The sequence below is a fragment of the Lontra canadensis genome, unplaced genomic scaffold (assembly GCF_010015895.1).
Source record: "Lontra canadensis isolate GAN:19392208 unplaced genomic scaffold, GSC_riverotter_1.0 scaffold23, whole genome shotgun sequence".
NCBI classification, from domain to species: Eukaryota; Metazoa; Chordata; class Mammalia; order Carnivora; family Mustelidae; genus Lontra; species Lontra canadensis.
In genome coordinates, this window is record NW_022631017.1 from 17,628,076 (window position 1) to 17,772,254 (window position 144,179).

Below are 144,179 nucleotides of genomic sequence, written 5' to 3' on the forward strand. Positions count from 1 at the left end.
GAGGATTATAGGATCAGAAGATAAAAGTAGGATGTTATTTTCAGTGGTTAGTGTTCTGACTATTCAGTTTGAAAACTCTAGCTGGATAAAATTGCTATTAACAGTTCTTTTCTTATTATGATATTATTGTCTTACTATGTTCTGCCTCATTGGGAAAGCCATTCAAATGTTTTTCCATAGTAACATACTGTAACTTCACTGAGGTATGGGAAACATAAATATAAATATGTCTCTTAACCCTTATAACCAAATAGTGTGAAAATGAACAGCTAACAGTTTGAGCCCACTGCCACATTAAGGCTTATTCTGGGCTACTCAAGGTATATTCTCCCTTCAACTACAATTTTGATGGATTCCCAGAACAATGTTGGTTGAGTAAAGGAAGGAAGATGGAGCCCCCAAAATCTACTCTTCGAGATGTAACTGAGCCTCCAGCACTTTTCTGGAGGAGCTGTTATCTCTCCCACACAGTGTTGGAAGAGAAATAGGCTTTTTGACCATGATTCCAGAAGCAGTGGGTTCTGGGACTTACTACCTGTTCAGGTAGTAAGGTGTAGCCTGCAGTCTTTAGGTCGGAGAACTTTCAGAAGTCAGAGAGTTCATGTTCACCTTCTGGAGACATGGTCTATTGATGGCTGGTGCCTGGTATCAGATAAAAGTCAATATTCTAACCACAAGAAGAGCAACCAGAAAAAGCAAAGCCAGGACACCAGACAGCCAGTGAATACATAATGGTCTGCGACGTACTTCATGGCTCATTCCTGTGGACTGGGTCCAGGAGTGGATCAAATACAAGGCAGTTCTGAGGTCTGTGACCTGGGGAATACACAGATGCTGGCTAGGGCCAGCTTCTGGCATCACATGACCCAGGGAGGTGAGTCACTAAAGCAACGGAGGTGGTGTGGGGAGGACAGTGAGCAGCACAACTTGAGTATGCAGAAGGTAGAGTGGTCGGAAACCTTAGGTTGGAAGCACCATAGAGGAAGAGCTTAGGCAGAAAAATATTAGTTAATGTCAAGGGTTGCAAATGGGCAACTTGTTCTGGTGACACACAACATGGTGTGAAAAGAAATCAGTATGCTCTGAATTGGGCCATTTACCCACAGGCTCCGTGGCCTTACCCAGGTGCTTCCCATTTTCAGATACCCTGCTGCTGCGTCCCTCATGCCATTTGAATTTGGAATGTCCTGTTGGCAACTTACTTTGGTTTTGATTGATCTGAGAAGTTGAAAAGGGCCAGAGTCTTCGGAAGGACCCTGTTGGGATTTGTGGCTGTGGAGCTGGGTCAAACAGAGGCAGAAACACCAAGGTAGCAGCTGATGTAACTAAAAACTGTCATCAGCAGTACTATTATCAAAGATATCTAACCATTCAGACACAAAAACTAAATACATTTCACTTCACCTGATGAGGCCAAAGCCAGCAGATCTTAGTTACAGAGAGCCAAGAGACACATTTGGTAAAGATCAGGTGTGAGGTGTATCACATCCCATGGTTGCCAAGAAGACTTAGAGAACTGACATTTGGAAATTATTTCTCTTTACACATATAAACGGAGAGGAGGATTTTGGGTTGTTATAACTCCAAAATCTGAGGATTTTGGTTGTTATAACTCCATTTTCCTTTTGGACATATTATTTTTGAGAGGAAGAATACTGGATAAGGCAAACTTGCCAGGGATTGCACAAAACCCGAAGGCCTATCTTATCCATGAGTTTGTGGGATGATATCTAAAACAGGCCTAGAAAACCTGTGTGGAATGGCTATGAAAAGTTGAGCTGCTTTTAAAGGATGCTAAAAGGGGAACTTTCTGGTTATAATGTCAATTCGAAAGACTAGAATATCACTGGTAGGGTCATTATCCTGAAGGATTCTATTTAAATTTATAGAACTATGCCTACCTTAACCCAGAAAACATGATCTTAGCTATATGACCCTCAAAATGAGGCTTTGACAAAATAAGCCTCTAGTAGTTCAGATAATTTATATGTAGTATATCCTACCAAGCTGAAAATGAAGCAGAGTTGCCTCGCACAAGGCACACGTCGTAACTGGTTCTCAATAAATATTTGGCAAAAGAATAGATGAGTTAGTAAGGGACTGAAGATCCATTTGCATCTTTAAACAACCTTTTTTTTTTTTTCAAACTTCATGGGAGGATCATTCCATGACTTCCTAGAATGATTTTTTAAAGCATTCTTTGTATCACTAAGAATGTTATTTTAATAATCCATCAACACCTAGCTGGCTAGACAGTTTCAAGGCTTTCTTCCGCAGTACAATCCTCTTTAGTAAGCTAAAAGATAAAGAGTTTGGGAAAAGCACGTGGATGTCTATACCTGCAGCTTGAGAGGAAGTGAGCCACTGAAAATCTAAGAGAAACACTTTCAAAGGATGATTTAAGTGAACTGCAAAAAAAGAAATCATAGAAAAACCGATTTATAACACATAGAGTCAAATGTCAAAGACAACTGCTTTTAAGAATCTAAAATGTGGGGCACCTGGGTGGCTCAGTGGGTTAAAGCCTCTGCTTTCGGCTCGGGTCATGATCCCAGGGTCTTGGGATCGAGCCCCGCATTGGGCTCTCTGCTCGGCGGGGAGCCTGCTTCCTCCTCTCTCTCTGCTTGCTTCTCTGCCTACTTGTGATCTCTCTCTCTGTGTGTCAAATAAATAAATAAAAACTTAAAAAAAAAAGAATCTAAAATGTGTTCCTTGTATATTTTGAGGACTACTTCCACTTAAAAAAATGACCCCCAGATGAAGCACGTAGGTATTTCTTTTTTTTATTTTAACTTTACAAGTTTCATTTTTCTTCCACTTGTTGTCATTAGTGGCCTTTTGAGTTTTAATGTGTGTTGAGCATTGGGGTTGTAAGGCAGGGCAAACATACATATGGTTTCCATGTGCTTGTTGTAGAAAACTCAATTCCAATGCTTGTGAAATTTAGCTGATTATATTCCATTAAAACAAACCTTGGTCTTATCAGATGATTATTAGTAGATTTAACACAGTCACAGAGTTATTAATTTTTTTAAGATTATTTATTTTAGACAGAGAGAGAGAGTGTGTGTATGTGTGTAAGCAGAGGTGCATGTGAGAGTTGGGGGGAGAGACAGAGGGAGAGAGATGCTCAGGCAGACCCAGCACTCAGCCCTGAGCCTGGAGCCTGATTTGCGCCTCCATCTCAGAACCCTGAGATCATGACCTGAGCCAAAGCCAAGAGCCCCCACTTAACCAAATGAGCCACCCACTTGCCCCAGACTGTCAATATTTTTAAGAACAAAATCATTCCTGAGAAAATGAAAGAGATTTAAGTTTGAACAGTTGGTATGAAAATGTGTTACAACTGAAATAATATGCCTCAAAACAAGAGCAATGAGGCAGAATTGAATTTGTTCTTCTCTACTGACGAGACATCACCAACAGGGTGACATTTAGTCGCTGGCATGTTCACTACGTCGACAAGCTTGGATACAACCGCATTCATTTAAGAAACGACAACTCTGGGAAAACCAGCAAAATAGTAGTTTTCCACATATTTATCTTTTACAGTATCTTCACCCTGACAGACTCTTTAGTATCATAAGTCGAGGAACTCATTTTAGGGGAGTTAGTATTGTTGATCCCAAACTGCTGCTCAGAGAATGAACACATTTCTGCTTATTATGATGAAAGTAGCTGAGGCTTATATACATCCATTCAGAACTTCATTGCTCTTTTTAACCTGCACACACATGCACACACCCCACATACACACACAGACACCTCTTAATCTTTTATAGAGTGTTTTTCCTTGAGGTAGTCCTTAATGATTATTTTAATCTAGTTTCACCTGGGCTACTCTATTGGAACAATTGACACATGGAATTAAGTGACCTGGGCAAAGTATATCCATTTAGAAATATTTATTGAAAGTAGAGAGAAACTTTGCAAAATAAAATCAAATAACTAAAAGATTAATTTAATACAGATCTATGATATGAAATGATATTAAAATAGCCATGTATATTATTTATTTTAATTTTTAATTAAACTTGTCAGATTAAGAAGATTTAATAGAATCATGTCCTTAACTACATTTACTTCTCAGAAATAAAGAAGAGCAATACAATCACCTCCATTGCATCTAATAGGGTTTCTGGGAAGCATTGTATCATCAGGGGAATAGCTGGATCAATTTCCTATTACTGGTTTCTGTGAAGGTGTGATATCATTGCTAACACAACACTAAGATGAAATGAGAATTTGCCAACTACATCTGCAACACCTAGTCAATGTAATGCTTTTTAGAGGTAATACCTTTGTTTTAATTTTTAACTTACCTGTAGTATTACATAGATATGAGAAAATGTAGAAAAATAAAAATAAACCTCTGGAAAAAAGAATTTTGCTATAAACTACCACAATGGAGATTGTGTACTATAATTGTGACAATGGAAATTGTTAAGATAGTACTTCAAAGTTCTCTTAATGCTCTCTTGTGTTAGGGAGACGACTAGTTATGAATCCTCTAATTGTGGAAGGAAGAAAATTCTAAAATCTTAGTACATTTAGATATATTAGGGACACGGCTTTTGGGGTCTGGGAGTTAAGCAGAGCTTATAGAAGTGGGTTGTGGCTATAAAAGGCTAACAGGAGGGATCCTCATGGTGACTGAAATGTCTGTCTCTTGACTGTATCAATGTCAGTATCCTGATTGTGATGTGTTACCATCGGGAGAAACTGAACTAAGGGTGCATAAGATCTAATGTTTAAATAAATTTTTATTCTTTTCATGAACATGTGAGTTCCTAGGAATGATTTAATAATGCAGGCATTGTTCCTGCAGGTAAAACAGACTCATATATCTCTTAATTATACATTATAGATGTAGGTATAAAATTATGGTCTCCAACATTAAAAAAAAAAGTCAGTATTAAGAAAATTTGGAAACTGGTTTAAATTATCCTACAGTGTCTTAAGAAAAAAGACTCTGGGTATTTTGGAGATTGATAGGAGTGCTAAGGACATCTAGAAATGATAATCAACAAAAATAAAACCTTCTTAAAGATATGAGAAAAACTAATAGGGGACCGGGGGAAGTAAGAGCCGGGATGTCCAGTATTGGGGGCTACTTTTTCTTGAAAGGCATTTTATGATTGAAGAGAGAGCTTGAGAAGCTAAACAGTACTTTTGACAGCTTCAAAAGTCTGGAAGATAGGTGTTAGATTCCATGGTCCACCACAGGGAAGTAAACTAGAAATGCACTTGCCCTTATAGAGCCTGCAGCTCAGTTGCAGATAATTTCATTCCCTGAAATAGGGTTAGGTTGATCTTAGTTCTAGTGCCCAATTGTTCACATGTATGGACTTAAGGCCACTGATAAAAGCCACAGTAACAACTCTTTGGACTAAGATAACATCATTCTAGATCTTAATTTATTACTATAAATACTTTTGTTAGTTCAGTGACCAGAATGTAATTTTTTAAAATAGGCAGAAACTCAAGGAGATAATACAATAAAAAATGAAAACCAGCAGAAACAAGGGAAACAATAATTAATAATAGAGCAGATCCACCAGAAACCCAGATATTGGAGTTAACAAAAAATATAAAATCACTGTCTATTTTATCTACAGAGATAAAAATTGAGATTGCTAATTCCAACATATTTGACATACATGTGTGTATCTAAGTAATCTTAGAACTAGAAATACTGAATTAAGAACTGAACAAGAGACAGTCAAGACATAAAATGGCAGACTAACAGGAGTTGAAGAACGAGTTAATAAACTGAAATCAGTTTGGACAGAAAATATCCAAAAGGAAAAATGAGGAGAAAACTGATGGAAAGCGCAGAGATATATAAGGATATGCAGAGGAAACAGTGAGGAGACATAATACCTGTATAATTGGAATTCCAAAAGCAAAGGGGAAAGAAAATGGAATAGAAGCAACATATGAAGATATTATAACTTAGATCATTCCAAAAACACATAAAAGCCATCAAAGTAGCATCAGGAAGTTCTCTAAATCTCAAGAAGGATTTTTTAAGTGTATAAAGTAATACAAAAATAAAACAGTAGTAAAAGAGCAAAGTGGTCAAAAGAAACTGCTAAAAATGAAAGACGAGAAGAAAAAATAAAATCAGCTAGAGAAAAATAGAGACGGCTTTCAAAAGAATAATGAGAAGAGTGAGGGCTAACTTTGCAACAGAAATAATACAAGCCAGAAAAAAATGGATTGCAATATTTAAAGTGCTGAAAGAACACAGCTGCAAATCCAGGCTCTCATACTTAGCAAAAATATTCTTCGACAGGGAAAGCAAGAGAAACTGGCTTTCAGGCAAACAGAACAAGTAATTTTTGGCCCTCAGATCTGTACTGAGAGACATAGTAAAGGGTATGCTTCAGGTAAAAGAAAAACATTTCTTTATGGAAACTCAGAGGCACAAAAAGGAAGAAAGAACAATAAAAAGGGTAAATATGTATATAAATCTACATACAATGATTCTTAAACATTAATGAAAATTAGAGTCATGTGAAAGGCTGGCCAGCAACACCATGAAATTCCATACTGGGATTTTTGATTCAGGCTGTCAGAGGTGGGGATTTACATTCTTAACAAGTTCCCAGGTGATGTTAATACTGCTGGTCTGAAGCTCACTCTTTGAGAACCACTGAGGAACACTAGTTTATAGAACAGTGACGTCTTGTGGTACTTAAAATTTACATTGAATTAAATCTATACTTATATGGACAATTATTTTGTGACAACGGTAACACTTCAGTTCAATTAGAAAAAGATTATCTTTTTGGGGCACCTGGGTGGCTCAGTGGGTTAAAGCCTCTGCCTTAAGCTCAGGTCATGATCCCAGGGTCCTGGGATCGAGCCCTGTATCCAGCTATTTGCTCAGCAGGGAGCCTGCTTCCCCCACCTCTCTCTGCCTGCCTCTATGCATATTTGTGATCTCTCTCTCTCTCTCTCTGTCAAATAAATAAATAAATAAATACTTTAAAAAAAAGAAAAAGATTATCTTTTCATTAAACAGTCTCAATAAATGGTGTTGAGTCATATTCATATAAAAAATACTCTATTACTTTCTCATGCCATGCACTAAACTCAGTCTCAGAAGAATTGTAGGTTTAAATGAAAGGCAAAAACAATAAAACTTCTAGAAGGTAGTATCAGGTGACCTCGAAATTCTCTTAAACAGGACCCAGAATTAACTATTCATTGAAGAAGAATTGAACTATATTAAAATTTAAAATGATGCTAGTCAAGACATTATTAAGAGAGCAATGTCACTTCACACAAAGTTTATACAAATAGCCAAAAAAATATGAAAACCTGCTCAACCTCATTAGCAATTGTGGAAATTACACCCAAACCACCATGTGATACACCTGTTCAGAATCAGAAGGGATAATGTTAAAATGATGGGTAAGAGTGAGATATGAGAGAATGTGGCATGGTGAGAACCCTTATATACTTCTGCAGGGAGTGTAGCACAACCATTAGCACAAACATTAACACAACAAATAGCACAACCATTTGGAAAATAGTTTGGTGTCATTTAGTGAATTTGAAGATACTCAACCCATATGACCCAGCACTTTCATTCCAACATATGTCCATGTGCACCAAGAGATGTAGATCAGAATGTTTATACATCATGACTCATAAGAGCCCTAAATAGCAAAACAACTCAAATCTCCATCAGCAGTGGAACAGATAAGCATATTGTTTATAAAATGGAATTCCATGCGTCATCACTGAATATGGATGAACAAACTACATGCAACTTGGGGAAAAAGACTCTTATTTCACAAACATAATATTGAATGAAAGCAGCCAATCACAAAATTACAATGAATGATTACATTCATTTAAGTTAAAAAAAAACAGGAAAACTAAATTATAGTGCATAGTTATATAGCTTGTAAAATTTCAAAGAAAAACAAGGAAGTGGTTATTTTCAAAATGAAGATGGTGTGGCTTCCTTTGTTGGGAGGCAAGGCAAGTGGTTAGGAGGGAAGGAAGGAGGGGCTTTATGGGTTCTAACAGTGTTCTATTCTGTAACCAGGGTCGGTATTTGCATAAGTGATTGCTTTGTGATATGCCATAGAGCTATACATCTTGCTTTGTGCCCCTTTCCGTATGTATATTTTATTTAACAATAGATGGGATAAAATGTTTTAAAATGCATATTAATTATGACAGTAAACCAAACCACTTTCAGCTTCCTTGAAAATATCGGAGGTTCTTAATTTAATTATTTTTTCAACAATATTTTAATGAATTCTTTGTTTAGTTAATTTATTCTCCTATTCTAGTTCCTACATTACTTTGCATTAATTTGGCAAAGTAAATTAATATTAAATGGGAATCAAATGCTCTGAAGTCATCTGATAAACACCTTATTTAATTCTTAGAATATTCTGTATATTTATTTTGGTTTCAGAACTGATTTTAAATGTTAAAGTAGAGAGATAATAATAGTAAAATTATTGGAGTAAGGGCTTAATAGTTTGTACATATAATGAAAAGATTCCTATATATACACACCCGACCTACTACAACAAACCTACTGCATGAGAGAAGTGATTTACATCATATATTGATAGATTAAAATGAACCTTATTTGAAGCAAATCTATCACGGATAAATAATAAAAACACCCTCACTAAATATAGGTCACACCGTACCTTGGACCAACAACTTTTATCTTCTAGTTCCTTTCTAAAAATATGGTTTACTGGTTCTATCTCAGAGAACAAAATTAAGTTATTGGTTTTTAAGCCCCTATAGGTTCGAAGATGTAATCCTACTCGCAAGCGAACAGCTTACCTGGCCAGAGTTTCATGTCTGTGGTAGAAGTGGCAAAACCCTTGGGTTAGACATAAACAATTTTATTACCCAGGCACAGAAGCAGTCTAAGCACCAGCATACTTTATGCTTGCTTCCTGAGCCCTGACACCTATAAGCCTAAGAGAAGAGGGTCAGATGTTATTGGTACGCATAGTGAGGGACATCACAGGACAGTAGCTTGGAGATCAGGGAACCAAAATAAACCTGCCTGCCCTTTGCTCAGAAGGGAGATACTACCTCTACCTTCCAAAGCTCTAAGCAAACCTTTCATTCAGATGGAGGTACTATCTCTAGCTCCCAAGGCTCCTTCAAGGCTGTGCACTATATATACTGTACATACAGCCTTGAACAGATAGTCTAAAGAAAAAGATAGTCTAAAAAAAAGACAGTTCATGCCTTCCTCTTAAGACCTTCAGAAACACAAGAGATCCATGGAGAACTCTCAATATTGGTGAAACCTCTTTATAAAACCTCTTAATACAGTTCACACAAGACATATTTTCTTCAAGTTCTAGAATATTGGCCAAAAATAAATTTTTCAAAATTTTTTGAACTGTGAACCGAATTATTTTAATAGTTCATATTACATTCAAAATGCTTTTGAAGAGTCACAATTATCTGAAGTCCTAAAAAGACCTTATATATGTGTGTATGACTGCGTATAATTTTCTGCCTTCCATATTTAAAGTGTAAATTCCTTGGGAATAATGACTCTGTGTGTGTGTGTGTGTGTGTGTGTGTGTGTGTGTTGTAATCTCTTTTTCTGGTTCTTACTGAACTTTGCACTTATTTATTTAATAAAACACAGAATTCTGTCATCCCTTTTTTTTTTCTTTTCTTGAACACCATTGGTAAAGAACAACAGCTATGCCTGTAATCTGAGTGTTCCAATGGTCATCAAGGATGACAAGGTTTTCTTATCTTCAAGTCCACCTATTCTACCCATAGAACCCAAGGTAATACCCACCACACAGGGGAGCTCAGGAAATATTTGCTGCATTGTGTTGACTTGGAATTAGGATCCCATTCTAGTTCGTAAGCCAAAGTTGCTCTTAGTGACATGCTCAGTAACACATGCTGAGCTTTGAAAAGAGAAAACATTCCTTTTCTTCAAACCCTTAGTCGTGTTAAGCTCAGAGAATCCTGTCCGTTGATGATGTTTCTAGTATACAGATGTATAAAACTAAAGGGAATGATGGCATGTGTCTTTGCAAATATTTGCTTTATCATGACGAGAAATGAGTCCAGGGGTGTCTATTTTTTTCCTTCCTCTCGGACTGTTTGTGGGGTTTTGTTTTTTGTTTTGTTGTTGTTGTTGTTGTTGTTGTTGTTTGTTTGTTTTGTTTTGCCCCGGTGCTCATTTCCATTCTCTTCAACAATAATCCAGCAGCCAGACTTTATGGCTGAAATACTATCCATATAAGTTCCTCCGGAGGTTTAGTCATCCACGCAATGCTTTGGAACCACTCTGGTCTTCTTTTCTAAATTAAACATTTCTGTCAACAACAAACGCAGCAAGTAACAAAATATTTCCGTACCCTTTCCGGATCAAAATGATTTCCTCTGGGACCTAGAAAACGTGTGTTCATGTGAATTACCATCCACAACGGTCAATCGCCAGCCGCTCTGGGGTCTTGCACACACAAAGGGTGAGAGAGGGGTGTGGGGAGGCTACAAGGCGTAGCAGCCCCGCCTGGCCAGGTGATGCCCGCTCGAGTAGCCTGCGGGAGAGTGCTGACGAGGAGAAGAAGGCTAAAGTTGGGGCTCAGGATCTGTGAATGCCGCGGAAATTGTCGTCCTATCCAGCCGAGCCAGGGCGAGAGGAGCGGGGTGCGTGCGCGAGCTGAGTGAGCGCTTACGTCGCAGCTAGATCTGTGCTGGGATAATTAGAGAGGAGTTGGGCTGAGCCGAGTCCTCTTTTAGCCGCGGCAGCCGGAGCCGCAGCAGCAGCAGCAGCAGCAGCAGGAACAGCAGCAGCAGGAGCAGCTGCCCTGAGGGGCGCGCCTGACTCCCGCTGTCCGGCGCGCACCGGGAGAGGCCCGCGCCCCGCGGCAGCCGCCCCGCCGCGCCCACCGCCCCGCCGCTCGGGCGCACAAAGGCGGCGGCCGCCCGCGTGGCCTTCTCCATCCAGGCATTCGAACCCCGCTCCCTCCCTTCTGCTCTCCCGGGGACGCGAATGGCAGGGCCAGGCGAGGACCTGGGACGCCGGTGGCCCTAGCTCTGCACCCCCACCCTCCTGCTGGGAGAGGCAGCGGGCTGCTGGCGGACGATGTGGTCACGGCTGCTCCCCAGTGCGTCTTGGGCCCGGGTCCCAGCTGCCTCCCCTCTTCCCTGCTCGCTCCATCCCACGGAGAGGAGTTGATGCTGCTGTCGCCGCCGCCGCCGAAGCCGGGGCTGATGGATGCCAGGGAGTGCCGCATTGCTTAGCGTCCCCGCCTCCGGGTTTGCTGGTAGGAGCCCGCTGCTCTTCTCTCTTGCTTTGGGGTTTTATAGAAAAGGTAGAGACATTTTAATTTTATTCTTCACTCCTCTTCTCTACCTTCTCCCCTGCCCCCAACCTCACATTTGAAATATATATTGTGGGAGAGAGCCCCCTCCTCCCTGCGCACTCTCCACCCCGGGATAATTCCGTTGAAATAAAGGGCTAGAGGAAGGCAGAAGTTGCGGGTGGGGCTGGGGAGGGGGAAGCCCACTCTGGTGCCAACGCCACCAAAAACCCTTCTGGTGCCTTCTGAGATCACGGTGTGTCTAGGAGGGGAGGAGGGAAGGTGCGCTATCTGCAGAGTCTCCACCTAATTGGATCATAATCATTTTAAACAAAATCCTACAAATGTTTTTTAAAAATAACATCTTTGAATAAGCAGAAGGAAAAATAAGCTCCTCCCCCCCCTTCCCCTTTCTCTCTTTTTCTTCCTGGCAAAGACGCTCTCTCCCCGCCCTGGAGCTCAGCGCTGAAGAGCCACCTTATTATTAATCAGAATTCCCATCGTTATCCCTGGCAGGCGCATCCTTCAGTAGGGCCCGCAGAAGCATCACAGAGCTGGGGCTGAGATGTGCGTGGGGGCTGTTTTTGTTACATCTCGGAAGAGAAGAGGACAGGACCAAGATCAGTGCCAAGTGAGCTGGGTGGGTTTGGGGGCGTTGTGTTAGGATTGAGGAGAGACAAGGAGTCTTGGGCCCGCCAGAGGTCCACATCTCTTTAAAGGAAAGGGAAGAGGGAACCAAAGTGAGGCATTGTTTTTAAGGGGTGGGAAAAGTTTATATCTCCCAGAAAAAAAGCTGCGGGAGAGCAGGAGCAACAGGGTACTAGTCTGGACACCAAGACAAATAATTTCCTGTACAGAAGAGGAAGCAGACAGCAGTGAGGTCCAGAGGCCAGAGCCCTGTAGTGGCCAAGGCCAGGTTTGTTGTGGGACAGTCAGCAAGAGGAAAGGAAGGTTCAGGAATAAGCAGAACAATGACTCATTTACAAGCTGGTCTCTCTCCTGAGACCCTGGAGAAAGCTCGCTTGGAGCTCAACGAGAACCCAGACACACTGCACCAGGACATCCAGGAGGTGAGGGATATGGTCATCACCAGGCCGGACATTGGCTTTCTGCGCACAGATGATGCCTTCATCTTACGCTTCTTGCGGGCCAGGAAGTTTCATCACTTTGAGGCCTTCCGCCTCCTGGCCCAGTACTTTGAGTACCGGCAGCAGAACCTGGACATGTTCAAAAGCTTCAAGGCCACTGACCCGGGCATCAAGCAGGCACTGAAGGATGGCTTCCCTGGGGGCCTGGCCAATCTGGACCACTATGGCAGGAAGATTCTAGTCCTTTTTGCAGCCAACTGGGATCAGAGCAGGTAAATTTTAAATTCAAACTTGTACTAGGGATTCTTTTACTCTCCCATTTTCCAGAATTTACCCTGAGTAGTGTCATGGTTTTATAGCTTTGCTGTGTTTGTTTATTTGGCTGGGGGAAAAGAGAAACTGGAACAACAAAATGAGGTTCGGGTGGGCATCCTAGGGGTGGGAGAAAGGCTTTTATTCCTACCTTTGAAACCTTACTTCATGAGCACCTAGTTTCTACTGCAACTTTAAGTGCTTCCTGAGCCCTATTTTTGTGCTGCAGTGTAAATCATTCAACTTCTAAATAAAGCTGCTAAATTTTCACCTCTTGAGTAAGTTTGCTGTTCTGTGGAGAAATGGGGATGAGAATGGAGGCAACTTTTCCTCCTTCCCCCTAATGAAATTCATAAACTAGGTTCATTATCATCAGCACCATCACCATCGCCATCATGATCACCATCATCATCATCTGTCTCCTTAGCACTGAGGTTTTATTTTTAAAGATTAGCCTGACATTCAGCCGCGACCAAGTACTTTTGTTGCTTGGGAACTTTTCTGCTTGGTGATGTGTAGATGGAGGAATAATATGATGTGTGTCACTTCAGTGAGAAGGAAGAGTTGTACCCTCTGTCGCTGAGCATGCCTACTGACGCCGAAAATAAAGGCTGACTGGTACGCTCGTTCTACACCTGTCACTAATCTAAAGAATGTGTTTCCTGTCTGATGTGATTTTTCATCTTTTGTAAGGAAGTGGAAAATGTTCAGACATGTCAGTTAGTAGACTTTTGGAGTTCTACTGCCTTATAATGGAGGAGAAATTATATTCTTATTTCATCTACATTGTAACAGAAAAAATGCAGAGAGGGACTATTCTAGTTTCTCAATCAAAACTATTTCTTGAACTAAACACACAAAAAAATTATGAAAGGGTCTTGTGTAAGGTAGTTTCAATTAAGTTCAAAGCTAAATATATTCCATGGGATTTGAAAATGTTACCAGAACTATGAATCATGAAGAGCTGGTTGTTATAACATTGGTGTATTTTTAGTTCTGTGAATGGTGACTTTTGATGCATCTGGTTAGTTGAAAACATCTCTGGAACAATTGTAAAAGACTTTCACAGTTACTGAGAAAGCTTATTGATCTTATGGCTTTCTGTTGGAATCTTAGAATGTAAGTATTTTTAACACTTTTTATTCTTTAGTTACCTGTTCCTTGTAATTCTAAGTTGAGAACTACTCTGATTTCTTTTAGGTAGATATAAAGACACATTACTACCTAAGGAATCATAAAGCTAAGAAACTTCTGGAGTTAGCTCTTGAGGGGTAATGAAGTCCATTTTTTATTTTGGTAACTTATAAAGATCTCATTCTATTTTTTATCAGGTGACAAAGTTTAAAGACACGTGGAATGCCATCTTTTGACCACAATTTCTCTTTAAGAAGTTCCCCCCCACACCTGAGATGTTGATTGTAGAGTCATGCAAACCAATTATTGTGTATATCAAAATTGAACAAAATAAAACTATTCAAGAAGGAACGTAATCCATATGTTAGTTAGACTGGCATTTTGTTTATTGAACTACAGGGAGTAGTTCAATGGGAGCTGTGGAAATTTTATATTTAAGTATATCTCAGAGTCTGTCAAAAATACCATTAGAGAGGCAGATTGTATTCAGAGAGAACAGAACTTTTTTCACTTATTTTTGTAAGTGAACTAATATTTATACTGATTTATAAGCCTAATTAAGATGAAAGCCACTTATAGTTTTCATGTGTATGGGAAGCTGGTTACTCCAGAGTTACTAAAGAAACTGTGTTTTAGTTGACTTATTCTTTCATATAAAAGATAGGTTACTAGTAATGAAAATCTATCTCCTTGGGAACCTACAATGGGAGATAATTTATTAATTGGTATGTAAATATTTTTATTAAACCTACACAAAAATCCTTAACGTTAAAATTTCATATATGTGAAGTTAAAATGAGAAGCTATGTTCTGTAAAAATACTCTATCGGGACCTATAGACTAAATTGTGAGTTCTACTTCTGTGGTTGGAAATACTGTTTATACCTGTTGTATAATCAAAAAGTTATCTTATGTCAAGATCAGAAGGCATAAGAGTTATTTAGAGCTTGTCTAAAATTCCTCCTGTGTTCTTTGAAAAAAAAAAAAAAATCATTCTCTCCTTCTTCCTACCTGCCCCTCATCTCAGATCTGAATATATATCCAGTAACAAGGACTAGTAGATAAACAGCTCTATCCTCTTGATGTACTCTGTATATCAAGTATATATCTGTATATATACCATCATATATCTGTATGTATAACTTCCCTCATTGGGATATGTGCATAAGAACGGCTCTGAAGCCTCAGGATGGTCTCTGGCAGTTCCTTCCTGACAGCATCAGGGGGTCATCAGCCCCTTTCCTATCTTGGGACTGAATCCCTTTTCTTTCCACACTCCGCAGCTTTAATTCTTATCTGATTTGACTTAAAAAAAAAAAAAATTCCTAACATATAATGCATTATTTGTTTCAGGGGTACAGGTCTGTGATTCATCAGTCTTACACAATTCACAGCTCTCACCATAGCACATACACTCCCCAATGTCTAACAACCAGCCACCGTATCCGCCCCCCCCATCATCCCTCCCCTCCAGCAACCCTCAGTTTGTTTCCTGAGATTAAGAGTCTCTTATGGTTTATCTCCTTCTCTGGTTTCATCTTGTTTCATTTTTCCCTCCCTATCCCTATGATCCTCTGTCTTGTTTCTCAAATTCCTTATATCAGTGAGATCATATGATAATTGTCTTTCTCTGACTGACTTATTTCAGTTAGCATAATACCCTCCGGTTATCTGACTTGACTTTTAATGGAGTCTGTGCCACCTTCCTCCATGTTTACCATACTGCTGTTCTGTTAGGTGGATCTACCACATGCCGAATCTCGTGGTCCCCACGCCTCTCCTGTTCTGTGCGTTGGGTCCTGCGGTCCTCCTGCCAGACCAAACAACCTGGGTCTCAGACTGCATATCTGATCATAATTCTGGCCACATTCCTTGAGTTGTTCAGTGAATTGCCTGACTTTCAACAATCTTCTTCTTCTTCTTCTTTTTTTTTTTTTTTAAAGTAGCATTGTTTTAAGAAAGTGAAATAGCATTGTTTTAAAAAGACAGTTGGTGGAAATGTCCAGGATTACACAGGGAAATTCCAGAAATGAGGTAGAAGAAAATGTCCCCTTTATTTCAAAACCGCTTATTTCCAACTTCCCAAAGGGAAAAGCAAGATTTTTTTTAATCGAATTTTGAAAAATTCTGTAAAGATCTTGGAAATAACTAATCTCTATAACAAAAAAGACAACGTCTTATGTTATTATATTTATAATAGCATGTGAGCTAGAGTTAATGTTAGTTGGTATTTTTTGAGTTGGTATGAGTTATGTATTGAAAAAAAGAGTCTAAGTAGGAAGTTATCTGATAACATAAGAGAAAGTCTACTTTCTCTTATGTGAAATTTGTAGGGCAGTTTTCTGTGCTTTTCAGGAGACTAGCAACAGTAAATGTGTGTGATATGGTGACTATAAATAAAATAGTGTCTCTTTATACTGCAATGTGGTGCAGGTCAGTTTCAGGTTGTTACAAAGAACTGGACCATTTCCAAAGCTTTTATAGGAGACATGGAATCTTCAAGAAGACCAAGGTAAAATAATACTATTTAGAGTGTACGTGCCTTCTAACATATATAAAAAGTAATTGAAATACTGAAATGTCAGAATGACTTTCAATGTGGTCTGTAGTTTTTCTAACAAGGATAGAGCAGGGTCAGATGATTTATTACATTTGTTGAACAGATGATACCTTGGTAAGGAGTCATACAATTTTATGTCATTTCTTTCAGATTGTGTAACATAATTTCTGAAAACAAGAATAAATTCCAAAAAATTAAAAACAATTGAATTTTACACTACATCACTAAGACGTAGTAGTCTTCTATGCTTATATGCTGTTTCCTTCCTGAATGATAGTACCCTGCTCAGGACTCAGCAGATACCTTCAAACTGTCCACCTGATTTCAATAGTAAAGTGTGAGGATAGTGTAACGTGAAGCTAGAAGAGCTTATACTATCTTAAGAAAAGGAAGCTTGGAATTAAAGTAGATCCTGGTTTAGACTCTGGAGCATGGAATGAGGTATCTGAGAAGTTGAAATTCACTGGAACATACTTCTTGTGAGTATTCATGAGTAAATTGGGCTCCTGAACCAAAATGATCGCATGCATTCTGATAGTTGGCCTGTAGGTGGTAAGTAATATTTTACCTCATTAGAATTATAAAGTAGTTCTCTATACTTTTGTACATCAAACAAGCATTTATTTAGAATATGGTTAATAGCCATTAGAAAACAATTAAATATAGCTAAACCAAAATGATTTCTAATATAGTGGCAATTCCAAAGCACTGACCATCTTGCACTGTCTGGCTTGTCATGATAAACGTTGGTGATCACTTATAGTATTGAAGCTCTGGAAAGAGTAGAAGACCGGAAGGTCAAACAAACATCATGCCATGATTCTCTAATTTATCCTGGAATTTGCCTAAAAAACATATTATTTTGGTTTATTTATTTCTATTGTGTGGCTTTTTCATGAAAAAGAAAATAATGATATTGGCAAGTTCTGATTGACTTGTGAATATGTAAAATAATGTGGTCAGGGGCTCCTGGGTGTCTCAATGGGTTAGGCATCTGCCTTCAGCTCAAGTCCTGATTCCAGGGTCCTGGGATTGAGCCCTGTATGGGGCTCCTTGCTCAGTGGGGAGCCTGCTTCTCCCTTTCCCTGCTGCTCTGCCTGCATGCTCTTTCTCTCTGCCAAATAAATAAATAAAATCTTAAAAAAAATAATGTGGTCAGTCTCCAAATTCAAAGAAGATTATGTTGATAACTGATTAACATTTTAAAACCGCCATAGACTATACAAATTTGTTTTAATCCCAGCCACAAAGTTTCATTCTTCTCTGGAAATACACTAAAATAAATAAAACAAAATAAAGTAAAAATTACTAGGAATAGTCAAGGGCAATTAACTAGGCAATTAGGGAGAAACACTCATACTCAGTAATCTTAAAACAAACAAACAAACAAAAGAATATAGGCTTAATTTTGAGGCCTGATTTTTGAAGATTTCTTGTCTCAGTTTATTATTTATATTTGTTTATATTTATTTAAATATGTTTCAACATTTCTTCTTACAGTGTTACATATTGTGTCAAGTTCAGGAGTCCTTACCCTTCAAATCCTGGAGGCTTCTTGTGCTGTGTTATGGGTGAATTTTGAGATTCGGTCAAAACTGGAATTGGCAAGTGTGGATTCCATGGGACTTCTGTCCCAGCAGAGCTTCCATTCTGCTTCCTTATAAGGAGGCTCTTTTAACAAATATTCTGGAAACTGCAGCTTATTCCAGACTATGCCCTTGGTTCATACCATGGAAATAGGAATAACAACAAAAAATTTGTCCTGAGAAATGTTAGTGTAATATTGGAACAAATCTCTGGAAAAAAAATAGGACGGTCTCTAGAAACTGGGGCAATTATACAGTAATTAGTGAAATAATGATGAAATAACAGCAAAGACCAAGAGTGCCAACCTTAAAGTAGGATGTTGATGGGGTCTGGCTTGAACAGAGCTATTTTCATATCTTAGACATGCAACTTTAGAAAAATTGAAGAGAAGCAAATGATTTGAGGTTACTACACTGCACTGAAAGGATGCCTCAAAAGAAATGTTCAAAGATATTTTAAAACAGAAGCCAACGGTTAGTAAATTAATGGTATTTTTAGTGAATGAATAAAATTCATCCATTCTGGGGAAGGTTGAGCTCTTTTACATCACTGAGAGCAGGTGCATATACTTTACTAACATAATAAACAACACTCCTGACTGGGGGGAGGGGGGAACATCCATGTCAGATCTTTACAACAACAAGTAACAAAATGAGCAAACAGTACTCAATTCAAATAATTAGAAAAAAAAGTATGCATTTGTTACATACATAGAAATTAGTAGGTGCCAGGGGCAAAAGAAGACACGTAACACATTCTTTGTACCAGCGGGGGGCATTTGACCCCCCCCGGGAAGAAAAAAAACACAAGGCCCTAAATAACTGTACGTGCTTAATGAGGGTACTGTTTGGCCATGCTGAAGTTCAAGACCAAGGGGCACCTGTGGGCTCCTTAGTGCTGTGCAGAGAGAACATCGCCTTTTCATTAACTGAATTTAAACTTTTATTGTTTCATTTTAATTCATTAATTAATTACTTCATTTATTCATTTGCTTAAAACATTTTTATAGTATGTGTGATGTGCCAGGCACTCTTCTAAGCCCTTCACAAACATTAATCTATTAAATCTTTTTTTTTTTTAAGATTTTATTTATTTATTTGACAGAGAGAGATCACAAGTAGGCAGAGAGGCAGGCAGAGAGAGAGGGGGAAGCAAGTTCCCTGCCAAGCAGAGAGCCCGATTCGGGGCTTGATCCCAGGACCCTGAGACCATGATCTGAGCCAAAAGCAGAGGCTTTAACCCACTGAGCCACCTAGGCGCCCCTAATCTATTAAATCTTGATCACAATCCTACAAGGCAGGTCCTACCGACATCCACGGTTTGGTGCCGAGGAAGCTGAGGCCGTGGGCGTTTGAGTGTCCTACCCATGCCCGTACAAGTAGTAAGTGAATTGGTCAAACTTTTTCTGTGTGTATAGACAGTTACCCACAGGAATCGAGGAAAAAAACAAATCTAGGGGAAGGAATTCCATCTATCCTTTAGAAAATCTTGACTGAACATCAGGATAGACAATTAGAAAGTTCAGTGGCTGGAATAAATCTCCAAAGACAAAGACTGCTCTTAGCCGACCTTTGTTTTGAGTGTTCTGCCCTAAAAGGAGTTGCCAATCTGACGTTTGCATTTTTTCCCAGCCCAGTTCTACTTTGTTTTGTTTTGTTTTATTTTATTCTGGTGGCGGTAGGTGCACATTGTTTTACCTTTCCCCCCCCCCAAAGAAAGACATTATTCCTGTAGATATTTCATTTTCAGTGATTCACTTGTTCTCACTCACCTATAGTCCCACAGCAGTAAGACTAAAAGCAAGGCTCAGACAGTTAATCTTCTATGCTCAGTGATACAAGCCAGACAGATGAATATTTCAGAGTTCATGTTTTCTCTAGGGTTTGTAGACCTTTCCTCTTGCCATCCAGACTCATAGGGATGTGTTCTTGCCTTTCCTTCCCCAAAGCCTGCTGCTGTGGCCAGGCTGGAGCAGGTCATGGAACTCAGCATGGGGCCATGCTGGAATTGACTTCCCGTCTGTCTTCTGACACACATGCCAGGGAGACCTGAAAAAGTAGAACAGCTCATGAGACTGTGTTCTAGGTATGAGGCAGCACGGGGAGGGCAGAGAACTGAGGTGTCAGAAGGACCTGGCTCTTCTCATGCAGGCTCCCTGCTTTACTGCCAGGATGATCCTGGGCGAACCATTTGAATTCTCTGACACCCTGTGTCCTCATCTCCAAAATAACGGGAACAAAGCGAGCATAGAGACTTTGGGCTTGTTTTGAGATTAAGGTAATGCACTTGAAATTGCCTTGGAAATCTTAAACGATTACACAGATAGAGGTATTATTATTATTACAACTCAGTAATATAAAACACCTAGATAGGTCCAGCAGTTTTAGCACTAATGATACCCTGAGGCATTAATAGAGGCAATTCTTCCCCTTTTGTCTTTCCCCTCAGCACCTTTCTAATAGGAAGTGCTTCAGACGTGAGATACGTGGCTTAATGAAAACCGAGGGGCGGGGGCAGCCTTAATGAAGAATTTAATAACGGCTGATTGATTTAGTGACAAAGGGAAATTGCTCGCTGTTGGGCTGTTCAATGTGATGCCCAGATGCCAGTTTTTCCTTGTCAGGCTGAAAGAAAAGGGTGGGGAGTGGGAAGGAAATGACCTGTTTGTGATTCAGGTTGCGCTTTGCACGGATTGTAAATTGTAGATGACGCCATGCTGTAAACCCCAGGACAGCCCAGGCCCCTTGGCACCCCTGATCCTAGCATGGCCAGATGCAGGAGAACACGCTTTCTCGCTCTTGATTGTATCGGTAGCAAAGAGGAGGTACAGGTGTCCTTCTTGTCTTCTCCATACAGTTTTTATGCATTATCGCAGCTCTGCTATCTTTCGAAAGCAATGGTCTCTATAGTCTGGTGTCCCAGTTGTAAAATCCCTTACTGGTGTTTTTATTTCTTCTTACTACATGCCATGCATCATCCTCTCCAAGTTGATTTCAAATGCGGGCTTTACTTAACGCTGTTTTGGGAAGTACAATCAAGACTCGAGAGCTGCATTAATGTGCTAGTTTGTTATTTATGGCTTTCTTCCAGCATCCAAGGGAAGAATAGCAATGGCAGAGCTCCTACTGTTGCAAGACAAGCCTCCAACACTAACACACTTATTGTAGTGGCCTCAGATTTGTAGATTAAAATAGTGAAAAATAACTTTAAAGAGAAGAATGAAGACAGGATTCCTGAAGATATAAAATTCATAAAATCCTCCGTCTCTTGGGAAGATGTTTGACAGACCTTGGCAAGATCTCATGTAACAATGTTCTGCCTATGAAGAGCCTGCTGGGCTGTTAATGGCGGTAATGTGACATGTTTGACAACAGAGGACTGGAGTGTCAAGAGTGGTTTTGACCTGCCCTTTGAATGTGGTTAGCTAAGAGGTTTTAATGTGTCTTCTCTTCAATTTGGAGATCAAAATGATTTATATAAAGATCATTTGATTCTCCTTTCGAAGAAAGATATTAAATTTAAAAACTTGGTGAAATTTGCTCTTGAAAACTTTGCAAACCTGCTTGTCTTCATTGCTGATCGTGGGATTTGCCTTATATTCCCCTGGGAATAATGATGCATCTGTAAATTTTTCTCTCAATTTGGCCTCAGTTTTGGAAAACCATACTTAAACTGTATTATCTAAAACAAATTGCCTCTTGATGTCTGCTGTTTCTGGTACTGTGGTTTATTCTCACCATGGCATTACTGTCTTCCTGGGGAGCCCATCACTTCCACTCCATGCTATGGATTTCTACCCCTAATCCACCAACCCTCCCCATCACCTGTTCCCTGAGGTCAGCATTTCTTTCTCTAACTTTCCTAGATGTCTCCGTCTGATTATCTGCGGGGAAAAAACTTGAAATGTTAACATTTTCATAAATTTGGTGATTCCTCTTGGAATGTTGGGATTCCCTTCTTGAACCACTACTTCATTATCTTCTCAGCTCTGACTACATAACCTCCTTCACTTACTTGAACTTAGGATCTGTGTGTTTTTGACTCTGGAATTTTCCCCCTTGAGCTTTCTTCTCAGTTTAGGATCTACTTTTTGAGATGTTTACTTGATATATATTTCTGGGTGTACTACATACTTCTCACCGACGCTACAGTGGGCTTTATTCCAAATTCTACTTTTCCAGCCATCCTCCAACTGTATCCTCTTCTTGCATTATTGACTTCGATGAAAGATTTTACCATTTACCCAGGCTCTGAATCTAGAAAATCTTTGTGTCTTCTTTTACTCTTCCTTCGATCTAGGTCTCTGCTCCCAGTTATCAAATTTTAACAAATTTACCCCTAAAAGACTTCTCAGCTCTTCCTTCTGCTGCCTTACTCTACAGTTAGTGTCTTTGCGCTCTAGGCTACTTCATTCTATGGGAATTTAGAGAGCATTCATTGGGTTCCTACAAGGTGCCAGGCACTATGTTAAGTGGAAGGCTGAAAAAGAGAAAGACTTTATCCCATATCCTTCTTTCTTTTATTGCGTCTTTGTGATATAAACTCCATATGAGAAATTAAAATCTGCTGACATTTTTAACCATAGCCGTTTAACCCCAGTGTTCTTGTTTATTGGTGAAACTCCTTCGAATCCCATTCTCAAAATTTCCAGATGTGAAGGTGTGAAATATCAGTATTCCTGAGGGCATTCTTTCTGCTTCAAAAAGTACCATACCTACTTCTCAGGATAGTTGAGGTGAGATTTTAGAAAATCATTGGAAGGACTGGAGGTAAAGGAAATTGTTGTAAAATATGAAACAAAGTATTTTCAAAAGCATTTTAGTTTGTTTTGGTAGAATACATGTTAAATTATAATATGTCCCCGGAGTGCAGCAAATAAATTTCCTCTTGGAAGAAGATTTCTAAACAAAATGATCTTCAGACTCCTGAGGTATTTTAAAGGGAATTTTCAGTGTGCGAAACACTTTCTACAGTGTTGACCAAAGTTGTTGTTAGATTAATGCCGTCCATTTCTGTTGCTGATAGGTACACACTGGTGGATATTTTGCGTGCCATCTTACTTTCTTTAGAAGCCATGATTGAAGATCCTGAGCTTCAAGTGAATGGATTTGTTTTGATCATAGACTGGAGTAACTTCACCTTCAAGCAAGCCTCCAAACTTACACCAAGCATGCTGCGATTGGCTATTGAAGGCCTTCAGGTAAAGATTTACAAATTACCCGGTTTCTCAGTCTTTCCTGGTTGCCTTCTCTTATCTAATGTATTAGAATGACAAAACATCTTACTGAAAGCATAATAAAAACATTTTTAAAAATAGTTCTTAAACACCAGCACTAAAACACTAATTGGGGAAATGTTTAGGGAAGAAAAGTTGAAAGATGTGGACCTTTTAATAGATGGGGTTTGTACTCCTGGGTACAAACCTCACTACATCTAAGTATAAATGTGGGTGAAGACCTGAGATTTTTATCTTGATAATCAGAACAAAGAGCATGTTTTGGATTTTAATTATTAGCTATTTAGTCTTTTTTGTTTTGTTTCTCTTTCTTTTTCTGTGCATTTTAATTATTAGCTCAATATTTGCTTTACTATTCCATTTAACTTCCTGAAGTAGGGATATGATCATTATTATCTTCATGTTGCCCAAAAAACTGTTAGAAAGGCAGTCAATCAATATGTATTTTGATATTTAATATTTGGAATCACTGTTCTGAGTTACTTCCCTAGATTTAATTTGGGTTTTTGTTTCTGTTTTGGTGGAAGGACACTTCTTCCAGTGAATGACACTTACCTGGTTAGGAACTGTAAAATGGAAAATCAATTATTAATCAGTGACATGTCATAAACCTACTGTTGACTATTTCTTTTTAAGTTTTCTGATGTCCTTCTGCTTTCTGTAGTTTGCTTTATGGTACTTTGTACACAATAGTTGTGGAGTAAATTTTAAATTCTTTTAAAAATTTGCAAGTTAACTCTTGAGCGATATTAGTTGCTATTTATTTTCTGTATATTCAACATGCATTTTAGAAGTTTGCAAGTCAACAGTTAATTTTTGTAACTTTCACCGCTGAAAATATCACTTGTTTTAAAATGACTAATTATACCTTTGTCATTCATTAGACCAGAATGCGAGACTTTATTTTTTTTTATGTTGAATAGCCAAAATTATCCAGATCTCTGTTCCATAGTAATTTCTGACTGTGTCTGTAGGCCCCTAAATTGATGGCTGATGACTCACTAAAAATGTCCCACTTCTTCAGGCAGTAGGACATCTTAACCAAATTGAATTCACAGTTTGGATTTTACCTCTGAAGTGAATAAGGCACCCTGGTCCTTTTTCTCTGCTTTTTCCTGATGCAGGTTTCCTGACTTGCTCTGGGTGAGTCAGCCTTCCTCCTGTCTTATCTTAAACAGTATCTTTTAAAAAACTCCATAGAGATAATTAATATGGGCTGAGAGAGAACACAAGATAAGCATGTTTGGAAATGCATATATCATGTAGAATCAGTCCTAACTCTGCTCTATTGTCAGCAGTGTGTAAAGTGTTCTTCACTTTGAAAAGAAAAAAAAAAAAATTGTTACCACAACCATGTTACTTAGGACAGAATGGTAATCCAGCCTTTTACAATAGTGTGTGTGTGTGTGTGTGTGTGTGTGTGTGTGTGTGTTTGTTTTTAATTTAACTGGCCAACTTTTTTCATGAGGGTTGGGCTAGCTTTCAGCTACAAAAGAACTGGAGAACTCATATTATTTTTAAGAAATTGAAAAAAAAAAAAAAAGCCTATGTCAAGAATAGACTCAGGGGATGCCTGGGTGGCTCAGTTGGTTAAGTGGCGGCCTTCCGCTCAGGTCATGATCCCAGTGTCCTGGGATTGAGTCCCACATCGGGCTCCTTGCTCCGCAGGGAGCCTGCTTCTCCCTCTGCCACTCTGTCTGCCTGTGCATTCTCTCTCTCTCTCTGACAAATAAATAAATAAAATCTTAAAAAAAAAAAAAAAGAATAGACTCAGTATCAGGTGGGGGGTTGGGAGAGCCTGGTGGTGGGTATTATGGAGGGCATATATTGCATGGAGCACTGGGTGTGGTGCATAAACAATGAATTCTGGAACACTGAAAAGAAATTAAAAAAAAAAAAAGAATAGACTCAGTATCTTTCTCTTTGCCAACTTACATGCTTTAAGGAGTCATGTAATAGTAGCGTTATAAGTCAGTCCAGGAGGTAGAACTGACAACTGGGATGTGTTTGGGAGCTTCCCCATTAGCTATGGCCACAATCCGAATTTCTTTTAAGTGCTAAGTGTCAGCATGATAGGAGCTACAGTCAATTTAAATCTCTGTGTTTGTGTTGGGGAGAGAAAGGATCCCCTCCTCAGGCAGCGACCTGTGCTGGCTGCCTTGTTTCTACACAGAAAACCCTACACAGGGTTCAATGCCCTGGGATCATGACCTGAGCTGAAGGCAGATGCTTAACCAACTGAGTCCTCCAGGGGCCCCTGTTACTAATCTTTAAACTTAGTTTTTCTCCAGTTTGGATTGATTTTTTAAATGCTCTGTATCTATGTGTCTATGTCTATATCTATATATAGATTTTTAAAAAATAGTAATTCCAAATAAGAATAGAGGATGCGCTTAAAATGTTCCATTCATTGAGACATGCATGATTTCCTAGCTTGTCTTCTAATGAAGGAACATTTTGACTTTTCTAATTATTCCTCTGTTTTACTTTGCAAAGGCTCTGTGAGAAACATTGTTGCGTATTAATCCATGCTTCATGCAAAATGTCAATAAACTCTTTTTTTGAAATTAACATAAGACCAAAAAACGTTTGAGGTAAGATATGTATGTAATTTTAGGTCGCCAAACACAACTACTACCATCACCAAGACTCCCAGTACTACCAATAGTTAAACACCTTCCAATGAGCCCAGTCAAGGGAATTAGGAGATGAAGACATTTTTAATAACTCAATGATAATTTATATCATGCTATAATCTTACTATATTATATTTATTTAGGCAAAAATAAAAAATATTCTAAGGAGTTGAAATAAAAATAAGAAAGGTCATCACTGGATCTAGTGCCAGGAAGAAAACTTACTTTAATGATGTCTATTATTAATGGGATGATGTAACTGTGCTTTCAAGAGGCTCCATCTCTTTTCTTCTTTAGGTGGTTGTATAACCTGTCTAAATGCACACACCAACCCCCTTTTTCTCAAGCAAGAGGATTTTGAGTGACCTGGCTAGAGATAGCACCTGAAACCTGGGAGACCATTGCTTTTAAGACCTACCTATGATCAAAGGGCAAGGTCAATAGAGAGATAATGTGGAAGGGTGAAAACAGAATGGGCTTTAGAAGCAGATAGGGCTGGGTTTTGGTGACAAGCCTGCTGCATACTAAATACTTGGACAAATTACTTACCTTGTCTGAATCTCAGTGTATTCATTTATACCAATTTTAAAGTATTAAATTAGAAATGATACATCTTGTACCTAACAAGTGATAGCAGTGCTCAGAGTAATTGATGTGGATGAGCTCATTTTTCAGGTGGCATTTTCTTCTGCATGTGTGCTGGTTTTCTCACAATCCAGTGACTACTTAGACTATTTAGACTTAAAACTGATCAACTTTGAGAATCTGAATAACATGATACTTTGTCTTTAGTGCTTAGGTTATCAGTACACAGATTGCATTTTTTAAAAAATAACTTTACTGTGTGGTTAAGTAGCAACTAGATATTTTCATGTTAGGTGCCAAATAAAACGTTTTGTTGTTGTTGTTGTTGTTGTTTTTGTTTTTGTTTTTGTTTTTGTTTTTTTCATGTTGGAAGCGAAGTGAAAAATGAGATTGCTTCACCTGGTGCAGATTAATCTTTGTTTTCTTGGGGGAGAAACTCCAGGAACAGTTGGATAGGTAGCAATTGTGGGGATATCTTTGGCCTGGAAGGATGAGCAAGAGTTTGTTAAGTGGACAAGGATAGGAAGAAACTTTTGGACAGGAAAACCTTGGGGAGGTGCTTTGAACAAACATACAGCTGGAAGGCACTGAAGGTACATGATAAATCTGTTTTGAGGTGGCTAGACCAAGAAATGGATTGAGGCAAATGACCTCAAGAGGTGAGTCAAGCAAGAATGGCTGAGAACTGTTCCAATGGGATGGAGGATGGCATTCTGTGTGGTCTAGCCTGCGTTCTCCAGGCATGGGGAGGTTTGGGAAGCAAATGACTTGGTCACTCCTTTGTTTTGGAAAGATCTCTTGAGCAGAAGAAAGGACTTAGAAGAATGGAGAAGTTAGATTTAGAAAGCCCCCATACTACCAGGGAGGTAACTATATTGATCTCATTTTGTAGGATAGGAAATGAAACTTCAGAGAGTTTAAGAGACTTAACCAAATTCTCTCAAATGACATAAAGACTTGAGTCCAGGTTGTCTGACTCCAAAGACCAGTGTCTCTCCTGAATCTTGTTTCTATTGTTTCCAGGGCTGTGTTTAAGAAAAAGCAGATAGGCTCAGATAGAAGTAACTGTGCTCCCCCATGCCAAATCCTCATGCTATACTACAAGTGAAATTTGTTTTTGGGATAGGGAGTACAATTCTAACTGAAGAAGTCACAATGGCTGGCCTGTGGCAGAACGATTTTCTTCTTCCCAGTGAAAATCCTCCTCGAATGATTGCCAGACTCTCAGTTCCTTGTAATAAAGGCCAAGTGAAAGGCACTTTTCCATAGTCAAAGAGAACTTTTATCAACACAACACAGACTGATAAGGTCATGATATTGTTCCAAGACAATTCTGTATGCTTTCTCTGTGCAAAATCTCTAAACACGTTTTTAAATGAAAGGCCTCAAACATTTTTACCAACATAATGTAGTTCCTTGACAGATAAGAGGCAACAACAGATATTTTTGTGAAAATAAATTATTTAGACTTCACTGGAAAAAAAAAACAAGAAAGAAAATTATCTTGCTACTTACAAGAAGTTAATTGATTAGGGTAGTCATAGTAACAGAAATCATCTTAGAAAATCAATACAAGATTAAGTGGTTGTGACTTGTAGCCTTGGGAAGCCAATTAAAACATGAAATGTTTGGAAATACCTGGAACAACTTAGACTGTTTGAATTTTTGGTGAAGCAATGTTCTTTTTAATATTTCTTGTCCTTGTTGTTTTATTTTTATTTTTTTCTCATAAAATATGCCCATTCTTTAAACTCTTCAGTAATGAAAAAAACTCTTATGAAACCAGAATCTCTTGTCATTTTTTTTTACTTAATACTAACGCTACCAGTGTTGTTCATTGTTCTTTGGACATATTTATCTGTTTTTTCCTCTTAGCTCTGTCCTGCTGTGTCTCAGTGCTTTTGTTTCACAATTTCACAGGAATCCCCAAACTCCATCTGTTGAAAAGTACATAATGTAGTCAAGGCGCAGCTCACTGTCAGGAGGCTGGGCTGTAACAAGGAACTGAATAGCTCTTTGAGTTGCTACATAAAACTCAGATGTAAGGGCCATCCCAAAATGCCTAAATCAGTGCCAGATATTTTAAGAGCCCTTACTAAATAGGACATGTGAAAGAATAAAGAATATGTAATCAATTCACAGTACTTAATGCCAGTCCTTTCTTCTGTCTAAAGGGTCTAGTGTTAGGAGCAGCCACCAATCTGCTAGCTCTGGGAGCGCTGGTCATTCATGTGGAAGGCAGAAAGTGCTGCTGTTACAAATTCTGGCTCTGACTGTTTGGAAGCCCAGTCCTACCAGGGCGAGCCGGCCAAAAACAGAGCACATGCTAATGACTTGGAACATCACTGTCCAAGGCTAGCGGGTGAGGAGCCCCATTAACTTTAGTTCAACATTAGTTTGTGCAGTCCTCTAAATCCTGTCTGCAGTTTCTGGCAACTTCCAAATTGCCTGTGTGTGTGTGTGTGTGTGTGTGTTTGTGATGGTTAAGAGAGAATATCAAAAAAGAACTCAGTGAGGTATGGAGTACATTAGGAATTTGTAACAAAACAAAAGGACTCTGTGCTTTGCAACAGTGTTCTTTGCAATGGTTGTTAACCTGCCAATATTTTCAGAGTTAAAATGCTTTGGACAGTAGCAGAAACTTCTTGCATTCAAGCTACCTTGTAAACTTAAGGTAACATTATGATGCATTGATGGGTGAGGGCTGAAACAATGCCCATCTTTTTAAAAATGAACTGTATTCATTCAGACAGCCTGAAGGTGGGAGCACTTATTTCCACATTTTGTATGCACAGGCAGAACCATATTGAGAAACAGTGACAAGGGCAGTGTGTAAAAAAAGTGACATTTTGTTCATCACATGCATAGCTGTCTGAGCTAAGTGTGCTTCCTTTCAGTTGTTACTTAACCTAAAACAAATGAGTGAAACCCTTAAAGTTGCTTTATTTCATGGTGTGAGAATGTGGTGGTTTGGCTGAGAGGTTTAGTTCCCAGAAGTAGGACGTTGGAAGTCTTTTTAAAAGCTGACAATAGGCATGTAAAAGCTATATATAATATTCAGTTCAGCAAGCAGGCTAAGGATTATATAACCTTTGATAGTGGGTTAGGATAATTCTGTGTATGTATATATGTAATACATATATATACATGTAAATGTATATATATATATATATTACTATTTTTTCTTGTATTACAATTGCTATTTTTTTTAAAGATTTTATTTATTTATTTGACAGACAGAGATCACAAGTAGGCAGAGAGGCAGGCAGAGAGAGAGGAGGAAGCAGGCTCCCCGCTGAGCAGAGAGCCCGATGCGGCTGGATCCCAGGACCCTGGGATCATGACCTGAGTGGAAGGCAGAGGCTATAAACCACTGAGCCACTCAGACACCCCTACAATTGCTATTTTATGATTTGATTAGCAGCTAAATCTGTTTAAAATGTCTAGTTGTAGGAAGTAGGAGTCAACCTTGACAAAAAATGAAGAGATGGGTGCTCTAAAGTTACTTAACACATACTTGCTGACTTAGAGTATTAGTAATTATCAATACAATTTAATACCTCTACATTACTGAAGAAGAGTGTATTTGCCTCAAATAACCAAACAATTGCAGTGACAAAAGGGAAAGAAGCAAATAGCAATCTTCTGGTCTGAGTCAGTGAGATAATGATAAATGGATAGAAAGTAATTATCTATAATGAAAAACTGAACGAACCATATGAGCCGTTCTGCATTTCATTTTATTGGCTATGTTTAGACATGCCCTTAACGAGAGAACAAAAAAGATGAGTAAGTGCAAGTTCTCTTTTATTCTTTTTAGTAGCAATGCAAATGCATCTTGATATATCCTTCTCCCCCAATGGGACTTTATTTCTTCATTCTCTTCAGTTCTAAACTACAAAATGTGAACAGCCACTTATCCTTTCGAAGAATTAGTTCTGATAAAATGGAATACCATTCAACTCTATAAAAGTAGGAAATCCTGCCTTTTGCAACATGAACCTGGAAATATTATGCTATGTGAAATAAGCCAGGCACAGAAAGACAAATGACTGCATGATCTTACTTGTATGTGGAATCTAAAAAAAAATCAAATTCATAGTAACAGGAGTAGAATGGTGGTTATCAGGGACTGGGAAGTGAGAGAGATGGGAGATGCTAATCAAAGGGTACAAACTCTCAGTTATAACATGAATAAATCCAGGACCTAATGTATAGCTTAGTCTGACTATTGATTGTAACAACATACTGTATTCTTGAACTTTGCAAAGAAAGTCGATCTCAAGTGTTTTTACCATACAACCCCCCCGCACAGTCATTATGTGAGGTAGCAGATGTGTTAATTAGCTTGATTGTGGCAATGATTTTACAATATGTGTGTATAACAAAACATGTTGTATATCTTAAGTATATACAATTTTTATTTGTCAATCATATCTTTTTTTTTTTTAAGATTTTATTTATTTGACGGACAGAGATCATAGGTAGGCAGAGAGACAGAGGAAGGGAAGCAGGCTCCCTGCTGAGCAGAGCGCCTGATGCAGGGTTTGATCCAAGAACCCCAGGATCATGACCTAAGCCGAAGGCAGATGCTTTAACTCACTGAACCACCCAGGTGCCCCATATTTGTCAATCATATCTTAATAATGCTGGAAAAAGATTAGGACCTTAATGTCATCAGATTTTCCTACAGATGTTGATAAAGTTGATATGCTTATTTTTCAAATGTTTAGTCATTTTGCCTTCATAAATATAACCTCATGTTACATCTAAATCAAAAATTTTTGAAATCTCAAACTAAGGTGTCATTTTTGTTTTCATAAATTTTAAAATTCTGGTACCATATTTCCAGAGTCATTCAGGTGACTGATTTTTCTGTTTCATCCATGGATAGCACTCTTGTTATATTTTCTAAAGTTTGATTTGGAAGGAAAATACTCTTTATCCTTCATCATAACTGTTCTGAAGATCTGTTTTTAATGGGCTTAGTTTTCCTCACATCTGCAGTTGGAGAAACTACAATAAACTTATAATAGGAGTGACTCCTAGACAACTATTTCATGCACAATTAATAAAAGTGTGTTTTTAAAAAGATTTTATTTATTTATTTGAGAGAGAGAGAGGGAGCTGGAGCTGGAGCAGGGGGAGGTGCACAGAGAGGGGGACAAGCAGGCTCCCACTGAGCAGAGAGCCTGATGTGGGGCTTGATCCCCAGGACCCTGAGATCAACACCTGAGTTGAAGGCAGACGCTTATCAGACTGAACCAACCAGATGCCCCCACAGTGTGTTTCTAGAGCTTAACGTCAACTGCATTTTTGCAGGGTCCCATCTAGTTTGAATTTTAAGATGTGGGTAAGTGTGAGGTAGTTACATAAGGTAGTAATAGCTGCCCAAACAAACAAACAAACCAAAACATGTACTTTGACTCAGCCATCTTGCCATGAAGTCCAATAAAGTGCTTCTCCTGGTGAGTCAATGACCCATGTTTCTTCCACTTTGTTTTCAAGGTCACTTTGCTCAATTCCATTCCATTTTCCTATACGGTAAAAAAGTATGGAGGGTCACACATGATATATTTCTAAGGGCCACACCTGAAAACAGTGCACATAGCTTTCTTTCAAATTTTGTTGGCTAGAAAACTCAGTAAAGTAGATACCCATAACTACAAAGGAGAACTGTAGTCTAGCTTTGATCCTAGGAAGGAGAGGAATGATGGACATCTTATATTCTCTTCCACAAAACTGATTCTCCAAAATAGCTTTTCTTTTTATGTTTGCTTATGTTTTCTGAAAGGAAGAGGTGAGAATTAGTGTTTCAGGGAAGTTTGTTACATTCAAGCACAATGGAGTAAGTGCATCTTTCCTACAATTCATTCTATGTACTGACTGCAGTCTCTGTACCTGACTAGTTTTGCCTAGATAAAGGGGTTGGTAATTTCTATATATCTCTACAAAGGTAACATGGCTGTGATTCAATCAGTTCAACTTCCCTAAGATGAGTATTTCCAAACATGCTGGATTTAAATGGAGAAAAAGCTAAATAATTCCTACATAGTCTTAAGACAGTGTCCAAGACAACTGTAGTGATATTGTTGCTTTAGCTTAAAGTTAGAAATTCTCTGAATTTGAGACTTAATTTTCATAAAATGAGAATGACTTTTTTGGAAAAGTGAGAATGAGAATACTTTTTTAATGAGGTGACTTAACTTAAGGAACTCCCAGAAAACATTATTAGCTGCTAAAACACTGGAAGGATTCCTACTATGCAGTCTGGTTGTAAGGACAGAGAATAGAATCTCTGTAAGACTAGGATGTAGAGTCCACCAGCCTCCAATATTTATCAGGTGCTTTAAGAACCAGTTGGAGTTTTACTTATTGTTCAGTCACACAGGGAATGCATGCAGAAGTCAGTATAATTTTAGTCAGTACAGAAATTAATAAAGTAAAAGTTACATCATCACAGTTTTTCAATCTGTACTTTCAATGTCCAGCATTAGTTGTAAGTTAGGGAGTCACTTTCCTCTTGAAGATATTCTAGGAGCTCTTTATTTCATGTTATGATTTTTACCTATATCAAACTGTCACCTTAGAAAATTTTAAAAATTTTACTTGTGTTAACTGTTTCTTGGATTTCATTTCCTCAAGTCTTTGTATTTTTTCTAATTTTTGTTTGTTGTTGTTTGTTTTACCTGAAAGAGTACAGGGGAGTAAAATGTCAGAATATTTGAATTCTTTTAAGTGTGTTTATTCCATTTTCATTTTGGTTGATAGTTATGCTGGATATAGAAATACAAATTCAAATTCAAAATAATTTTCCCTTGGTACTTTGAAATCATTATTTCATAGTTATTAAACATCCATTATTTTTGTTAAGCCTGACTTCAGATAAATCCTTGTTGTTTTGAAGGTATTTATACTTTGTTAAAGATTTTAGTATCTTTTTTCATCTTTGGTATTTGCAAGCACACGCTTAGAAGCAGATCTTCTATGTGTCTACCAAACTATAATGAAACATTTTAATTATTCTTTCAGTTGGAAAAAGAAAGATTTTTATTCTTTATTCTGCAATTTTCTCTGATCCCTTTTCTCATATTCCTATAGCATGGACTTTGTATCTGTCATCTTAATCCTTTGTATATCATAATGTTTTATGATCACATGTATTTATTAAACTTTTTAATTTTATTTTGAGATCATTGAGGATTCATGTGCAGTTGTAAGAAATAGTACAGAAAAATCCATTTCCCTCGTGGTAATGTTTTATAAAAATACCATACAATCTCACAACTGGACATTAATGATGATACAGTAGAGAATGAAAGTCCTGACTGCTCCCTCACTCCTCTCTGACCACCACAGTGGGGGGGGGGGCAGGGTGCCCCATACCAGGCTAGAAAAGGTGTCATTCTAGACTTCCCTCTCATCTTTGTTGGTGTGGGTGGCAAAGATGTCATTCTTTTCTTGTCTTGTCTTTTTTTTCCCCTCCAAATGTGGTGTATGGCTGGAGTAGAGTAGTTATTACCTAAAAATTTTGTATGTTGTGAGTGTTCACCTTTCCTGGTCCTTTGCCCAATGAGAGCAAATTTTTGTTAGGGCTTTTTTTTTTTTTTTTTTTGTTTATGCCCACTGAAATTTCCAGTTGTCAGTTTTCTGAGCTCTAAGTTTGAGATATATGAGGCAAAATCAAACCCAGGGTACTTGGTCATTCTTTGGATCCTAAGTTTTCTAGCTGGTGTGCTTTCAACTTTCCTAGTCTTCTTATGTTTGTTTTATATCTAATGCTCAGTTTTTAAAGTTATACCTAATGGGAAAAATAAGGAAAAGTATGAGTATCCCATCTTCTTAGACATGGAGGTCAAAACTACATGTATTTTTCATATTTTAAAATTTTATCAAATTTATGATTTATTAATGCTACTTTGCTTCTTTCACAATGCTTTTATAAATTTACTATAAATTTATTATTGTTTGTGCTGCTTACTGTCATTTAATTTGTAGAGGGAGGTGAGGACATTGAGCTACTATATTGACTTGGAAGTTCCTTAATGCCTTAAAGCCAATCATTATCTAGTTTATGAACATATGGGTCTAGAGAAAAATTATTATTCTTTGTGTGGTTATAGTTTTGTTATTATCATGTTTTTAAATCTAAATTCCCAGGTATATATTTTTCTGGGGTGAAATATTGAATATATTTATTTCCAAAATCAAAATTCTAAGGGATAGACTCATAGTTTTCCTTTTTTTTTTTTTTTTGGCAAATAAGTATAGACCCATCCTACCTAAGACTCTAAAGCTCAGAAAACCAGATTTACTTGCTGCCCTGTAGTGATTCAGGCTGATAGACAACTTTATTAACTGGTTTCTAAAGAAGATCTCGAAGAGATGCGTCTGGACATCCCATTTTCTCTGCTAATATGGCTAAGGAAAGCACTTTCTACTCCGCATAGGACAACAATGGATTGCTACAGAGCTGGTAAACAAACGACACTTGGTGGTAACTGAGGACTGCTGTCTCAATCCAGGTAGTCTCAGTGAGTTACTTCTAGGTGTTAAATTTAGATATGTAATTAAGCTAGTAAAAGAAGAGTCAAAGCACTCTGTTTTGTGCCAGTCATAAGAGGCTGTTTTCTAGTTTTATAAATATTTAGATCTGGAAAGGACCTTAGCCCAAAGTAGAGCTAAGGAGAGCTGTGCTGCATGGATACCATCAGAGGAGGCTTAGGCTGACTTGAGCAGCACCACGGAGAGCTCCTAGAAATTCCATTGTTATGATTTCTAATTTTCTGCTTTCCGGGTTTGATTTTCTCTAGTCATCACTGCCTTTAAAGTAAGTGCATCTACTTTTAGAATAGATCACAATCCCTGCTGAAGTAGAGTTTTTTTTTTTTTCCCCTTCATTATCCTGAATACCATAGTTTATTTGTTTGAGTAAAGGCTAAATTTTTTATGCAGCTCAAGGTTCTCCTTATAAGATGTTTCCTTTGTTATTTAGCTCCTGTTTTGGGATTTGTTTACTGTAAGCTCATGTATCAGCATTGCCTTCCCTTTTCTTTCTTCTGGGAGGCTTCCCACATATTTTTATAACCTAATTTTAAGAATATGAGCCATTCTTAAGTTGGATTCATGATAAGAGAAGTGACACTGTGAGTTGTTTTTATCATGAGCCCAGGTAAGGAAGAAAGAGATCGTTTTCTTTCACTCAAGCAAACTGTTCAGAAAGTCATGTTTGATTATCTGCTCTCTTTATAGAGTTGTTTGGAGAGCAATTATAGAGTATATAGTTAAAAGCAAAATTGTCTCCTCTCGATACTTGGTAGAATAGGTCAGACTTTAGAATCAGGTATTCCTGGACTTAAATCTTGCCTCTGCCACATCCAGATTTCAATTTCAGATAGACTGCTTAACTGATCTCAGTATTTGTTATCACATCTTTAAAAATGGGATTAATACGTTCCATCTGGTATGAGGATCAAGCAAGATATCATATATGAGAGAGATTGGCATGATACCTTGTCAGAGAAGGCACTTGGTTAAATCATTTCAGTCCATGAATTTCTTCCTTGCCCTTCCTCTTTTGGAGGAAGAGAATCTAAGCAAAATTACATAAAAGGAAGATTACTCCTTTGGACTGAAGTATGATTTTTACATAGAGTAATTAAGCAGCCTACCTTGACAGATCATACAAAACTGACCAACTGAAGTCATGTGGGAAGAACCCCCCTACACACCATTTCTTGCAAAAGACATACCTTTTAACAGTTTCCTCATAGAAGTTTATAGCCCCTGCCTTTGTCCTTCTTGGCTGTAAACATGTTATGATTGTGATAAGTCTTGATGCTTTATGCACATGGATCTCATTAGTTTATTTTTAGGCTGTAAGACTCTTGAGATTTTCACTCTTGGAAATATCACAAATATTTTCTGCTGAAACCACATGAAGAGACTTGAATAGATATGATTAATACACATGTCTCTCCTCACTATTCTCAGCCATATAGTAAGCTCCTCAAAGGCAAGAGTGACATTTAGTTCAGTTAACTCACAAGCTGGCTGGCAAGGAGGATCATATCACTGGTTTTGGGTGGACTAAAGGCATATTGTAGAACTGCAGCTCTTGAAACTTTCACCTGTGGTGAAGTAGGTTGGGATACTTTTGGGAGAGCATACTTTGGAGGGTGTAACATCTCAGGCATTTGAGAGATTCAGGGGAAGTGGTGATCAAAAGAACTGTGGGGAGAAGAGAAATTAGAGAATTAGAGAAAGTCACTAAAAGGACTTTGTGACCAATAAGGATGGTAGGATTTAGAAATAATACTGGCCAGGTGATGGCATTGAAACATCAGAAGTGTATTGAGAACAATTATTACAATGAGTGGCAGGGCTAGAGTGGCAGTCATAAGGGCCTGCCCTTTGGGGATATGGTGTTCTTATGGAAAAGATAGATGAGAAGACAATAAGTGTTGCTTAAAATATTCAGCTAAAACAAATGAAAAGAAATGAAGACAACTATCCCAATGTAAGGTTAAGATACCATGTCTAGTTTCCTGACCTGAGCCAGTTCTCGGGCTCAGAATCCATGACCAGAAGTAGAATATGGATCCTCATAAAGAAGGACCCTGCAACACTAAGTTGTTTCTACCGTGGATGATCTATCAAGTCTTGAGAGTAATGTTTGCAAAGAGTTTGTAATAAAATGGGCAACAGTTATGTATAATGTTAAATAAAATATATATGATCTAAACAAACATAAAATATGATCACATTTACATTAATGTGTTAAAAAAGAAGAAAATGTATTGGAATGTAGACAATTATTACATGAGAGTGATAGGACTATAGTAAATTTTTCTTTTTTCTACTTTCTATATTTTATATATTTTACCATTGGGGACATAGTATTTTTATTATAAAATATTTATTTCAAGTAGCCGTGATATACAGTAGACAAAAAAAAAACACAAATTATTTAACAAATACATATACAATATGCCATCTTAAAAAGGTTAGTTTCTATTTTAAAATAATATCAACGTAGGGTGATGAGTAAATTAATAGAACGAGGCAGCTGCTGCTGCTCATCTTAAGAAAATTATGCAGTGCTAACACAGAAAGCTGTGATGGGTCACGTTTGGGGACAAAACAATCTGCAGCAAGATTTTAGGGAAGCCGAGTCAGTGGAAATGTAAATATGCTTTGTAGTAAAAGATCAGACATGTTTAAAAAAACATGCTTTATGAAGTTACTAGGCTGGTATGTAATGGGAAACATTATACCAATATACCTGGCAGGTATTAACTAGTTTTTGATAGGAAGAAGGAAAGAAATTGAATTTCAACAGCTATCAATCAGACTTACTTTAAAAAAAAAATTCATACAAATCTGAATAAGATAGCCAGAGATGAATTAAAAGACAAAAAAGTGGGCAGAAATTACACCTTATAAAGACAATCATGCTTTTTTTTTTAAGATTTTATTTATTTATTCGACAGAGAGAGATCACAAGCAGGCAGAGAGAGAGAGAGGAGGAAGCAGGCTCCCTGCTGAACAGAAAGCCCAGTGCGGGGCTTGATCCTAGAACTCTGGAATCATGTCCTGAGTCGAAGGCAGAGGCTTTAACCCACTGAGCCACCCAGGTGCCCCAACACAATCATGCTTTTTAAAGAATACATGCTATTTCTGACTGTCAGTTATATCCTTAAGTTATTAAACTCAATTAAATAAATGGCAAAATAAATTTTACAGACAGAAATTGTTTAACATTTTAAAGGATGGCATTATGTTGGATGACTAAAAATGCTATAAAGGTTTTATGGAAGAGTTGAAAATTGAGCTAGATAGTCAAGGATGGCACGATACGGGTATGTAGGGAGACATAAAGAAAGAAACAGCAGAGCTAAGGTTTGGAGGTGAAAATGCTTAGATAACATTTAGACTATGTAATAAGTCTAGGCAGTCTGATGTAAAGGGTTGATACAAGGTAGGCAAGAAAGGTAAGCTCAAGGAATCTGGTAGGTTAGGACCAAAATAGGAAGGAGTTTGAATTTAAACTGTATTTTATGAAGAATGGAGAATCGATGAGTATTATGAAGAAAACAAATCACGAAAAATGGCCAATACAAAAATTAATGTGACATCATTCCATTTGTTCATGATTCCACTGTACAAATATCTATTGTGTGGGGTGATTTTAAAGAAATCATTTGGAAAAGTAGGAATTTAGGAGACTTTTGTAGTAATCCAGCCCAGAGATGCTGGAAGTCCCCTGTAGTGCAGGCCAAGTAATAATGGAAAAGAAGGGGACGTACTTTTTGTCTATGTCCTTTCTTAGCTAGCTTTCCTTCCTGTCCTCATTTAAGTCTTCTTTCTTGCCTTGGTTATCTCAAAAGACAAATGAGTGGCCCTGAGTCCAACTTGCACCTGTCCAGTCCCTCCTTGACATGATGATTACAGTTTTCTTCCTAAAACATGATCTTATACAGTCTGATGTGTTATTTCTATGCTTTAAATATTTAAGGGTTACAGGTATGTAGTTGGATTTTTTTTTCCCCTATAGACTCCCTAGGCTAATACTAAGTGCAGTTGAATGTATACCTGAGTCTTAAAATATCAGAGAGCTTCCTAATGTGATCTTTCTTATCTAATAGTGATGCTATTTCTTGCCATTTTATGTGATTCTTTATTGGGCTGTTAGCTATTCTACACAGATCTAAATCAGTTTTAATAGGTGCACAACACAGGTGCAAATACTATGTCAGATGCTGTAATGAAAAGCTTAGCATGGACATGTCTAGAATCTTAGAATCTTAGCAATTTAAAGGAACTTAAAAATCACACAGGTCATCTTACATAAGAATTACTTCTGTGGTAGTCCTAAGAGATGATTATGCAACTTCTGTTTATATACATTCAAAGCCTGCTAGTGCAGCTTCTTCCAAGATAGACCTTGTCATTTGGCACCAAAGCTTTTTCTTAAATTCAGCTAAAATGTGCCTCTGAATCTTGCACTTTATACCACCTCTTGTAACAACTCTTGAACACAGGATTAATCCCACTTTACCTAATACACTATCTTTTACATAAAAATATTTCAAAAGCGTTGAATGTGTGTTCCTTTGAATATTAGAAGTGATCTGATATTTTCTATTTTATAATTTCCTTCTCCAAATACGTATCACCTGTTCTTCCATCCTTTCATGACATAGTCTCTGAATTGACATTCTGGTTGACTACTAAACTCAAAAAATTTTGTTAGTTTATCCCTGAGTAAAAGTATAATTATTCCACATGTATTTTGATCAGTTGGGCAGATATTTCCCACTATTGGAAAATATTATTATATATTATATTTTAATATATATTATTATATCATATTATATCATTTTAATATATATTATTTCTTTTACTTAGTATATTACTACATAGGTGGTTGATCTGTAAAAGTGCAAAAAGAACAGGGCAATTATATCTTACTTAGGGAAAAGATTGAGAAAAGAGATATCCACTAAAGGTCCTAGAAGGATTTTGAAAGGAGGAAAATGCATTGTTAAAAATATTATAGGGGCACCTGGGAGGCTCAGTAGATTAAGTGTCTGCTTTCAGTTCAGGTCATGATTCTGGGGTCCTGGGATCAAGTACCCTGCTCAGCGGGAAGTCTGCTTCTCCCTCTGTCCCTCCACTCCCTGCCCCCTGTTTGTGCTCTCTCTCTCACTTTCTCTCTGTCTGAAATAAATAAATAAAATCTTAAAACATTTGGATATTAGCAAGTAGCTTAATTTAGTCAGATCTCAACATTCCTGAAGAAGTAAAATAGGGAATAAGATTGCCAAAGTTAGTTAATACTTAATAGTAGAAGGTCACGAATGCCACTGTTAAGTTTTAGAGTTTTTTCTGTAGGTGATCAGTCAAGTTTCAGCTTGACAGGGTAAGTCTTTTTGATAGATAAGCCTAGTGGTTCTGTGATAAAGGATGGATTAAACAGAAGGAAACATGTTGCAACATGCTGTTGGTTCATGCTAAGCATAGTGTCAACTGTAATTCTAAGCATGGTGTCAACCGTAATTCTAACAAATACTTACTGATGATGAATTCATAGGTAGCAAGGAAGCAGTGTATTAAAACACTAGATTGATGAGGCAGTTTTTGTCAAAAGCCCTGTGAGAATTGTTCCCATGAGTCATCTTACATGGAGAATGCCGTTCGACCTGAAGATAGATCACCCTCACTTAGAGAAATGCTCATAACCTCTGCACACTGGACAGGTAGCAAGCCATTCGGAGAGCATGGAGCTCTGTCAAAGTCCTGCAGATGCTCACTGTCTAAAAAGGCAGGAAGTTACATTTATCTCTATCACAGGGTTGTCTTATAATATCCCAATGTCTCCTTTTATATTATTTTTTCTTAGTTCTTTGAAACAGGTTTTTAAATAGGCTGTTAATAAAAGCGTGTAAATTTAGTTCTTTTCTTGTTCAATGCTATCTGTGCCTGATCTTTGATCTCACGGTCCTATGGAGCTTTAATAAGAGACAGGTGAGAGGCAGCATTCTTGAATCCATTGTGTAATGTTTAATCTTCAGTGGAGTCCCAGTTATCCAAGAATCTTGTCTCATATTCTGTTTGAATGTTCTCAAAGCACTAGCAGTAAGTAGTAGGAATGAGTCACTTTGATGTCAAGCTTTATGTCACCTGAAACTATGTGTTGTTCAGACTCATATATGAATGCTTGGAGGTGGTTCACTTCCTGCTGGCTAAGCATAAAGGTTGCCCCTATCTTCAGTAACATCTTTTTCCAGAGGCACTTTATACTGTCTCTTTCCATAGCTCCAAACTGAACTTTGGTGTCCAGGTAATACTGGAGTGGAACCAAGCTGTGCAGATCCAAATGACAGCACAGACTTCCTTCTTCACGTTAGTATCTGAAACTCAAACTACTTGTGCCAAACCACATGGAATAAATCCTAGGGCCTCGCATGCTGCTTTATTTGCTACATGCTAGGATGAAGTAGAAGTAATTTTATAAGGAGCGTCTTAATTCTGCCTGAGAGGTTATCATTTAGTATATCACAGAGCAGAGGACGGATACATTTCTGTTGCATTAGGTGTCTGTTAAGACACTTCTCTTTTCTCAAGCCAATGCCAGTTCTGACTCCAGCTCATATATTTGGTAAAGAATCTGATAAACTTTTAAGTGGCCATTTTTAGAAGATTGTCAGGGAGTACAACTCCAAATTCTGATGCTAAAACTCTTGGGGATATATTTGTGTATTTTTTATTACATTAGTTTCATGATTCAGGCTCTTGGTCGTATTTTTCCTTCTTTTATACTTAACTTCATTCAAAAATATTGTACCAGGGGACACCTGGGTGGCAGTTGGTTAAGTGTTCTACTCTTGATCTCAGCTCAGGTCTCGATCTCAGGGTTGTGAGTTCAAGCCTCACAGGAAAAAAAAAAAAGTATCAGGTAAGATATTTACTTCTTCATAAAAGAATAAAACACAAGAGCTTATAATTAAAAGTAAAAGACTTTTACCCACTATTTACTGCCAGTATCTTATGGTTTTCTTTTCATAGTATTTACTCATGAAATTTCTTCTGTTCCTTCAAAAAGCATTCTCATTTAGCCCTTTCTCTTCTAATTTGTCTAACTGCTTTCTAGTTTTGCTGGAGGGCTGTCACTCTGGATCATTTTTCACTGGACTCCTGGTTTAAATCCCCACCATTTCTTGATGAATATCCCTATCCTGCCACCCCTGGTTTTCACACTTATATTGCTTCTGTTTTATTCATTAGACTTTTATCTCCTCCTATTTTAAAAATGCTTTGAAATAATTTATGCCATGATAGTTTTTTCTCCACCTCTCTCACTATTTACAGTTCCCATTTCCTTTTAAAAATATTCACCTTCCATCACTTTCAGTGACGTCTCAGGAGTAAGGGAGACACACACATATATATACACATGCTTGGTCATTTTAAATCGGAAAATTCTCATCTACTTTTTTTTCCAAAGATTTTATTTTTAAATAATCTCTGTACCCAACATGGGGCTCAAACCCACAACTTCAAGATCAAGAGTCACATGCTCCACTGACTGAGCCAGCTAGGTTCCTCAATACTCATCTACTTTTAAATAATTTTATGTGTCCTTATAAGCCACGGAAATCTTCCCTGGTAAAAGAGAGTGCAAAACTTTTATTTCAACTGAGTGACAAAATCTACAGGTGGCAGGGATGGTGTCTTAATATCACTAAGGGAAAAAATGGGGTTTAACACATGTTATCTCATCAATAAAACTTGATTTTCTTCTTTGCCTCAACTAAGAACATGAAAAAGGTGGATGTTGGTTATAAAGTGATTAAAGCCATGTCACTACTGTAAGAGTACGTGCCGTATTTTCTTAAGATGATAGTGCTAGTTTAATATGTAAATTTTGATCTCTTTTGCACTTACTAATGAATAAAAACTTACAGCGGAGTGGACTAAAAAGATTTGAAACTGTGGTACAGTCCATGCTCACCTTGAGCGGTAATAGCTTGATTAGAGCTTTATTCCTCTGAATCTTTAAGCTTCTTGTTCCCATTTCTCCCAGTTAAAAATGGTGCAGTGACAATCTGGTCCAAGAGACTATGGGCATCTGTAAATCATAAACATTAAAAGTTTATTTGTTGTCTCTTGTTTCTTTATCTTTGTGAGATTTTTTTTTTTAAGATTTTATTTATTTATTTGAAAGAGTGAGAGAGCACAAGCCTGGCAGGGGGTGGGAGGCAAGCAGAGGGAGAGGGAGAAGCAGGCTCACTGCTGAGCTGGGAGCCCTATGCAGGGCTCGATCTTAGGACCCTGAGATGATGACCAGAGCTGAAGGTAGACACTTTAATGACTGAGTCATTCAGGCACTCTGATGTGAGACTTTTTAAAATTAATTATTCCTTAAAGCTGTGTTTTTCCTACTAATTTTTTTCAATCTTTGGTTGTATAACTTTGACTTAAGACTGTGGTTTATCTTTTTTGTGTTGGCATATTAACCGTTTAAAAAAATTTTAAGATCTATTTATTGAGAGAGAGAGAGAACATACACATGCAAGTTGGGGGAGGGGCAGTGGAGAGGAATATGATCTTAAGCAGACTCCCCGCTGAGCACAGAACCTAATATGGGGCTAGATCCCAGGACCCTGAGATCATGACCTGAGATGAAATCAAGAGTTAGACACATAACTAACTGAGCCACCCAGGTTCCTCCCTTTTTTTGTTTTAAAGGAAACATTTCAAACTAAAATTATTTGGCTCATGAAATTCAAAGATTTAAAATAACAAGCTAATTTTTCAGCATTTTCCGGGTAAGGCATTGTTTCCTTAAAAATCCACTTTTATTTAACGTTTAGAGAAGGAGATAAGGTTATATTTAGAAAATATTTTAAATTTACAAAACTGATGTCATCTAAATAGGCTCTGTGGATTGTACCAATATCAAATTCCTGGATTTGATGGCATATTCCAGTAAAGCATTCCATTGAGGTAGGCCGGGTAGGGGTGCATGGGATCTCCCTGTTCAGTTTTGCAACTTCCTCCGAGTCTATAAATATTAAAAAATTAAAAAAAATAGTGAATACATAGATATGGATACCTTCTGAATGGTGAAAAAAGTGACCTATTACAGAGTCTGGGTCCTACGACCTGCATTGTGCCAATATATAGTAGAAACAGTAAATAATTGTGGAATGAGAATGAAGAGATAATGTCTATCATCTCTTTTGATGAACACCATAGGATAATATTTAGAAAAGCATTTTTTATTTTGAATCATTAAAAGAAGTTGGATTGTTTTTTGCTGTTTCATATTGACTTTGATTATATCTATATGACAGAAAGAATATTAGAGATAAAAGCACAAGTCTTCAAAGTAAAATCCTCTGTTAACACTTATATGTAAAAGAATGTTTTGATGGCTTTACCTAAATTTGGGGATTATTTCTTCAGAGTTACTACATGAATCTTCAAATGGAACTTTCCTTTGGACACACACACACACACACACACATGCACACACACATGCACACACACATGCACATGAACATGAATACAGATAAGACCTGTATTGAAGGAATGGGAAGCAGATGATAGGAGAAAAGGATTATCATCAAGGTTTGATCTAATGGCAAACTATATAGATGGGGTTGGGAGAGTATTGAAGATAAAGATTTTGGAGAAAAGAAGTAACTGTGAATTTCTAGAATCCACCTAAACTGTAACTCACAGGTGAGCTGCGGTCTAATTTTAAAAAGTAGAGTGACTTTTTAAAAAATTATATAAATCAATATAGCAGCCTAAATAGGTCACATACTTCGATGTCTAAAATGACACGCATTGCCCTAGTCAGATTCACATGTTATATAAAGCAGATATTTACCAACTTTGTCACTAGTTCAGGATTATTGTGTTCACTTGGGTTTCAGGGGTGGGTGAAGGCAAGGATTGTAATCTCTTGCTTACACTCATGAACTGCAAGACGAGGTCAAAGCCAGGGAGCTCTCCTAACCACGCAAGTACACATCCACACACAGCAATAGCTAGAAACATTTCTTTATCCAGAAAAATCTGTGTTTCCTTGAGATCTTATGCAACTTTATGGAGCTGAGCTGGAAATTCTGTTTTTTGTTTTTTGTTTTTTTAAATTTGGCTTTATTTTTTTATTCATATGCCATTACTGAGATTATGGAAAGAAAGATTGCAGATGTGTGTGATTGTTCTGATGTGAATACTTGATCAGATAGAGATGCTCACACATCTCGTTTATACAAATTGGCAGACCAAGGACTAACATGAACTCTCTAATTACATTGCAAGTTTCCAGAAAGAATGGAGACCTTAAGTGCTCGGTACTGCTATGGGGAGACAGTAAAGCAAATCGTTGACATTGCTATTCCAGTGAGGTGCACCATGGGTCAAAGACTTGTTGAGTATTTCTTCCTAAGATACTTTATTTATAGGAAGACTTTACAATAATGGGAAGGAAAACTTCTAAGGAATAGCTCTGGATGATTATTATTTGCCAATAAAGTAACAAGGGATAAAGCAAAAGCAAAAAATCTTTTGGAGGCCACATGAATTTCCAGGTGGCTGAATTAGAATATTCTCAAATTAACCAAAATTGGTACATATCCATAGAATTTTGTGATCAACACAAGAAGAGCAAAGTGAAAACTTTGAGGCATTGACTTAAAAGTTGTTTTTGTAGTTAGAGATACACTCACTAAGTATTTTTGAATTTCGGAGAAGGGATAGTGATCCCAATCTGAACCCTTCCTTCCTTCCTGTTGTAAAACTAACAAGTAATAGAAGGTAAATGTTCCAAGATTAGCTGAACTGAGGCATCATTTTCCTTACCCCCAGCCTTGCAGGAGTGTTCAGAGACTGAATGGGAATTCCTCATTAGCAGTCATGCAGAGGGGGACTGCCTACACTGTGCGTGAGCCCTAGTCGTGCTATTTTTCATGTGTGCTTCTTTGAAGGACACGTGCCTGAAACATCTTTAGACTCTCTCAAGCTGTCTTCATAATCCACTGCCTCACAACCCATATGGACATCACACAGTCTTGGAAGGCAGTGGTAGAGCTAAAAGTGTTCTGGCAAATGATTGGAAAACATCGTTCTGGCTTCAGTGACCTCTTCTCTCCAACTCCTTACTCAAGCCAGCTCCATGATATTGGTCAGGAACTTAAATTAGGGGGAAAATGTGTATTATTATTGTTTTAATAGTATACAGATTACTGTAGCCTTTCAATGTAGTCATAAATCTTAATTTTTTTGCTCTGTTTCTGCTTTCTATATCTTTACTTCAGTGTGAGCTATCCAAGCTTTTGGATATCTTCACATGGATTACTAATACTGAAATCTCAATATATCAGACTTCCTCTTAAATCTTTTCCTTTTCTTGTATCAGTTTCTAGTACAATTAGTGGTGAACTAACCACGATTAAAAAGTAGCAACCTACTTTCAGCCATTCTGTGGTAGGTCCCCTCTGCATCCAACCATTTGTTATGCTGTATCTTCCCCATATTTTTTTAACATGTGTGACTTATTTTCCTTTTATGGTTTCAGACCTTGATAGGACTCAAATTCAGGCTCTAGTTACATGTATAGTGCTAATAGATTTGACTGCGTGTCTCCATCTTCTTGTAATCAGGTAAAGTAGGACATTTTTGCAAGTGTTCCTCAAACAAACTGGGCAAGTCAAAGCATCAAGTCATCATTTTCTATTTCAAGAATTATGCATCAGAAACACCCATAACCCTTATTCCATCCTTATCTCTAACTATTCCCTAGTCTAACTCCAGCCCTCCCATCCCTAACCTTCACCACCTCATCCCTGCTGCCTCATCGTGGGTAGCCATGACAAAAGACCTGGAAGATGGTGGCTCATACATTACTTGGTCATTTTTAAAAAATTAAACTAAAATTCTAACTGGATTTTTTTTTTGTTTTTACCCTGAGATAAAATATCTACATTAGAGTAGTTGTACTAAAACATAAATATAAAATGTCATATTTCTATGGCAAACTACACACCCATGCTACACTAATGTTTCAACAATGCAACTACAATAGACAACTTTGTTCTCAAGAATGTCCACTATAACCCTTTGGCAAGATAACTTGGACGGCTTAGGTAGACTCCACAACTGTCTTCTTAGCCATGCTGCCAACATTTCCTCACATTTACCCTCAACTCTTGACAAATACTCCTGGCAACTATATCTTAAAGGTGGCCCAGTCTACCCATCTCTGGTCCTACTGCTCCTTCTCCCCAGGACACTCTTCCACTTGCTCCATTGCCTCATCCACAACTACCAGATTTTCACTGATAACCCAAAGTCTATTCCATAGTCTACTTCTGGGAGTACTTTCATCATGATTCTTATTTTTCTCTTTGGTCTCTGGCATCGTTTCTTTCCTTCAAACCTAACCACACCTTGTGGAAATTATTTTTTCTTGATTTATGTTACTTACTCTCTTTCCCAGTAGCACACAAATTCCTTCAAGGTAAGGCCTCTGCTTCATTCGCATCCCCTTTACATTTCCCAGGCTAGAATAAGGCTCAGTAAATATTTGCTAAGTTTAATAGATACTTAGAGGGCTATTTTGTGGTATTTATGTTGTTTTTTTAAGCACATGATGTTTTTACCATTAGACATATTTACAAGTTTGTGAGTATGTGTGTGCATGTTCTTGTGTGGTACATGGTCATATAAGAACATTTGAAAAATATAAAATATACGAAGCATAAAATAAAAGTCATCTATTATTCAATTACACAGGATTAACCAGGTGAGTATTTTGATATGTTTCTAAATCTTAAATATTCCTTTTTAAAATAAATGAATGTTTTTTCCTGATTTATTGACTTAATATCATATTTTGATTATTTTTTGTCATTAAGAATTCTTTGAAAATACCATTTTAGTTGCTCTTGAACATTATATATTATAAACACATTATTCATTTATTCACTGTTTTGTTAAAGTAACTTTAAATTGATCCCAATGTTTTCCTCATTACAAAATATGTATAAAACACTGTTATACATAAAATTTTACTCTAATTAATGATGATTTCCTCGTAATTGGTTTCTAGAACTGGCATTAGGGGACAAAAGCAGTATATTTTGAGGTTTCTTCCAGGAATGTTTTACCAATTTATATTCCCTCAACAGAATCTGACGGCTCCTGTCTTGCCAAACCCTTGCAGCATTGAGTTTCATCATTAAAAACAATCTGGTCTAGTTTCACATGCCTGATGTAGGCAGGAGTGTCCTGAAATACCCACTTAAGGATTTCTGCCTAATTCTTTTTATAATTTGCTCTTCTCAATTCCTCCAGCCCGACGTTCTGTGGCTTAATTCCCCTTTGGCAATTTTGAATATGAGATTGTCAGCACTTCTGAATGTGTGATACTAAGGTAGTTTAGAAGTCTAGTGAGAGACCTAATCCATTATTGATACACTGGCTGGGGTAATAGTAAGATCGTCTGCAGTTGACTTACAGATTGGAGCTTGAGTCCTCAAGATACAGGTCACAGAAAATTACTACATATTCTATTTTGATTAGAAGTGGCACAATTTTTTGTTACCCTTGTTATGCATTCATTTTTATTTTTTTTTTTAAAGATTTTATTTATTTATTTGACAGATAGAGATCACAAGTAGGCAGAGAGGCAGGCAGAAAGAGAGAGGAGGAAGCAGGCTCCCTGCTGAGCAGAGAGCCCGATGTGGGGCTCGATCCCAGGACCCTGGGACCGTGACCTGAGCCGAAGGCAGAGGCTTTAACCCACTGAGCCACCCAGGCGCCCCTGCATTCATTTTTAATAGAAGAGCCTGACTTGGGAACACGATGATGTAATTTTATAAGTTGGTAATTTTTACTTTGGGTTCTCTCCTGCTGTTATACTTGACTGAAATTTGTATTTCATGGATGGTGAAGAGGTGTGACAATGGCCTTGTATCGTGTTCTGCAGGCCTTGTGTTAATTGTCTTGCCTCCTGTGTGTACCAGGCACACACCAGCAGCAACTAACTTAAGTAAGCCTTGTGTCTTCGTGTTAAGGCTCTATGGCTGTGATTTGCTTCAATCTGTTTTCAACCTTCTCTGACAGAATAAGTAGCTGGGGAGAACACCATACTTATTTTGCTCACAAAAGAAAGATCTTCCTGCCTGTTATGTGATGACTAAACATGTTCCAATTAGTTTTCCGGTTGGTTTTACTTTAAGAAATAGTTTTAGCTAGGAAGAGCTCTTTTGAGGAGGAATATTTTATATAATATCCCACTAAGCTGTGTCAACACTCAGACATTCCTCTCTCCACGCAGAGTTGATGCCATTGAATCACCAGTGTAATTTAAGAGTTTTATCCAGGTGTAGGGATTTCTCTAAACTAATAAACCAGCATTTGTATTCCAAGGACCCTTGGCAAGTGAGGAGGGTCGTGTTTGAAGCAAAGTTACCCAGCACCAACTGATTAATGGTGGGCACAGGAAAAAAATATAATGATTTGTCTAGAACTAGAGTATACTAGAGACTTTGAGATAGATTAGTCAGTTCTAGCCCGCAGACTGCAGAGTCCCTGACCATATAGTCATAGGGGACTCTAGGAGGCTTTCTCTCTATAGTATCCCTCTGTTGTATTTAGTAATTCTGTGTTTGTGGCAGGGATTCTTTTGTTGACAGGAATGCATTTATCTTATGAGTAAGTAGATTCATCACTGGAACCTAGAAGCCAAGTGTATGGATTACTTCAATACAAGTGTTCAAAACTAGCAGGAAAAGGAAAAAAAAAGGAGTAATATTTTTTTTTCCTGTGGCATCCGTGTATAACAAGTTATTATGCTGTTATTTACAATATATTTACATGTTATTTACAAGTGATTGTTATGTTTACTTATTATTTACAAATGACAAATTACTGGTCAGAAAGGAATTGGGGTTATTCTTTGTAGATTTAAACAAACCAACTATACTGTTACTTAAGATTTTTTTTTTTAAAGATTTTATTTATTTGTCGGAGAGAGAGAGAGTGAGCACAGGCAGACAGAATGGCAGGCAGAGGCAGAGGGAGAAGCAAACTCCCTGCTTAGCAAGGAGCCCGATGTGGGACTCGATCCCAGGACGCTGGGATCATGACCTGAGCCGAAGGCAGCTGCTTAACCAACTGAGCCACCCAGGCGTCCCTTATTTAAGATTTTTAAAACAAAATTAAAAATTTAGAAATTATGGTCTATACTAAGATTACAGCAATGATAAGAAGATCACAAAACACTCATTTTCACTTGAGCAGATGATGATCATGTGCTGTCTTGGATGAGGAAAGGGTAACTCCTTGCTTTTCTCTGGGTCTGTGGCTTTTTAAACTGGAGAACCCCTTGACCACCACTGTGTCCTGAGTGACCTGAGAAGATTCCTCCTAGTCTTCTTGAGTGAAAGTTAAGAGTCTCTTAGTCCAAACAATAAATTCTGATTGTAGAATCATGAAAACAATGTAATAAAATCCTTGTATTCAAAATGTTGGTGTGAGACCTGAGCTTCCCACAGCATATATCCACTCACAATTAAAGGTCATGATTATTCAACACCTTAGAATCCTATGGCAGGTTTCCTAGTAATTTGCATTGAGAACGTACAGGCCTTTGATAAGTCCCTCTATGCTTTCTTTCATGCACCCTATAAAGGAGACTATCAGGCAACTTCATTGTACACGGGCATCATTTCTCATTAACTTAAAAATGAAACCAGAGGACACCCTCAGACAAAACTGAAAAAGAACAAATCTAGCACATCTTTATAAAGGGAACTGAATTTCATAAAAGGACAATGACAGCGCAAAAAAGAATTATTAGGAGTCACAGTGTCATGAAGCCTTCATTAGCTAAATATTGATGTATATAGGAGGATGGGGGGAAATGGCTACTTTTTAAATAGAAATGTCAGAAATGATATATATTTGCCTTTGGGTAGAACACACTCTGTTGACCACCCCTAAGAGAAATACATGTTGACACACTTATATTCATGAAAGACAATTTAAACAATAGCTGACATTTTCCCAAAGGTCTTAGAACAAAAAGATATTGTAAAGTATGTCATGCAAATCTAGGGATATTAATTTTAAATTTAAAAATTTAATCTAAAAAGTTATCTATATTTTAATACATATTTAGATTAGGATTTTAATATTTGGGAGGGCAAAATCATTTCAAAATATATTCATATCTTAAAAATTTTAAGATATGATATGATTAAGATATGATATATGATATATGATATTTTAATTCTAAAAAGAATTTTTACCTAGAATGCTACATATTAATGGGAAATTAATGTATACTGTTAGTTACTTTTTAAAATGATCTGTCATGATTAATCCATGTTTCTTAAAACCTTTATTAAAATTAAGATGTAGTTTTCTGAGGAATCATTACAATTTAAGTCTGTAATTTATGTGCATTTTTTTCAGAGATTGCTCATCAAATAGGAAATCTCGCTAAGTGCTTATTTTAAAATACAATGTGATATATCTTTGAAGGCTGACTTGTTTCCTCTAATAAGAATTGATTACTCATTTTTTAACCATTTAATTATTTTTTTCTCTTTTCTCAAACTCCCATGTGTTAAGTAAACCTAGAAAATGTTAATAATTATTGTTTCTCTACATATCAGAGCAGTTACCTCTTTTGGTTAAATTTTGTTTCTACACAATTCTTTGCATCTAACCCAGTTCCTTTACTATCTGCTTACCGATAGCATGAAGTTTTACCAGGCAGTTAGAAGTTAGGAGGTTGGAGGTGAGGCACCCTCCTGCATTTGTACAACCCCAGTTTAAAACTTAGCTCTGTGGGCACCTGCGTGGTTCAGGCAGTTAAGCATCTGCCTTGGACTCAGGTCATGATCCCAGGGTCCTGGAATCAAGCCCCACATTGGGTATCTTGCTCAGCAGAGAGCCTGCTTCTTCCTCTCCCTCTGCAGGCTGCTGCTCCCCCTGCTTATGCTCTGTCTCTGTCAAATTAAATAAATAAAATCTTGAAGGTGGGGGGGAACCTTAGCTGTGTACCACGTCAAGAGCCTTTGTTTTCAATCTGTTATTTGCCTCCATTTACATACAGCTCGTTACCAGTTATGAGGCAGGCATAGAAAAAGACATTCCAATTAGCTGGTCATTAAATAGTTTCCTGGCTGTTCTCTCTCAATTTGGCAAAATACACTAGTTAGAATATTTTGGTAAAAATCCTTGTTTCCCTCATGAAAGCAATGAAATGACTTGCCTAGGTCTGCCTGCCCAATATTAATGAGGCTACAAATATGGAGTTGCAGCTATAGCTCCATTCTCTTTAGGTCCAGATACTGCACGGAATGCTAGAAGTGGGAAATGGAAGCAGACCTTTGGAACTAGGACAAACATGATTTCCTTCAGGAATCTTGATCTTTAAGAAAATAGGTAGGATGGATATACAAATAGCTTACCCAACATTCTAAAAGATAGATATGAATATACAAATGCTATTATGCCCAAAAGTCACATTTAGGAAAATATGGTGGGGTTAGTATGTCAAGGCACATCAGTTTTTTTTCTTTTTTTCCTTGCCTTGCCCCCCCTTCCTTCTTTTATTCTTTCTTTCCTTCCTTCCTTCCTTCCATGTGCTCATTTTCTTTATTAGATTAGCTAAGAGAATCTTTATTAAAATGTTCTGAATTCTCTATTAACAGAACTCTTAATTGAGACTTTCCTACAACTATCCAGAATGTTAAACCTGTATTCTCCACATTGGCAAACTTTCACTGTGTACTCTTCCATTTCCACTCTATTCTCTTCAATATTCTGGGCTGCATTTTAGGTCTGTCCTTCCCAGGGATGCCTTCCTCATCTTCCCCCTTTTCCTAACACTTCTCTGTAAAGCAGACCAATCTTAAGTTTCAACATATCTGAAGGATATTGCACTAATATTGGTGCAATCTAAGGAGCTAGTAGTACCGGCTGCTGTAATAGTCACCTTCTACTTTCTATACCTAGGCACACTTTTAGAAAGTGTGATATTATTATATATGTTTTATACCTACGAAGCAATGTAAAAATTATTCTCATAATTCCAGACTTTTATATAGAATTTCATGTCATCTATATAAAACTTAACTGAAAAAAATTAGAAGCATACCTTAAGATTGCTTTTGTCTCTGGTTGGTAAGGTTATGAGTAACTTTTTTTTTTAATACTTTATTTGATATTCAGAATGTCTATAATAATTATGTCCAATATCTATACTAAAATCAGCATAAAAGAATAGTGCAATATTTTTAATTTTAGTATAATTTTAGGGATACAATTATGGAATTAAAAGTGTAATTTCTAGGTGTTATATGCTATGATTTATCATTATATGCACTTTGGCATCGTGCATATAATAGTTGAAATTATATGCTTCAAAAAAGTGCAGTAAAGGTAGAAAAGAAAAACAAACATTTAAAAAAAAATTAATGGGGATGCCAATTTGGTGCAGTCCCTTAAGCATCTGACTCTTGGTTTTGGCTAAGGTTGTGATCTTGGGGTCATGATATTATGCCCCGTATTGAATTCTGAGCTCAGTGGGGACTCTGCCTGGGACTCTCTCTCCCTCTCCCTCTGTAACCACCCTAAAATCAATCAGTCAATCAATCTATCTATCTTTAAAAAGGCTAATGAGTTTAATTTTGAATGAGTGAGTTGCACATACAATTTTTGCCTATGTTTACACTGAGGTCAGTTCTGAACAATCTTGATCATTTCAGGAACCCTAGACAGTCTTGTGAAACAAGACCAAAGTTGTATTTTTTTTTATTTATTTTTTTAAGATTTTATTTATTTATTTGACAGACAGAGATCACAAGTAGACAGAAAGGCAGGCAGAGAGAGAGGAGGAAGCAGGCTCCCTGCTGAGCAGAGAGCCAGATATAGGGCTTCATCCCAGGACCCTGGGATCACGACCCGAGCCGAAAGCAGAGGCTTTAACCCACTGAGCCACCTGGGTGCCCCCAAAGTTGTATTTTTAATTCTCATAAAAAAACTTCATTTTGCTCATTTATGGCTGCAAACTGTACTTTGATTGTACCAGAAATTATATTGATTTATATTGTTCTCAAATCTTACAATTTACTTGTAATAGTATTTTACAATTTTTTTTGTATTTCATCAAAATCAATTAAAGAATTTAATAATATATTAACAATTCATTCTCCAGTTTTTCTTCTTGGATAGCTAGATATCTGAGGCAAACGTATTTTTGCTAAAAATATATCAATAACTTACCTATGTACATTTGATACAGATACGTATATTTACCTCTCTATAGAGTGCCCACAGTGCCAGTATCTATGGTGTCTATACAGTTTATATGCCAATGAAAAGAAAGTAGAGGCTTTGCTTTGACTGATATCATTTTGTAATCGTTGGCAATAGCAATCAACTTTTAAGGAAACTCACATATTATGTGAAGGAAATGCTTCCAAATCCGTCTTCTCCCAAAGAAAGATGTTTACTTGAGTGTATGGTCAACAGAGGCTTGGAGAGATGTTGAATTCCACTAGACCTTTGGCAGGCCAAGTTTCCATTAACTCAGTGTTCAGTCAAGAAAATCTGTACATCCAGCAGAAAGTGTACCACTCAAGAAGAAAATGAACGGAAGCAGGTGAATTGCCAGAAGTTTTTAGTAGGTAGAAATTCTGTTAACTTTCTTCTACCCATCTTGGCTGTACTCTCACTGATTACAAGGTGCTTCTTACTTCATAATCTCCAATGAAGAATATTATGGCCAGCAGAGTCAGTGATCAGCATATTGTATGTTGTATTCTATTCTATTCTATCAAGTTTTCATTTATTTGAGAAGAAGAGAGGAGATAGAGAGAGGGGGAGTCACAGGAGCAGGGGGGAGGGCAGAGGAAGAGGGAGAAGCAGATTCCTTACTCAGCAGGGGAGCCTGATGAGGGACTTGATCCCAGGACCCTGAGATGATGACCTGAGTCAAAGGCAGATGCTTTTTTGACTGAGCCACACAGGCACCCCTGTAAGCTGTTATTTTAATTATTAGTTTGTACTATGTAGTGTTTTAGGACCAAACAACGTCTCATTAAACCATTATAAAATTACTTCCATGGTCGTTTCTATGTGTGTAGTGAAAACTGATATTTAATACGGTAGCCCAGTATTTGGAGGTATGCTTAATGATTAACTGCTATGGTTGGCCATTAACAGTCCTAATAAATGTTTCCATTTTGCAGATAAGGAAATTGTGGCTCAGCTTACTTAAATATTCTACTTAAGTGGTAAATACCAGAATCTATTCTGTTCAAAAAACATTCATCTAGCTCTGCTCTGGGATACACACACACACACACACACACACACACACACACGCTGAAGTTTTTAAAATGTTAGGAATGTAAAAATGAATCACACACGGTCTGGATCTGAGTTCAGTGCACAAAACAGAAATCTCTCTGGATAACTCAATGACAAATGGATTTACATTGGAAACGTGGGAGGAATTACATTGTCACTAGGGGACTGTGTCTGCTTTCTTCGTTCTGAGGTCCCAACCCTGCAGATGTGACTCAGAGGTCAAGAAACTGCTGTCTCCACCCTCTCACTACTGCCATCCCAGCAGCCTCTGACCTAGTGAAACCTAGATAGTAGAGGGTAGTATCCACATACTGCCATGAACAGTTGTCCCACTGGAGTTTGCATAGCAGCTGCCACTGCAGCAAAAAAAAAAATATGACTGTTGCCTCCACTTGGTCCTTTAAACCTTGCTCACATGCTTCTAATTGACAGAACTCTCTTATTTAGAAGCCCAGCTGTCAGATTCTTTTGTTTTCGCCTTCCATCCCCTGCCCTATTGGTTGGGGCACGAAGTAGGTAGAGATGGATGCAGGCCCAGCACCAACAGACCATATAAAACACACAATCAAGCACTTGAAGAGCTCCCAGTTTAATAGTTGAGGTGGACAAATGAAGAGACAATTTCAGGGTCATATGGGCAAGTGCAGTGAGAGACTGAGGCACTGTGCTCATGATGGCAGAGATGGGCTTTCAAGGGAGAACGGGGCATGGAAAAGTGAGAGAAGGGATTGAAAAGAGCTTCCTGGAGATGCTGTCACCTGGAGTAGGTCTTAAAAGATCAACTTTAGAAGACAACAGGAAAAGGGAGGGAAAGACATGCCAGGCACATGGGAGAGAACAGACAACAAGCTTTAAAACCACACATGAACATTAACAGATGTGACAAGGGTACAGGGAAGAGATGTGCCAAGCAGGGGAGAGGACACAGTGGATTTGGGGCTTTACTGTGATCATGAGGGTGAATGTGAAAATATGAAGCTACACAGAGCTAAGGATATAAATGTTGCAGGGCTTGGGGCATGATTAGAGGTGAGAAGATCAGACTTCTGGTTTCCAGTTCTGCTTGTAGGAAGCATGGAAGATGCTACTTTGTCCTAACAACAAACAGCTGGACAGACTGAAAGATCAACAACTCTTCTTAGATTCATAGAGAGGTGAGGTAGCTCCTCTGTCACCAAGACTGGAGGGACAGACAGGTGAACGCAGGGAGTCTTGGCTTACTGGAGCAGAGACTCATAAGGGGAAACAGATCTTGGTGGGAACTAATGCTGGGACAGGACATCATGAATGTTAAATGACAAATTGCTGGAGGCTCGCTGGGAATGGGGCTGAGAGTTAAAAATTCCAGGGGGCCCAGTCATAGAGGGCCCTCCACACTTTTCTGATATTTACTTCCAGGAGCTGGACCAGGTTTTCAGTAAATATTAGGAAAAAATCCCCTTGTGCTTCTGTCAGAGGGAAAGGAAAAGAAACCATTTCAAAATATGTCAGAGCACTCTGTTATTGTTTTTCTCCAAGTTTTTATTTAAATTCCACTTAGTGCACATACAGTGTATTATGAGTTTCACATATAGAATTCAGTAATTCAACACTTACATACAACACTTGGTGCTCATCACAAGTGCCCTCCTCTGATCTTAACAGGGTCTGCCCTCAGGAGAAAGTTAACCAGAGCCTAATTTGCGGGGGTATTGTTAGAAACTGGCCTGGGGGTAGGAAGGTACCCAATTCTAGCCTTCCACATAGGAAAAGAGAAATACCCAACTCTAGGCTACCTGCCCCACCTAAGAGAAGAGAAAAAAACTGAGAAACTCTTGGGAGTTCACAGACCAGAGGCACTGACTCACTAGCAGACTAAGACCTCATCACAGGACTGTGGAACACTTCCCTCCCACCACACCTCACCAAAGCATTACAGTTGGCTGACTTACAGCAGTTCCTTTTATCTGGTACATCATGTCTGGCTATCAAGAAGCAAATTATAAAGCATACTAGAAAAAATAAAAAAACACAACTTGAAGAGACAGAGCAAGCATCAGAACCAGACACGGCAGGAATGTTGGAATTATCAGACTAGGGACTTTAAACAACTTTGATCGATAGGCTAAGTGCTCTAATGGGTAAAGTAGACAACATGCAAAAACAGATGGACAGTATAAGCAGAGAGATGGAAAGTCTAAGAAAGAAGAAAAAATATCTAGAGATCAGAAACACTGTAACAGAAACGATGCCTTTGGTGGACTTATTAGTAGACTGGACTTGACTAAAGAAAGAATTTCTAAGCTTAAGAATATATCAATAAAAACCTCTAAAACTGGAAAAAAGAAAGAACACTGAACAAAAAAGCTGGAACAGAGTATCCAAGGACCTCGATGGCTACAGAAGGCATAATGTGAGAATCAATATAGTACCACAAGGAGACAAGAAAGGAAGGAAAGACGGGCAATCATGGTGAGAAGGAGGGAATCAAGGGTTATATTGTCCTTGTTTTGGACTTCGATGCCTGAGAGGTGGCCCCGAATCCGAATTTTAACCTAGATGAATTTCACTGCAAAGTCAGGGGTTTCCCTTCTCTTTTGTCCTCTCTCAACTGTTTTTTGGTGCTGATCACGTCCTTCCTTATGTAAAGATATACCCAAGAAAGCCAATGAACTCATATGTAAGTTTTGTGTGTATGTGTGCGTGTTCATTTTTCGATAAAGGTGCATGAGCTCCACATGATTGTCGGTTTAAAAATACTGAGCCAAGACATTTAGCTTCACAACTTGATAGCTGATGCTTATTCACTTTTGTTCTGGAGATTAAATGCCCATTCGGGAGAGCGTATTTTAAAAGCATTCCAAGTAGTTCTGCTTCAGGTAGTGCAGTAGGTTAAAAGTTCTTGAAGATATTCCTGCCATGAAACACAGAGGTGTTAGATAAATCACAACAAAAATATTTTCACATCCTTTGTTAAACTCTAGGGAGCATGAGAGAAGTCACCACCCCTCACCCGCCCCTGAACTGTGAGGCAAGAACACTAAGTCTTCTGGAAAAACAAAACAAAACAAAAACCAGGAGAATTAAGTGAAGCCAGGTGGTTCTGGAGGCAAGTGTTGACTGCGGGAACCTGCCCCTTTCGAGGGTAATGATTGCCTAAGGCCTGGGGTGGGCAGAAGCCAAGATGAGGCTTGCCTCAGCTGAGACTAAGGGCAAATCGGGACTAAATATGAGACTCTGCATTCCTCCAGGGAAGATTTGTGCTAGGAAAATCCCTGCTGGCTAGGAAACCTTTAAATAAACCTCTCCTTCTCTCCCGTAAGTGGGTAGAAAAATAATAGTAATGATAATATTGGTAATTAATAATAATATTGGTATTAATAATAACAATAGTCTTCTCTGATAATCTGAGACCATAATTTTCTCATGTGAGTTTGAGATTTGAATATGCACTGTACTATCAGAGGAATCCCAAAATGGGAAATTACATTAAAGCCAAACCAGATTGATAGCTGGTAGGAGTAGGAGTAGGAGCTAGTAGGAGCTGATACAGACCTTATCTGGAGCAAGGCATCTTCAAGCCACCTACTTCACAATTCCCAATGATTAATATCAGCCACATATGAGTTCACCATAGACAAGATACTATAAGCAAGATCAGCAGATACAGTAACCCAATGCAGGTACTCAAGGACTAAGAAAATACCTATGTATTAAATAGTTATATTATTAAATAATGTTATTAATGATGTAATTAAAATAAGCAAAGACAAAGTAACTAGGGAATTAAAGTTACATGAAAATCTATCTCATAACCCATAAATTGGCAAAAATTAAACAGATTGACAATACCAAGTGCAGTATGTGGAAGAGCTGGAACCTTCCTTATTGCTGGGGGGAGGAGGGGTGGAAATTGATATAATCACTGTTACCAATCATGTAAAGTTGAAGTATGTACACTCTATGACTCAACGTTAACACTTTAGAGATACACGCCACACAAACCCTCGAACATACCCGAGAGGCAGGTACAAGATGAAGTCTACACAGCAGAAGGGCTGGTGATGGCAAAGCAGACCAAATATTTGGAAAACAATATGCACTGACAAGAGAAAATAAATTATGATGTACTGTACAATAGTAGGCTATATACAAACGTGACAATGAATTACAGCTGCGCATGTATAAAACTCAAACATGAGGAGCCTCAAAAACAATGTAATGTGACAACAGAAGAATACATTCGTTACGGTGACATATTTAAAAAGTGTAAGTACTTAGAAAAACCTAACTATATTTTAGAGATGTTTTTATGTATACATACAATTCTTTGACACAGAAAAAATTATAAAATATAAAAATAAATAAGATATACAAAATTATAAAAGAACAGGTAAAAATATAATATAAATTTATAATATTACCAAAGTAAAAGCAAGAAAATTACAATATGAAATTTTAAAATGTGGGAAAGGGTCAGAGAACATGAATACAGTGAACTTTAAGGTTACTAGCCATGTCTAGTTCTTAAGCTGAATGGAGGGCACTTTCATGTTTATCTTAGCATTCTCTAAATTGTATATACGTTATTCTCTCTTTATGTATAAAAATGTCATGACTTAAAAAATATTATGTCTGTATTTCTAGCTGATTCATTTCTATTATTCTAACAACTTCTTGAGGAATGAAAAGTACATGTTTATTAAGGAAGTAAGGCACTGACATAAAAGGAGACATATTTTACCTTCAGTTATTCTAATGTATTTATGTATTTATTTATTTATTTAAGTACTGTTGTCTTTTATGGTGTGTTACTCCCAGAGATAAAAATTGCTTTGCAAAGAGAAGCGCTTATTAGCTCTGAAAATGAACATAGAAAACCATGAATTAATTATTAATGCTCCTAAGTGTCCCCCCAAAACTAGAACATTTTAATGGGATTATACCATGCATGTTTTTGACTAGACAATCTAATATAAGAAAAAATTTAGGGGCGCCTGGGTGGCTTAGTCATTAAGCGTCTGCCTTTGGCTCTTCAGGCTTCTTGCTCAGCAGGAAGCTTGCCTCGCCCTCTCCCACTCGCCCTGCTTGTCTTCCCTCTCTCACTGTATCTCTCTGTATCAAATACATAAAATCTTAAAAAAAAAAAAAAAGAAAGAAAAAGTCTAAATTTAGAAAATGCATCTGTGATTATTTCAGTTCCTTTGCTTTTCCTTTGCTCCCATTCATGTTCTGAATAGAATCCAAAAGAATTCCAGTTATTGTGATAACTTGAGAGACGCTTCTAGTGGTATAGTTTGTTTTTAATAAGACTTTTGTAGTCAGTTCAGTGTGGGGTTTTGAACTAGTAGCAGGAATCAGTCCATTTATGTGGAATCTGTAGCATACTCAAATGAGGTCAGATGTTGCAATTCATTCAGTTAAGGATTTCCTTCGTATTACGGAGTGAAGTGGGATGTACCTCTTTAGTCACACAGAAAGAAAACACCTCTCTAAATCACTTCACATGCAAAATTTACACAAGTGAGCTCTTGCTGAAGAGGGGGTTGGCTTTACAATAGGCCCAATTTCTTCCTGTGGGGTGCGCTATGAGGGTGTTGACTTAATTTAACATAGCAAAATGCATCCCTACACTTCTTACGCTACAACACTAAGCTTTGATTTTGTTTTCTCATATTTCCTGCCCTTTTTTATAGCTGAAATAAGGGAAGGAGAATGTTTATAATGAGGTCGGTAAGATAGAATAAAGTGAGTTTTCTTTTTTAAAGATTTTATTTATTCATTTTGAGAGAGAGAAAGACTGAGAGAGAGCATGAGCAGGGGGAAAGGCAGAATGAGAGGGGGAAGCAGACTCCCCACAGAGCCAGGAGCCCAACATGGGACTCAATCCCAGAATCTGGAACTCTTAACCTGAGCTGAAGGCAGATGCTTAGTCACCTGAGTCACCCAGGCCCCCCCTGAAGTGAGTTTTGATATAAGACAGTGCTCACATCGTAGATAACTATAGTGAAATTCTAAAAAATATTTTAATTTAAATACACTTTAGAACAGAAATAATTTAAATGAAACACTTATCTAATGTAAATTCAGTATTTGACAAATCCCTAATGTCTTTTATTTCTGTTTCTTGGCCTATAATGACTGTTAACAGTTTGTAGGCTTAAATTATGGCACTTCCTAAAAATGTTGAAGTTCTTATCAACAAACTGCTAGAGAAGGATTTGCTCTATTACATATTGCTTCAGTTTAGGCCTGAAAGTTACAGTGTTTCATGCAGTAAGATTCTTCCTTCTTTCTAATTTATTTTAACTGTACAAATCATCTCATTTAAGCATGCGGAATAACAAATTTATAAACCATATGACCTTCCTTAAGCCTTTTCAATATACTAAAGCATGTGTTGATTTTCTCCCCACTCCGTGTCTCTTTAGGATAGTTTCCCAGCACGATTTGGAGGAATTCATTTTGTCAATCAGCCGTGGTATATCCATGCCCTGTACACCGTTATCCGGCCTTTCCTAAAGGAGAAGACTCGGAAAAGGGTATTTGTTTGTTTCTTTGTTTATATATTCTTTCTCCTCCCACATTCAATGAATTATGCTGTATAACATGTACATAATATTGGCTGTGGTCACATGTGCCTCTATATTGCATATAAATATTCAACATACAAGACATTTAAAAATTTTCAAAGACCTTATGATTAATTCTGATCACTGTATATATGAAAGAAATATTTAAAAGTCTGCTTCTCTACTCTCCCACAAATTGGGAGAACATTTCAGTACATTCATGAGATATTAAAGCATAGGTTTAAAAGTAAAAAAAAATAATAATAATTGTGTCATGTTTTTAGATTATTAGTATACTTAATTTCAAGTGAGACCTAGAAAAAAGTTGTACTTTTATAAGCTGATGTATGAATGTTAGTTATTTCACAATATGTATCACATTGAGTATAGTGAATTTTGTAATCTCTAATGTAACTTTATAGTGATTGTCATGATCACTCACACATTTCAGAAAGAATGCTGATATGTAGAAATATTAACATTTCTTTAAATGGCAAGTTACTTGAGTTCCAAGACTGATTTTCATCTAACAATGAGGATATTCAAAGTACATACAACAAAATAATCATTTTTTTCTGTGAATAAGACAATTTATATAAGGTATTTAGCACAGTGCATGGTACATGATAAATGCTGAGCACATTTATCATTATGACTAGTAATATAGGTTTTAAGATGGATTTTAATACCCCTTATTTCATTTTATCCAAAAGGTTGGGAAGAGTAAATGTAGGAAGCCTGAGCTCCTATTTCAGAGCTGGGAAAACTAAGTCTGTAGATGGCTAAGTAACTTGCTTCCTCATTTACAGAACTGTAGAGTTGTAGAGCTAATATATGAATCCAAATATCTCCAGATTTAGTGCTATTTTTACCACTGTGCTGTGACCAATTTTCAAATGATTAGTTCCAAAATAAAATATGCTTTATGTAAATGTGTACTGAAGGTAATTTTTCATGTTTCTCAATGAATGAGAAGGCACTTCAGGTGTTTCTGAGCCTGTTCTGGAAACCTCATTGTGAGCATAGAGGAGAAATAATTGTTAAGTATGTGTTTGTATCAAACACTGAGCCAAAGGTCTTCTGAATATGAATTTGTTGAAATGTTCCGTAGTATAGGAGGAAGGCTTCTGTAAATAATTACAGTTTATATCAGGAATTGTTTCTACTGGTGAGAATCATATCAGTTTACATGTTAGACTTCAGAAAAATGTAATGATTTGCTTCACAAATAACACTTTCAAACTCTGTTTTATGAAGAGGTGATCAGGTGATCCAAAACACCTGCTGAGGCTTTTAGTACATATTATACTGGTGAATGCTTCTGTAGTAGTCACTCTATGCCACATGCTGTTCTAAGTACTTTACATATGGTAACTCATTTACTCCTTACAAGGAAGGCTCTAGGGGAAGCATTGTTATTTTTCTCCTTCTGTATATGGGAAAATGAGGCACAAAAGGTTAAGCAAATTGCTCTAAATCACAGCTAGGAGGTAGTAGAGCTGAAAATGTGGATTTGGGGGGAAGACCGTTTCAGACAGAGGGCATAGCAAAGACGAAGGTCCTCAGGTAGAAACATGTCTGGTATACTTAGCAAACAGCAAGAAGGCACAGAAAGCTTTCAGAATGAGCTACTGATTAGGGTAGTAGATGATGGGATAGAAGGGAATATGGTGGGCCAGATCATAGGGGGTCTTGTATTCCATTGCAAGGGTCTGGGCTTTCAGTCAGAGTGAAGTGAGAAATACTTGAAAGACTGAATACAAGGGTGACTTGTTCTGAGCACAGTGTACTGCTCTGTTGAAAAAGACTAAGGAGGATCAAGTCTAACCCCAAGCTCCAGGTTTGGGGTTATTTGATTGAATTAGATAATTTTGACAATGCCTAGAAAAATTCATGAATAGCATTATTCTAGATGGAAGTGAGGTATCTGAGCTTTGCCATTTTAATTAAAACTATATGACTTATAAATCTTCATAAGAGAAAATAGTTATAGGTTAAAACACTTTTGATTTCTACTTATATATAATCAATATAAAGTATAAAGCTATTATATTTCTTTACAGGTACTCCAAGTGATTCAGCATCATAATATTACTCAAACATTCTATACTTTAGATGCTACAAATCTGTGCTCTAAAAAACTGGCAAAGAAAAACCTAAGGAATAATTGTGCATCTTTTGTCACAAAAAGGAAACACCTGGTTCTTCTTCTTTTTCTTTTTTAATTAAATGAAATCTTTGAGTCTCTACCATATTGGAATGATGGGAATAGTAACCTTAGGTGGTAGAGGAATCCTTTCTCAAATTCTCATCAATATCTAGAATCTTTCTTTCCTTCTTTCTTTTTTTTTTTTTAAAGATTTTATTTATTTATTTGAGAGAGAATGAGAGAGAGAGCATGAGAGGGGAGAGGGTCAGAGGGAGAAGCAAGCTTCCTGCTGAGCAGGGAGCCCAATGCAGGACTCAATCCCAAGACTCCAGGACCATGACCTGAGCCACCTAGGCTCCCCTCTAGAACCTTTCATGTGGAATGAAACTTTCCATCCAGGATGGCTGCTTCTGACATCCTCACTGTTCAAGTCACTATTAGTTCCTTGAATTAAGGTCTCCTTCTGCTCCTGAGTTGTCTGTGAAAAAGGAAAATAGCATCTTCACTAAAGCTGGAACCCAATGCCTAGGCTTCAACCTCCATGCACTCTTCAGTTATTCCAGGGTTGTGGTCTTGTCACTCCCAAGAGCTGATAGGAAACAGGCTTCCTCACTGATTGGTGCAACTTTCTATCTGTTCCTCAATATGGTGGACTCTCTCATTCCCAAATGTATTTCTCTTTTCTGCCTTCCACTCAGGTGACCTACCATAATCTCTTCAATGGCACAGTGTAGAGAGATAAAATGAAAGTATTATTTAGCCTAAATTTTAGAATAGTAAGGTACTCTGAGGCAAGGGAGCCCACATGGGCAAGACTTCTTTCATGAAATGGTGACAGAGAAAAAAAATGTAAGGAGAAAAAAACAGCAAAACTTTAATAAATGAAAATCTTACAAGATATGGGAAGATAAGCCATGGGAATAATTAAAGGCAAAAGTCATCAGACAGAAGAAACATCCTCTGCAAATGTCCTGAGACAAATGTGTGCATGTTGTGTTTCAGCAGGGAGGAAGTAGTAGATGTGTTCAAAGAAGTTTATGGAAGGCCTTATAGGATTTACTCTAAGAGAAAGGAGAAGCCAGTGGGGAATTGTGAGCAGAATGACATCATCTGACTAACATTGTGACATGGTCATTCTGGCTGCTGTGTTGAGAACAGAGTGTAGATGGCAAGAGTGGAAGTGGGAAGAGCAATTAGAAGGTTAATGCAGTAATACAGTTTGTAGGATGATGGTAGCATGACTTAGGGTTATAGGGGTGGAACTGGTCAGATGTTCAGATTCATGATATATTTTGAGTGAAGAATCAAAAGGATTTACTGACAACTTAGAGAGGAATTAAGGATGAATTGAAGATTTTAGCCTGAGAGACCAGAAGCAGTCCTACCACTAACTGATGTTGAAAACAGGGAAGAGCTGATTTTTGGGAAGAAAGTTGTAGTTCAGCTTTGGATATAGTAAGTTTGAGATGGCCATTGACCTCTTAAATGGAGATGTCAAGTAGAGAGTGGAAATAGCAATATGAAGTTCGAAGGAATGATCTAGATGCAGTATATACATTTTCGGTGTGCGAACAATATTTAGGGCCCTAGACAGAATGAGATCACCAACGAGTAAGTACATTTAGAGAAGAGAATAAATCCAAGAACTGAAGTCTGGAGCTCTGTGACATTAAGATGTTGGGGTGATGAAGAATAATCAGCAAAAGAGATTGAAAAGAAGCATCTCTCAAAGTAGGAGAAAATCAAGAGATGCTGGGAATAAATGTTGCAATGACAAGAGTCATTTATATCCAATGCTGCTGAGAGTTCAAGAAAAATAAGGGCTGAGAATTGGACACTGAATTTAGCAATGAGAAAGAGCCTGACAAGAACTATCTTCATGCTCTACTGGAAAGCAAGGCCTAGTTTAGACTGGATTCCTGAAAAATAGGACTAGAGTATTTGGACAGTGAAACTACTCTTTTGATGAGTTTTGTAATAAATGAAAGGAGAGAAATAGTATAATAACTGGAAGTAGAAGTCTAGTCAAGAAGGTTTTGTGCGTCTGTTTGAGGGGGGATGGGAGGAGAGGGATTGGCAAGTTTTCTCTGATGGGAAAGATCCCCCATACAGAGGAAATTTGATGATATGAGAGAGACAGCAGAGAATTTTGCTTGAGCAATATAACTGAGTAGGAGAGAGGATGGCTTCTAGGACACAGGTGGAGAGGTTGGCCTTTGTAGAATTTATCTTTCCACTGAACTAAGAGCAGAGGCACAGCATACAGACACAGATGCTGGTGGGTGGGTCTCATCTGGTTGCCCTATTTTTTCAGTGAGAGAGGAAATAAGGCCAAAGCTGAAAGTGATGTTGAGGGAGGATGTAGCAGAATGTTATCAAGGAGAGAGGAAGTAGTGTGCTAGGATAAATCTCTAGGGATTTATTATGATAACTCATGCATGACTTGAAGAGGTTTCTTACATGAAGAAACACATCTAATGAAATAAAGTTGTATAACAAATAAAACAAGAGTTTCAGTTGTTAGAACTTAACTACCCCCCCACAAATTATTTTGATTTCTTATGAGAAGAACCTGTGTGTGTGTGTGTGTGTGTGTGGCAGGGGGGCTCTTGTGCTATGCAAAGAGGAGCAGGGATGTGTAAAGTTTGCAATTAACCTAATGTGCTTTGGAGCAGACAGCATCTTCCACCTCTGTAGGCTCCATATCAAATATTTCAGGTAGCTGTTTACTCTGCCTATGGTGGCCATTGACCTGCTGTCATCTGTTTTTAGTAGTCCATAATCTGTTGAAATTACTTGTTGATTTATAATTCCTGTCCCTATTACTTTGTTGGGTGTTATAGACTAGTTTTTCTTTGTTGTCCTATATATTTATTTCAGTGGACTCTGAAATGACAGAAAGCAAAGATAATTATGTTAGCCTGTTCATCATAAACTTCAGGTATGAGTCACTTAGAAACTATGACTGACTATTTCTAAGTGACTTATGAACTATAATCCTTAAATATTATATAAATTATATGAGATGATACAAGTGCTTTTTCAGGGAAGATTATCTACAGTTTTGAGATTGAAATGAAAGAAGAGAAAAGAGGTAAAATTTATGGAGAAACAAATCTTGAGTATGTACCTTGAATAATTTTTCAGTTTAAAGATTATTTATAAGAGAGAGAGAGCTGGGGGAGTGGCAGAGGGAGATTGAGAGGATGAATGCCAAGCAGACTCCACACTGAATGTGGAGCCTGATGTGGAACTTGATCACATGACCATGAGATCACAACCTGAACCAAAACCAAAGAGTCTGACATTCAACCAACTGAGCCATCCAGGTGTCCCAATGATTTTTTAGTTTCAAAAAAAAGCTCTAGGTAATACCAATAATTAATGTATACATACAGCTTTACATTTTCACTTTATTATTCCATTTTTATTTAAACAATAAGCATGGAAACCTCTAGTAGAGAAGATGCTGGCAGCATTATAGAATGTAAGTCCTTTGGGATGTAAACCTTCACTCAACCTTACATTATGATAATGCTAATTTGCTTTTATTTACATCAAACACTTTGAATTACAAAGCAGTAATTTAGTGGTTACAGTATTCTTATTTTTATTGATGATAAAAGAGAAAGCCATACTGGTAACAGCTTTTGGGCTTAATAACTTGGATAGGCTCTACAGTTGATGAGTCCCTTATGAGAATGGTCTATTTTAACAGCATTCATCATGCACATCGTTAGCTTTGCATAACTAACGTCAAGATGATGTACAGATCAACATGCCCATTGGATTCTGCTCATGTCTTCACTATAAAGTAGGAAACCAAATTTCAGTTTCCAGCTTTTTAACCCAACCACTATCTGACTTTCTAGGAACTACCTAAGATTCCTATGCCTCAGGATTTTTATATGACATATTAGGATAACAGTACCATCCCTGTCTGTTTCACAGATGGATGAAGGGCTTAAATATTTTAACAGACATGGAAAAATCTTGTTTTTGCTGTTCCTAGCCTCACTTCCTCCTCCTAGCATTTGGATGGTATTTATTCTCCTGTGTGTTTCTCCTCTCCCCTTCTTGTATTTGTAGATATTTTTGCATGGTAACAACCTGAACAGTCTACACCAACTAATTCATCCTGAGATCCTGCCTTCTGAGTTTGGAGGAATGCTGCCCCCTTATGACATGGGAACATGGGCAAGAACACTGCTAGACCACGAGTATGATGATGACAGTGAATACAATGTAGACTCCTACAGCATGCCCATGAAGGAGGTGGAAAAGGAACTCTCTCCCAAGTCCATGAAGAGGTATGCTGGAGGTGGCTGGGAAGTGAGCTGTAGCCAGTGTGGGGATGCCCCAAGTGAACTCCAGGGGAGTTCTCTTGGGGAGTATATATTCAGTGGGATTTTTAAATCCTTTTATGTCCCCATGATTAGACATCTAGGAATTTTGAGCCAAAGATAAAGTCATTCAAGGCAATGTCAACTCAGTTTTGTTCCATGTTCAGAGACAATCTGGCAAGGCTGTTAGGGATCACCAAATCTAGTGGATTTTCTAACTGTACCTTTAGAGTTCTGGAGGAGTACCTTAGGCCCAGCGGGTGGGTTGAGGACAGTGCCCATCTCCACAATGAGAACAACTCTTCTTCTATCTAAGCAATTTACTAGACTTTTGTATAAAATTTTATTTGAAGAAAGGGATCCATAGCACACACACACACACACACACACACACACACACATTTCAAACAGTACATTTAAAACATATATTCTCTTCAAGTATCTCAGTCCTATTTATTTAAAACATATATTCTCTTCCAGTATCTCTGCCCTGTTTCTGATTTAAAGGTCTAGCCCTTCCTGGGGCAAAACAGTCTATTTTCCTACAGCTTTACTCTTTATAAAGTTCATTTTTGAGTGAGATTCTGATTCCTCGCTTTGACTCTCATGGTATTTTTATGCCTGTTTTCTTTTATAGTCAATGCACGTTTATTGAACACATGCTCTATAATGGATACTTCCCTAGGTGCTTTGGATTCCCTGTGAATATATACATATCCAGCCATAGCTCAGTGGCGATGGAGGATGGGGGAGTTGCTGAACATGCCCAAATGCGTGACTGCCTCTGAGTTTGCCTTCTGTAGCGAACCAAAAGATATCTAATTCTCAGGCTCCCCCAGGCCACAGCAACCTAGAGTTCACTTGGATAATAGCAATGAATATTATTTCTCTGTTCATTTCCCACCACAGAAATATAAGAACACTCCCTATAAGTCTCTTTTCACCTAGACCAGGGAGAATCCAGGCATCACCCCTATCATCCTTCACACTGTCTTGTATCTTTCTCTGATGAAAACCTATGGTCCTTTGGTCATACTTATGTTCATGCAGGGCCACCACTGTCCTCAGAGGCAGGCCTTCTTGTGCTGCTGATGCTGTTGCTGCTACTGTTGTTGGTGTGTGTGATGTTCTCCTCTCCCCAGGCTGCTCCATGATGCCTTGGAGAGAAAGGAAAGGCTGGAGACATCTCCTGCTTTAATTTCTCCACGAATCAACAACCTTATGTGTAAGCCAAGTCTGGGCTTCTCAACTCCTTTCTCTTTAAAGGGCTTCTTACTGTGAGTTCTATGCTCCCCTATCAAGTCAGTCTATGGATGGGCTCTCAGAGGAGTCTGCTAAGTGCTAAAATTTATATTAAAAATTGTATGTGTATGTGTGTGCAGGTGTAGGTATTTTGTGCATTTTTCTGGAGGAAAAGAATATATTTCATCAACTTCTCAAAAAAGTTTTCTAAAACAAAAATATTTAAAAGACAGTTGCCTAAAAATAGCTTCCTTCCTGCCTCTTTTTTTTTTTTTTTTTGAGATTTTTATTTATTTATTTGAAAGAGAGAGAAAGCAAAGGGAGGGGCAGAGGAAGAAGCAGACTCCCTAACAAGCAGGGAGCCCAGTGTGGAGCTTGATTTTAGGATTCTGTGATAATAACCTGAGCCAAAAGTAGATGCTTAACCGACTGAGCCACCCAGGTGCCCCAGAATAACTTTCTTCTAATAAAAATAATAATCCTAACTGTTGTTACAATCTGTGATTTACTATGTACTTATCATGAGTCTCAGGCCCTATCTACGTATTTTTTTGTAACATTAATTTATTTTATCCTCACAGCAACCCTGTTAAACAGATGTTGTATCCTCAAAGTCACATAGTCTGTAATTAGTGGACCCGGGTTCCGATCCATGAGGTATAGAGTAAACCTTCCTTGTCTGCCCTCTGAGACAGCACAATGTAAAGCTGTCACCCTGGAACTAAGCTACATAAGGATTTGGAAACAGCTGTCATAGGTGATCCCTGATCTTTGCCTTTACCAGCAAACAATGCTCAATGCTCATTTCCTTCAACCACTTCTGCGGCTTGTTTGCTAACACGGTCCTTTCCGCAGAGCACATGTCTCTCCGCATCTTCCACATCCTGGGTGTATCCTCTCACCTGCAGCCTGCATGTCTGCCCTCCTCCCAAACTTCGTACCTGGTGTCTTGGCCTCTACCCTTCCCCTGCTCCCCTGGCTCCAACTTATCACCCATATGGCAATCTAAAACATCTCTTAAATTTTAGTCAGATCATTTCACGTCTCTGCTTTAAATTTTTTAACGACTGCTGGTTATACAGTGAATGAAATCAGTTCTGTAACATGGCTTCCAAAGTGCTCTATGATCTGATCCCACCCCCTCACTCCTCTAAGTGTATCCTACCGTCTCTTTCCTCTCTTTCAGCCACAATCTCCTTTCTGCTCTTGCAGCCTTCCGCTCCAGCTTGTTCCTCTCTAAAAGCCTTTCCACTTGTCCCTACTGCATGGTGCTCTTTTCCTGCATCTCCCAATCCAAAGTCACCTCCCTGAGAGAGTGGTTAGGTCTTTATCGACCACTAGGTCTTAATCAACTCTACTTCCTCCTCATTCTTGTCTCTCCCTATCAGTCGCTTCCTTTATTTTCTGCCTGCCAAATGATTCATTTTATTTAACGTGATGTCCGCTCCCCATATTTAGGCTTCATGAAGACTTCAGTGACTTTGTCTATCCCATTCTCTGAATCTCCAGCACCTGGAGTAGAGCCTAAAACACAGAGGGTGCCCACTTGGGACCAGTGGAGTGAATGAAGGAACACTCTGCTGTCTGTCAGTGGCCCCTTTTAAGTGAGAACAACTTGAATAGGTGACATCTGATGCTATCACTACTTACATCTAAGTTCCAGAACCCTAGCTTTGCGCCCCCCCACCCCCATCCCCTCACCCACGTTGGCTTCCTTTCGTTTCTGTTGACTCTGCTGCTGAGGTTCAGGCAGCTAAAGCACATTGCTGACTCATACTGAGCTCCCTAGCACTAGAAGGTTCTTTACTTATAGATCCGTACCCTCATAATTCTCTTTTTGTGTTTAGCTTCTTCTTTCAAGCAGATAATTTTAATTGATTAACACCATCTTGTTAGATTTGGCTCAGTCTGTCCACCTTTTGAAGTCTTTTTGGATCCTGATTTTCTTCTCCAATTAATTAGGCCATTCTGTCCTCTGCAGACTTGGCTCACAGCACGTTGACCTCCCCAACCTGGAGTTTCTTGCTTCTGACGTAGATTGATTAGAATTTCAGACATCCTTTGTTTGGTGTACATTTTGTATCATATGAAGCTTTTCAGGTTCTGTCTGAAAACTTGTGAAGAATGAGCTTAAGAAAGTTATTTCATTCAATTCTCACCTTCTGTGTGTCAGGGAGTGCCAGTTCCCCATCAAGGATGGGAGAGAATTATTCCTAATTTTCCCCTTGCTCTCCTCTCCTCCATTTCCCCCCCCCCAGTTTTGTAATATCATTAGATTGAGAGGGAGAAAAATCATTCCTTCACCACAGACTTGTAGATATTTCCTCCTTCAGAATTAAGTAGGTGTGTGGGAAGAAGGGTTTGTTTTCCTGGGTCAATTTGTGGAGGAATAGCATGGTCACATGAAAAGAAACAAAGTTCAGTAGATTGTGGGGGCCTTATACTAGGGGAACATCTTTTACCTTCTGTCTCTACTACCTAGGGTAGTGCCTGGGATAGGCACATAACAGCTGCAGTGAGCAGCTATTATATTAGATATCAACATTATATAGATATTAACATTGCTATTGTAATATGAACTCTGAGTTTATTGAATAATATTCAACACCTATTGTTACTACATGTCAAATTCCATCTAATGTTTTGTATATATTGACTTCTTTGCTTCTGTAAACAATTAATCAGGCAGTGCTATTCCCCTTTCATTGGTGAGGAGACCCAGATACAGAGAGGGTAAGTATCTTCCACCTGGGACATAGCTGCAAAGTAACGCTGCTAATATCTGAAAACAGGCCACATGATTCCATAAGTCATCTCCCTAAGTGCTACTATTTGCTATCTGCCAGAATCTGTGCTGCAGTTTATGCATGCATTATTGAATTTGATCCTCAGTACATCTGTATGATGTGGGTTATTTTTCTCCATCTTGTAGTTAAAAGAATAAAATCTAGGAAGTTTAAATAGCTTCCTCTCGGTCACAACTGCTAGCAAATAACAGAACTGGAATAGGAATCTCCTTCTGTCCAAAATCTATCCTCTTAAACACGAAAGTATAGTGCCATATTGTGGATGCACAATAAATGAAAAAATGATATCTGAATAATTAAACTTAAGTGATTGGATTCCATGAAAAAAAAAAATACAAGTTATTCATTGCAAAGACAGCAGAGGCTATGTGGAGACCGCTGAGGTACGCTATGAGTTAATGATAAACAACTCCTTTTGTTGCAGTGGAAACAGAACAATGCACTGACAAGTCGTGGTCCTCCATAAATAGCCCTGCTGTTTTGGATAAGACAGAAAAAAAAAATCTGGACTAAAATAACAGTACATCTGGGACAATTAAATACTAAAAAAAAAAAAAAAAATCTTAATCAGAAATCATTTCTGCCTGGCTTGTTTTATTGAGGAATTATTCTACATATGGTGCCAGTATTCATCATCCAACAATTCTGATACTGGTCGTGCATGAGAAAAGCAAACTAGGAATTTAGTCGCTGGTTGATAGTGCACTATAATTTAAAATATTTCATTAAAATCACCATACCCTCTAATCATTTTTTTTAATAGTCAAGGAACATAAGGGTTTAAAAGATTGTGTGTGGGTGTGTGTGCCCATGTGTGTGCATGATATATGTTTTAATAGAACCTTACAACCAATGCCTAAATTCTGTTCTTTGTGCTGTCTGAAGAGCTTTGGTGTGTACTGATTGATATTATTAGGATATGCATCAACATTTACAGAATAAATCTAACTTTGTGAGAATTTTAAAACCTGTTTTCTATTAAGAATTTCTTTTTTGGGGGCACCTGGGTTGTGCAGTCGGTTAAGCATCTGCCTTCTGTTCAGGTGGGGTTGAGCCCCACATCAGACTCCCTGGTCTGCGAGGAGCCTGCTTCCCCTTCTCCCCCACTGGGTGCTCTCTAGCTCTTTCTCTGTAACCCAGTAAATAAACAAAACCTTTATAAAAAGATAATTTACTTTATCTTTATTACTCTTAGTTTTAAATGCTTAACACCAAACTTCTTTCAATATTGGAAACTGTTTCTTGGATAGAATTGAGATATTGAGATTCGGTTGTGTAACAGACTCTGTAATAGATCTTGTGTTCACCGTAAGGAGAAAAACTGATGAAGTCCCGCTCATGGAACTTGTAGTTGAGTGGGTACCAGTTGTCAAGTTAATATTTCAGTACAGAACATTCAATGAACTTTTTTTGTGATTTAGCACAGATTTTTCTTGGGAAATAATTCTTTTTAGTTGAACCTAAGTAAAATAGTGGTAAAGCTCTAATTCCTAAGTGTTTTGTACAATTGTCCACTGTGTTAAAATGTGTTTTATTCATGAGATAAAGGATTTTTCCTAAGATAAATTATTATTGCATTTAAAAGTGATACAAAATCTTTTATTCCTCCTACTCTTCTTCCCCTCCTCCCTCTCCTTTTCTCTCTCACTCACTCTCACACATCTGCTAATTCAACTTTAGTTGCTCTCCTTTCTGATATAGACATATATAACCTATTATTGAGACAAAATAATGAAAATGACTTAGGAAATAAAACATTCTTGTTTTAATGCCCTCGCCTTCCTTTTTGTTCCCTCTTTGGAATCAAATTTAAGTTTATTTAAATGAATGAGTCAATTAATCAGTTAATCCTATAATTATTTTTGCTTTGATAATTAGTTCCATTGTTGTTCTTTTTCATTAGAATGTGCAGTTGTATTTTAGCTTATAGTCTTTCTTTTTGAGAGTTAATGAGGTTTGCTAAGAGGCATATTGCCACAGCAATAGCCAATTGGCTGGAATGCAGCAGCAGGGGAAAAATTCATTACTGAGGAGAATTTTAAAAGGGCAGCTGCTTCTTTAATGCCATAGCTATTAAGAAAGCAGTTTCCTGCCATAACAGTAGCATGTTTCATTGACTTTCCTCCTTCCCAGTTTCATGTTGTTTTCTAATGATGAATTGAGATATAATTCCTACCTACTATCAAAAGTGGGTGTAAGGAGTTCAAATTATTTGTTCTCCTAATCAGAAAGTTTCTCTGCCTATATAAGAGGGTTTTTTTTTTTTTTTTAAAGGTCTTAAATCGTTCCCTGAAATTTTCCAGAATAAAACTGACTTTATTCAGGTGTTCTAGTGGGAAATTTAACAAAAACTCTCAAATTTTGATTTTTTTTTAATGTGGTCATTAGAAATAAAAAATGATGGCTAAAAGAATGCACATTCATGTTGAATTTGTTTCACTGAGTTTTTTTTAAGATTTATTTATTTATTTATTTGAGAGAGATAGAGGTTGCATGCAAGCTGGGAGAGGGCAGAGGGCAAGGGAGAGAGAGAGAGAAAGAGAGAGAATCTCAAGCAGGCTCCATACCCAGCATGGAACCCAGAACAGGGCTATATCTCATCACCCTGCAATCATGACCTGAGCCAAAATCAAGAGTCCTGGCTTAACCAGCCTCAGATCATAGAGTTCTTTAAGTCAGGAATCAAGACTCCTATCATTTCTATTTCATTTCTTATAGAAGTAGTTTCACTGTAATAATTTCCCACTTGGAGATGTTCTATCATCATCCATCTGTCCTATACTATAAATTCTCACTTTCAATGAAGAGACTCTTGATCAGTTGTGAAGAGGAGAACTTAAGCCTATTATGGTTCATTTAGAAAACTTTCCTGCTCGTTACTCTATTTAGAGCTCAAAGGGGATTGTTTTCTCCCTCTGATAAAAAACCCACTGTAAATATATCCCTCCCTAAACATGCAGCATTCCCAGTTCATAAATCTCTTGTTGAAGGGAAGATAATCCTCATCTGTGAGAGAAGTAATAATGGAGAAAAGGCAGAGAAGGGAACGTGATTATTTGGTAATAACCCACTGACATTGGCCTTATCATTTCCAGATCCCAATCGGTAGTGGATCCTACAGTATTAAAACGCATGGATAAAAATGAGGAAGAAAACATGCAGCCTTTGCTTTCCCTGGACTGATAACTTCTCTGCACTCCCCATGGATTAGGAATGGAAGGTACTTGTTTTCAGCAACAGGGACAGCACTATGGAGGAATGACTAGCTGGAAACTTATTTATTCATGTTAATGTAGCATAATATAAAATAAGGCATTGGGCTTTCCCATTCGCTTGAACCATGGGTGCCCTGGTCTGGAGTTAAAGAAAAAAGTCAATAATTTATTCTGTAAGTGCCAAGTTCTTTGTAAATATACTGTAATCTTCACGTCAAGTTTGTAAACTTTGGTAGTAACTGAAATTGGAAAAGATTGGCTCATGAGTCCATGCCAGTGATATGAACTATAACAAAAAACAGAAAAGACACATATACAATGGAAGCTAATTAAATGTAGCCCTGTTTCCTATTGAAGCCATATTTCAGCTCTCATAGTGATTGTTACAATGTTTTTCTCTGAAACTGTCATATTCCAATGTACTTTTACTGGACACAGGTAACTAGATGATTCTAGGAAATTAGTATGATAAATGTCTAGTGATTTCCTGTCTAGTGATTTTCATTTCACAGAAAATGTGTCCTAGTGACTATCACTGGCCTTGAATTTTGGAGACAAGGAATGGCAGAGGAGCTGGTAAACTAAACACTTGAACTCTTCTATGTTGTTTAATTTCTGGAGTCTTGTGAAAAGATGTTTCCCAAATTAAGATGTGGAATTCTGAAAACGAGTGGATTTTTTTTTAAATTGCTGTCTTCACAGTGTGTCTTTTATTTGAGATCCTATTGTATCCATGTCTGATGTATTTTAAGGACATTTTCCCTAAAAAACTCTTCAACAAAGAGAAAGAGAACTCATACGTGAATAGTGTTTTGACAACTAACTTTGGACATAAAATTTGCCATGTACAGATAAGGGGCTAATTTCTAATTCTTGTGCACTGGTTGGAAATATATATATATATATATATATATATATATATATATTCACATGCACATATATATTTTTATTGAGCTCTAATAAATCCTTGATGTGACAGGCTTATAAAATAAATCATACATATTCAATGGTCTTAGAGATTATAAATGATTACATGAGATACTAACTCTGGAAAACTGCTTCCACTAAAGTTAATGAAAATGAGGTATACTAAAACAGACTTTCAGTGAACCTGTTTTAAGGGAATTTTAATTTGATTTGTAATGCAATCTTGAGTCTGTGCCATTTTAGTGAAATATATTTTTCCTTCATAAAACAACAGTTCTCAACATAATGTAGGCAGTACCAGGTGACCAAGAGTAATATAATTTCTCTCAAATTCAAGTTAATTATCTTAATGGTCCTATAAGTACAGATTTTCTTTTCAGAAAAGATTGAAAGAACATACTGCATCCATAAGACATAATGAAAGCATCTGAGGGAATCTGAGATAGCATATTATAGTTTAAATCTAGATGTGGAATCCTTATGTTAGTTTTTATTTCATAAAAATTCTACAATTATAGAACATTTTAAAAATCTTACTTTAAATTTCAAATTCCAGTGTGAAAAAGCAAGATTTTTACCACCTTTTCAGAGTGCTAATTTTTGAGATTGAAAATTTACCACTGAAATATTCTTTTGAAAGAAAAATATCTCAAGGAACTCTTGGAAACCAACAGAAATAAAGGCATGTAGCTGCCTTTATATATTCTTTAGCCAAAAGCTTCAAAAATTCCACTTACAGTTCTATACCAAAAATCTTAAAATCAAAATCAGTACATCAACTTGCAGTATCACGAATGGACTATCCAGTGTTGGTAAAAATACATAAACATATGTAAGTAATAGGATTAAAATATACCTTAAAAATGCCAACCTTAAATCAAGTCTGGAAGAATAACAAGTGTCAGGCCCTCTGCTCTACCCACAAATATTATAGAGATCAGAATGAATTGGAGATAAAAAGCCACAACAACTCTTATCTTTGTAAGTACCCTAGCCATAGGATTCTTATATTTTGGCCTACCTGACATACATTTTATAGTCTTGGACTTTATATATGATAGAAGCAAGTGTTAGGCAATATAATGTATTAGGATAAAATAGAAACAAAGTACAGAAAGATGGTCAACTTTTCATTCTCCTGTGTTTCTCTTGATATACATTGTTTATTGCCAATTTTTAGAATTCTACCAGCTTCAGATGTCAACTAGCATAGCCAGCTTCTTTCCCCTCTCATAAGGGTAGTGTCATAAGGTATAAAAATAACCAGAAGGGCATATTTTACGTGTATACCTGTCTAATTATGATTCCCATCATCTCCCTTACCCAACATTTGGAAATTTTACATCCCGTTGCTATGTGTCTGCTCTTCTTCAAATGAGCAATTGAGAATTGGCTGCATTGTGTAGAATATTTTTAAATGAATGAACAAATTACAATGATGCCTTTTGAAATTGCTTTATCTAATTCAATCTGTAAGTAAACTCATTGTCCAGGAATGTTTTTGGACCTGCTTAGTCAAAGGATATTTGATCAACTTTATAAATTTACCTTCCAGAATCAGCTAACTAGCAGCATTTAGGGATATTTTCCGCTAGTATTTCCTGTTATGTAGCTATGTCTGTTGTCACATAACTTAGTAAATAAGTACCACTATCTGTCATTTTAATTGTGATAGTGCTCGCTCTCTCTCTGTTTTGTGCATGCATATGTGTGCACACACGGCTGTTTGCCCTAATGAATTTGCCTATTTTGAAATCTATGCTTTCCTTCATAGCTGTCTTGTTAAAAGGATTACCACATTTGATTTGGAACGGACCAGTCATTCCTGCTTCTCTCACCCTGCCTGTTCCACCAGCTCTTTCTTATATCCTTTCTTTCTTCCATTGTTTCAGGGGCAGCTGCTTCCAAAGCTGGTTTAAAAATAAATCACTTTCCTTTTATGGTCAGTGATATTTGCACACATTTTTGCCTGATATCTTCAAAGAAAGAGATTATCGTGAAAATACACTCTAAGAAATATGAAGAAGTGCCTCTTTAAAAATGAGATAAAGCAGTGCTACTAGAATATGGATTCTATTTGTAGTCTTCTCTTATAAGTAAATACACGCATCTAAATCATAAGTGTGAAACTTTGAACATTCCCAGACAGCTTTAAGTCCTTATTGCATCAGCTCAACACCATAATTTGAAGACATTATTTACAAATCTGACATTACACTAGAACAATATACAAGTCTTTGCAAGGACGTTTTTGAAGTGGGCATGCATGACTTCTTTTATTTCAGTAATAGTTTGCATAGTGTAGGCAGACATTCCTTAAGTCTTTTCCCATAAAATGCTTGTTTATTTTACAGGACTGAAAATTCATACATTCCTAAGCAGGAAAGCCAAGGAGCTAGGTTCTCTTTAATATTGTTAACTAGGTCACATTGTTAAATTAAACATTTGAAGTTTCTGTAATATTCCTGAGGGAGCAGAGGTCCCTTTAATGCATCAAGAAAATGGAGCATTGTTTTAGGCCTTGGGGAGCATGTTTATCACTCACAAAAAAAAAAAAAAAAAAAAAAAAAAAAAAAATCCTTAGTGCCATGGCATTGTATCTCCAGAAACCAACTTCCTTTCCTTCTCCAAACAACATAAAGGTTTATGGATATGTCTGTGGTCCTTGAGAGAAATTATATCAAGAAAACCTGCTGTGAGGCTATGTACACTTCCATTGCTTTATCTAAATGTCTAACTGGTCTGGTTAATACCTTTTTTGATTATTTTGTGTGTATTTTTTAATGGTTACTTGAAAAGTTGCCATCAGCCATGAGGAGTTTTTAGAATGATTTTCAACACATAAAATAAAAGGAGCAGAGCTCTGGCATGATATTTGAATTTTTCAGATATAGTATCATCAAAAAGCTCATAGGCATATATTCCATTTAAATATGCTATATAGCTATATGGCCTAAAAATAGTAGTACATTTTAAATTTATGAGGCCATTAGATCATGTAAGAATCAGCAAGCTGTATAAAATATATTTGGCACAAAAGTAGAAGATTGGTTAATTATTCAGGATGTATAATTATCTTCAGTAGTAAAAAGAATTTGTTTCTTCTTTGTTTTAGTTGAAAAACTGGTTTTCAATATGCGATTGGAACTATTTAGCACTATCTACTATTTGAAAGGTGACAAGTAAGAATACAAAAGGAAGCTTGACTTTGAAACATTATTATATCACGATCTTCATGGCTTAGAGACATAATTTTTCACAAATTCACGTTTTGATTTGATAAACATCCATAGGTTAACCCCACACATGGAGATACTGTTAGGAAGTCTATTCTGTGATGAGTGTGGAAATGTATTCCTTTGGATTGTGGGGAACTTTTATTTCATAAAATAAATGTATAAGAGCAATTCTGTGGATTGAAATAGCCAAATTGTACTATTTTTCAAAGATGGAGGATGCAAATGATACTGTTGAAATTAAAACAAAAAAAGTATAGATTATGTACTTTTATAGTAGAGAGTGAATATTGTTACAATGAAGAAGGTGTTTGGTCAGTATTGGACTAGTTTCAAGTTTCAATACAAATATCTGTGTCCTTAATGATATCAATATCATTTATTTTGTCAAAACTATTTTTGTGGTGAATGAGAGGGACCTAGATGAAAAATCGAAATAAATGTTAATGGAACTTTTAAGAGTGAACCAATTCTCAATAATTTTAAAAAATTGCAGTGGATGATAACTGGTTTACATACAACAGAGATTTCAAGCACTGTCTTCGTTCTAATCCAGTTTTCAGTTTTCAACTTATTTAAAAGATAAATAAAATTCCAAAACCAAATAGTTTTTGTTTTCAAAACTGTTCATAAAAAAAAACAAGATGTCTAAAAGGTAATTATACAAGTCCTTGATAAGGATATAAACACACTGTTTACTATTTGAGGGAGCTATTTATTACAATACAATAGTATAACTAGTATAATAAAATTTTTGAATAAATATGTATTTCTGCTTTTAAAAAAGCATTCATTTTGCATATGGTGAACATTGAATTTGATAGTACTGGATCTGTTGCACCTGTGAAATGTAAATTTCTAAAATGTCATCTAAAAATGGACAATAACTATTTCTTAAAGAAATTTTAGTTAGCTATTTAGGTTAGAATATCTGAGATTTTTCTGACACTTCTATTTTTGGAGCTTAAAGGAGTAACAGAATTCATTCAATCAAAATGTCATTTTTTAGTATTCTATAACTTTTAGACAAGATTTCAAGGGATAGTATGAATGAAGAAGTAAATCAACATTTAAGTTGCATATAGCAATGGGAATGACCAGTAAATATTTCGCTCTTTGTGTGAAGAGTGGCATTAAAAAAATAAAATAAAGTTATGGCATTACACATAAATTCAAAATTATAAAAAAGCACTGATTTCAATAAATTCTATTAAAAATACCCCATTTTTCAAAATATAAAATAAAGTTATTCAGCCTGACTTGAAATAAACACTCAATAAATACACATTTGTATCTTCTGTGAGTTTCCCTCATTTAACCTACCCGTAGATGAAAAGTTATCTAATGAGGGAAAAGAGACTTTTTTTTTCCAAAAGATTTAATTTATTTAATTGGCAGAGAGAGAGAAAGAGAGAGAGAGAGGGAGCGTACAAGCAGGGGGAGGAGCAGAGGAAGAGGGAGAAGTAGGCTCTCCACTGAGCAGGGAGCCCAATTCGGAACTTGATCCCAGGACCCTGGGATCATGACCTGCACTGAAGGAAGTCATTTAACCAACTGAGCCACCCAGGTGCCCTAATGAGGGAAAAGAGACTTTTACCTAGAACACTCTTTGGTACATTTTATGACTTTCTCTGGCTCGAAGGCAGATGACTTCCCTGTAATCAGCTTTTGAAATTATCAAGAATCATTATTGCAGCCTCTTTGTGAAGCCATATCAGGAGGAGGCTATGTTTCTAGTAGCTACTGAAGAAGCATCTTGAGTGGGAGTAAACCTAGGGCAACCAGAGCATGCATAAAAAGCCAGAGATATGGAATTCACTCCTCACTAAAAAGTGCATTTAAGTGTATTGAAGTATACTAAAGTGTACATGCAGAACATGACTTCAAAATGTCAAGGGTTTCTGTTATCAAGAGTTAAATACTTGGCCAATAAAAAGAGTCTATGAGTACACGATGGTCAGGGATCTGATGTGTAGTCTGTCTTCACACAGGAATAACATCAGAAACCCTGTCTCTGAGTATCACTTCTCTCTGAAAATAGATATGACTATGCTCTCTTCTTCCCCCCCACCTTTTTTTTAACTGGAATCATAAAATTATCAGACAGAAACCACAAACACTCTGTTGTCTTTTAAGAAAAAATGTGACATTATATACATATAAACATAATTCACTCAGTTGCATAGGATTGCTTGTTGATTTATATATTTTTACCTGAAAGTTTTTCAAAAATACATAAGATTCTAGTGCTAGAAAATTATGAAAATTCTTTTGGATCTGCCATTCATGGAGAAGACCAGTAATATATTTCCTTTGAAATCATGTGTCTAAACATTTCTCTGTAATGAACATCTCACTTTAACATTTACAAAAAAACCAAACTTGTCTTCTTTCGTCCTGAACCTGCTTCTCCTTTAACCTTTCGATCTCCCTAAGTGTCAACTCAACCTTCCAGGCTCCAGGGCTGAAAACTTTTCAATCATCCTCTTTCTCCTGTCTTTCTCTCTCTTTCAACCACATCTAAAATCAGCTAGCTCATACTGTGGTCTCTCCTTCAAAATGTAATATCCACACTCTGACCACTTCTCTAACCATGAAATCATTACCCTGTTGCAAGACTTCAGCATTTTCCATCTAGAATATTTTAATAATCTGAAAACTAATCTCTTTACTTCTGCCCTTGGCCCCTAGAGTGGATTTATAACACTTTAGCAAGAGTGAGCTCAGATAATTTCACCCTTCTGAAAGCCTGCAAGAATAAAAATCAATGTCCTTATAGTAGAGACTGAGGAGAGTTGGTAGTGAAGTCTGTAAGCACCAGCAGAGCAGAATAGCATATTTTCTGACTGAGTTGGGCTTTCACCTGTATCATGCAAAAGTAATTGTTAAATACTTTAATTTCTTGCTTTTAAAGTTCTACCTTCTCACCCCTGACCTTGACTTTTCTTAGAGATTTCTTAAGAATATTTCTTCTACTCTATTCTCTTGCCAAATTGTCATCCTTGCTGTGCCAAGAGTTTGCCAATCATCCTTCTAGCTCAGAACCTTTGCACTTTTGTTCCTACTTCCTCTTTCCAACCCCCCCCCATATCCAGATAGTTCATTCCCCCAGGTCCTTCATCTTTGTTAAAATGTCACCTTCTTAGAGAGAATGCTCTAAGTTTTCATACTTAAAATTACATGGCCCTATGGTTCTTCACACTTCCCTTTTCTACTCTTTTCCTTCCCCATAGCTTTTATCATTTTCTAATATTCCACATAGCATATATTTTTGTTTATTTTACACTTTTTCTTAATAGAATATGAACACACAAGCAGGGATTGTGTGCCTTAATAGTGCCTGGAATTTAGTAGCAAATCCAAAAACATTTCATGAAGATCTTCATTAGTTTCACCATGTTATGTTATGTAGTAGCCAGTAGTATGCATTTAAGGAGAAGTGTTTTTTTTTTTTTTTCTTAATAAGAAACATCTTTTTGTTATTCATCTTCAAAGGGGAAATTTTCCCCTCTGATGATGATGGAAACATGAACCAAAAATTATGTTCCATTCTCCCTCAAATCTGGTGTCCACCCCAGGGCCCAAGTTTTATATTAGTGTTTGAGCTTGGTCTTTGGAAGTTACTCTAAGATCACTGGACCTTTTATCTATAATATGCATGGCTTACCCTTACTTTTGGAGGGACTACAAGACAACTCAGATAAAAAGCTATTTTGAGCTCAAAAACATCGTAAATTTTTCTTTGTTGATTATCCTAGTTAGTTCCAATTTAAAATTTGCAAGAAGTTGAAAGACCATAATTCTTCCAATATTGGAAACCAAAGTAAGGGAAAATGCCAAGATAGTTAACTTAGCTGGAAAGAAGAAAGAAGGAGTGTGGGGGGAGAAATTATGATCACTTCTTCTCTGAATATAAATGAAGCTTTTTGGTGTTTCTAAAATCTTCCCAGGATCTTAGAAATATATATTACAACCATTTAGTCTGGTTGGTTTAAGAGAAGTCCTATCAGTTGAGTTGTGTGTTTGATATCTTTGTATATTTTTTTATTTTGAAGGTTTATAGTACTGATACCACATGACAGGAACTGCTCTTGTTGGTATTTCCTGACTGGTTCTTTCCCTTCTCTGCATTTCAATAGTAACTATTATTTTCTGAACCTTACAATCACATTATTATCCTTAACTATCCTCATCTTTCTGTCCCCTACAATTTGGACTGACTTCATCATAATTTTAGTAACTAAATATCTTAGATTTTTATCCTTGGCAGTTTATTTTCTCATTCTTACCAAACCTATGTTATTTCCTTCCCTCCACGACCCTGTGTGCCTTTCCCTACATTGTAATAATTCAAGCTTCCAGTTTTACCACCTCCGACCAGGTCTTCTATAAAGAAGACACTGAAAAGAAGTGTGGCGTCCAAGTGAAATTGAAGAAGGAACTGTAACCTGAAGAATAAGAATAGATGTTTGAAAATGTTTTCAGAAGACAATCAGTCTTTTTGTGGCTTTATAATGGGTATTCTGTAGCATATTGGTAATCAATGCAGATTATGTTTCTTGCCAATTACACAAATATATGGCAGTCAGGGTTAATGTGTAATTTGGAAAAACTTCTATAGAGAAGAAACTAAATGGCCGATGCTTGGGAAAAAAGTAGACTTTTCTTCTGTTTCTTACTTTTTTATCTTTAGTCATCTGAACAGTCAAAGGCATTTGCCTCTGTGACACCCTTTTTTTCCAGTCTTCAAGAATGTGTGTAGCATACTTCAGAAATAGAGTTCAAGTACACACACACACACACACACACACAGAGTGCATGGAAGATACTGTAGTTTGTGTCATCTTCTACCAAATAGTGTTTTTATTTAATGCATTATTTTTATGATTGAATCCTAGGAATATATTCATTGGTAAATTTTATTAATTCTATCCACTTTTAAATGGATTTAGAGATTTTACAAGTCCTCTATTATATTCTTAAAACCATAATATTAATGTTTCACTTTATGTCGAGGTTATTTCATATCCCTCTTGATCTCTGAGGATGAATGGAATTCTGCTAAATGTTACTAAATGAAATTTTGGATTCAGAAATGTGAATGTGCATATGTCCCTTTCGATCTTTTTATCATAAACTAAATTTCTGTAAATTTGGAAAATATATCATATTAAATAGCTATGAATAAATTTGTCATTAAAATATGGAGATATGACATTGGTGTTAGTATTTGGGAGTTTATAATGCTTTCAAACAGCTTTTAAATGTGTGTGGGCATATTGTAATGCTATTTTGATTTATTGTTGACTTGATCCAATATATTTGATAAAACTGGTGTAACTCCAAATCACTATCAAGACACTTCTTGACTTCTAGAATGACAGAATGAACATACAAGCCAGTGTCAGTTACAAAGTTTATCCCTTGAAGCAATGGAGTGGATTGAATGATGATTTCAGTTTATTTCATTTCAACATTAACAAATATTTATTAAGCACTTGTTCCACCCCAGATACTGTTCTAAGTTCCAGGGATATGGCAGGAAAACAAAGCCCCTGTTCTGAAAGTCACATTCTAGGGAGAAGACATACAAACAGCAGATAAGCAGTTATGTACTGTCATGTGGTGTTTCCAATGTGATGAAAACTTGCCTAGTTTAATTTGTGTTGTTGCTGGCACTCTGTTTCCTCATCTATGAAATGTGGCAATGATTGTATCCACAGTGTGAGCTAATTTTTGATACCTGGCCCCTTCCTTCTCATGGAAAAGTGCAATATCCTCTTCTCATATCCGTGCTATTTGGGGGATGACTATTAGGGTTTTTTGGTTCCTTCCTTTCTGCTGGGTGTGGGGGTAGTTGCTGGGGCTGTTGACCCTCAGGGGTAATGCAGCTCACAATCTGCCTTTCAGGGTGGTCCAGAGGTGCCGGCTTCTCTGCTATTTTGTCCCTTTTCAGGAAGATACCTTACCACTCTGACTCATTAAAGTTGAAAAGCAAACATTGATTTTCATCAGAAAAGAAGACAAAGAGGAACCAAAGATAAGCAAATTCTGACAGACTATATGATTTAATATTTCTATTTAATCTGTTAGTTTCCTTTATCCACAGAGAACCAGAAACCCATTGTTTTCCTGGACAGGTTTGGGTATATCCTATGTACCACAGTTAAAGGAAGCTCTGACCATTGTAGTTCCAGAGGTACTAATTTAGGTAGTATTAAAAGGGTTATTTCCTACAGGTATGTGAAGTTTAGTGAGAAGTTTTTCTTCTTAAAAAGCAAAGTCACATTATAAAATACCTGGAGAAACTCATCAGGGGAAAGCTTCAAAATATAGGTAGACTAGAATATACCATGAATACTGATTATAATTCATCTAGGAGGAGCCATGAGTAAATAAAAGTTTCTCTTACAAAATATAGGGAAAAAAATCCCAGCAAATGACTTCCATCTTAAGGAAATGTGGAGCTTCTCTATTTCTGTTCATACAGAAAATCATTAAAGGAATATGTCTGTGTTAGGGCAGACTAGATGGCATGTTAATCGATACACAGAAAAACTGAATTATTTCACATACTGACTTTTATAAAAAAATTTAAGAACATCAAGAATTGACTCATTACATTTATGAAGAAAAAAACATAATTTATTGTAGCCATAATAAAACATCTTGATTCTAGAAGGAGGAAGGTATAGACACCCTTCAGATGGCCTACTTTTTGAAACTTATCTGTTTATGAAGTCTCTATAAATTTATTTCCCTCATTGATTATATACTGAAGATTTTAGTTGATCTTAGAAAAAAATAGTGATTTTTACACAACTTATTTACTAAAGGGTAATTGAAAGCATTTTTCTAGAGCAAAGTATTTTAAACCTTATTTTGCCACAATTACTCTTTTGTCATTTAATGGACATCATAAACATGTTTTAACAAACTTTCCTCAAGAGTAGTAAAACAAATGGTATACTTAAAGACTTAAACAAAAAACTGTAAATATTTTAACTTGGAATAATTATGAGAACATTTACTAATTATAAATATATGTGATTAATGGAGACTGACCTTATCATTAACACATCAGTAAAAAAAAATAAAATAAAAGAAATTTTATTATTATCCCTCAGGTATGGCCCTCTTACCTCAAACAAAAACTACCTCTGTTCTTACATTCCTTGAGAATAATAGATGCTACTACTGGAAGATTGTTTAGATATTAAATAATCCAAATTGCTTATTTTGTTAGTACATAAAGGGAGACCTATAAATAGTCTGTCTTGTTAGAAGTCATACAAAAAATTAAGGGTAGAACCAAGGCTCAACCAGTCCAGTGATATTGTTGTTGCTTTTAAGAACTTTCCCCTTGTTCTCCTAACCCTTTTTCTATTTAACTCTCTTCTGCCTGCATATGAACGTGTTTCATTTTCTCTATTTCTTGGGATTCTTTAACATTATTACATTAGATAAAATCTATTCATTCAAAGAGGGCAACACTCAGGGACTTCAAATTAGATACAGACTATACATATCCACTATTCCCAAACTTTCAGAATCTTAGCATCAATAGCTTCAGGATAAACCCAGTTCTACAGGAAGATGAAACTTTATCAGCTTATCTCTAAATGAAATAGTCATTTAATAAAACCAACTATAGTGTTTAGAAGCATGTGTTTCTTGATATCAAGAAGAAAGTGGGATGTGGAGCATCTCAGCCCAGCTACTCCATTTAGCTCTTGACCATCTTCTCTACATTTGTCAGTGCATTAAGGAAAGTAGAACAGGATGTTTCTTCCAAAATGGCTCCCAAACCACCATTCAGATATATGGGAGAGCTGTGGTTCTGTTTGGGAGAGTTTCCCATGAGTCAGTTCAGGTGTTTCCTCTACTCTATTTATTTATGATGTGTAGTTCTCATAAGACCTACTATAGGAATTTTGTGGACTGGAGTATTTAACAGATTGGATTTTCTGAAATCCTTAAAAAAATGGAGAGATGTGTGGATCATAGAAAATTGGCTAATCTAAGCATAAACATATTTAAGTCAGTTCACTAAAAAGGAGTAAAAGGGCTCAGCATCAGATTTTACTTGAGATTATTTCAGCATTGCTATTGTTGAGTTTGGAAAGGATGACTTTGGAATTACTTGGCCGCTATTATTTTATGTGGCTTTTTTTTAGTTTTTAAAACAATATGTAAAGACATTGTATTAGGTGCACAATGAGAATATAAATGATACACAGCGTCATGCTCTCTTAAAGTAAAGAATTTTAAAAAGATGTACTTATGATACTACTGTATTCTAAGTTATCTAGTTATCTAGTTTAGATATGATTGCTCTTTGGGAAAAGAAATTATGATTAAAAACAGTATAGGGTCATATATAATATTATATGAGTGTCATACATAATATTATATGTTATGATAATTTTCAAGTATATTAAAAATTTTAAATTAAGAAAAAGGGAACCACAGAAATATCGGTAGAAAGCAAGAAAAAATGCCTTGATAATCTTGGAATAGAGGCCTTTATACTATGACTCAAATTTCAGAAAGTTAAAAAAAGGTTACATTTGATTCAATGAAAAAATGAAATTCAAATATTTTTATATGGAAAAAAATCATAAGCAAAGTCAAAAGGCAAATGAGAAACTGGGAAAATTTTCAACTTATATCACAGACACTGTCAGTGTCAGTAAAAGGTTTCTAGAAACTGATAAGAAAAGGAAAAACCCTATAGAAAAAAGGGCAGTTGATATGAACAGATGGTTTACAGAAAAGAAAATATAGTATCTTTAAAAATATGAAAAAATGCTATGCCATACTCAAATGAGAGAAATAGAAATTCAAACTATGGAGTAGTCTGATAATATACTCTTTCTCAAGGAAGCTATGAAAAAATAACCTCTCCTCATATTGCTTTTAGAAAAGATTGTAGATAGATATTTGGTAATATCTATCAAAATTATAAATGGGAGTATACTCTGATCCAGCTACTCTTTTGGGAATTTATCCTTCAGACATGCACACATGAGAAATATTTCAGAAGATATATTCAAATATTTTCCCAAATATAAATATTTCCAAAGATATTTATAGAGTAATTGTTTGCAGGAACAAAAATTTGGGAAGAAAAACTTAAAAATATATATCCACAGAAAGGATACTATGCAGATCTGATATAATCTGCATAAATAAACAAGAACCCTACACAAATCTTTAAAAAAATGAGAAAACACTTTATGTGCTGAAATAGATCCCTAAATATATTGTTGAGAAAAACAGCCAGGACAGAATATTGTACAGAATATGTTACGGTTAATGTAAAAAAGTGGGTTGGAAATAAAATACTCATATTTGCTTATATAGTAAGGAAATGCAGATGAACCTAAGGGATTAATAACATCTGTTGCATGTTGGGAGAGTTGGAAATTGCGTAGATTAAGACAGGGTAAGAAGGAAATTTTCATTTTTCAGCTTTCTACATTTTTTATTGTTGAATTTTGTGAATGTATTATTTATTGAAAAATCAAAAAAGCTTAAGAATTTTTTATTGTCTTAAAGCATTTTGACATTACTGATGGTTAAAAAGTTTGTAGTACAGTATACATACAGAATAACAGAAAGAGCACCCATGTGTCAAATACTCAGCCTAAGATAAAGACCATTACCAATACTGATTACCAATAGTTTAAATCTTCCTAAGATAAAGACCATTACCAATACCGATTACCAATAGTTTAAATCTTCCTTTAGGTCTGTACATGACACCCTCTGATTTCTGCTTAAAGGTAGCCATCTCAAATTATGTTGACTATTAATTTTACTTTCTCTGTAGTTTACCACTTAAGTGTGTATCTCTGAAAAACATCGTTTTGCAAATAGTTCATGTTAGATTGGGGTATCTCTTATATAAGTGTCTGGCAGAATTTAGTCAAAATGATTTGGATTTGGGACTGGTATTTTCCTCATGTAAATATTTAAACTCTTAATCCTATATCCTCAATGATTTGGGGACTATTGAAGTTTCCAGTTTATAGTTAAGTCAGTTTTAGTTACTGTATTCCTTTTTCTAGGAATTTGTTAATTTTCAATGAAGTTTTCAAATTGATTTGCATATATTTATAATAATCTCTACTTTTTAACATACATACATAGTGTTTGTATTCATCTCCCCTTTCTACTCCTCAGATTATTCATATATGTCTCATTAATACTGTCATAAACCTTTATATAGCTTTTTGAGTTTATGTAGCTCAGTTGAAACTATTGTACCTCTGCTTCCTATTTCATTAATTTCACTATGCTCTTTTTTTTATTTGCGTGTCCTTTGTGTTAAATTTTGTGAATCTTGTCTTTTTAATATAAATTTCCTATTTACATTTTAAACTATTAATCTTTCCTATTTTCTAATAAAAATTGTTAAAGCTATGGATTTTTCCTATAGGAAATTATTTTTTCCTTTTTTTTTTCCAAAATGTTTTACATGTTTGCCTTTGATATTTAATCCTTGACCTCAGTGGAATTGATGTTTCCATGTGGAGAATGATGGAGATCAAATATTGTTTCCCCATCAGGTGTCTAACAGTCTTAAATAGTCCTGCCTTCATTCATTGTTCTGTGTTTCAAATGCTCCAGCCTTGTAAGTGTCCCCTTATTTATCTCCTATACATTCAGTAACTATTCAAACCAAAACCTTTGGTGAAATAGGATTTGTAAAAGATCCCAGGTCAATGGTTATCATCAATCTTTGAAAGATATTTTAATTTTTAAGTAATCTCTGTCATTAATCCTTGATATCCTTCCTTGGAGTCTCACAATTGTCTGAGAGTTATCATTGGAGATTTCCCTTATTTTATTGCCAGTTTAGCATTATTTAAATCGTTTTTTTTAATATAGTTTTTCTATTTGTTCTCTAGAGGGAGGGATTGCCAGAGTACTTACATACCAATAGTGCAAAGAGTCTTTTAAATTGATTGTTAATTTATGAACTTTGAACTCTAACAGAATAAGATCATTAGAATAAAAGCCTAATTTAGGTTTTTAAGAAATGTACATTGAAGGAACTTTGCTATTTACTTTGTGATATGTTTTTTTATCACTAACACTTTTGACATGTGCTTCAATGCAATGTGTTCCAATATTACAAATTAAAGAAAGAAAAGAAAAGAATATGGGTATAGGAAGCTAAGTACCTACTAATTTGATAATAAATGTAATAATAAATAAATGAAATAATAATAAATAAATAAAAGAGTCATCATTTGTGAACCAACATGAAAACGGAAGTTTCTGAAGTTACTCAGAACCTAAGTGACTTTCATTCCTAAATAACGCTCCACAATTATCTGGAGAAAAAAAGTTGAAAATAACCATATAGATTAGAACAACACATGCATATTGAAAAATTGGGAACAAAGAAGAATAACCATGTAAGCCATGCTACTCTAGAGTAGTGGTTAGCACTGTGATCTCTCAGGTCAGACCCTCTGAGTTTAAGTTCTTTTTGTTAGTTTATTAAGGCTGCCTTAACAAAATACCATAGATTGGGTAGCTTAAACAACACATTTATTTTCTTGTCATTCTGGAGGCAGAAGTCCAAGATCAAGATGTTGGCCTGTTTTGTTTCTTTAAGAGGTCTCTCTCCTTGACTTGCAAACGGTTGCCTTCTTGCTGTGTCCTCACATGGTCTCTGCTTTGTGCACACAAGCCTCTGGTGTTTCTCCATGTCCAAATTTCCTCCTCTTATAAAACAGGAGTCAGACTGGATTAGAACTCACCCTAAGAACCTCATTTTTCACTTAATTACCACTTTAAAGTCACTATCTTCAAATGCAGTCACATTCTTTGGTACTGGGTATTAGGGTTTCAATATAAGAATTTGGGAGTGGGGGGACATAATTCACACTATAACATCCTTGCTTATCATTCATCAGCTGTGAAACATCAGGATAATTTTTTAAATCTTTTTGTACTTATTAGGGTTGTTGTGACTATTAAAAATAAGAAACATACTAAACACTTAGGATAGTGCCTGGTATATAAATAGCAAATGTTAATTATTAGTGTTGGTATATAAATAGCAAATGTTAATTATTAGTGTTAACAATGGAAACTTTCCATTTTTACATTTAGGTAAAACATAAAATATGAAGTGTTCTGAAGATGTCAATTAAGTATACTGGGTTTCTAGTGTTCATGTATTCTATTTGCTGATTGATCTTTTGTTAGGTTGTTTTATCCATTATTGAAAATATTGAAGACTATAGTGATTACTAATGAATAGTCTATTCTATTATTTCCTTTAATTCTGTCAGTTTTTACTTCATGTATTTGGGCACTCTACTCTTAGGTACTTGAAGGTGTATAATTGACATGTCTTCTTGAGAGACTGACCCTTTTATCATTGTAAACTGATCTTAATATAAAGAACATCTGTAATAGGAAATCATAAACTCAGTGCCTCTTTTGATCCAAATACTTTTTTTATCTTTTATATTTCTATATGTGGTAACCCTTTTCCAGGCCTCCAGATCCTAGTTGAAGAAAGAGGAAACTTCTACAGTGCTTTTGACCAATGTTTCCTGTGTTATAGACCAACCATCCTTATGTGTTCTTACCACTATCCATTGCCCTATCAATGGAGAATGCAACTTACCAAGGCGGAATGGAGAGTTGGGAAACAGCAACAGTGTCATGAAACTGAACTAGAAATCAAAGAACCTCAAGGCCCTTCTGTTTGAGATGAGTATTATTAAACAGCATTGAAAATTCTGACAAAGTCTGCAAATACAAATGAATGTTAAATTATCTTGGTTAATCCATTCACTATCAATATTATTTTTGTTGATTCCATTTAGTTAACATACAATGTAATATTAGTTTTGGGTATATGATATAGTGATTCAAAACTTCTATACATCCCCTGGTGCTCATTGCAAGTGCCCTCCTTAATACCCATCTCTTACTTAACCCATCACCCAACTCATCTCCCTTCTGGTAACCATCAGTTTGTTCTTTACAGTTAAGAGTCTATTTTTTGATGTGTCTGTCTCTCATTCTTTTTTCCCCTTTGCTCATTTTATTTCTTAAATTCCATATGTGAGTGAAATCCTATGGTATCTCTTTCTCTGACTTATTTCAGTTAACATAATACTGTCTAACTCCATCCATGTTGTTGCAAATGGCAAGATTTCACTCTTTCTTAAGGCTAAGTAATATTCCATTGTGTATATATATCACTTCTTTTTTATCCATTCATCAACTGATGGACACTGGGCAATTTCCCTAATTTGGCTATTGTAGGTAATTCTGCTATAAATATCAGGATGCATATATCCCTTTGAATTAGTACATTGTAAATACCTAGTAGTGTGATTGCTGGATTGTAGTTCTATTTTAAACTTTTTGATGAACTTCCATACTGTTTTCCAGAGCAGCAGCTCTAGTTTACATTCCCACCAGCAGTGCAAGAAGGTTCCCCTTTCTCCACACACTTGCCAACACCTGTTATTTCTTTTGTTGTTGATTTTAGCCACTCTTACAGGTGTGAGGTGATATTTCATTGTAGTCTTGATTTGCATTTCCCTGATGACAAGTGATATTGAGCATGTTTTCATGTGTGTGTTGGCCATTTGTATGCCTTCTTTGGAAAAAAAAATGTCTATTCATGTTTTCTGCCCATTTTTAATTGGATTATTTGTTTTTTTGGGTGTTGAGTTTTATGAGTTCTTTATGTATTTTGGATACTAATACTTTATCAGGTGTGTCATTTGCAAATATCCTCTCCCATTCTGTAGGTTGTCTTTTAGTTTTGTTGATTGTTTCCTTCACTGTGCAGAAGCTTTTTGTTTTGATATTGGCCCAATAGTTTATTTTTGCTTTCAATATTATTAATAGCACAGAAAATGCTATTGGACTAAAGAGATGAATCGTACTACTTTACCTTAAGTATTATTTAATACATAGTTTATTCTACTTTTTAAATGTCCTTAATAAACATGGAAGAAGAGAACATATTATGTGCCAAGTAGATTTTTAGTTGAAATAAGGTATTTTTAAATCATGCTTTACTTTGATGAAAGTAAAGATTTTTTGTGAAGATGAGTTCAGAGTAGTAAATGGAAGGAGCAGGATTCTAAAACATGGTTATCTAGTAATTCAGTTATTTCTACTATTATTTTCTGCTACTTAAAGATATCTTGAAATTATCAGAAATTAATCAGGGTACTCTGCTTTTTAAAGAGTTCTAATTAATAGAAATTTTGTAGCATAATATATGTTATAATGTGCAGTTTATCAAGCATGTCGTATATAACATGTACTGTATATTATAAACAAGAAGATGAATTGTTTAATTGCTATTAAAATTGGTTTTTGTCATTTTATAGTAATAAAAAACGCATCTCTTATGTTTTATCCATTGTGGTTTTCACTAGTTATATATTTGCAAAATGTGTGAATAAAAAGAAGATCTAAGATATTAAGAAGATCTTATAAAACAATATCATCTATGTATATTGAAGTACTTCCCATGCAATGTAGTGACTGATGATGTGAAAGTTTAGGAGGACAAATGTCGCTATTTCTATGTTGAAGAAAAAAACTAAAAGAAAAATATAAGTTGAAAATAAGAATGGACATTCTCAAAAAAATTCACATTGGAAACATATATTATCTAAAGCTACTTGGAAATGATCATCGGAAGTGGCTTCTAAAGTTCCTGACAACTGAGAAAAATTGTAGCATGTATTACATGTGGTTAAAGACTTATTTTTAATCAGAAGAATTTATAAACGAAGAAAAATGTGAGAAACTTACTTTCTGATGACTTACTCTTCATGAACAAGTGCATCTGCTTAAGATACATTATGATCTCCATTGAGTAGAAAATGGGGACACTGGAAGGGCTTTTGCTCTCTTCCTTCACAGGACAAGTTTGTTCAATGAATATGAGAAGCACTTAGCTTACTCTTAACATTTTTTAATTTTGGAAAATCTGTTATATTGACTCTATTAGTCTGATCCTACCATATTAATTCTTAAAATGACATAGAAAAAAGAAAAAATGTTGAACAGATTTCTGGGAATACTAACAATTGAAACAGACCTTTACTTTGTTAATTATATTAACCATATGGCATCTACCAGTCTTCCAAGAGCAAACAAGAATAAGAGTTTTGAAAAGAAAAAGCAGGAAAAATAGATGAGATGAGTAAAATAATTTTGGTTGATTTTTAATTTTTTTCCTGAATGGTCTCTCTCCAGAATGAGAAAGTAAGAAATTACATAGACCAAATCCTTTGATTCTGGGTATAGCTAGTTAAGTGATATTAGGAGCAGATCAGGTGGAAAAGTACCTAGAAAGATGTTCTGTATGGGGCAACAAAACATTACTTACATAAACTGGAAACATTTAAATTGTCCCTGCTCCCATTTTCAAGTGGTTGAGTTAAAGAACATTTCTTGTTACACAATATGTTGGTTGGGCTTTATTTATTTTATTTATTTTGCAATTTGCATGACAACAGAAATTTGGCAGCCAGACATAGCCAGTTGAAATTCTGAAAATAAATAATTCATGATGCCATACTGTTTATGGGAAATTAATCTGAATTTTAAACCCTTTGCTATACCTCCAAGTGATTTCTGAATAGAAAAAATGTATAAAAATGCTGAAAAAAATGGAAACTATAGAACAGTTATTTACTTTTTTTTTTAGAATATAGATCCTGCTTTCCCCAATTAAAGTGAATCACTAAGTAAATCTATTTGATATACAATATTTATAAATAGAGAAGCATAACATCAACTTAGAGCAACACTTAACAGCAACAGACTAACTAGAATGATCACAATATTTTTTTAATCCTTTTAAATGCATAGCTGAACATGTAAGAAAGCAAGGGAAATATTCAAGATAAAAAAGTAAAAGTACCGAAGCTCTAGAATCATACTGCGTGGTGGGTTTGTGGAATGAGGGAGGGGATAAGAAGTGGTTGGAGGCGGTTTCTATCTTATTTTGCTCAGGTTTTCAAAGTTGAATGAGTGTTGGGTCCAAGAAAGAGATGGTAAGTCAGAAATAAGATCCTGTACTCAAATAGGCCCCCTAGAGGGATATACCATAATTAAAAGAATAGAATGGCTACTTTACTAGGGGAAATTTCCCTCATAAGGAAACTTATAAGTATTACTCTGGGCACAGGTGGAGAATAAGTGTCTCTGCTGAAAATTCATAACTGTGTGGAATTAGGGTTCCAATTTAAACTACATGAGTGGTCTAGAAAACCATAATCAGAAATAACATTTAAAAAGGAGTCTTAGGTATGGTACCTCTGGAATGCCTGGCAGAAGCAAAAGCACAACCACTCTGGAAGGACATGCCAAACCTGTGTTTTCTGGGACTTCCACATACAAAGGAATCTTGAAAACAAGTTTGTAATACACAATTTAAAATCCACAAGGAACAAATTTACCATGAGCAAGAATCATCAGATACAACAAACAGTAGCAAGCATATCACCTCCCTTAAAATTTCAGATATTAGAACTAGCAGATAAAAAGTGTAAGTACATATGCCTACTCTATTTATTATTTACTATTCTTAGTAGATTCACACAGCTTTTTGTTTTTAATTTAATGGATTAAAAATTTAAATGTGAGAATAAAACTTTAAAATTTTAGAAGAAAAATATAAATGAATATCTTTTTTTTAATTTTATTTTTTATAAACATATAATATATTTTTTTCCCCAGGGGTACAGGTCTGTGAATCACCAGGTTTACACACTTCACAGCACTCACCATAGCACATACCCTCCCCAATGTCCATAACCCCACCCCCCCTCTCCCAAACCCCACCCCCAGCAACCCTCAGTTTGTTTTGTGAGATTAAGAGTCACTTATGGTTTATCTTGCCATTTGCGATGATGTGGATGGAACTAGAGGGTATCATGCTTAGCGAAATAAGTCAATCGGAGAAAGACAACTATCATATGATCTCCCTGATACGAGGGAGAGGAGATGCAACATTGGGGGGGGTTAAGGGGGTAGGAGAAGAGTAAATGAAGCAAGATGGGATTGGGAGGGAGATAAACCATAAATGAATATCTTGATGCTAGGGTCAGGAAGGATTTCTTAGCCTCTTCCCCCAAAATTTTAAAGAAATACATATATCTGATTATATTAAAATTAAAATTCTCTGTATAGCAAAAGATAAACTTATTCAACCTTAAACCATAAATGAATTTATTTATGATGATCTAGAGACTAGCAAAACCTATTTGCAATGAATATGTCCAACAAAGAATTTCAATCTAGAGTATATAAACTCCTGAAAATCAATAAAAAAAAGCAGATAATGCCATTGAAAAATGAACAAAAGATTTAAGAGAAAAAGAAGAAACCTGGTAACCTAGAAACCTAGGAAAACTTTTTCCTCCCCTATAGTTTCTAGGGAAACTTTTGAACATGCACACAAGATTAGATACAAAAGTTCTCCTTCAAGGGTTACTTGTAATCACCAACAAATTGAAAACAATGTAAATGTCCATCAAGAGAAGAATAAATAGTTACATTGTGATATATTCTACCCTGGAATGCCATACAACAATTAAAATAGCTACAGCTCCATGTATAAAAGGAATTTTGGGATTGATACCATATTCTGATGCCACTTATATGATATTTAATAATGAGAAAAACAACAGTCTATTCATATGAAGCAAAGGTATAAAAATGTAAAGCTGAGGATGAAAATCACCAAATTCAAAATAATGATTACCTCTAAGAAGAAAAAAAGAAAGTATGATCAAGTAGGGATTCACAGGGACTTCAAGTATATCTGTAATATATTTTTTTAGAAGAAGAAATATGTTTCTTTTAAAAGAATTATCTTAAAATTTCTTCTAAGTTTTGATTAAGTTGGATGAGTGCCAAAGTTCTATTTCATTATTCTTTACATTTTCCTGTATGTTTGAAATATTGTTTCAGTATAAAAAAGAAAAAAAAAATTTTTTTAAAAATTCACTCATTAAATAAATATTGGTTTTATAATCAACTGGTGTGTCTTGGTGTTTTCCAGGCCCTGTGTAATTTGATTACATTAGGCCCAGGTCTACTTTTGGAATGAAAGTTATATTTCTTGGAAGCTACATACAGAATAATGTCCAGCTATTTCAGTGTTCCACTAGACAAAGTCAGGGAGGTTAATCTTTATCAAATGAATACTCTGCAAGGCTGTTAATGAGTGAAATGTATTCCTCCAGATTTCTTATGTTGAAACCTTAACCCTGACATAACTGTATTTGGAGATAAGACCTTTAAAGAAATAATTAAGGTTAATAAATGAGATTGTAAGTATGGATCTTGCTAGGACTGCTGTCCTTATAAGAAGAGGAAAGAGCACCAAAGAAGAGGCCATGTGAGGACACCACAAGAAAGATATTGTTTGCAAGTCAAGGGGGAAGGCCTTAGGGAAAAAAAAAAAAAAAAAAAAAACACCTACTAGCACTTTGATATTGGATATCCAGCCTCCAGAACTGTGAGAAAATTAATTTTTGTTGCTTAAGTCATGTGGTTTGTATGTTCTCCTATGGCAGCCTTAACAAACTAATATAGCTGATAAAACATGGGAATATATGACATTGTAAACCCAGAAACTGATTGAAGACCAGAGGTAGAAAAGTTAGTTAATCTAAGAAACTTCAAAAGCCGGAAGAACAGCAAATGATCACTCCAGTGAAGTTGTTAGTAGTATTGGATTGGCTAAGATAGAGATCGACAGAGACATCCAAGTGGGCCATAGCCTTATTCAAACATCAAGTGAACATGGCTGAAAACCCAGGTGTGGATCCCATCTACAGGTAGAAATAGATTTTTGTTTCAGCTGTTGTATGAATGGGGGCTTTCTTTGACTTTTGCACTGTATTTGTATTATTTCTAACATAATGGCCTATGAATTTTGGCATATTAGTAAATATTCATGGTTTAATACTCACTGACCTAATTTGAATCCCACTCATATTTTTAGAAATCACAAACAAGAGCAAAAGACAAATGAATAAACAAAAGTGAACACCATATCCAGGTTTTAGGTAGGACTTGGGTAAAGTTAATGTCAAAGAAGTCAGTGTTTGAGTTTTAAAGTGATATTTGTATTTTTCATTTACTGCCTCTTCTTAGACATGAATAGTTTCTTGTCTTTATTCCTTTGGATGAGTGGATTGTTCTGAGGTGAAAGGGAAGATAAGGCGTAAAATTTTGTGCTATGGAGTCAAAGGAATGACTAAATAGAAAGAAATGATGCTAGCAATAGCTTAAAGAACATTGGATTATTATGGAAATGGACAATGTATAGAATACCCTTAATGATATTACTGTTTTTTTAAAACTCTCATCCTGTGCCTGGTTCTATGTTCTGCCTTTATATTCTATATCCCATTTAATTCTTAAAACCACTCTACGGTAGATACTAAGGTAAGACAAAATTCTCAGAAGAGGAATCTGATTTTGTGACATCAATTAATGAACCCAAGGACACTTCTCCAGTAAGTGTCAGGATCTGAATCCAGCTCTGTCTGATACATAAACCTAAGTCTTTAATTACCACAAAACCACTTCACAAAGGGCAGATGCTACTTATAAAGAATTACAGTGTGACCTTTATATTCTGAATCTCTTGTGCATTGTCAGCAGTCAGGAGAGAACAAACCCGAAGCCTGACTCTGTTTTGTCCTGCATCATTGCAGGACACTTTGTACTCCAGCTTCTGTTGCTGATGACTCAGAACGGCTCACATCTCCATAACACACCAATTAGAGCAGAGCAGCCGGCTTCTCACCAGCTGACGCTGGTCCTCAATGTAGTGTACGCCAATCAGACCTATCCTCAGGGAACTCCAGAATCAGATCTGGGAAGTCTGGAAGGAGGCCAGACTTTCCATTCAATAGGAGTGGGCTAAGATTCAGATGTAAATAGGAGAGAAAGTCTGCTGGAACAGTGGAAAATAACTATGTAGCCCTGGATTGTCGATTTAGCATAAATGCTGCAATGATTCATCTCTGAGTTGATAAACGTGTTTTCCAAAGTGAGAGGCAGACAGACAGGATGCAGTTCCCAGCTAGAAGGTCTTCATTGCTGGAAGGTTTGTAGAGAGAAGCCACTCTGCCCACGCCATCTCCATGCTGGAAATGGATTGGTGCTAGGGGCACAGTTTTTCTTTTCAACAAAACACAGACAAAAGGAACTCTTACAGGTTGTTTTTCATAGAATAGTTAGAGGTGGGTCCTTAGACTTACTTTTCTTGTAGTTCATATAGTGACCTTGCTTCAGTGTCATAATTAGGGCCTGCTCTGATGATAGGTATTCAGAAAATGTTCACTGACTCACTGGCCTGGTCACCAATGTATTCTCAATTCTAAAAGGGAAAAAAAGGACCACAGATTCTGAATTTGAAAATATAGCTGGCATTGTTTACTCATGATCTACATGCACACAGAAATTAGGCACCTAGCCACCAGGTAGATCTAGGGAAACTAACATACCTGAGTTCTTAACACATAAAGTTTACAGGTTCTTATTTATATGTTAGTGCAACCCAAGTTCACCACCACTACCACCCCCAGGCTTTCAAGAATTGCTTTATAGTTCATGGGAGAGAAAGGATCTTGCACTCACAAGTAAATAAATTTACAAGTCTCTTTGAAAGGGAAAGCTAGCAATACGAATTTGAAAGGAGGTCAACTGCATTTGAAAATAATGAAAAGCAGAGTGCTTTTCAGAAGAACAAAGAGTAGTATACATTGAAGAACTCTACAGGGGGCCTAATGGTGGTTTAGGGAAATAAAACAAATATTAAGAATATTTTGTTAATGTAGTTTTTAACTTTTGAATTTGTGACATGAAATCTTATTGATTTTGCATAAGCTAATCCCTTTTTCATTACCCACCAGTGGCAGGCAGAGTGAGGTGAATTGTTAAATTAATTAAATAAATACACAGTTTAATTATGAAATATCCAAATGGCATATCATTTAGGCATTGGCTATATAGGTAAGGTTTAGAAGAGAGGTCAAGATATAAATGTACTTTATATTTATGATATTAAAAAAAAAAAAAAGAGGAGGAGATGGGGCACCTGGGTGGCTCAGCCAGTTAAGCATCTGCTTTCAGCTCAGGTCATGATCCCAGGGTCCTGGGATCCAGCCCTGCATTCTGTTCCCTGCTCAGCAGGGGAACCTTCTTCTACCAATCTCTCCACAGCTCCCCGCACTCATGCTTTCTCTCTCTCTCTCTCCCTCAAATAAATAAAATCTTAAAAAAAAATAGGAGGAGATATAAACACTTAAGGAAAAAGGATAAATTCAAATATGTACATAGCCTAGATCAGAGCCTACAATATTCTGACATTTAAAAGGTCTTACAGCAGAGAAGGAATGGATGACTGCCCCTAGAAGGGGCTGTCTGAGAAATAAGAGGAAAACTAGGAGAATGCCCTGTTAAGAAAGAAAAGAAAAGAATAGAAGGTATTTCAAGAACTGGAAGTTGGTGGTCAGCTTGTGGAGTCCTAGAAAAGTCAAATAAGTTTTCCTGTGACTTAGCCATTTGGTGGCATTGGTGTCCTTTAGAAGAGGAATTTTTTCCAAGTGGCGAGGCCAGAAACCAGACTAAACTGAAGAGTGAGGTGAAGGTGAATAAAGAAACATTTGCAAGAAGATTTTTTAAGAGGAAGTTTACAGTGAGATTCATCGGGAGATGTAGTTTGCTATACACTGAAGATGTGTAGCGAAAGGCATTAAGACAGAAAGGCTGCCAGATATGGTAAAAATAGGTGACTTGGTTGGTGATCTTAGAGTTACATGAACAACTGCTTCAGGGGATAGTGCTTGATGAGTAACTGGAAGAATGGAAGAATGGAATGTTTTGGTCAGAGTGGGATATTTGAAATGGGTACTTAAGGTGTAATTTGAGTTTCTTGAGATGGCGGGATTCAAATTGTGAGTGAGGGAGTTGGTGGCTTAGGTGAAGTGGAGGATATCTTAGGAACTTCAGTGAACACAGTCAAGATTGTTGGGTGGCTCATCCACGTGGCTATTATATTCACTGGGATGGTTATAGCAGCTAAGGTGAAGATGGAGATTGTGTACAGGTGTTGAAGTCTTCAAGGACCTGGAGTTTGGAGTTGGGGAGAGCAGTAAAACTGGGTGATATAAATCACAAAGTTCTAGAACTTTGGATTTAGGTGTTTCTTGATGAAAACCTGGAGGACACTAATCCTACTTCTTATCCCAACACTTAAGCATTGTGGGTGTGGGAGGGAAACCGACAAAAACACCTTGTCTGAGAAGGATAAAGAGGAAATTTTGATTTTAGGTTTCAGTTAAAGTAATTTTAAATAACAAATAATTTAGGGGAATATCAGTGGCAAATGTAAAAGGTTTAGGAATGAATGTTAGAATGAGAAATTGGGTTAGGAGAAAATACACTGACAGCATTGTGGAAATGAGAATTGAGGAAATGATCTGAGAGGTCTGGACTCTGGGCAATGACTCATATAAACAAAGAAGAGGGATATCATGCTTGGTTCTGATCTTGATCTTAGGAACTGATGGACTTAGCTGCCGTCTAGAAGCAAGGCCTTACAACTGCTGTGTAGGAGTAGGGTTCCTGGCCCTGGCTATTATCAGTGCACTGGGGATATCAGTGCTGGCCAGCAGTGAACAATGATGCTGGAGACAAGTGAGTCTTCACTAGGGGAAGGCTTGGGGTTGCATGTTGGCAGTTGGTCTAAGTGGGTCTGGCTAAATTTCTGTATTGTGTGGACGTTCTCAAGGATTGGTCAGAATTTCCCATGCCTTTTGAATGGCTAGGGCCAAATACTCTTGAGACAGCCTGAGGGGTCCCACCTCATCTGGTTGTGGTGATTGTTTTCTGGCATCTCCAGCAGTGTGTGGGTCAACGAACACAGGTTTAGCACTATGATAAAATATGCCTTTAATTTTATATGCTGCAAAGTACAATTTTATGTTATATACTGAATGAAGTTTGGAGAGATTTTGTTTAGTACCTGGAACATAAATTTTATTTGAGTTTGAAATCTAGCTGTATTACTTATTTAGAGTGTGACATGGAGAAAGTTACTATCTTTCCTCAGGTTCACTCTCCCTATCTTAAAATGAGATAAAAAGAATAAATCTATAGGGATGATCTAAGAAATCTATACATTTCTGTGTGTATATACATAAATACATATACACATTAGTTATGCATGCATAACCTTGCACAGTTTGTGATAAATATGGGACAAATATAAGTCTTATTTTGATACGATGCTATTCAGAGGTAATATTCAAACTACTTAACAATTAGTGAGGCAGAGGGAGAGAGGCTATCTGACCAATGAGAATGCCTATTGGCCAGTTTGTGGGGTTGAAGCATATCATGATGTGTATTGGTTCTGACACTAAGTACATTGAAATAGCAAGAGCAGCAGACAGCAGTCCATTCTATCTTGGCCACATGGTCTTGTGACTTTACTCAAAATGATCTGGCTTCTCATTTCACCCACTGAATTAGTAATGATATAAAATGCAAGAGGCAGTTTTCTCTATTGACAGAGTCATTATTTCAAATGTATGTCATAATAGCATTTAAACAGTACTTTTTAAAATGGTTTTATAAGTGAAGAAATAGTACTATGCCTTCTACTAACAAGTTAGGATTACCTAAAACAAGTAATGATTAAAAGCAATTGTTTTTAATATCTTCTTTGGAGAGGTCAATTTTTTTTTTAAAGATTTTATTTATTTATTTGACAGAGAGACAGCAAGAGAGGGAACACATGGGGCTCGATCCAGGACCCTGGGATCACGACCTGAGCTGAAGGCAGATGCTAAATGATTGAGTCACCCAGGCGCCCCAGGAGAGGTCAATATTTTGAAGAGGGGAATGACATTTATTTTCCTAAGGTCTATTTTAAAAATATACTTATTTCAATTTATAACAATTTAGTTTTATTCAATGGGTTAGTATTTGAACAGTGGGTCTGTCAAACTACTGTGTTATTAAACTGAGAACATAGTCCTTATTCAAAATTCAAATGTTATTGTGTCATGTTGTATTTATGTTATATTAAAATAAAGAGTTTAGACAACTAAAAAACAAACAAACAAACAAACAAACAAAAAACCTAGGCCTTCTATTTGCCCTATCTTATCCAAGGAAAGGTACATAGACAATTGAATTCAAAGGTCAGTTTTAGACTTAGGTAACTCATTGGTTCTCCTTAGCAGTTTGAATATAAAAACAACACATGTCTATATTATCCCTCGAAATACTGGAAGACTTTGAAATCAGAGTTTCTCTCCAGACTTTGATAAAAATTTATTAAGATTTATCCAGAGCATTATTTAATCAGAACATGATTTTCATTTATATTGTTTGAATCACTTATCAGAAAGGCCATAGACAGATATTTTGGTTTATCCTTTTGTATATGAATCCTTAGAGTTTGTGGTCCCTGACTTGAAATATAGGAAATTTTTGTCTCTACCTCCCAAACTAAGAAAGTATTTTTTTCTAGCATCTAGAATGTCACTCTAACTTTTGACTGAAACCATTTTTATTTGATATCATAGTTCCAAAAAACTTTTTACATATGACATTATAATAAAACTGATTCTTTGATGATATCTATCAGATTACTTCAAATAATTTATTGCCATGATTTCAACAATTTAGTCTATGAGGAATTAAAGAGAGCAAGGCTATGCCTCAGCTATTGAAAATCTACACTCAATAAATATTTCTTAAGTGAAGAAATAGTTTTTAGCAATAGCTATCATTATTTTTAAATCTTTTATTTAATTGTAAATACCCTTTAAAAAGTTATTTTATCCAAATTATGGGGAAATCACAATATTAAATATGTAAAACCAAACCAATGTAGGTAACTTGCACTTCAACTCTTGCTATTAACTTCTATCAAATGACAAGACTACTGTAAGGCTGGACTCCTTTGGCCTCCTTTGTGATTCTTACAAATTGTTACAAGATTGATTGCTCTGTAGGCTACCTAGATAATAAAACCAATGGGCACGGAGAACCAAATTCACTGTTTCCTCTGTGACAAGCTTTTATTTGATATCACCTTAGCAAATATGTCTTGGGCATCTAATATTTGGTGGGCTTCATCTAGCTGCTAGGAATATGAATAAGAAATAGTTTGTATCTTTTAGGACCTTACAACCCAGCAAGGGAGACAGACACACAAGCACAAGTGTGTGTCAAGCTTCAGTGTCATGTAGAAAAGTGGTAGAGTTATAATGTTATAATGTAAAATGGTAGACTGATGAGGAAGTGATTTTTTCTGAAGAAGATAAGATAGTTGGGAGTAAAAACATAATTACAGAAAGCTGCAGGTATGAGGTCATGTTTGTGTTTGTTTTTGAAGCCTGAGAAAATCATTTTTCAGGTTGACTAGTAGAGGAAGACATTCTAGATCTAGGGAAAAGCATGGTCAAAGTCTGAAAAAAAGGCCAATGTGTGATATATTTTAGCAATAATGACTCACCAGCAACAGCTAGAGACAGTGTGGAGGCAAGACTGTGGCCAGGTCATGGGGTTAGTGGAGCAGGTAGTGGATGAGGTAGGGAGGTGGGGAGTAGTGGTGTTGCCCTTCATGCAATGGAAAGTAGAAAGCAAGCAGAGGCTTTTATTCCAGAAGCTGTTCTCAGCTTTGTGATAATTCAGATTGATATATATCTAGCTAAAACATTATTTGGAGTTTATCTAGGTAAGGTATGTCAGAAAGTTGATTATTCTTTCTCTTTTATTAATTAGTTTAGGGGCATTGGGAAACTGAATCTCAATCCAAAAGCAATTAGCAACATTTTATGAAATAAATATAAGCTAAGTTATTTTGGGGATGTATAACTTAATAATATTCCTTTAGAAAATAAAGACCTAAATATAAATACATATTTACTAATCTTCATCATCACCTTTATTTATTATTCATTATCTTCGACTTTAGATAAAATTATAATTCACTACTTATTTATGAACTATGTAATACAGTAACTTTAGGTCTTCTTTTTGAAGTAGAGTAAGATTGTTTTCTTGGAACTCTGAGATAATAACTTCTTGAGGGAATTACCTTTGAATTGCTTTTCCTTATTAATTCATATTGACTTTTACCATTGCTCTGATGTCGGTTTAAATTTGAGGTAGATGTTATTATCTGATTAAATAATCCAGAGGACTAAGTAACATTTCATCATAATTCATAATCACCAAAGTACCTCAAAGTTTTTCTTAGGATGTATGTGTCAAATCACTTAAGTTTTAAGGAATGATTTTGAGGCCATACTCTGCAACGTTCAACAAAGATTTATGTTCCCTAGGCAATGTTCTAAGTTCGGGGCAAAACCACAGAGTCCCTGCTTTCATGAAGTTTATCTTTTAATGTGAAAACACTGTCTATAATCATGTAAACAAGTAAATGGGATAGCTTCAGGTAATACTAAGTGCTGTAGAGAAAACAGAGGTAGCAATGGCAAAAAGAGTGACTTGGTGGAAGGAGGGGACACTTCAGTGAGAATGGTTAGGGAAGGGCTGTCTGAAGAGGTGACAACTGAGCTGATTCTAGACGAGGCAAACGTGACAGTATGGGAAAAGAGAGGAGTGGGGAGAGTGATCTAGGCACATGGAATAGTGTGTGCCAAGGTCATGATCCAGGAAAACATTCTGGTCTATTTAGAGATCAGAAAGAAGTCCAGTATTTCTGGAGAATTATGAGAGGTGTGGATAATACTAGGTGATCAAATCAAGGGATGTCAGGATTTGGATTTTGGTCTGGTTGTAATCAGATGCCACTGAAGTGTTTTAAAACTACACTAAGAAGATATAAGAATGGACTATAAGGCATTAGCATAGAATTAGAGGCCTCTTAGAGGCCACTAATGAGGTTTAGGTGATATAATTATCACTTACATTAGCAAGTAGCAGTAGAGATGGTAAGAAATAGTAGGTAGTAGTTGGAATGTATTTTGGATGTATAATCAATAGAACTTTACTGTTCAATGGAAAGTGAGGTGAAAATCATCATAGATAAGGTCTAGGTTGGGACCCAAGCAGGTGGTAGTGTCATCAATCAAGATAGAAAGAATGAAAGAAAAAGCACTTTGGAAGTGATATGGAATCAACAGTTTTCTTTTGATATGTTGAATTTATGATAGCTACTAGACATGTGAGCCAAAATAGGCAGATACGTAAAAGTGAACTCACAAGAGCAATCAAGATGTGACAATAAAAATTTGAAAATAGTGGGACATAATTTTTTTTATTAACATATAATGTATTATTTGCTTCAGGGGTATCGGTCTGTGAATTATCAGTCTTACACAATTCACAACACTCACCATAACACATACCCTCCCCAATGTCCATAACCCAGCCACCCTATCCCTCCCCCTCCACCCCGTAGCAACTCTTAGTTTGTTTCATGAAATTAAGAGTCTCTTAAGGTTTGGCTCACTCCCTGGTCCCTTCTTGTTTCATTTTTTCCCTCCCTATCCCCGCCAGATCCCCTGCCCTGCCTCTTAAATTCCTCATATCAGAGAGATAATATGATAATTGTTTTTCTCTGATTGGCTTATTTCACTTAGCATAATACCCTCTAGTTCCATACAAGTCATTGCAAATGACAAGATTTCATCTTTTTTTTTTTTTTTTTTTAGAGAGAGAGCACAAACAGAGGAAGTGACAGGCAGAGGGAGAGAAAGAAGCAGGCTCCCGTTGAGCAGAGAGCCCGATGCGGGACTTGATCCCAGGACCCTGGGACCATGATTTGAGCCGAAGGCAGAGGCTTAACCCTATGAGCCACCCAGGTTCCCCAAGATTTCATCTTTTTGATGGCTGCATAGTATTCCATTGTGTGTGTGTGTATCTGTGTGTGTGTGTATAGTTCCATCCAAGTCGTTGCAAATGACAAGATTTCATCTTTTTGATGGCTGCATAGTATTCCATTGTATATATATATATATATATATATATATATGTATATGTATATATATATATGTGTGTGTGTATGTGTGGGTATATATATATATATCTATATCTATATATATCTATATATATCTCACATTTTCTTTATCCATTCATCTGTTGATGGACATCTAGGTTCTTTCCATAGTTTGGCTATTGTGGACATTGCTGTTATAAACATTCAGGTACACATGTCCCTTCAGATCACTACATTTGTAACTTTACAGTAAGTACCCAGGAGTACAATTGCTGAGTTGTAGGGTAGCTCAAATTTTCAACTTTTTGAGGAACCCCCATGCTGTTTTCCAGAGTGGCTGCACCAGCTTGCATTCCCACCAACAGTGTAGGAAGGTTCCTTTTTCTCTGCATCCTCACTAATACCTGTGGTTTCATGACTGGTTAATTTTAGCCATTCTGACTGGTGTGAGATGGTATCTCACTGTGGTTTTGATTTGTATTTTTCCCTGATGCTGAGTGATGTTGAGCACTTTCTCAGGAACATAGATTTTTTAATGCTCTGGAGCTTAGATGAAATCTTCTAGAGAGGGAATGTAGATGGAGAAAAGAAGATATTTCTCTTTCCAGTTAAGTTGCTGTGCAAGAATCGTCCTATTTGGGGCTGAGATAAAAGAGTAGTTTATACATTGGTACTTAGTTGAAGTGGAACAAACTGAAGAGGAAATGATATGGTAGGAGGGTATCAGGTTCTTGACAAGTTTTGGTATGTTTAGTTGTTCCAAGCACTTGGGGAAAGTTCCATTTGTCTTCTCTTTGATTGGTTTCTTCAAATTGACAATCTTATTTACCAAGTTTACATACCACATTCGGGTACATGGGACGTGGACCTTCTGAGGGATGGAGCACTTAGATTCTTATGTTTGCCTCCAGCCATCCCATCTCAGGTGTCGCCATGTCAAGTCCATGATTACCAGGGCTTTGCAATTTCAATCTCTGGGATTTCAGGCTCTTTGGTCCTGTTACACATATATTCTCTTAAAATTTTCCTTGAAATAATCATTGAGTTTATACTTTGAAGCTTTCTGAATGTTGATTCCAACCTCCAAATCAAATCTCAGTGCAGAGCACCTCATTACATCATCATGTTCTTTTATCAATCAGCAGTGTTAACTTTCTGAGATGTAAGGAAGGATAATATCCACCACAGACATAACCTGAATCTGGGCTACTCTTTTATCTTTTGTTGTGGAGGTAATGACAGTTTACTTTTTTCTTCATGGCAGATAAATAGTTAAAAAGAGGGGCCAGTATATGATGGAGTAAATGACAATGTCAGTAACAGAAAACGGTTTATATGTGCTTGGCAAAAGGGGTCAGTTGTAAGCATAAAGTCTATCAGTGACCCATTCTGTGTTTCCAAGAAGGGAGAATCATTAAAGTTTAGGCATGGGAACCTAAGATAAATGTCACTGCTACTCTCTCTCTCTCTCTCTCTTATATATATATATATATATATTTTATTTATTTATTTATTTATTTATTTTTTGTCCTCCAAACCTTAATTAAACAATGGTCACTCCATACAGAAAATGTTGAAATTTAACAGTAAAGAGGCTTTTCAGGTGAATCCAATTGGCAAAAGGATGTTTGCAATCACTTAGAAAGAGAAATTAACATGGATTTAAGCCAGTGACAGAGGCACCTAGATGTTAGCTCTTACACCTCCCTCTGTATCATTCTTGCATCCAGTCCCCAAGTCATAATGGTTTTCCTTCTAAATAATTCTCAGATCCATTCATTTTTTTTTCTATATCCTCTTCCTCAATCCTAGCTATATGGATTGCTTCAATAACATTTTAATTGGTTTCCTGTATTTAACTCTTTCTCTTTTCTTTCTTCCTTCTCCTCCCTCTTTCTTTCTTTCTTCTTTCAAGATTTTATTTATTTATTTGACAAAGAGAGAGAAACCAAGAGAGGGTATACAAGCAGGGGGAGTAGGAGAGGAAGAAGCAGGCTTCCCTGTGAGCAGGGCCCCCGATGTGGAGCTCAATGTGGGGCTCCATCACAGGACCCTTGGCATGGAGACTAGGGAGCAGGGAAACATTGGCCAGAGGACAATGAGGGCATAGTGATGTTGTATACAGAGCTCCTTCTTTGCCTCCCACACAGAAAGTATAGAAAAGGAGCTATTCCCTATAACCAATAAATATCTTTATTTTTTTAAAAGATTTTATTTATTTATTTGACAGGCAGAGATCACAAGTAGGCAGAGAGGCCGGCAGAGAGAGAGGGAGAAACAGGCTCCCTGCTGAGCAGAAAGCCTGATGCAGGGCTCTATCCCAGGACCCTGAGATCATGACCCAAGCCGAAGGCAAAGGCATTAACCCACTAAGCCACCCAGGTGTCCCACCAATTAATATCTTTAAAGGAAATGAAACTCAATTTGTTTCTCAGTGATATATTCCATAAACGTTAACAGGAAGGGAAACCCTTATTGTGCATGGTGGCTGAGTTAAATTCTGAATTTTAGTATTATGCTTTTTTCAGGAATAGTTATAAACATTATATATAAGCAATTATAGAGAGCTTATAATTTATTATTAAAGGGTGATAAAATGGAGATATAAAAGAGAAAACCTATGTTTTCCTTTAAGATAATGAATTATTTGTTAAAATGATAAGATAAACCCACATTAGCAAAGAGAAAATAAAAGCCACAAGAAGCAGCCCTGCAGAAAGATCACTCCAGCATTTTATAAATATCCAGTGTTATTTTCCTTATTTCATTTTTAAGGCTTTTATTGTGTCTACCATGAAAGCTATTTTATTTTGTTGTACATTAGAAGGAGACGAGAATGTGCTTAAGGGAATTTGATCCAATTAGTATTACAATGCTGACCTTTAGTAAAGAACACACCAAATGAGTTCAAGAGTAGGATTGAAATAGATAGGTTATACACTGCATATATTCTAAAGGTTCAAAAGTGTAAAAAATTTTACTTTGTGATTATAAGCAAGTGCATTAGAAGATTTTATAATCTGAATTGTTCGTAGCTGTAGGACATAATTTCAATAAACTATTCTTAAGGGAGAAATATAGTCAAATGAAGCTGAACCATGTAACAAAATTAACAATATGCATTAGGTAACTACTTCCTTCTAAATGTGTTGATATCATCAAGTCTTATCTCTCCTTCTATCTGTAGAAGCAGTTAAAACCTAAAATAGCAAATTTCTTCTACAGTTCTCCAGTTGGTGTTTTTACAAAATTTGTGAAATTATTTTATAAACCACTTAATAAGACATATCTTCATAGTCATTGTTACACTGCTATCTGGTGTATTTTTTAAAAATAAAATTTTAAGTGTAGATGTAAGCAAAAAAAATCTAGCTGCAAAGTAGAGCAAATTAATTTCTCCTTATTTTTCTCAGGGTCATGACAATTCAATTTTTATCACTTGGGAGTATTGCACTTAAATGAGGCCATGAAAAATAATTTTGAGTACCTAAAATAAGGCAGTTCAGGAATGAAGAGATGCAGAATTTAACAAAAGTGGACTTTATTTTACCTAGTAAATGTATTTCCAAATTTATATATGCAAATAGGGAATTATTTTCACATGTAAGTGGTATCTAAACTTTCCTGAGTGAATGCTATTGCCAAGGGAATGATCGTATTCATCCTCGTTCCAACCAGCATGTCCAAATTAATCCCATAATCAGTATCAGGAGATGTATCTACAGTGGCCCTTGCTTTACTCATAATCGGGCTGGAAAAATATCTTTGGCTGCTTTAACAATATCTTTGGCTGCTGGCTATTTGGGAACCAATCTCAGGGGGTAAATCTTTGAAGCCTTTCTGTGTAGTGGCCTGTCTAAACTCACTTCTGCTCCAGTGGCTTGAAAATCCAGCACTTACTTATTCCCTGGTGTTTTGGATTTCATCATCCATGCTCTTAACATCTTCCCGTGTGTGCTGTAGATCCTGGAATCTACTACCCTACTCAATAACTTCACTTCAGCCATTCTCCCTTCTTTTTGCTTCATTATCATTGCCTCTTTACTGGATTATTAACATCAACAAACATATATGTTACAGTTTTCCCCATTTTTAAAAAATATTTTATTTATTTATTTGAAGGGGGGAGAGAGAAAGAGCTCAACCAGGAGGAGTAGCAGAGGCAGAGGGAGAAGCAAGACCTCCCGCTGAGCAGGGAAGCCTGACTTGGGACTCCCAAGACCTTGGGAACCTGACCTGAGCCAAAGGCAGAAGCTTAACTAAGTAAGCCACCCGGGCAATTTTCCCCATTTTTAAAACAAAACAAAACAAAAAACAAAAAGCCTCCTTTGACCTCACATTCTCTTTCTGCTGTTGCCCAATTCTTTGCTCTCCTCTCTAGCAAATCTATGTATTTCTTTTAAAATATTCTTTGTTTTAGTAGGTGCCACTTCATTACCTCCATTCTCAAACTTATTCCAGTTTTTCAGTCTTCAACTCTCTACGAAAATTGCTCTTATCTAGGTCACCAATAACCTTCACAGTAATGAATCACAATTCTGATCCTCATCTTTCTAGACTTGTCAGCAACATTTGAAGAAGTCTTTCTCTCTGTTTGAAACATTGTCTTGTCTTCTGGAATATCATTCGTGCTTATTTTCAATTATTTTTACCTGGGTCTGATTCATCTTCCCCACAGCTAGCCTCGGCATGTTCCAAGTTCAGTTCTAAGCCATCTTCTTTTCTGTAACTGCAAAGCCTCTCCTTCCTTCTCAGGGTGTTAATCTCATTTACATGCTGATGACTCTCCCATGGCATTCTCAGCCCTGACTTTTCTCCTAATTTATATATTTGTGCCCACAAATTCCAACTTGATATCTCCTTTAGGATACATACTAATTATCACAGTTTAGTGTATTTTAAAACAAAGTTTTGGTAATTCCCTTTTGAATCTTCTTTATACTAACACAGTGGCTTTCAACTGGAGGTCATTTCATTCCCAAGAAGACATTTGACAAAGACTGGAAATATTTTTGGATGTTGCAATGAGAGGATGCATGCCAATGGCATTTACAATGCTCAGATGGTCACCTACAACAAAGAGTTATCTTACTTAAAGTGTATGCCTTCATTTTGCTTCCCTTTTATTTTCATACCCAACCTTTAGCACACCTTGTCAACTCCACTTTCAGAAAACATGTGCAATTTCTCTTCAGTTCCCATGCTATTTCTCCAGTCTGCACAACTATCACCTTTCACCCAGAATAACTCACCTCCTGCACTAGTTCATCTCTTCTGCTAATACAGATGAAAATTCTACACATCAGCTATAATGATCTTTTTAAAACAAAATTAGAGAACTTCAAAACTTTTCTATCTCAGAATAAAATCCAAAGCTTTTACTTGTATTTGTTTTTCATTTATCTGTCTCACTCTGCTAAAGATAATCTCTAAGAGAGCAGTCTGGTTTTTTTTTTTTTTTAATTGCAGAATTTCAGAGCCTAGAAGAATATGGTGTACACAGTAGGTGCATAATACATATTTATGAATTGAATGAATGACCACAAATTTAGTCTTGATGACCCAACCAGCTAGTAAGGATCTTTTAATTACCACTGTGTGGACAATATTAACTGCAGGGTAGGTCATGACGTTATATCAGAACATATTTTTTAAAGGAGGCTCTATGCCTGACATGAAGCTCCAACCTGAGATCAAGAGTCACGTGCTCTACCAACTAAGGCAGCCAAGTGTCCCCAGAATTTACATTTAAAATGTCCTTTCTTAGCCAAATAGAATGGTTGCAGTCCTGATGTGGGGTTTTGGAATATAGGTGAGGTTCAGTGGGGTGGAGTCCAGAGCCATGACCAAGAAAGAATGCTTGAGACATCTTTAATGCAAAATGGTGGTTTATTAAAGCATGGGGACCTGTGTAGAGAAAGAGCTGCTGCCCTGGGGTTGTAAAGGGTGACTGATTATATATTATGGGATTGGGGGAGGTAAGGAAAAAAGGAGGTTTAAAAAGGATTTTCATATGTTAAAGAATGCTCACAGGATAGAACTCTTGCCATTGTCAAGTTAAGGTTAGTTTTTCCCTCTAGCAAGGCATTAACATGAAGATAGTTGGGAACTTCCTGGAGGAACTTTACAGTCTGCTACTTCAAATATCTGTCAATGGGCTGCATAGTATAAGGACATTTAATTTTATCTACATTTCCTTCTGGAAGCCATTGCTAAGGCTTTTGTAAGTAAACTGAGGGGAAACTCAGGTCTTGCAGGATTGTGGTCTCTACAAGTTAACTATTTGTTTTTCCTTTCCTTAGCTTTAGGGCAGCTAGGAGGGCATGAGAAATGTCACATATATCCCATCTGGGGTAGGGGGTGTTGTGGAGTGTCAGCTTCTGTGTTGTCCTCAGCTTGCCTTCTTTTCCCTCATCAGTCCTACGTTAGTCCTCCAAGAAAAGAAATTATGAGTGGTTTATGAAATCAAATTCCCATTTCCCTTTCCGATACATTGAATTAGGTCCAAATTTTTTCTATCTGAACTACTATAAAATCCCTTCACCCACCATAAGGCCCCATCTTTTCTTATTCAGATTCACCTTTCCCTGCATAAAAATTATTTAAAGGTAACTCATTGTTTACCAAATTAAGGAAAAGTTTTTATCTTCTTGGTATTTATGTCATTGACAGTATATGTTCAAATTATTTTTCCAGTTTTAGTTTTAACTATTCCTTCATACAGATTCTAAATTTTAGTCACTGAGCAACTCTACATTGGCTTTGTAGTCCATGTTTTTGAGACTCCCTGCTTTCATTTACCTTGTACTAGGTGGGATGATAGGATTCCTTTCTCATTTGCCACAACATCCCACACTTTGATGTTGTATTCAGTCCTTGAAGTCCATCTCAAATAGCACTCTCCCTCATTAACACCCTCCTCTCTACCCTGAAAGTAATTTCTCTTTCCCTTGAGTGCCACTGAGTTCTGTTAGTACATCTTGCCTGGCTTATCTTCCTCTACCAAGTGTTAAAATTACTTATATATTTGTCTTTTCTCTCCTCTTAGATGAAAAATTCTTAAGGAAAATGATGAATTTAAAAAAAAATTATAACTTTTGTAAAACTTACGTATATATACTTAGACTTAATATAACCTTATAAAATGTGTGCAAGCTTTGTGTTTTCAATAGCATTTAAGTTCCTTGAGATCTACAACTGTGTCTATTTTCTGTGGGTCATTTTACATTATATAAAATAATTTTGACTACCATCTTTCTTAGATCCATAATAAAAGCTCAAAAGTAGTTATTGAACAAAATTTCATCCAAAAGATTTTAAATGTATGATTAAGATAATAGTGTTACAAATATATGTTCTTAAATTTATGCTGAAGTAAATTTTGAGCTTTATTTTTAAGGAAAGACCTACCAAATACATGAGCTTACTGTCTTTACCTTTGAAAACAATTTAAAATAACATTGCTATCTTTGATGGTATTAGTTTTCCTTGTAATATAGCCAAACAAAACTCCTTCCTGGACTCAAAAGGTATCATTATCCTGATGAATATATAGAGATTTTATCCTTCTCATTTCTTTCATTTTCCTTTCCCTGCTGAGATAACTTCTATATGTTTTTAAGAACCATATAAACTGTTTCCTGCAGAAAACTTTTCCTGACCTTCCCAGTGTAATTCTGATTGAAGACTTTTCCTACCTTGTAATTACAATAATCACAAAATGCTGTTTTCTAATTTTTCTTTGTATCAGATCATCATTGAATTTCTTACATAACTAACAAAGTTAGCACATTACAAAACCAGCAGAAGTCACCCCTTGAATATATTTTAATCATCTTGATTATATATTTAATCACCTGGGTGGCTCAGTTGATTAAGTCTCTGACTCATGGTTTCTGGCTCAGGTCAGGATCTCATGGGTGGTGAAATGGAGACTGCGAGGGGCTCCATGCTGTGGGGGTGGGGAGGGAGACTTCTTGAAGATTCTCTTCCTCTGCTCCTCCCTTCACACATGCTATATTAGCTTTTCTCCTTCTCAAATAAATAAATCCTAAAAAACAAAAACAAAAACCCACAAAAAACCAAAAACCAAAAAAAAACCCTGTGTATTTGAACCGATTACCTGTTCAGAAGTGGAGTAATCATTATACCATTCTCAAGGTCTCATTCCTGCCTGAGGGGTCTGGCCCCAAAACACATACCATTATTCTGATATCATCAGTCTTTCTCTTTACTGAATATTCTCTCCTGGTATACATATGCCAAGTGTCACCTATTTTAAACAACATACTACTTTTATACATAATTGCCTAATTGTAACCCTACTGTTCTTTCTTGCTTTCCTTCTTTTCACAGCCAAACTTTCCAAAAAAGTAGTTAAAATTTCCTGTTCCCCTTCCCTAATGCTCCTCAAACCAAGAAATTCTGACTTTGGTCTCTGTGATGATTAATCTTATCTGTCAATCTAGTTAACCCTTCTGTAAAGGTATTATTTTTAAAGATCAGACTAACATTTGAATAGTAGACTTTGGGTAAAGTAGATAACCCTCCATAATACAGATGTGTATCCAATCATTTGATGACCCTCATTTAAAAAAAAAAAAAATGACTAGCTTCCTATGGGGGGGCGGGGTACTCTGCCAGCAGACTGCCTTCAAACTCAAACTGCAACTCCTCCTTGGGTCCCCAGTTTACTTGCCTACCCTGCAGATTTTGGACTTGCTAGCCTCTAAAATTGTGTGAACCAATTCCTTAAAATACATCTCTCTAGACAGATTATAGACAGACAGGTAGACACAAAGATATGGATATACATACATGCACATCCTATTGGTTCTCTTTTTCTGGAGAATCCTGACTCACACAGTTCTACCTTACCTCTCAAATGGCTCTACTCTGCTTACCAGTGACCTCCTCTCTACCCAGTCTTGTCATACTATTTTAAACTTTTCCTACCATTTAAGTATTTTCAGACCCTGTTATCTTTTACTTCCCACGTTTTCCATCAAGTCTCATAACTTCAAGTGCTACATACATATAGACAATTCCAAGATTCATTTGAGATCTCTTTCCTCAAACATATATATCTCTTTATATGCTTTGGTGTCAAAAATTGAGCTCCTAATCTTTCTCTTCATTGTGTCCTTGCTCTCAACATTTACTTCAAAATTGCAGTGGAAAACCTGTTAGTCACCCATAATTCTTCATCAATATCTACCTCCAAACAGATACCAAATTCACTCAAGTATGTGTATGTGAGAATGTGTGTGTGCGTGTATGTGTGTTAGGAGAATTCTAGGTTTGTAGTTGTTTTTTCTCATTACTCTAAAGATATCATTCCATTATTTTCTGGCTTCCATTATTTCTGTTGAGAGGTAAACTTTTATTCCTATTATTTCTATTGAAAATAATTCAACAATTCTCAGGCTAATTTGAAGATTTTTTTCTTTGCCTTTGGTTTAAAGCAGTTTTCCTCAGATTCTCTTAAGTATAGTCTGCTTCTGAATAAAACTACTGTCACATTGTCTGCCCCATTCTCTCTCTTTCTACAATCTATTAATATAGGTCTTATACACTTTAATGAAATCCCATATATTCATTTTATAGCCTCTTTCTCACATATCGTAACTGTTTCCTCTTCATGTTTCAGATTGATTATTGTCTATTGACCTGTATTTTCATTTATTATTCCCTGCCTAGAAAGTTATTACACCCATCTGCTGAATCCTTAATTTTTGTGATTGTATTTTTGCTGGTTTAGAATTTATTGCATCTTGATTCCAGGTTTCTGATGACATTTTCCATTTTATTCTCTAGTTGCTTGAAAATATTAATCACATTCATTGTTAAGGTTGTGTCTGATGATTCTAAGTATTTATCCCTTGCGATCCTTGTTTTGTTGTCTCATCTTCTCCCTTGTTTTTCTTACATTGGTTTTCCTTATAGATCTTAATTGACTGCTAGCAACTGTGTGTGAAAAATTGGGGTCTCTGGATGATTTACAGATGATATTCTTTTAATCCTGGCAGAAAGATAGGGTAGATTCCATTAATCCAACATGAAGCTGAAGTGATTAAATTCTGGGCAGTTTGTTTTTGTGTAGATTGATCTATTTCCTGTTTTCCCTTGCTTCCATAGTACATTTTTTTTTTTTTTTCAAGTGACCCTACTGATAGTTCAAGCCCACTGCCCTCAGGAATCTCTTGAATTAAATTTTTACTTTTAACAAATTGGAAGAGTGGTGTTAGATGTTTTTCAGGATAGTAAGTTGAGAATGGCTGTAATGATTATGAATACCTTCTTTGAAGACAGCCATGAAAATGAGGAGTAAAAAATCAAATAGGGGCACTACATCAAAAGGTTTTTATTTTCTCCTGAGAGTAAGTAGGATTATGGGGTGTTGTGAGCAGAAGGCAAAGGACTGAGGGGACACTTCGATGGAAAATTTAAATACAGGTTAAAGATAAAGAGATAACTTTTATATCCAGATTTTGGACTACCACTATATTTCCCCAAGACACCTCTTGAGAATTTTGATTACCAGAACAGTCCCAGGAAAACAAATCTCCTACATTGCATTATTTCAGAAGTAGTACAGTGATATCCCTGGGTCTTGTAGAGCAAATGACAGCTGGTTTATAAGGTATTTCTTTTTTTAGACATGAGCCTATTATTCTGTTTTCTTTCACAAAGACGTGTGTGTGTGTGTGTGTGTGTGTGTGTGTGTGTGTGTTTCGTCTGCTTAGGATGGAAAGAAAGCTAAACATATGAGAAAAAAGATATTATTAGACATGGCTTTATCAGTATATAGTATCTATATTGTAGGATTTCAGGGATAGTAAGAAAATTTCTCTGCCCAAAAGTACATACATAAGCACTCGTGATAATGCTAACTTGCACTTTTAGAAATGTTTTTCTATGGGAATTGAAGATTCTTTTGGTCAGCAGGAATCTTTATAATACTCCTGGGAGAGGTTACTACTGAACAGTTGACATTTTAAGGGGAATTATCTTACTTTCTCAATTAGTGACAGTAAAGAGTGCCTGTTCTGGGACTAGAGAGAAATATGCCTCAGGTAGAGAGTGGAATTATTAGGAAGGAGGGGAAAGTAGCAAAGATAACTTGATCTATTTCACAATTTTGCTTAGGGCTGGCTCTGAAGAATGGTCTCTTATCGGCACACTGTAATTTTTCAGCCTTAAAGTACAGTTCTGGAGAGAGGACCATCATACATCTAAGAAAACACCACCTCTGTATTTACACAACAGAGGTAGAGGGCAGGTCCTGTCCTTTCTTCTGTCAGAGTTTGGACTCATCTTTCGCAACTCTCTGATTCTCCAATCACACTTCTTACAGAAGGGGTGAGTCCCTGGTAAAGACCAGGGAGCCAACAACCTTGCCATGTTTTCTACATTTCATATTGAAAAAAGAATATAAATAGTAAAGTGATCATGATAGACAACACTCTTCTTATATCCAGTAAATACAATCTCTTCTGTAATTTACTTAATATTTTTCTCAGATTTGATCTTAAATTGTCTCAGCTTCTTTACATGATCTCACCTTAAAAGTTAAAGTCTTAGTGATTTCCAGAAAATTTTTAATGTGGTAAGCTGTATATAATAATACATAACTAGAGATAATTAAAATATATAGAATATATAAGCCAAGAAATGTTCTTCTATGAAAGCATTGAATATATCATACTGTGTCCTTCAGCAAACACTGGACTACAATAGAATATATTTAAAATATTTTGTTCTTCATCCTTCAAATGTTTAGAAGATTAACATTTTCTTTAAAATATGTGTTGCCCTTAACTGCTCTTTATGGGTTACTTAGCGAAATTCGATTAGTAATTGAAGCTGTGTATCCAAGTAATTGGAGTTTTTGGATGTAGCTACAACCAAACTTCCCCACGACTGTTTCCCTCATTTTATTTAGCACAATAGGCCCGACACTGTGCCAAACACTTTATATACTCTATTGACATATTATTTTATTGATGGAATAATCCTACAGAATAGGTCCTATATCACCTATTTTAGGTGAGGAAATGAGTCCCAGAGAATTTGAGTAAATTGCACAAAGTCACACAAAAAAACAAAAGCAGAGCTAAATGTCTACTCTAGATTTGTCTAATTCCAAAGTTCATTCTCTTAAGTACATTACCCTTTAGATAGAACTTAAATGAGTGTCAGATAATTTCCTTTTATTTACTTGTAAAGAGTTTTCTTCTCATCACACAGAATAATCTGGAAATAATGTGAAAAGTCTTCTCTCAGAAACATAAAGCAATGACAAGAATGTATTAAAACGGGGGGGAGGAGTCAAGATGGCAGAGGGGTAGCAGGCTGAGATGACATCAGGTAGCAGGAGATCAGCTAGATAGCTTATCAGACCATTCTGAACACCTACAAATCCAACGGGAGATCAAAGAGAAGAAGAGCAGCAATTCTAGAAACAGAAAATTGACAGCTTTCTGAAAGGTAGGGCCTGCAGAGAAGTGGATCCAAAGCAATGGGAAGATAGACTGCAGTGGGAGGGGCTGGCTCCCAGCAACCAGCAGAGCAATGGAGCACAAAATCAGAACTTTAAAAATTCTGCTCCAGTGAGGGACATCACTCCAGAGGCTAAGTGGGACTGGAGCCCTTGCAGGGACAGCGTGGTCTCAAGTCCTGCAGGGTCACCAAAGGATCGGGGGTGTCTGAGTATTGCAGAGCTTGCAGGTATTAGAGCAGGGAAGCTGGCTACAGAGATGGAGCTCTCAGCTCAGGGTTACATTAAACTGTGATTCGTGGCACAGTCAGACCACTACTCTTTGAGCAGGGACCCCGCAAGTGGCAGATCCAGGAAGACCTCCCTGGAAGAGTGGCAGTGATCTGCTGGGTTTGAAGACTCCACGTGGGGCTGTATGCCAGAGACAGAGATGCTTGGTCACAGGCTGGGTGAGCTTGGTGCGCAGATGGAGGCCGGGGAGATGGGAGTGATTGAGCACTTTTCTCCATGGGCACACAGAGGAGTGGGGACCCAAGCTCTTGGCTCCTCTGGGCCAGAGATTGGGAGGCCACTATTTTCAATCCCATCCTCCAGAGCTGTATGGAAAGTATTCAGGGAACAAAAGGTCCTGAGAGTGAACCAAGCAGATTACTTAGCCCAGCCCCTGTTAAAGGCAGTGCAATTCCGCCTCGGGCAAAGACACTTGAGAATCTCTACAACCAGCCCCTCCTCCAGAAGATCAGCAAGAAATCCTGCCCAGACAAAGCTCACTTATCAAGGAGAACAGCAGAATTCCAGAAGAGGAAAAAGCAGAGCATGGAATTCATGGCTTTCTCTCCATGATTCTTTAGTTTTGGAAAGTTAATTTTTTTAAATTTTATTTTTTTCTTATTCTAATTTTTTAAAACTTTTACTCTTTCCTCTCTTAACATTTTTTAACTAGTTTATCTTAAGAATGCCTTTCATTAAAAAAAATCTTTTTGAACCTTCATTATTATAGTCCTATTTTATCCCTCATTGTATCTAAGTTTATTTTTTTTATACACATAGGGTTTTTTCTTCTATAAAATTTTGGAATACAACTTCTTCTAATAGATCAAAATATACCCTAAATCTAGCACAGGGCTTGTTCTAGTCTCCAGCCTGAGCAAATTCTCTCCACTTATTTTTCCTTTCTGTTCCCGACCAACTTATCTTATCAACTCCTTCTTTAGAATTTTTAAAAAAATTTCATCTTTACAGTCATATTCCATCCCTTCATCATATTTACCTTTGTGTGTGTGTGTGTGTGTGTGTGTGTGTGTGTGTGTAGTTTTTCTTTCTTTAAAATTTTGGGAGGTAGTTTCTTCTAAGAGACCAAAGTACTCCCAAAATTAAGTGGGTGGCTCTGTTTCATTCACCAGTCTAATATCTATATTTCCTTTTTTAAAAATTTTTTGAACTTCTTTTTACACCCTTTCTTCCCTCCATGATTTGGGGTCTCTTCTGATTTGGTTAATGCACATCTTTCAGGGGTCTTGGTCAGCCTTTTAGTATTTTTTTCTCTCTCATATATTCTTATCTGGATAAAATGACAAAGTGGAAATACTCACCACAAAAAAAAAAAAAAAAAAAAGAACAAGAGACAGTACTGAAGGCTAGGGACCTAATCAATATGGACATTGGTAATATGTCAGATCAAGAGTTCAGAATGATGATTCTCAAGGTGTTAGCTGGGCTCGAAAAAGGCATGGAAGATCTTAGAGAAACCCCATTTGGAGAATAAATGACAGAGAATAAAGAAGCTGAGCAAAAGAGAGACAAACAACTACTGGACCATGAGGGGAGAATTTGAGAGATAAGTGATACCATAAGATGAAACAACATTAAAATAATTGGGATTCCAGAAGAAGAAGAAAGAGAGAGGGGAGCAGAAGGTATATTGCAACAAATTATTGTAGACAGTTTCTCTAATATGGCAAAGGGAAGAAGCATCAAAATCCAGGAGGCACAGAGAACCCCTCTCAAAATCAATAAGAATAGGTCCACACCCCATCATCTAATAATAAAAAGTACAAGTCTTATTGATGAAGAGAAAATCCTGAAAGCAGCCTGGGACAAGAAGCCAGCAACACACCATGGTAAAAATATTAGATTGGCAGCAGACTTATCCACAGAGACCTGGCAGGCTAGAAAGAACTGGCATGATATATTCAGAGCACTAAATGAGAAAAACATGCAACCAAGAATATTATATCCAGCTAAGCTATCACTGAAAATAGAAGGAGAGATAAAAAGCTTCCAGGACAAACAAAAACTAAAAGAATTTGCAAACACCAAACCAGCTCTACAGGAAATATTGAAAGCGGTCCTCTAAGCAAAGAGAGAGCCTAAAAGTAGTAGATCAGAAAGGAACAGAGACAATATACAGTAACAGTCACCTTATAGGCACTACAAGGGAACTAAATTCATATCTCTCAATAGTTACCCTGAATGTTAATGGGCTAAATGCCCCAATCAAAAGACACAGGGTATCAGATTGGATAAAAAAACAAAACCCATCAATATGCTGTCTACAAGAAACTCATTTTAGACCCAAATATACCTCCAGATTTACAGTGAGGGGGTGGAAAACAATTTACCATGCTAATGGACATGAAAAGAAAGCTGGGGTGGCAATCCTTATATCAGATCAATTAGATTTTAAGCCAAAGACTATAATAAGAGATGAGGAAGGACACTATATCATACTCAAAGGATCTGTCCAACAAGAAGATCTAACAATTTTAAATATCTATGCCCCTAACATGGGAGCAGCCAACTATATAAACCAATTAATAACAAAAACCAAAGAAACACACCAACAATAATACAATAATAGTAGTGGACTTTCACACTCCTCTCATGAAATGGACAGATCATCCAAGCAAAAGATCAACAAGGAAATAAAGGCCTTAAATGGCACACTAGACCAGATGGACATCACAGATATATTCAGAACATTCCATCTCAAAGCAACAGAATACACATTCTTCTCTAGTGCACATGGAACATTGTCCAGAATACATCACATCCTGGGTAATAAATCAAGTCTCAACTGGTATCAAAAGATTGGGATCATTCCCTGCATATTTTCAGACCACAATGCTCTGAAGAGGAAATTTGGAAAGAACCCAAATACATGGAGACTAAAGAGCAACCTTCTAACGAATGAATGGGTCAACCAGGAAATTAAAGAAGAATTGAAAAAAATTCATGGAAACAAATGATAATGAAAACACAACGGTTCAAAATCTGTGGGACACAGCAAAGGCAGTCCTGAGAGGAAAATATATAGCAATACAAGCCTTTCTTAAGGAACAAGAAAGGTCTGAAATACAAAACCTAACCCTATACCTAAAGGAGCTGGAGAAAGAAAAACAAAGAAAGCCTAAACTCATCAGGATAAGAGAAATAATAAAGATCAGAGCAGAAATCAATGAAATAGAAACAAACAAACAAAAAACCAATGGAACAAATCAACAAAACTAGGAGCTGGTTCTTTGAAAGAATTAATAAGATTGATAAACCCTTGGCCAGACTTTTCAAAAAGAAAAGAGAAAGGACCCAAATAAATAAAATCATGAATGAAAGAGGAGAGATCACAACCAACACCAAAGAAACACAAACAATTATAAGAACATATTATGAGCAACTCTACGTCAGCAAATTTGACAATCTGGAAGAAATGGATGCATTCCTAGAGACATATAAACTATCACAACTGAACCAGGAAGAAAGAGAAAACCTGAACAGACCCATAACCAGTAAGGAGATTGAAACAGTCATTGAAAATCTCCAAACAAACAAGAGCCCAGGGCCAGACAGTTTGCCAGGGGAATTCTACCAAACATTTAAAGAAGAATTAATTCCTACTCTCCTGAAGCTGTTACAAAAAATAGAAATGGAAGGAAAACTTCCAAACTCATTTTATGAGGCCAGCATTACCTTGATCCCAAAACCAGACAAAGATCCCATCAAAAAATAGAATTACAGACCAATATCCTTGATGATCACAGATGCGAAAATTCTCACCAAAATACTAGCCAGTAGGATCCAACAGTATATTAAAAGAATTATTCACCACGACCAAGTGGGATTCATTCCAGGGCTGCAAGGTTGGTTCAACATCCACAAATCAATCAATGTGATACAATACATTAATAAAAGAAAGAACAAGAACCATACGATACTCTCAATAGATGCTGAAAAAGCATTTGACAAAGTACAGCACACTTTCTTGATCAAAACTCTTGAAGGTGTAGTGATAGAGGGTACATACCTCAATATCATCAAAGCCATATATGAAAAACCCACCACAAATATCATTCTCAATGGAGAATAACTGAGAACTTTTCTGCTAAGGTCAAGAAAATGGCAGGGATGTCCATTATCACCACTTCTGTTCAAAATCATACTAGAAGTCCTAGCCTCAGCAATCCGACAACAAAAAGAAATTAAAGGCATCCAAATTGACAAAGAAGAAGTCAAACTATCACTCTCTGCGGATGATATGATCCTTTATGTGGAAAACCCAAAACACTCCACTCCAAAGCTGCTAGAACTCATACAGAAATTCAGTAAAGTATCAGGATATAAAATCAATGCACAGAAATCAGATGCATTTCTATACAGCAACAGCAAGACAGAAGAAAAATTAAGGAGTCAATCCCATTTACAACTGCACCCCAAACCATAAGATACCCAGGAATAAACCTAACCAAAGAGGCAAGGAATCTGTACTCAGAAAACAATAAAGTACTCATGAAAGAAATTGAGGAAGACACAAAGAAATGGAAAATTGTTCCATGCTCATGGATTGGAAGAACAAATATTGTGAAAATGTCTATACTACCTAAAGCAATCTACACATTTAATGCAATTCCTAACAAAATACCATCCATTTTTTTCAAAAAAATGGAACAAATAATCCTAAAATTTATATGGAACCAGAAAAGACCCCGAATAGCCAGAAGAATGTTGGAAAAGAAAGCCAAAGTTAGTGGCATCACAATTCCAGACTTCAAGCTCTATTACAAAGTTGTAATCATCAAGACAGTATGGTACTGGCACAAAAACAGACACATAGATCAATGGAAAAAAATAGAAAGCCCAGAAATAGACCCTCAACTCTATGGTCAACTAATCTTTGACAAAGCAGGAAAGAATGTCCAATGGAAAAAAGACAGTCTCTTCAACAAATGGTGTTGGGATAACTGGACACCCACGTGCAGAAAAATGAAACTGGACCATTTCCTTACACCACACCCAAAAATAGACTCAAAATGGGTGAAGGACCTCAATGTAAGAAAGGAATCCATCAAAATCCTTGAGGAGAATACAGGCAGCAACCTCTTCAACCTCAGCCGCAGCAACATCTTCCTAGAAAAATCGCCAAAGGCAAGGGAAGCAAGGGCAAAAATTAACTATTGGGACTTCATCAAGATCAAAATGTTCTGCAGAGCAAAGGAAACAGTTAACAAAAGCAAAACACAACTGACAGAATGGGAAAAGATATTTTCAATCAACATATCAGATAAAGGGCAAGTATCCAAAATCTACAAAGAACTTATCAAACTCAATACCCAAAGAATAATCCAATCAAGAAATGGGCAGAGGACATGAACAGAAATTTCTGCAAAGAAGATATCCAGATGGCCAACAGACACATGAAAAAGTGCTCCACATCATTCAGCATCCGGGAAATACAAATCAAAACCACAATGAGATACCACCTCACACCAGTCAGAATGGCTAAAATTAAAAAGTCAGGGAATGACAGATGCTGGCAAGGATGCAGAGAAAGGGGAACTCTCCTACACTGTTAGTGGGAATGCAAGTTGGTGCAATCATTCTGGTAAACAGTATGGAGGTTCCTCAAAAAGTTGAAAATCGAGATACCCTACGACCCAGCAATTGCACTACTGGGTATTTACCATAAAGATACAAATGTAGTGATCCAAAGGGGCACGTGCACCCGAATGTTTATAGCAGCAATGTCCACAATAGCCAAACTATGGAAAGAACCTAGATGTCCATCAACGGATGAATGGATAAAGAAGATATGGTATATATATACAATGGAATACTATGCAGCCATCAAATGAAATGAAATTTTGCCATTTGTGATGATGTGGATGGAACTAGAGGGTATTATGCTTAATGAAATAAGTTAGTCAGAGAAAGTATGATCTTCCTGATACGAGGATATTGAGAGGCAACATAGGATGTTTGGGGGGTAGGAAAGGAATAAATGAAACAAGATGGGATTGGGAGGGAGACAAACCATAAAAGACTCTTAATCTCACAAAACAAACTGAGGGTTGTCAGGGGGTACTGCATAGGGAGAGGGTGGTTGGGTTATGGACATTGGGGAATGTATGTGTTATGGTGAGTGCTGTGAAGGGTAAACCTGGCGATTCACAGACCTGTACCCCTGGGGCTAATAACACATTATATGTTAATAAAAAATAAAAAACAAACAAACAAAAAAAGAAATTAAACCAATTAAATAAGGGGGGAAAAAAAGAATGTATTAAAACATATTTTCTTAACCAGAAGGTTTTTGTTTGTTTAGTAGAATGAACAAACATTCATACTTATTCATTTAGAAAAATAAAAGTCGCCGAAGTAAAGAGTAACTTTGTAAAGTGGTGTTTTTACCAGGTGAAAATCCTCTTCAGCATGCTTAGTTATTTCTACTTAATTTTACTAAGAAAAGTAATTTCATGAATTTAGTGCTCTGTAATTAATGGCCAACATTTTTCTCAAGGTGCTAATTTTTCATTAATGAGCAATTGCTCTGCTTGACTTGCTTTATAAACTGAAGTATATTCTTTTAAATAATTAGGTAAAATATCTAATTGCAATCCTACCAGAAGGTAACATTAGACATCTATCATAATGATCCATAATTTTTGTACTAATCACCAAGGGTCATATTATACATATCTTCTACTCACTAGGCAAAATCTATACTCATAGGTGGCATTTTGTTGCTAGGCACTCTCTTTGCAAATTAATAGATTTTTCATTGTGGAATTTAATGCAATGAGGTTGATTCTCATATGTTTTTACAGACTAAAAACTATTTCAGTCAATTTTTTGAAAATATTTCTATATTAAGTTTAAGCTTTGGAAAGCATAAACCACAGACAGCTACAAGCATATCTGCTATATTAGAACACAAAGCTAAAATAATTTCCTGATTTAATGTTTCCTTCCAGATGGAGTTACTACACTGCCTCTCTTTAACATTTTCATTGAGTATGGCTGAAATTAATGGTGACCAGAGCAGAATCTCAGAGTAAGAAGGATTATAAGAATCTTCAGCCTCATGCTGCAGTCCATGAAGTATGGACTGCTTCAAGTCCCTCTTGATGCGATGATGTTTAATTCTCAAAGGTTTCTTCTTCCCATACAGAAGCATGACTGAAGCCTAAAATGATCCATTGTAGGAACATCCCTTTATATATAATGTTGAAATAAAATAGAGATTGACACCCCATATCCTTTTTGGGGAGGTTGGGGAAGGAAAATTCCCTATGTTGAGCTTTTCTGTATGTAGAGGATCTCTGGTGTTTTTCCTGCCCAGGATCACTAACTCCTCTTCTGTTATTATTACATCACTTTACTTGATATTACTTGGGTGGGGTGTAGTTCCCATTCCAACCTCCTCCACATAAGAGGTGAGCATAAGCCAGGCCTAGAAAACAGACGCTTGGCAGATAAGCCTGCATCTGGAGGATTCGACATTTGGAGGATTCCAGATTTTATATCCTTGGTCACTGTCCCCCTCAGGGGCCTAGACTTTAGTCACATGCCCCCTTCAGGATATTCTCCACAGTAAAATACCACCTATTCTGTACCTCACTGGTTTTTCTAATTGGATATTATTAAGTAAACTTTTTATTTTGAGATTCTTTTAAATTCACATGTATTAATAAGAAATAATACGTAGATCCTGCGTACACTTTACACAGTTTCCCCCAATGGTAACATATTGCAAAACTATAGTATAATATCACAACCAGGATTTTAACATTGAAGTACTCCATCAATCTTATTCAGATTTCCTTGGTCTTACTTTTGTATGTGTATATGCATTTAGTTCTGTGCAATTTAATCACACATGTAAATTTGTTTATCCACAACCACAGTCAACAGAACATTCCCATCATTATGAGGATCTTTTGTGCTTCCTTTTTATAACTACCCCTACCTTCACCTTGCCTCTAAACATCGACAACCACTAATCTGTTCTCCATCCCTATAATATTGTCACTTTAAAATGTTATGTAAATGGGATCACACAGTAGTACCTTTTGCAGTTGGCTTTTCTTTACTCAGCCTAATTCTCTGGTAGTTTATCGAGGTTAATACATATACCAATAATTCATTCTTCTTTATAGATGAATAGTATTCCATTCCTTGGATATATTACTGTTTATTTAACCATTCACCTGTTGACAGACATCTGCCTTCCTGTGAGTAACTTGAACACTTTCAAGGTTTCATTTATGATTTATTTATGGTGTTTTTGATTGTATCATTTTGTACAGTTTTCTTCGTGGTTGCTCTGAACATTATAATATATGTATGTGATTTATCAGAGTCTGCTAGGTATCAACATTTACTGTTTTGAGTAAAGTGTGGACATATTATTTCCACTTTTGCCCCATTACCTTAATCATTTTAAAATATTACTGTCTTTAGTATTAAAAAGTATTATAATTTGTAATCGTTAAATATGATTTAGAAATTCCAAGAGGGTAGTTTTTTATATAACCTCAAATTTTCCTCTTTCTATTCTTCTTTCTTCCTTCCTACTGCCCCAAGTTTTCTTCTTTTATCATTTCCTTTCTGTTTGAAGAAACTCTTTCAGCCATTCTTTAGAGTTTGCTCTGTTAGCAACAAATTCTCTAATTTTCCTTTATATGAGAATGCTTTTATTTTCCCTTCTTCTTTGATATATATTATGGCTGAGTATAGAATTAATGGTTGACAACACTCATCTTTCAGCACTTGAAAAATGTGACTTTCGTTTTTCCTCAATGCCTTTAGCTGAGAAAATGTACAGTCACTCAAATTAGTGTTTCCTTATATGTAATGTATCAGTTCTTTCCTCTTTTGTGATCTTTTCTTTGCCTTCAGGTTTCAGAAGTTTAATCATGATGTGTTTTAGTGTGGCTTTGTTAAAGATTTATTGTGTTTGGATTTACTCAGTTCCTTGATCCTATGTCTTCTGGCAAATTTTTCCTGAAGCTGGGAAGTTTACAGCCTTCATTTCTTTTCTTTCATTTTTTTTAGTTTTATTTTTTTTTTTAAAGATATTTATTTATTTATTTATTTATCAGAGAGACAGCAGAAGTACAGAGAGCTAAATTCTTCTTATCTCTGATCACTGATCCTATCCTCTATCATCTACATTCTACTACTAAACTCATTAAGATGTTTCTTTTTATAGTTATTGCATTTTTTAGTTCTAAAATTTTAATTCAGGTATTTCTTATAGCTTCTATTTCATTGTTGAGATTTATTACTTTTTTATTTGTTTCGAGGGAATGCTTGTTGAAGTATTTTTATGATGACCAAAGCTTTGTCAGATAATTCCAACATCTGATTTGTCTCAGCATTGGCATTCTCCCTCAGGTTGTGATTGTCCTGGTTCTTGGTATGATAGGTGATTCTCAGCTAAGTACGTGAAAATAGTCTCACAATTGATAGGGAAGGAGACTATTTCCTTTGGCTGCTTATTGTCAGTAGGGTTCCCTGTTGATTCCCTCTTACCGGTACCATTTGTTGGTAGTGGTGGAATTCCAGTTTGAGTTGGAGGAAAATTTGCATACCTGAAATACCTTCAGTTGCTATGTTGGAAGACAAGAGACACTACGTTTTTTTTTTTTTTTTTTTCCTTCCGGTTTTGGAGTTCCTAATTAGATCATCTTCCTCCTTTCATTTTTGAGACTCCTCATGTAGTTGCTTCTTGTGTTATTTCCAGGAGCTAGAGTTGTACTTAGTGGGAAGTAGAAGGGAGAAATAGATCTATGCCATCTTCTTTGAACCAGAAATCTCTAATTTTATTTTAAATTAATTCAATTTCTTTACACAGAGTCATAGTAAGAGTTAAAGTCTAAGTGATTTCTATAAAGCTATCACTATGTTAACATTGATATTATATATATATAGTATCATATATATAATTTTAAATACATGAAAAGTTATAGAATAAGAATTATAAACTGTAGTATGCATACTACATTAAGGAATATTGTGCTATAATACTATGCATCTAAAATATTTTAGAACTTTCCTACATTATGTATTTAAGAGATTAATATCTTCTCTAAAATATGTGTATTGCTTTCCATTGATATTTATGAGATAATTAAAATTCACTTAGTGTTTGAAGTTGCAAAAGCAAGCAATTAGGTCTTATGGGTAAATACATACTAGTTGGGGATGCCTGGGTGGCTCTATTAGTTAAGCATCTGCCTTTGGCTCAGGTCATGATCCCAGGGTCCTAGGATCTACACCACAAGGAGCTCATTGTTCAACAAGGAGCCTAGCCTGCTTCTCCCTCTGCCTGGAGCTCCCCTTGCTTGTACTTTCTCTCTGACAAATAAATAAATAAAATATTTAAAAATGCATACTAGCTGGACACAAGAAACAATTTTCTCCTATGACATTGGATATGTGATATTAGACATTTCTCATATGACATATGACACTGATTTTTGAAATATCTCAGAAGGAATTTTTGGGTTTAGATACAAAAGTTTGTATTCAAGTACCTTTCTTTTTCAAAAGAAAAGCAAGTCATAGAATTTTAGAATCAGAATTGTCCTTGAAGATCATATAATTAAGAAATCTTTTATAGATGAGAAAATTGAGATTAAGTTAAATAAGGTTACTAGACCAAATAAACATCTAGTAAGTTCAAATTATGTCCTAATTACAGTGCAGTTTTATACAAGCTTTAGATACTAGATACAATAATTGATGTAATCATTTGCATAAAATTGGGATTTATTTGTCATAAACCTAGAAGTTTTGCTCATGCTTATCCATTTCTTCTAAGTCAGCTCAATGCATTGCATATTTTTAATTTTAAATTTCTGATTTCCAAGTTCTAGTCCAAATGGTTATCCTTTTCACTTTTCACTTTCTTGCAATTTGGTAACTATTGATCAGCCCATAAATGGTAACTTTGTAAAAAATTAAAAAACAAAAACAAAAACATTTCCCTTCTGGTCAAGAGTGGGGACAAGGTGTGGTTAGCAAAGAGTGACTGGTTTCAGCCTCTGTTTGCATCCTCAGCCCGTTAGCATTGTAATGAACATAGCTTTCACAACTCTATGTGATGATAGCGGGGTCAATTCTGTTTGGTTGACTTTGTCTTGTTTCCCACACATTTTAATATGTAGTATTTTTTTTTTTTTTTTTACAAAATTCAATTCTAATTATTTTTTTTTAAGATTTTATTTATTTATTTGACAGAGAGAGAGAGAGACAGCGAGAGAAGGAACGCAAACAGGGGGAGTGGGAGAGGGAGAAGCTGCCTCCTGCTAAGCAGGGAGCCCAAGATGCGGGGGTTCATGGGACCCTGGGATCATGACCTGAGCAGATGCTTCATGACCTGAGGCAGATGCTTAATGACTAAGCCACCCAGGGCCCCCCTAAGTATTTTATTTTCTTTGTGATCTTTGACCCATCAGTTTCTAAACAGTATAATTTTAAACTTCCAACTGTATAAATATCAATTTATTTGTTAACAAATGTTTCTAACTTAATTATGCTGTGTCAGAGAACCTGCTTGGTATAATACTAATTCTTGAAAAGCAGTTTAGTTTTGAAATATTATAGTACATTCTACACCATTGAAATTTTCAAGTACTGGTATGAGCTGATAAAAAAAGAAAAAAGATATAAAAGCCGAGGCTATGTGGCACAGTCAGTTAAGTGGCAGACTCTTGATTTTGGCTCAGGTTGTGATGTCAGGGTCATGACATCGAGCCCCACATTGAGAGGGCCTATCCATCTAGCTCTGCTCCTCCCCTCCCTCTCCCCCTCTCCCTCTTGCTCAAATGAATAAAGTCTTTTAAAAAAGAAGACATTTAAAAAAATTAAAAATTCCGTACTTATCAACATTTTTCTCATTCATTTGCCATAGTGGTGATGCAAATACAAATTTGGTTCAAATGTACATAATCTCAAGCAACAATGCGCAGCCTTTCCTTCATCCTCTATATTACGATATAAAAAAGTTTAAGGCTCAAATAATACCAAATATACAGGCTTCAAAAACCATCTGAGTTAAGTTATCCACTAATTTTAGCTAAGCTACACCTGAAATACAGACAAGTGATCACTATGTACAATAATGTGAAGTAAGTTTTTTGAAAAATATAACTTTAGTAGAATAATCCTAAAGGATACAGAACTACAGATTGTCTGGTTAAGATATCAACCAATTTAGTTTTGCCACTTCAAGTCCATGTCCTAGAATCTAAAATTTAATTATTTTTCCCTAAGCCAAGAGTTTGCTAGCTCTGAAAATGTTTTTAAATCTCAAATTCTTATATCTCTATTTATTTCCCTTTGTTTATTGTATTAGCATGTTCTTCAAGATTGATGTGACATTAAAAACAATGAATGCAGTCATCCTGTTTGCTGTTGTTCTTAAAGAGAATTCTCACATCTTCACCAGGTATGCTTATTATTATTGTTGTTATTTTGTAGGTACTTTTTAATTTGTTATTTGCAATGAATTATTTAAAAAATGAATGACATTGAATTTTATTCACATTTTACTGCATATATTTTTCCTTATTATTGAAATAAACATACCCTTTTTACATCACTTGATACATTTGATTACGCAAATAGATTTCAAAAAAAAAAATAGCTAGCTAAGTAGTTGATAGTAATGGTGGTGGTGGTGGCATGGGTGTGTTTTTTGATCTGGTTCTTTAATTCCACTGTATGGATTCCCTGTCAGTCATTTTCTATTTTCTATTAGTTATGCTTCTTTTCTTTCATATAATCTTATTTCCTTTTGTGTCTTTTATTTTATGCTGACCTTTTATCTTTTTTAAAAGATTTATTAGATTTATTACTTAATTATACAGAACTTTTCTTGATAATTTGTATAAATTATTTGACCCTAATGTTATTTTTTTCCATTGAAGATTTTCTTTTCCTTCTACCAATTCTTGTGGGCATTAGCAACCAAGGATCACCATAATTCAATTTTAGGACCTGAGCTTATGGGGTCCACCCAGCTGACTCAGAGCTCAACTATGGTACATCTGAAGCCAGCCAGCTCACAGTTATTTTTTAATCATTGGGATGCAATTAAAAATTTTTTTTTTTCCTTTAGAGAAATTAAGTTCATGATTTATATTCATTTCTTTTTCTTTTTTTACCATTTTGACATTTAATAGTTCTCTTTTTCTTATACAATATATGTTTGATTTCAGGTAAAAAGAGAAAACATATTTAAAATGCACTGATTGTAAATAGGTTGGAAATGTCAATATGCAATTAATCAGAAAGAACATATACATCATTAATGGTGTCAAGTTAAAATGGATAGGGAAAAAACCCTACTTGAATTGAAACACTAAGGTAAACCTTAACAGCTTAATGTTTTCCATAGTAATGTAAAATTATCCCTATTGACAGATTTCCTTATGGTGAAACTTCTTAAAGTACTCATATCTAGTAAAAGTTATTTAAAAACTATATTTTGTTAAACTCTTGTATTCACACACAGAGCCCTTTGTATCTTCCATGATATTTTTATAAAGAAGTTTTGTTATTTTTTGTTTAACACAAAATTTTGTGATAATTGTCATCATGTGTTGATGTTAATAGTTAAATTACGAGTACTAACTTCTGTACTGACAATTTGCTCATCTTTGCTGCTGCACACAAAACTTTCTCCTGGAGCCTTCTTACTGAGGTCAGTCCTTTTCAGGAAGGGCTTTTAGGTGGCAAAATCTCTTAAAATTATTTGTCTGATATCATCTTTAAGAACTCTGCTGCTATGTTATGAGAAAGCCAAGTACACAGAGAACCAGAAAGTTGGCACCCCAGTCAACAACTTTAGCTAGGCCAGGATTTAGAGTTATTTCAGCCTGGGCATTAAATAAGATAATGAGGAGGCTTCCAGCCCAAAGCCGGTGAGAACCAAGTCATGGTGCAGCAGACACAAGCCACCTGTACTTTGCCATGTCTGAATTCCTGGCCCACAAATCTGTGAGCATAATAAAATGACTGGTTTTTATGCTACTGATAATTGATGTTGCTTATTATACGATAGATAGCAGGAACAGTAATGCTGTATATTTGTTTTCCTCTAATGATCTTGATGAGATTTAGGAAAAATGGAATGAATTATCCTCTAATTACATTTGGCTGTTGAACAGTGCTTTTGAAAGTTTTGTAGCTTGGAGATTGCACCACTCAAACTGGATATTAATGTAGTGAACTTGACTTTTAGTTCAGTTCAGCTAGCATTTGTTTAGTGATAAACATGTAAAAAGCATTCTCCAAGCACTCTAATCTTGATATTATCATCTATTTAAAGGGCAAGACTCTAGCCAAGCAATGTTATTCAAATAATGATCTTTAAAAGGCCACCTTTGAGTTTTAAAAATTTTAATTTCTAGGAAAAAAAATGCTTTATGATCACACAAATGTCCTTTTGATGCAAACTCATTTTCAAGGCCTGTGACAAATTATTGATGGAAGAATAATGCTAAATATGTCTCAGAAATTTTTAACAACTTGGATTCTCCTATTATGCATGGAAGTGTAATTTGTGAGAAATTTAACTGACTATGTAAAAGTACCTTCTATTTTTATCTGAATGCTGTTTTTTATTAAAATATATTTGTGATATTAGCAGTATTTTCCCATAGCTCTTTTACTTCATTGGCATATATTTTATTTCCCCACAGCTTGCTGTTTATACTTTCTAGCAGTTGGTCTTCTGTTACCGATTTAACTTCCAGAGGTGAACTTCCAGAGAACTTCCTTCATTGCCTTTCATAAGAAGGTTATCATCCATGTCTAATGGAATTCTGATTGAGGAAGTTTGTCCTGATCATAAGCCCAAATTGGACTTTATTCTTCCAGAAACTCAGAGGGCACTTAGCATGTCACAGTAAATTCTGTAAGTCCTGTTAAGCCCAAGGGCCCCATAAATAAAATTTTCCAATAGTATATTCAAAGAATAAATGGTATATTACTACATTTTAATATATCCCAACAGACACATCAAGAACTAAATATGAAATCACTTTATTCTGCCTGAGAACATCAAGATGAATCAGGAACCAGTCTTATATGACCTTGGAGACTGTTAAAGAAAGTTCTTTCCTCAAATGAAAACACATTTCTTATCTGTATGGTAACGTCAAATATTCTATGGAATATAAGCTACTTTCAAATGAGACTTAGAGAAATACAAACTCCTTCATCAAATAAATTTAGTTATTTCCACCAAAGTTTGTGTAAAGCAAGTTATAACAACTCTTTGAAAGCAGGGTTCATGACATTACTTCAAAATAGCTTAAAATCTTGCCCTCACATGGCACATAGTAAACATCAAATAATTTTTACCTTGAAATGAATTGAATTTCACATAGAACTAAATCCTGAGATACACACATATCCCAATCTAGTAACAATATTAATTAATAGAGGAGCCAAGATACTGCCCCACATATAAATGAATAAATCCCTCTTTCACAAGAACTTATCAAACTATAGGCATCTGACAGAGTACCCAACAGTTTACATAGAAGAATCTTCCTACACTGCAGTAGTAACTTGGAAGATCCCTAAAATTACACTGTTAATATAACTAATTTGGGAGAAGAAGAGAGAGAGTCTTTTGGTTCAATCTGATGTGAGGATGGCCCAGCATTTGAAATCATGAGAGTGGCACTAACGGTTTCGGAGAATGGGACTAATAAGATGCGTACCCAGGGTCACCTATGCATTCATTTATTCACAAATATTTCTTTAAAAAATGTATTTATTTATTTATTTATTTATTTATTTTAGAGAGGGGTCAGGAAGAGCACAGGGAGAGAAACAAGTATACTGTGCTGAACGGGGACCCCAGTGAGGGGCTTGATCTCATGACCTGAACTGAAATCAGGAAGTGATTGCTTAACCAACTGAGCCACCTACGCATCCCCATTCACAAATGTATCTTGACCAACTACTATATATCTATGTTTTATTGGGTAGGGTGAGTAACAGTGGAGGTGTGGCCTTTCCCTCACAGGCTTGAAATCAACAGCTGTGATCTGGTGGGGCAACAGATACCCTACAGACAAAGAAGCAAATAAATACAATAGTGAGGTGATTAAGACGTTTCGGTAAGGACACAAGGAAAGCCTCTGTGATAAAAGATAAGAAGTAGATAGCTGGGGTGCCTGGGTGGCTCAGTGGGTTAAAGCCTCTGCCTTTGGCTCAGGTCTTGATCCCAGGGTTCTGGGATGGAGCCCTGCAATGGGCTCTCTGCTCAGCAGGGAGCCTGCTTCCCTTCCTCTCTCTCTGCCTGTCTCTCTGCCTGCTTGTGATCTCTGTCTGTCAAATAAATAAATAAAATCTTAAAAAAAAAAAAAAGAAAAGGAAGTAGATAGTCATGGAAAGGGCCATGAAGAACATGGAGAACAACATGTGCAAAGTGCTTAAGAGTAACTTTTGAAAGATTTAAATATTTGGAAAATGATTTCAGAGTATAAGTTTTAAAGAAAGGTTAAAAATACAATACCATAATAGAGTTTAGATTAGAATATAGTCTCTCTCTCTCTCTCTCTTGTTTTTTAACCACTGAAAGATTTGATCATTATGCTGTAGATAATCTCTTCTCAAATTATTCCCACCACATGGCTTCATCAAATGACAGTGAGCTGGGAGCCAGAAGATCCTCTTTATTCTTTTGTCTTATGTGAGTTGGTTTTTGTAGAGTCAATATTGTGGAAATAAATAGACCTAAAGAATTTATTCTGTGTAATGTATTTGGTGGGGATATTCAAATTGCAATATGTAGTATATCTATATATATGAACATATTTATAATTATTGATGTTAATTTAAGTATATTTTGTGATACTCTTGAATAGTTTGAGAGTCTCTCAAGCAATAACATATCTCTATATCCAAGGGAGTTCAGAACTAAATTGTCTGCAACAAAAAAATAATGATACTAACAAAATGATATAAAACAGAGGAAAATTATGAAAAAGAATGAACTGAAATAGTAGGAATGAATTAGACAAAGCTACGTTGGGATTTCAAACAAAATCTTAAGAACCATGTCTGGCTTACATTACTCTGCTTTTCATTAGTATTTTTATCAACATTTGGTGGAGGGGGAATCTTTTAATGCCTTATAATTTCCTTTTTTTTAAATCAATAGAATTTTTAAAATATTTTATTTATTTACTTGTCATAGAGAGCACAAGCGAGGGGAGTGTCAGGCAGAGGGAGAAGCAGACAACGTGCTGAGCAGGGAGTCCCATGCAGGACTTGATCCCAGGACCCTGGGATCATGACCTGGGCGGAAAGCACACATTTAACCAACTGAGCCACCCAGGTATCCCTACCTTACAATTTCTTTGAATTGTTTTTATTGGGGGAAATAGAAACAGTGTGTGTGTGTGTGTGTGTGTGTGTGTGATCTCAGACAGTTGGTTATGTTCTCAGGTGGTACAGATAACAAAGATCGTCAGGATTTGTACAATTTTGAATCAATTTCAGAAATCTTGGAGATGGAGAAAAATAGAAATTAAAATTGCACTGTGAAAATTGGGGTTCAATATTAGAATTTAATAACATAATTTTGTGTAACAATATGTAGCATCTTCAGTCATAAAATATTCTAAGCAGGAAACTTCATATTAGATCAAGTAAAAAGAGGGTTTTTTAAAGTAAAGATCAAATGGAAACATTAACATGAACTCATGTTCTTTACAATATAAAAGGATTTCTTACTTTATTAATAAAGTAATTTAAGTAGTCCCTCCTCTAAGGTCTCTTGCCTAACATCAGGATTTATCCTTCACTAGTGCCTAGATCTGGATCTCTAACACTCTCTTTTGACAGCTACTTGGAGAATAATTGGTTCCATGTCTTGGTACATGAAAAATAAAGATCATGCTGGTACATTTTGTTTTCAGAAACAGGGAGACTCTCAGTAATTTCTGGGTTAGAGTTAAAATGGACAATTTGGTCAACCGGAAAAAAGGGCTTTTAGTGGACCAATTTTGACCATTAGAGCATCAGGAGGAAACAATGATTATTGCCAATTGAAACATTGCCAGTTTGTAAGATACTTATATTGTTGAAAAAAATGCAGATTTTCCAAGTATGAACCAAAAGTTATTTTGCCCATATGAGTTTCCAATATTTCTCCCAAAGTCCATAAAAAGACCCATACAAGTTATGAGTTCAAGAGTGGAGCTCTGTTTAACCAGGTACATATTGAAGATATAAAAATGGGTTTTTAATACAGTTGAAGAAGAGATTTAGATTGGAGGGGATGCTGTGCAGTATGTCTTTCTTTGTTGTGTCTTCTCTACTGAAATTCTTGTAGCTCAGCTTGGCTCTTATTCGTGGATGACTATAGAACTTGTGTTCTGATTGCTTGGTCAGTGCTATATGGGAAGTTATGAGTCACAGATGGAATTGTTTGTGATAAGATGAAAGAAAGAGAGTGAGAAGGAAAGAAAGGAAGAAGGAAAGAAGAAAGAAAAAAAGAAGGAAGGAAGATAGAAAGGCAGGAAGGAGAAAAAAGAAAAAAGACAACAAGACAAGATCAGGGTTGGGATCAATTTTGGGAAACTGAATATAAGTCATTCAGGTTTGACTCCTTCCTACATTCCCTAGATGGTTCTGAGGCAGGGTAGGCTTTGATATAGAAGTACTGGCTCAGGCTCTGTGGATACAAACTCAAGTGTTTTTTAATCGTAATGGGGTATGGAATTGGATTAATAGGGAGTTAACTCATCAGAACAGAGAACTATCCACGAAATAGATACTATCATGATCACTTGGGCAGGAGAGATTTGGAGGGGGAAGAAAGTATAGCAATTTGATTTGAAAAATGTATTGTGAAAGAAATTGGTAATTTGGGGGTTTCCTAAAATATAATAATTCCTTGATAATATATTACATTAAGGAATTACTAAAACGTTTTATTGACAGCTGGACCTAAGTGAAGGTGGGGCAAGATGCTACTTGGTTTGGAGGGCAATAATTAGGTAGATGTATCTGTAATTAGATTTTTTTTAGGTTAGAGATCAATTCTTCCTTTACTCCACCTATCAGGTGGAAGTTGACCCTAAAGAATAGATTTCAGGTGACTCCAGAAAGAGATCAATACTCCTGAAATACACATTATGAAAACCCCTTAGTCTCAATGTACGCATAAAGTAAGCTGCTTTGTCCTGTAATGTTTTGTATATGTACTGTGTTTTAAAAGAAGGAATGGGTAACAGATCTATTGAAAACATCATTCTGCTGATAGTAGAGCTGTATTTATTGAAGTCATATATGCAAGTCACAAACTATGAGTAAATATTTGCAACATTAAATGTGAAGAATAAATGCCCAAAATGAATAAAGACTTCTTTAAATCAACAAGTAAACCACAAACGCTCCAACAGAAAAAAAGAGAAATAAAAACATGTTTGTGGAAGAAACAAAAATGCCTGATAAAACATGAAAAGTAATTGGGGAAATGTCAATTCAAATGATATTTTTTTCTCAAAATGTTAGGAAAAATAAGAGCTTGTTAGTACCTATTGATTTTTATGGTAAGGTAAAGTAAATCGGTAGGAATTTTTGTTGTTTTATTCAGGGTCAGTGGGTGGTATTATAATTGAAATGTGCCTTTCTTTCAACCCAATATTTAATTTAAACTTTAAATTAAATTTAATTACAATTTATTTTAAACTTTAAGATACTGACCTCAAAGAAAGGAACTTACAAGTTAGAATATAACTATAATATAATACTATATAAGAACTTCTATAAGCATAGGAAGTTATAGAAGCAGGCACAAAGTTATTTGTTATTAAGGGGAGTATAAAGTTTTAATATGTAGTCTCATCCTTGTGAGTTTATTTGGCTGAGGAGTTAAGACATGTATCTAAGAAAGATGTAAAAGCAGCATACTTAAATGTTCTAATTCAAACAAAGTGTAAGTGTTTAGAAGGAAAAAGATAAATATGATCTAGGCTTCTCAAGAAAACTTTTATGGAGAAGGTAAACTTCTGGTTGATAAAATTGTGTCTTTAATTATTATTAAGTGAGCATTTATTAAGTAGAACACAAGTTCTATGAAGGCAGTTTTTGTTTTATATGTTGGTGTTCCTTAACACCCACAACAGTGACAAGCATAGAGGATTCAATGAGTACATGTTTCTTAAAGAAATTAAATTATATAAAACCAGGTAAAATAATGGAAACTCCTGAATAAGAAGTTTCTAGACTGAATAGAATGACAATAGAAAATCGGGAAGGAAATGAGGGAAGGAAATCACCTCATTAGTCCCATTATAATATAGGCAGGCAAGAGTAATTATATCAGCTGAATAATAACAGTGTATTATTTTGTTTCATTTTCTGTGAAATATGCCCCTCAAGTAATCTAAATGTAATAGACTAAGTCATCTAATAGATTAAGGTAATCTAGGTATTCTAAGGTTAAGGTAATCTAAAATGACAGAGAATTTTGTCATTATAAAAACAAAGTAAACTCAAAATAATCCTCAAGAGATCCCTTAAGGTACTATGTCCATACATTAAAATAATGTTTATCCTCCCACATTCTGAATTAATTTCATTGTTTGTTCTTTTCATAAATAGCACAACCAAAGCTGTCAGTTTACCGAATGAAACACATAATCATTCTGTTATATCCAAAAATCAAACTTTGCTGGAAAATTTAAATCCATTTTTGCTCTATCAAAAGGTGGTTCGGATTTCTTTTCTGTGTTTGTAAAAGCATAGATTAAAGAAGTTTTAGTATGTGCTAAATAGAAAGACAATTATTGAACTAAAATATTGAAGTCCTTATAAATTATTTACTCCTGCCCATTTTTATTTATCTTATAAATGGGGAAGCTGAGGTCTAGAAAGGAAGATTCACAGAGGCTTTAAATGAACCAGGGTTTGTCTATGAACTCGTTCTGAATATTAATTGTTGGACTCTGCAGAAGTTTATATCTTCTCTGGGCCCCAGTTTTTCCATCAATAATTAACTTTTCCTCAGTAATATTAATTACTATTTTGGTAGCAGTGAGACAAGGTGACACACTGTACATTGAGTGACTGGTACAGTTGGAGGTTGAACCTCAGTTAACAACTCAGCAACAACTAACCCATTCATTTCTTCAATGACTAATGGTACTAACAAAATATTTATAAATGGAATAAATGCTTATTGTCCCAGGATAAATATTAATAATGCCTCCTATTAATCTCAAAGTTTCCAGATTAAATAATAAACTGTAGAGTCATCCTAAGCTTAAAGCAAATATATGTTCTCTGACATACAAGGTTTTATTTTATTTTTTAAAATTTCTAATCAAAAGCATGTCACAAGGAAGAAGGTATATTAATACAGCCTTAAGATGGGATATCAAATTCTATCTACTATGTTAGCCCAATTTCCAGGCCAAATCTCCATTAAATGGATAGAATCTGAGAATTAACATGTCATCTACAACAAACCATGGGAAATTTGTTAATGACAGAACACCCTGAAGCATCAAAGCATAAGTGATATTCTTGAATAAACAGAACTCTAAAATCAGATGGCTCATTGCTATGTAGGCACCATAAGCCCAAATGTCTACTAAACAAGGATATTTATTTCCTATTAAAATGGGAGTTTACTGGTTGCATATTAATATTTGCTGAAAGCTATAGAAATTGCCTAAACATACCTTAGGAATACAAATAATTATTATTTTTAAAAGATTTTATTCATTTATTTGGCAGACAGAAATCACAAGCAGGCAGAGAGGCAGGCAGAGAGAGAGAGAGGAGGACGCAGGCTCCCCACTGAGCAGAGAGCCCAACATGGGGCAAGATCCCAGGATCCTGAGATCATGACCTGAGCAGAAGGCAGAGGCTCCAACCCACTGAGCCACCCAGGTGCCCCAGGAATACAGATTTTTAAGTGAGGTGCTGTCAAACCAAGATAACCTATCATTATCAGGTTGGCTGTCTTAAATACTTTATTGCTTCTATAACTTCATGGTCGGAGAGATAAAACCATTTTTTTCCTGAGAGCTTAGAGCCTGTGTCCTACTGCCAGGTTCAAGTTCATAACTTTGAGCAAGTTTCAGTTGTCTTCTGTATGTGGAAATGTGAATACATTTTTGTGGAAGTGCTTTGGAGGGATTTTGTGCTAATAATTATTCTGTTAGCAGTCTATATTTTTAAAATCATCTAAAGAAAACTTTCACCTTTATCCTTCAAAAAACCATTTTTCAAAAGCAACTTTGTCCTGTTAGGTTTTTCTTCTTAATTCTCAAGTTCATGCTCTGATACATGGTCTAATGAATAACGATATACACAAAAGTCAAAAGAAAAATGAAGATAAGCAGAAGCTTTAAATTTTCTACATAGTTACTACTAATAATAATTACAATAATAGCAATATCACAGGCAGGAACAACCTCACATTATTGCAGAAGTCTTTATAGTCAATAGTCTTTTCTTACAAAGTCTTGAGCAGGTAGGTCAGCATTCAGAATTTAATTTTCTAGAAGAGGCTGAAACTTATAGGCACAGGACAATAAAGGTGGAGACTAATAATATAACTCTTAGTCTTATATGGGACTCACTGGATATCCACAGTGAAGGTATTTCTTCATTCTCTTTCCAGAACTGGCTAGAATAAGCCGATTTTGTTGCACACAAGGATCGTGAAGCTACATTTCCAACCTCTTTACAAAATGTTAAAGCTCTCTATGTCTATAAGCTTCCTAGTCCCCTTCATTTATTTAAGATTCTATGCCTCTCAGCAGAGCTGGCAGAAGAAGTTAGTTTTTTTTAAAGGACTACACAGAAATCAGAAGCAAGAAGCCAAAACAATCAAGTTACCATCAGTTTTTATGCAACCACATGAGGTACTGATATTGCTAAGGATCTTAGAATATGTTGACTAGAAAAAGAGGGAGGAAAGCATTAGATTCTGCTGAATTATTTAAAAAGGAGGCATTGCCCTCTTCTTCCAGCTAAGGGATTCATTTACACCTATTTTACAACTAAAACTTGTTTTGCAATGACAGATTTTTAATGGTAGTGAAATTACATAATGCACATTATTTAAATAATGATTGAAATAAGTATGCACGCATAACCTGGGGATTCTCTTAATAAATCCTATGTGGTATGTGCCAACTGTGAACATCGTAGTTGCAAATCTTTTGTGTTCCTCTCTTCTTTAATTGTCACTCCCATCTTTGGAATTTTTCACAAGACTCATTTCTCTCTGGTTGGAATCATTTCTTAATCAGAGGAAAAGTTGGCCAGTCCAAACTCACATTTAAGAGAGGTCCTTGAAGGGTCAAAGAGAATTGATGAGAGAATTTCAGCCAACTCTCCTGAGGAGAACAGGCAGCATGCAAGCCTTTTCTTTTTGAAGTCTTCTCTGACTTCCCCACCTTCCTTTAGGTGATTGTTCTTGAAGACTTCCAGGACATATTCCTATTACAGTACTTCTTGTGTAATATTGTAATTGTTTACTTATT

At 36.3% G+C, this 144,179-nt stretch overlaps 1 protein-coding gene across 3 annotated transcripts; it reads left to right on the plus strand.

Moving 5' to 3' along the window:
• The first annotated feature begins 11,188 nt into the window (after positions 1–11,188).
• Positions 11,189–92,822, plus strand: CLVS2 (clavesin 2). Of its 3 annotated transcripts, none has more exons than XM_032862436.1 (7): positions 11,189–11,300; positions 11,773–12,696; positions 23,043–23,217; positions 61,793–61,903; positions 68,172–68,392; positions 75,570–75,694; positions 92,361–92,822. In XM_032862436.1, the coding sequence occupies exons 2-6, from the start codon at positions 12,308–12,310 to the stop codon at positions 75,655–75,657; spliced, it is 984 nt and encodes a 327-aa protein (XP_032718327.1). In that variant the 5' UTR covers positions 11,189–11,300; positions 11,773–12,307; the 3' UTR covers positions 75,658–75,694; positions 92,361–92,822. The 3 variants fall into 3 exon arrangements, with proteins under 3 accessions (XP_032718327.1, XP_032718326.1, XP_032718325.1); XM_032862435.1 differs by having other exon boundaries at positions 92,375–92,822; XM_032862434.1 differs by lacking the exon at positions 92,361–92,822 and having other exon boundaries at positions 75,570–76,590.
• The last annotated feature ends 51,357 nt before the right edge of the window (positions 92,823–144,179 follow it).

Coding starts and splice junctions, on each gene's coding strand:
- CLVS2 (XM_032862436.1), top strand. CDS start 12,308: ATGACTCATTTACAAGCTGGTCTCTCTCCTGAGACCCTGGAGAAAGCT. Junction 23,218..61,792: donor TGGCTATTGAAGGCCTTCAG/GTAAAGATTTAC, acceptor GTGTCTCTTTAG/GATAGTTTCCCAGCACGATT. Junction 68,393..75,569: donor TCTCCCAAGTCCATGAAGAG/GTATGCTGGAGG, acceptor TATCATTTCCAG/ATCCCAATCGGTAGTGGATC.